Source organism: Oenanthe melanoleuca, chromosome 2 (genome assembly GCF_029582105.1).
Source record: "Oenanthe melanoleuca isolate GR-GAL-2019-014 chromosome 2, OMel1.0, whole genome shotgun sequence".
Lineage (NCBI taxonomy): Eukaryota > Metazoa > Chordata > Aves > Passeriformes > Muscicapidae > Oenanthe > Oenanthe melanoleuca.
This window is the reverse complement of record NC_079335.1, coordinates 76,463,497-76,607,675: the sequence shown is the minus strand read 5'-3', so window position 1 is coordinate 76,607,675 and position 144,179 is coordinate 76,463,497. Positions and strand designations below refer to the sequence as shown.

The 144,179-nt window shown below is 34.6% G+C and overlaps 1 protein-coding gene across 2 annotated transcripts; it reads left to right on the top strand.

Moving 5' to 3' along the window:
- Positions 1 to 24,552: 24,552 nt before the first annotated feature.
- On the top strand, positions 24,553 to 118,773 carry CDH10 (cadherin 10). Of its 2 annotated transcripts, XM_056483887.1 has the most exons (13): positions 24,580 to 24,611; positions 24,989 to 25,033; positions 62,215 to 62,591; positions 86,716 to 87,010; positions 95,595 to 95,714; positions 96,286 to 96,453; positions 100,888 to 101,075; positions 104,351 to 104,604; positions 106,154 to 106,290; positions 108,175 to 108,296; positions 114,539 to 114,647; positions 116,578 to 116,829; positions 117,694 to 118,773. In XM_056483887.1, the coding sequence occupies exons 3-13, from the start codon at positions 62,361 to 62,363 to the stop codon at positions 118,185 to 118,187; spliced, it is 2,370 nt and encodes a 789-aa protein (XP_056339862.1). In that variant the 5' UTR covers positions 24,580 to 24,611; positions 24,989 to 25,033; positions 62,215 to 62,360; the 3' UTR covers positions 118,188 to 118,773. The 2 variants fall into 2 exon arrangements, with proteins under 2 accessions (XP_056339861.1, XP_056339862.1); XM_056483886.1 differs by lacking the exon at positions 24,989 to 25,033 and having other exon boundaries at positions 24,553 to 24,611.
- Positions 118,774 to 144,179: the final 25,406 nt, after the last annotated feature.

Sequence of the window (144,179 nt, the reverse complement as noted above, 5' to 3'; positions counted from 1 at the left end):
CTCATTAACTGAGTCTGTGGATATGTCTTCATAGGTCACAAGAAAATATTTTAGCAGACAACTTCTGCCTTTTCAGCTAGTAGGTTTAAGAGATGTATTTTGTAATACTATAGCAACTTCTCACAATTCAGAAATAACCCACTTTTACATCACACCAAGGCACCATAGCCATAACATGCTTTCAAAGTGCCATGCACCATTTCCAAGAATTGTTTGTGCTCAGTTGTCATATACCTAGGTTATATTTTGAAAGACATACAGAAGCATATATGATAAAATAGGTTATGGGCATATTCTGTTCATTTATGGCATCTTATAAAATAGTTATTGCTTTAGGTTTTTTTAAAATAAATTGTTTGTTTATTTGCTTGTTTTTTAATTTATGATGAAATTATGAAAAGGGAAAGAATTAGACCTAATATTCAATCAAAGTAAAGAAGACCACTGTAAAAACAAACCAAATAGTCTTTGTTTGCTTGAATGAAATAGATTGTCTTTGTTTAGATCTGTAACTTCTATTTTTTTCTAACTTTCTGGTCTGTGCATTTGATCTATTTCTTTCAAAGGTATGATGAATTTATTTTTTTTAATATTTTAAAAAATTACCTAAGTATCTTTGCAGCAAAACTTTTTCATAGTAGCAGGCAAACATTCCTAATTCATTAAGATTCATTAAGAGTTCTAAAATATATTGTCAGTAGAAGCTGTTGAAGTAGAATTTTTAGAAAACATTACTAACTCAGTGGGTTGCTGCCATACTAGGTTTTGTTAAAATATTTCATATTAAGTTAATTACAAAGCACTTGATTATTTAATGCAATTGTGAGCCACCTCCTCCAGAAGAGTTTACAGAGATTCACTCAGTAGTGGTCTCTTGCATTGAGCCATTAGTTAAAGAGCCCGCTGTTTTAAATTTCCTGCTGCCTAACAGTTTTCTCTTTCTCACTTGAAATTAATTTTAAAAATCAACTGAAAAGTTTTTTATTCCCATCCAGGACCTATGAATACAAGGGGAGTAAAAAGTACTTTATAATTTTTTTGTTAAACGATGTGGATGCAACACACTTGTCTTGAAAAGGAAAAACTTTGATGAGTATTTCAGCCAAGGTAGTTTCTAAGCAGAGCTACAAATGGGCCCATAGATAATTTTGGAGAAAAATATTTCGGGTAGGTGCATTGTATATTGGCATTCAACACTGGAGAAATATGAAAAATTCTAAGCAAAACAGGTAGAACTGTGGGAATTGTCTGAACATATATTGCCTGCTACATAGACAGTACAGACATAGACAGTTTCAGAGATTTCATCATGAAAATGCAATTAATTTAGTAAAAAGACCTTGAGATGAGGAAAACACCTGAATTATTTTACCTGGAAAATCGTTGCCATAAAACTAGAAAAAAACAACTGCAGTTTGCGACTTTTTAACTCCAGCTCATGAGGCATGGGGGAAGAAGTCAGACTACTGAGAATAGAACTTCCTGGGCTTTTAAGGAGGAAACACAGCCTGAAACCAAGAGCAGCCTAATCAGGTGGAACAGAAATGGAACAAGAGAGAGTTGAAAGCATCTATGAGGTGAGCCAAGAGGAAGTGTGGGATTTTTTTTTCCAGAACTGTGGAAACTTAGATGTAAGGTAGAAAAAGCATGCAAAAAGATTTTGCTGTTTTCACTGCTTGAGATAAGGAAGGGCTATGATTTAAAAGAAATGGGAAGGGAAAAGCCAGAATAGGAAGGAAATCATGAGCAAATATTGAGAAAGATACAGAGGAAGATAGTATCTTTATGCTGACATCAGAAAAACTAACTTGCCAGTAAAGACATTTAACACCTTTTAGGGAGGATGAGGACTTATAACACTCAGGAAGATAGAAATCAAACTTTGCAATTCTCTAAATGTAAAATGTCACTAGAATATTTAATTATTAGAACCTGACATGCATAAGTTTCCTCAATGTTCAGGTAATTTCCTCTCTTAACTTGTTTGATCCTTTTTCTTTACAACCAGCATTCCATAAGGCAATTGGGCAATGAGATCAATATTGTCAATGTCACTGTGACATTTGATTAAGTAAAGCCTTGCCTGGCTTTTCATGAGGAAATTTGGGATTGTCATTTGCCAGAACTTAATTAACTCCCATTTTTCTAATTTGATTACCTTTGCAACTACAAATTGCATCTTAATTGTAAGCAGTGGTCAGAAGCTAAATACAGCCTTCATAGTCAGAGCCATTGAAATTTGTATAGTTTAGTCCTTGTATTTCCACAATGTTGTTATGGACTAGGTAATTTTTTTCTTTTCCCTTTTACATGCGGAACACATTGTGTGATACAAAAATCTGATTTCTATTAAGGCTTGAAGGCTAAACAGGTTAGATTGTGACACTGCACTTTTAGTCTGTTATGTTTCTGCTATGATTTTGAGAAAATTTGCTTTATTCTAAGGCTTCCTTTCTGTGGCATGATCACAGTTGCCATGTTGTCTTGCCTAGCCACCAGTTACCTTATCTAACCATCTAATCACCTCAAATGTGCCTTTTGGAATTTTAATTTAATTTTTGGTGTGAAGTGTTTATGAGGTGTTGTGGGTTGGTTTGGGTTTTTTAAAAATTTTGTTTGTTTGTTTGTTTGTTTGTTTGAGTTTTTAAAAATTATTTTTCTTTTGTAAATTATAAATAAAATATAAAATATACAATTTCATGATAAAGGGTTTTCTTTTTCCCATGAAGAGAGAAAGATACTGTATTTGGTCTCTGCATAGTTTTTCTGGAAATCAGCACAGTAGCTCTTAGTTTAGAAAGAAATGTTGAAGTGAAACACTCATATGGAAAGATGTGTGTCAGCAGGGAGGTTATGTTTGAGGCCACAGGAATAAATTAATGGGCATTATCCTCAAGCTGCTGGGAAAGTGAAAAGTTGTGCTGGAGTTGAGTCAAAAGTTCATAAGGAATCTCATATACATCTGGACAAGGAAGAATCTAAAGCTGTCTCCTTCAGGGCTGGTAAGCTTTTGAGTTTCTTGAAATGTCAGTGATCTTGAAACCAGTAATGCATTTAGTATTATTTTACTATAATCCATTTTACAGAAAAATAGACTAATTTATGTAGAATCCATCACATATGTTTCCTACAGATGCTTCAGAATGAGATTTGCATCTACAAACAAGAAATTTGGGCTGTTTAGAAACCTCAGTGGTACTTGACATTGTTACCAAACTCTGAGTTTGCCAGATCTCAGAAGTGTGCTGACCACACAGTGATGCAGTTCATATAATACTTTCTGGCCTTGTTAACTGCTCCAAGCAGGTATTTCCAAATTGACTTGTATAACTTGTAAACAAATACATTGACCAGATTTTGTGAGACATCCAGGGGTCTATCAATCCAATTTGTACTTCAACTACCTCGTGCTGTGCAGCACCTCAGGGACAGGGCTTTAAGGGATGAAGAATTCCGAGATGGGTTTGCTCACAAGGCATTGCTGGTCACAGGGCAGGGCTGAGCCCCTCAGCCACAGGGAAAGCCTGGCCAAGGGAGGGCAAAACGCTGCCCAGCAGCCAGGCTCCAGAGGGATGCCTCTTTGGCTCCACGAGACACCCTGATGGGGCAGATGGACCATGCCAGAGGGAATCTGCAGTCCTTGGAGAGCCCATGCTGTGGTAAACTTGTCTTGAAGCAGCAGAGAGCAGCTGTTATGGACTGAGCACAGTGCCCCATTCCCCTGCTCTGCTTGGAATGTGAACTGGTGCATTTGTATTAAACCTGGTTTTTATGACTCGAGGGGGTGCCTAAAGTAATGTAAACCACTCATTCACAACAGAGGGGAAGAGGTAGAGGAGTTACAGATGAAGAAGTGAAAGTAAACCCAGGAAAAAAGAGGGGAATAGGAGTGGGCAAAGGTGATGTGTGAACTTTTGCTTTTATTTCACACTCCTCAAATCTTTTTTATTTGGTAATTATTTATTTTGCTTTTCCCCCTTTTATGGTAATCGGTAAGAGATGTCCCTGTCTTTATCTCAATCCATGAGTCTTTTCATTTTTTTTTTTTCCTGATGTGTTTTGAAGCAGGGGTGGGACTCTGGATGAGTGGGAACCTGGCCATTACTTAAGGTAAAACCATGTTGTCCTTCAAGGTAGGTGTAGATAGCAATTAATTCACCCTTACATTTCCTCTTAAAGCCAAACACTTCCTCACCCCTGCGGCCCTCTGCTGGAATCACTCCAGTGCATTATCTCCCTTGTACAGGGCAGTCCAAATCTGGAAAGTTTCCAGATGTGCTCCTGTAAGTGCCTTTTACTGAACTGGGATATCCATTTCCAGTTAATGCTATAACCCTAAGTTTAAAAGTTAACATCAACATTTATTTGAAAGACCTTTGCACCTGAAAGTCCTCTGTCACAGAAAACAAAGGAAAACAGCATAAAGACACGGAATAAGAAGGTAATAATGAAGGTCACAAGTGACCACTTTAATCAGCTAATATAATAGCATAAGGGAAATTCACTTCTGTCTTTAAGCTTCAATAAAAACTCCTAAAATGCCTTTAGAAAAGGATTCAAAGTAAAAATGAAAATTAAATAGTTGTTACAAATGTCTTTGGCATATTTTACATCGCCAGATTAAACTGACCAACAAAAAACTCCAAAAAAACAAATAAACAGATTAAACAAAAGAACCCCAGCCATTGGATCTTGCCATGCACTAATTCAGCTAAGCAAGATAGACCTCAGGAATTGCTTTTACTTGTTGAGTTTTGTTTTCCTTTTGTAGACAAACTAATCTTAGACCCAAACTGGACAGTTCTCCAATGATTTTAGAGAAAAGAGATTTTTTTTTTTTACTGCTTGTAGTACTTTCCATACTGACATTGAACTAATTTCTCCCTTAGAAATATTTAAACTTTTTATCTTTATTTCTCTCTCTGTCTTCTCCTCCTTGGTTATTTGCAGTATATTTCTGATTTTCAACTTATTGCATCATAATACTGAACAAATGTCACCATGATTTTGTTGCTTACATGTTTTTAATCCAATCCCTTGTCTCAGACACTTAGAAGTATCTGAAATAATTGCATTTTTTTACATACTTTAGTTTAGATTTATTTGAAGCTAGATATACTGAACACTGTAATGCAGTGTTGGGTTGTAATGTAGTTTCGATTAGCTAATAAAATATCCCAGTTTGAATTAGAAACCATATCTTAAAATTATCTTTATTTAACAGTTTGTGATAACTACATTAGGTATTTAATTTTGGAGCTTTGATATTGAAAAAAAAATTACAATATTTCTCCTACTTATTAATGTTCCTTCATCTGCTTTCTAGTAATTACTTTTCTGTTTCAGCAGTTTGCAGCTCTCCAAGGTGTGGGAGACTGAAATGTTAATGGTTATTGACTCAAACAATTGGCCATTTGCAAAAGTAGTGGGTGCTTTGCAGGGGTCAGGTTTGCATCCCCGAGCAAAGGTGAGGAGGAGAGTTTTGGATTTGTGGTGGCAAAACCTCTGATCCACACAAGACAGGGGCTGTGAGCACCCAGTGCTGGAGGATGACCACAACAAGCTGACCTGTGTTTAGATAAACCAGTTGAGCCCTGTGACTTACTGCATCCCTGATAATCTCTGAGTGATGTCTCAAACAAGCTGTTTTCTGGCCAGATAAGGGAAAAGGCCAATAAGAATCAGATCCTGCAGAGATGTGATGGCTTCTATTATGCCAATTCCCTCTGATAAGGCACAATGTGAGAAGCAAGGCAAAATAGTGGTCAAGTCATTAAAAAGGGCCATAAACCATCAAACATGTCCAAAGCACCCTCGGACTCATTTCTGGGGCCGTCTACCAGAGGACTGTGCATGACCCACAGTGTTACACCAGGCAGTGCAAAACTCCCACCCAGGTACCTGGGCATCCCCACCCAAACCTTGACATTTATTAGCCCATTGAACTTTGTGTTTCACGGGCTTCCCCCACACCAGACAGATCATGACTGGGACCATTACTTCAACCAAGGGCAACAAGCAGGTATCATTTTTGGATCAACAGGTGGTTTATTTCCTCTACACTATCTACTTTTATCCTTTTTTTCTCTCTTTCCTTTTCTAATATATTTTCTTTATACTTTTATATTGTTCTATTTCTATTGATAATAAAAAAAAAATGCCTACATACCTCCTTTCCATTGCAACCAAATTGCTCTAAAATAAAAACTAAAATAAAACTGCCAAAAATACTGTCATTTCACTCTAATCCACCCCAAAGGATTACAAGAACATCAGTTACCCCATCTTCAGGGAAGAGTCATAACACAAAGCTGGGGTTTGTTCCTTCTCTCTAGCATTAATCAACTTTTATATTCCTGTGAAGGAGGGAATTTACTTGTTAATAAATTGCTGTGGACATACAGATACATGGCATTGTGCTGAAATGAAAGCCACAGTCTCAAGGTCTGTTTTCTGAACCTTTTATTTGCCTCATCAAAATTGAATCTTCACTAAAATGAATTCCATTATTCCAAGTTATATTTCAATAAAATAGTGCAAAGGATCAAAGGTTCTTGGAGATCTCTGAGTGTTTTCATTTAGCAAAGAGATACAGGGAGGTCTGTCTCAGATCCAGGTATACCATGGGATGCTATTGAGGGTCACTCAGCCTGTGCCTATGCATCACCAAGATTATTGTGCTGTATCGCTATAACACTCAGGACTGTGAATTCTAGAAAAAAATTTATTTTTCTGTTTGAATTTACAATAAACTATATTCATCATTAGAAATATTAATGCCTGATTGAATAGACTTGCTCAATGCAGTACAAGTGGTTAGATAATTTTCTTATTGTGTTCAGAGTATATATCTTCCAAGTATGTATCTTGCAGATTTCATCCAAGGCATATTTATTTTCTCTTCGTGGTCCAAAAAAATTAACTTATCTATTTAATTTCTTTCATGTGTTGTTACCCATTTTGGTAACTCTTCTGATTTTGATTTTTAGTTTCTGGTTAGATATAGTTTGACTTTACCTTTTATATGAAGTAAAGAAACCTTGTCTATGGGACGATTTGCATTTGTACTTGTTGCTTTGGATTTTTTTCCTGAGGTTAGAATGAATCTTAGTTACTGGAGATATTGAGACAAAGATTATGAAAACAAACTCAACAAAATGTTCAAAAATTAATTGGGGCTTTATTTTCAGAAATTCAGGAAAATATAATCAAACAATGTGGAGGAATGGAAAAGTCATATTATTGACCTGGCCTTTGGAGATGACTCTGTACTTTTGCAATAATTTTACTATTACTTTGAACTTGCATTTTCCTTATCAGCTGACTGTGTAAAGTTTATGCAACTCTTTGATAAATTTACGTGTAAGAGGAATATCTTCAATTTCTAATAAATGTGTATGTGTGAGAGAGATTATATTGTTTGGCATATTGCATAGGCATTTCAGCTGATCTGTGAAAATCATTGTTGATATAGAATGTGAAGTATCATTCTTGCAAACTGTTTTTTGGAAAAGAAGAGGCAAACACCAATATAATTACAATGTTTCTTGAAATAACTTCCTCCAAAGTAATATATACAATTTTTATGTAGTGCACTGTATAAAAGTGCACTTATTAAACAGCATTATTTAATGTACCTTCCAAACACACAAGGTAGAAAACAATTACACACTTTTACAACACCTTTCCAAGGTAAGTTAGACAAGTTATTAATTTGTCTCTGTAGCCCCCTAACTTTTGGCAGAGGAAAGTTAATTAATTCCTTTTTTATGATACCTAATACTGAAATTCATTGTAATTTTTGGTTAATGAAGAAGTCAAAAATTTCTAGGAAGAGTAGTTTCACTAAGTGAAGAAAGTCTGTGACCAAAAGATGATGGAATGAAAATTTGTGCTGATTTTGGCTGGTGTAATGAAGGTTGATAATAAAAGGATGTTTTTCTTACTGCTGAGCAGAGCTTACACAGAGCCCAAGGCCTTTACTGCCTTTTGTATGGCCACACTGGAGAGCTCTGGAATATCTCCTGTGAGGGAGGCTCCACAGCCTCTCTGGACAATCTGTTCCATTGCTTTCACATGAGGTTCTTCCTCATGTTCAGGGGAAGCTTCAACAGGACAGAATGAAAAAAACACTTTTTGTCCTAGTGAAAAAGTTACTGTTTCTACAGATGGGGACTTGATGACTTTTGATAAATTATGTCCCACTCAAAACTTTTGCATTTGACTAAGTTAAGACAAGTTTTGCCTGGGGGAGAGGTGAAATATACTTTTTATCTTTTTTTAAAATGTAACCAAGGTTCAAATATCATCTTTCATTACATGGCCATTAGTGCCACTTTAAAATCAACCTGTCTAGGTTGAATGGTAACCTAACACTATGCATTACAAATCCAGGAAGTGGATAGTGACAAGTAACAGCTGGTGGTGCATACCAGTGTCCTAACCTCTTTAGTTTTTATTTAATTATTATATTACTATTATCAATTTAACAAAAATTCAACTTGAAAAGTGGATTGGCATGCTAGCATTATTAGTTTGAAGATGACTCCTGGGCAGCAGAACTTTTTCAGTAGTTACTGAATGGATACCTGATTACTGTCTCCTGCCAATTGTGTTTTGTAAATTTCATTCATTTTTTTCCCCCAGAAAAAATACTGTATTTATTTCTGGAATAAGTTTTTTTGAAATTGTGGAACCAAAATGATAAACAGTATACGTGCCATCTCCCTACTTCATCTCAGTTGTTTTAACAGCATTAAAGCTTTTCATAACTAATGGCTCAATCTGCTAAAGTAGACTGAGATAAATAATCAAAATCTCTTAACTTGTTATTGCTCTGTAAGTAAAGCATCTGGCAAGGGAAAGAATATTGTGCTTTCTCTTTGTCATTAATTCTCTTTGGAAATTAACCTCAGAACTCAAATAAAGTAAGATGTTCATGGGCCAAGAATGATATATTAGTGGGAGAACTTGGTTACAGAGAGCCAATAAACTTCTAGATGTTTCACTGACATAAACAATAGAAATAAGAAAATATATTTATGAGGCTCAAATAAATAAAAATTATTTTTTAAATAGTTCTCTGAGTTACTGGAAGACTTAGGAGGCTAATTTCCAGTGCACTTATTTATTCTTGTTGGCTGACTTTTTAAGCTAAATTGTGCTAAAGATTTAATGTGCACTCACCCTTCATTAGATACCAGAAATTGCTCATTCAGGAGAAATGTTACAAATGTCATATGGCCAAGAAAAATCTTGGTCAGCATATCTCATGACACAATCCCAGGCACACATTGCCACTGTCAGTGGCTGCTGGGTCCCCCACTCTCCCTTTTTTTTTTTTTTTTTTATTTTATGTAATTGAGGCTTATATTTTATCATGGTATAAAATGTTTAGTATCAATCACATTTTTCCTAATCTTTGTATTGCTAACTGCTGTAGGGATTTATTTGTTTATTTTAATCTGACATGGAAATCATCCAGCTTCCTACTCCTCCATCCCAAAATCTGCTGACATTTATAGGAAGGGCTTATTGCATGTGAAGCAGTATTTTTTCTACATGAAATAAAATAGCCTGTATGTGTATGTAGGTCATGTATATACCCATTATACATTATGCATGTATTTTTTTAATATAGCAAGTGTAAAGAGCTCTTACATTATTGTGATTTCTTTTGTGAACCGACAAAATTACATATAGCACAAAATATGATGAGTTCATATGTATCTAAGTGACTCAAAAACTAGAGAAATTCCAGTCAATGTCAAATCACCTCTGAACAGTGCAAGGCAATTGCATGTGTAGCTAGCCATGTTTTCTTTGATTAAAAAGTATAATTTATTTAGAAACCATTTACTGTCTGCTTCCTATTTTACAATTTGACCACCTTGTTATTCACCCACAAGCTTTACTTTAATGAAAAGTATATTTTTTTATTTTTAAAAGCTGTGAGTCTTTGCATCTCAAGATGACACTGCACTTCTATTTGCAGTGTAGTGTGTACTTCAATTCCTTAATACATCCTGGCTAGGTTCAGTTTTCATTCTAGAAATTAGTTATTGCTGCATATATAATCATGCTGAGCCATTTTTTTAATTCCACACCTTTACAGTTCACTGGTAATAGAGAGATAAAAACAAAACTTAATAAGAGTTTAAAAAGTTTAATGATCACCCACATACAATCTCTTCCTTTTCCTCGCTGACAGAAAAAACCCACACTAAGTTACAGTAAAATGTCACAATTATAATAGTTTAACCAAATAATTTTATAAGTTCTCTTGCCATTCAGAAGCTCTCTTGATTTTTATTCACATGCAACTAAAATTAGCAATTCCATGCTGTTGTCCTGAATGGTTTCTTTACTCACACTTCTTATGCTTTGCTCAAGAGAAACTGAATGATTTCTGAAATACTGGTTAAACTAGAATGGCTCTATTTTTAAAAATTCATTATATGACTCACATGAAGGCTTTCCTTAATTTGTTTAAGTTTGATCCTCCCATCTTTTAACAAATACTTCTATTTTAATGTAGTTTCACTCTGTATCCACCTTTTCTATTCTTTTCCACAGGAAAATAAAAATCCAATAGCAATTATGAAGTAGAAAGTGGATGATGGTTCATCAGAAATTAACAAATTCATGGAATAGAGTTGTTCATAGTCAAGGTAACTAGATAATGAAATAGCCTTTCTTAAGGATTAGCTTGAAGCTGGTTTTATGAACCTCTATTCAAAGACAAAGAATGTTAAAGGCTGATTGATAGCTTGAAAATAAAGCTAAATGCAATTTTCAGAGTTTAAAAATAAGATAATTTGAAATTAAATCATGATACATCAAATACTGTTTAAATGCAGTACTATTTAATTTTGCTTTCCATCACAATACGTTCAAGGCTCTTTTCTGAATGCTTCCATTCAAAGGAAAGGGGTTTATTTCTAAAAATATTTTACATTAGTGATGCACAGAAAATGAAACAATGAAGTAAAGCAGATCTTGATATGACTATCCACTTAAGTGTATGTCCACAGGATATATGAACAAAAAGTCAGTGTGTACATGACAGAGATTACTACAAGGCTGAGTCTGTAACAGTTCCTGTCACCTTTCAAGAAAGCACAATGTTCTTGCTTCTCTCTGTTGTTATTTCCTCAGCAACTGAAGGGACATATCTAATTTATATCTTGAAAAAAAAAAAAATCTTTATTCCAAAAACCTGAAATTTCAGCATATGACTGTAATCAGTATGTTGCTTCTGATATTCTGAGTATTTTGATAAGATGAATTTCTCTCTCTTATTTTTGCAACATTTTAAAGTGAGGAAAAAAGATTTTAATCCAAAATGTCTTTGAAATATAGCATGCTTTTATGAAATAACATAATTGTGTCTTTCCTGTATATGCTAAGGCATATTGTGCTCACCAGAAAACCTGACTTTCTGTCAGCTTGATCCAGGAAGATTGTCATTTCGAGAAAAGCAACATGTCTTTAATGAAAACAACAGCTGTCTTTCTTTGATTTTGTTTTTGCCTTTCTGGTGATCCATAGAAGGTTTGTCTAATCCTAACTTTGCAGTGGACTTGACTCTGTAGACTAGAATGTTTTAGGTTATTTTTTTTTCTCTTGTCCAGTATTTTCTACCCAAATATTTCTTGTTGTCAAGAAACATTAACTGCTCCTCTCTGCATCCACTATTTCCATGTCTCTCTGTCTAGCTTCTCACTGTGGAGTAAAAGGATACTCCGGAAACATTCCTGGGTTCTGGGGAAAAATCCTATCCTTTCATGATTCAGTGGGAATGGTGACATTCCAAATTTGTTAAATTTACTTCAAACCTGAGAATTTTTCTTCTGGATCAAAATAAAACAAGTATCCTGAAATATTTTTTAAAAAATACAGTGTGCTTTAATACCCTTTGTAGAATGCATGTAAATAATTATTGTTTATTGCCATTATTGTTGACTTCCAATTGTTTTCTAATTCTTTTCTAATGTTCACTGTATGAACATTATTATGATACTTCTTACAATTCTGGGGAAAGCCAATGAATAAAAATTAAATAAATATAATTATTATTTGGTAGTTCCTACTGAAGTTATTCCATGTTCTTTAGTGCCAACTGGGACATGATTTCCCAATATATATCACTAATATTTTGCGTCTGGTAATAGAATTGTTATTGGTTAAATTGGACTTACACAATTAGGAAAAAACAGAGTATCATATATGTTTCAAGAAAAAATTAGCCAGCATTGGGCAAGTTTCAGCAGGAGAAAAAACAACATTGTCATCTGAGAATTAAATGATTAATTATACAGAAGAAATGCAAGGAAACTGTAAGCTTTGCATGAGCAATTTGCAAATTGAAGGTGAAATGTATTAATTCTGTAATTAATATCTCCATTGTAGTGATGAACACAGATAAGTGATTGGCCAAAATTCACGAAAAGTATTTATGACAGAGATGGAATAGAGGTTATTATCTCTAGAACTTGACACGTGTCGTTACAGTTAGACTAGACAGCCTTCATACTTTATAAGCTATTTTATAATACTTATAGAAGGGATTTTCTTCAGTTATCATCTTCTTCCTAGTACCCATTAATAGTGAGTTATGTTCCATGCATCATTTTACAGCTTTTCAGTTTAGTGTTAAATTTTGCATTTTTTTATTTATTTAAGTTATGTCATTTTTTAAAAAATTCAGGACTGTTCTTGATGAAACCTAGGAGGCTGTCATGGTGCTCTCTCTGAGTGCACAGTGCATTGTCTTTTGTATACAATTCAACTGTCCTGAGACCTAACAGACCAGTTACCTTTTAAAAAAAATTTTATTTACTGTTTTTACTTAAAATCAAAAACTAAACAAGGGCAATATTAAGTGAAAAATGTTAAGCAATGATAGTCTGGTTTTCAGGGTTCTGTTCTTTTGTCTGCATTTCTTATTTACTAATTCTAAAAATGGCATTTATGACAAAATAAATATTAAAAATTATTTACTATTTATTAGGTCTGAAAAAAACCTGTGCTAGTAGTGTCTCATAGGCCTTCATTATACCTTATATCTTCATGTTATACTGCACAGAACCGTGATTTAAAAATGCTAATAGCTGGAACTCTTAAATACTCACTTTTTTTTGGGATCAAAATGTAGCACAATGAATGACCTAACAAGAGAGCACACCAAGGCATCTTGTCTGATGTCTGGTTTGAAGATAATTTGTAAAAGGGTGTTGGCTCATTTGGGTCCTCTTTGACTGAGTTTCTTTTTTTGTTGGTTAGTTTGGTCCAGGTTTTTTTAAATGTTCTTTCCTTTTGTAATGCTATTGTCCTGAGGCTATAATATTATAGTCTTTTAGAAAGTGATATTGGAAATTAATTTTGTGCTGTGTTGTGACATTTTTGAACAAAAAAGAGAAAGTATTAAATGATCGAAAGGTGAATCATTGTTTAGAGGTTTATTTTATTATTATGCTACTATGCTACTAAAGGCCATATTTAGCTAAAATGATGAAGAGTCAGAGTTTGAAGGTAAATTACTTTCCAGTAACTTTTAGGTCACTTCCTGACTCTTGCATAAAAATATCTTGTCACAGAAGAATATTTTTCTAGAATGGTATCCATTTGACTTTATCCAGTATATTCCCTTTATGTATCAGTGTATTTTTCAGAAGATAAGAAACAGTTGGTAATATTATTGTGGTAACAAATATTTATATAAACCTTCAGAACAGTTTTACATTTACATTTGGAGTAATACAAATGTAACAATTTCTAAATTTCAAGAAGTAAAGAAAATCATATCTGTTGCTGTTAAAATATCTAACAAAACACAAAAATAACACTAATTCTTGTTTATGCCAGGAAGTTTGCAATAGTACAGAAAGAAACATAGAGCTATACACAGGAGTAATTACAGTGTCTAGTATGTATTGGTTTAACTGTGTTTTGTCATACTATTTGCAAGAATATTCCCTTGCCTTATTTTGACTAAGCCATGAATACTGACAACAAAGCAACACATTCTGTGTATTAGCTCTCCTTTGATTTTGATTCAATCAAATGTGATTGATTAATTGATTGATTGATGGATTTTAAACTCATCTGACTTCATAGGCAGTTTTCTTTGCTTGTGCTTTCTGTGTTTTTTCAGCCATTTTTATTTTGGCATCAGATGTTATGCTTTCACATAAGCAAATCTCCTTTCCATTTTTGTTCAGGCTGCCAGCAAGGTAGCTACTCTAATGAGTGCTGATGGCAATTTTTATATGTGCATATTTATGGGGTGGGTCCTTATTTGTTGGGCGGTTGTCCAAGCAATAAAGTGATTTTATTTAAACCACTAACTGGACATTAAATGGTGACGACGTCTTATATTAACTACAGACTAAATTTTTGTACAGGGTATGTGCATTGTCATGTCCTTAGTTATGTAAATATTTGCCTATTCTGGAAACATCCATTTCTAAAAGGAGACTTGCCTGTAGCTATCACATGATTTTGAATTGCAATTTAGTATGTTGCTATTTGGCTAAAATTTTCCTTTTGACAATTAACATGCCTCTTTTTCAAAAAGCTTAATGATGATAGCTCTGCACACAATATAAGTGCTGATATTTTTTGAGGAAATGGTAAAGGACAGACTGACTTGAAAATGAGATATTCTTTCAGTGACACTTCAGTAGGATTCAGCACAGAAAGATCAGATCAAGGTTCAAGGAGGAATGACTGTGTCATCCAAACATGGATAGGAACATTTGTTGACTTCAGGTAGCTTGCCCCTGGTGATAGAGTTGAGCACTCTGCACTCTGAAGTCTTTCCTGTCAGGTGAGGACAGGTTTTTTCTGCAGTTCTGAGAGAGTTCTGTGTCTGCAGTGAGTTCTGTGTCTGTTTGGCACCCCACTGAAAATATGAAGAGCAAGAATTCTAATCAAGGGTGCTACTTAAGACCTAAATCCACACAAGTCTTTTAATTGGTATGTATATTTGGAATAGGGAAGCTGATGATTTCATTAAATTTTCCAGGAAAAAAAAAATAAATCTGTAACACGTGAATGCAGAGGTTTAAAAACAAAACAGTTCTGCTTGCAGATATTGATGATGGTTTTGCAAACTACAATGAGTTGTTAGACCTCGTTTTGGTACTCCTTGTATTTTCACTCCTTGTAAATTTTTACTCCTTGTGTTTCTACTCTGCGAATTTTTACTCCCTTCTTAGAGAAAGATACTGCTATTCCTGTAGCAGTCAGGAAAGTTTAAGACATGAAAGTTAGTCATATTACTGGGAGGGGTAGAAAAAAAGAAAAATATGCCATGTGCAATATTATGCAACAGCTACACTGTTTAGGCACAGGTGCAGAGTTTCAGTCAATTATCAACTCTTGCTTTGTTTGTTTCGAAGTGTAATCCTTCTATTTTATGGGAGCCTGGTTTGGGGTTTTTCCACCTTAATTCAATGGAAAGCATACAGATAAGAGATTCAACTCTGTGTTTAGGAGTTTAGGGTAAACTCTGATGTTAAGAAAAGGTGCTAACATTTGTTATTTCAATGTCTTGTTCCTTTGTTACAAGAATAATAAGACTGCCTTCTGCTGCTTGGTACACATCTTTTAACATCCACCTATACAAGTTATAATTTTTTTGTTTTACAATGGCACCTTCATTTTTCCTCACCTTTTGTTTTCCTTTACTTCTAGTCAAAAATATATCAGTAACACCAAAGCTCTCTTCTTACATCTGGATATAAAACTACGTCTTGATCAGTTTATGTACACAAAGTATTTTATATATATATAGAGATAATTTGCTGGTGTTTCATACAATTAAAAAAAGCATGCATGAAACAGCTATAACCAGAATCTGGAAGTATTTGATTTGTATATTTTTAATCTGATTGGTAAAGATCCTAGGTTCCATCTTATCACTTCTGTAGTATTTAAATGTATGTATTTTAAGCACGTGAACTGAAACTGGTTTTCTATCTGAGTTTTGGTACTGAGTCAGAAATTATAGAGAAGTCTCCCTCCACCTATTCTCAAGGGTAGACTGGATTATTGTTTGGACTACCTGGAATAGAAATAAATATTGTCTGAACTATTTGGAAGACACCAGGTTGATATTTAATAGGGGATTTATCATTGCCATTATTTTTGGTAGGATGTGAAACATTCAATGTCACATCATTTTTCTGTTGTTAGACAACTTTCCTCTCTCTATCCAATGAGTTTAACCTTGTCCAATTATAGATAGAAGAGACTGAATATGCTTGCTAATCAAGAATCATAGTCATACAATAGTTTAGGTTGGAAGGGACCTTAAACATCATCTTGTTCCAGCTCCCTGCCATGGGCAGGGACACCTTCCACTAGACCAGGCTGCAAAGAACTCCATCCAGTCTGGAAATGTACACTTCCAGGGATGGATAATACACAGTCTCTCTGGACAGCACGTTCCAATGCATCACCATCCTCACAGTAAGGAATTTTTTCCTAATATCTAATATAAACCTGCCCTCATGCAGTTTGAAGTCATTCCCCCTTGTCCTGTCACTACATGCTCTCATGAATAGTACCTGTAAAAGAACAGATATTTGAATCAATTCTAATAAGAAAACATTAAATATTTTCAACCTTCCCTGTTATAGTTTTCTATTCTCAGTCAGAACAAGAATTCTCATCCAGCCCCTAGTAAAATATCTCCTGAGGAAGTGTTTCAAAGTAAAGATGGAGCACAAGCATGTACCTAATTCCTGTAGGAGTATCTATAGGTGAAAACTTAGAAGGAACAGGAAAGACTGCTAATGGGACTTCTAATTGGAGCTTGACTTTCAGATCACCCAAGATTTGCTAAGATACAATTGGGGTGGGTTTGTTTGTTTGTTTGTTTGTTTGTTTGTTTTGAATGTTTTTTCTTTATCTGACCTGTGCCCCCTGTATGTCATTCTCTTTAGGATAGTTTCTGTGGGAAAAAAACATTTCCCCAGGTATTCTGCTTTCTACATCGGAAGCTTGACATATAACAGGGACAGTATAAGAAATAACTTCCTTTATTTCATTTCTTAATTTCACTGCTAATATACTAGACTGATTTGAAGGCGTACCTCTTGACAAGTAGATGATAGCACAAGACTAGCACTTTTCATAATCTGTTAAAGCTGAGGAGAGTCAAGAGTCATATGAACTGTTCAATGGCTAAGGAGATTAAAATGTCCTTAAGTCTCTGAATTCAAATGAATATATCAACAACATTATACTCATGTTGAAATGTAGAATTTTTTTTGTATGTTTGTCTTTTCTACTGAGTAGAGTTCTGATTTACTGTCTACTTTTATCTATAAATATAATTCCTGGTATTATTTAGCCTGAAAATGTATGCTGAATTTGATTTTGTTCTCTGAGGGAATGTAGTCTCTTTCAATTGTGAGCAATTGATCTAAAGATGGTTAGCAGTTTAGCTGTTCTTAATGTATCACCATCACATTTGCCAAATGCAAAACTGATACATTTAATCTGTGTTCTTCCAGATATGTTATGTTATGCTATCAAGGTAGGAAGGATTCCTTGTGCATTTGTTAATTTATTTGCAATTGCATTTACATGCACATTCTTATTTAAATGCAATGGAATGACGCTAAACCTCCTTATAAACCTGCAGAGACAGATTTATGTGTAACAGCACTGGTATATGATATTAAATCAAAACCATGCATCTAAAGCAAACATGTCAATAGGCCTGAAGTATAAAAAATCTCATTTACTTAGGAATGCAGAGAGATGAATTAATACTAGAAGGGAATCAAAGAACAAGGTTTTGTAATTGTTTGTAACATTTCTGGTGCAGTTATCACTGAATGAAAACTAAGAAATTGAAAACTCAAGGAAAAGAGAGATCTGGCAACCTTCACATAACTATTACTAAAGACATTTTGCAGTGCAGTGGGTTTTTTACACTGAGTAGTATCTTATATCTGCAAATTAACTTTAACAAGGCTTGAACTGTACTAACTAAAAAAACCCCAAACAACTGGCTGACTTGAAAAAGGAAAATCCACAGAGCAATTTTAGTGACATCAAGTAAAATGTCTTTTTTTGTATTTATTTTCATAATATTATACAGACTTTTTTTTTTAATCCAAATCAGAGGATAGCTGTTCTAGCAAAAGACTTCTGCATGCTTGTATTAATAACACATTATTTTAGAAAAGCACTGTCTATTCTAACTGCTAAAGAAATGATTGAAGGCTATTTGAAGACTGCTACCGATAACCCACAAAGATTTGCCCCTCTGGCTGTTATAATTTTTTTCCATAATTAATAAGTAAACCAAAGACAAGTTTTTACACAACAAGATTTTTTGACAACTTTCTCAGTAATTAAATCTTTTCTGTGTGTAGACTTCGGTATGAATTATGCTTCATTTATAAATGGCACATAATTCCATGTTAGTAGATGTTTTCCGAGTAAGTATAAACTTTTTTAGTTTAGTGTACTAAAATTCACTTGTAGCATCAGAACATCTGCACTCTAAGAGGAATAGGAATGCAGATGATTTATAAAAGCAGTTTATAAATTCTTATAAAAAGAGTTTTAGCAGACACCAGGACATGCAGATTCTGAAAAACTGCAATGAATGAAAGACTGGATGCTGGACTGATTCTTTGGAGCCAGCTACTTAACTGCATCTTTCAAAAATTGCAAAAAAAACCCTGTGTTTTGATTAAAATAAAATGCCATAAAGCCAAAGGAGTCAACTTTTTCTCTCTCTCTCTATTTTTTTTTTTTTTTCTTCACATAACAATAGATCAAGGGGGATTTATAACAGAAGTCAGGGCAGTGTAAGACATTGCTGAGATAGCATGGAGAGTTAAAGGAAATGGTGGTATTGTCAGAGCAGCAGCTGGTATGAGCACTACTGGATGGAATGGAGAGGTGACACTGCTTTTAGAAGAGTAATAGGGTGATGTTGTGCTGGATTTCTTTTCTTAATGCATGCACTGTGGAATATTTTGCTCCTCCTTCCTTTTGTTCCTAGTACTACCAGTGTGTTCCTCCACAGTACTTAGACTGTCACCTCTCTCTACTGTTTATTGTTATACTTTTATGGTTTTAAGAGTCCTCTGGAGATTCTCTTGTCCAACCCAGCCCTTCTCACAAAAAGCCATCTAGATCTAGTTGTCCAGGACCATGCCTAGATATTTTTTGAGTCTCCAAGGATGGAGACTCCACAACCATCTGGACAACCTGTGCCACCCCCACAGGATAAAAGTGTTTCCTGATGTTCAGAGTAACCTCTTGCTTCTTGGTTTGTGGCCATTGCCTCTGGTCCTGTCACTGGGCATCTCAGAAAAGAGCCTGGCTCTGTTCTCTTTGCACCCTCCCCTGGGGTGTTTGGGTACACTGATAAGATCTCCCAGAGCCTTCTCTCCTCTGGTGCAAAGAGCTGCAGCTCTCTCTGCCTTTCCTCATATGTGAGATGCTCTTTGCTGGATTCTCTTCAGTGTGCCCATGTCTCTTTTGTACTGGGATGCCTAGAACTGGACAAAGGACACCAGACATGGCCTAGCCAGTGTTGAGCAGGGAGGAAGGATCCCCTCCCTTGACCTGCTGGCAGTATTTTGCTAATGCAGCCATCAACCTGCTTTGCAGAAAGGACACGTTGCTGGCTCATGTTCAGCCTGGAGTCCAGCAGAACCATCAGATCCTTTTCTGCCAAGCTGCTTTCCAGTTGGTCTGTTTCTGGTGCATGGAGTTTTTCCTCCCCAGATGGAGGACTTTGCACTTCACCTTGTTGAACTTCATGAGGTTCATCATTTCTTATTTCCATCATTTCTCCAACCTGTTGAGGTGCCTCTGAAATGGCAGCATGGCCCATCAGCCACTCCTTCCAGTTTGGTGTCAGCAGCAAAGTCTCTGAGGGTACACTCTGCCCTATCACCCTGATAATTAATTACAATGTTCAACAGTATTTTCCCTGATATTCATCCTTGGGATATACTGCTAACACGTGGCCTCCAACAAGACTCCATACCTAAGCACCTTGTACCTTCATGGGCATTTCATGAATAAATAATCAGCATTACAGATGTGCATGTAGTCATTGTAGAAGAAAACAGCTAAGGCTTTAGATTCAAGCTTACAGAACTTCGGGAAATATTAAAATTATTTGCTTATCCTGCAGCTGAGATGTGGTGCATAGCAATCATGATATATTCCTAGATTATTGGCTCAAAGGCACATATTCTTTAAAAAAAATTCTGCTTCATTGTGATTATTCAATGTAGTGTATGATGTTGTTTGGGGCATATTTTTCAAATCCTGCTTTTTTGCATAATTCTTAAGGACTTCTGTAGTTCCTAACATTAATTCTTTACAAACATTAGCTTGTCCTGTTACTAAGTGTCTGACTCGGGGCCATGATATTTAACCTTCTCCGAAAAATAGAATTTAAGACACAGAGAGAGACCATGATCAGAAGTACTGGCTAGCTTAGTGAAAGCACACAGAGAATCAAACTTTGCTTTTACAATTTTTGCTGTTACTTTAGCACATGAAACTGAGTGTTCAGCACTTCTTTATATTAGAATCAGAAACTTGGAAATAATAAGACATAACAGGAAAGCAACCTGTTACTTGTTGAAGTAACATCAAGCACCAAGCAGGTGTAAGAGGCAGAGGATTAGATATGGTGACGTTCAAAGAAGAATGTTTTCATTGTGAAAAATTCTATTTTCCCATCCATTAAGCTCCATTCCCTACAAATTTTCTGGCCAACATAAAAGACAATGTTTTCTACATACCTGTTGCCAGACTGTGACTTACCCATAAACCAGCCCACCTTGTGAATCGAGGAAGGATGCTTTCGGGATTGTGTGAAGGGAGATGGAAATTAATTAGAATATATGTACAATAAATTGATTTTTTTTCATATATATGCACTACAATATTTTAGTTTAGTTTTCCTTATTTCTAACAAACAATTCTGGCCTTTGTTAATTTTGGAGCGCTTGACTTTTATGGTAAAGTTTCTGAGTACATTTTTACAGAGATAAAAAAAATATATCAAATGTGCAATAAAACCATGGAGAACTAGGATCATTAGGTTCCATAGAGGCCATTGCTAAGTTTGGAGTCTTCACAAGCACGACAATGATTCAATATTTCAAGGGTTCATGAGGCTGCTAATGTGCTGTCATGCTCCATGTGGGCCAACAGTGATTGGAGAGAAGGCCAGTAGGCAGGACAGATATTTGCTAGTAACAATGCTTAGGAGAATGGGGTCTAATTCCAGATATTTCTTTCTCATCTTTCTTCTATCTTTTTGTCTTCCTAAAAATGCAACTATTGGCCTATGGGATCTCTGCCAATATGGTAACCAGAAGTGAAAATAAAGGAAAGCATCTCCACTGTAGTGTGGTAATAGATACATAATTTCAGATTATAAAACTGCTTACCTTGAAGGCAGAGATGGCAAAAAGTAAACCCACATTTTCTGGAAAGATTTTTATCTGTCTGTCTTTTCATTTCATGCGCTTTTTCTTTTTTTTCCCCCACCTCAGCTTTCCTTGTTCAGTTTCCATGAATTTATCTCTTTCCCCCTGTTTTGCCACTATTTTTTCTTTCTTGTGTCTTTATCAGATTTATGTTTTTGGTTTTGTTTTTTTTTTCTGTTTGCTGGCCAAGAAGAATGAGACCCCAGCCTACACTCCTGCTTCTACCACCCCTTATTTTCATATTCCTTGGCCTAATCTGTCCCCATTGGTAAGCTGCTGTGACTCAAAGGCCAGCTGTACCCTGTGGAGTTTCACATTCTGCCATCGAAACATGAAGGTTGTTTCATTTCTGTGAGAAATTTGAGCTGTACATTTTTTCCTGATTCTCTGAAATTTCAGTATCATTTTGGCTGAAATGTTTTTAAATTATTTCTGCCCAAGGCAGATCATCAGTGTAGAAAATTTAATCCTAAATAATTTGTTTGGTAAATGCATAAATATTTAAAAATTGACTGTTCTAATGGGAAGTATTAGGCAGTGTTAAAAATAGGTTATGATGCCACCTTATTTTAAAGTTACTGTCATGTGTATGAATAAGTATATGGTTGAATAAATGTTTTTCCTTTAGATGTCCATATGCTATTAGTATTCATAGGCACTGAATTTTAAGCAGCTGACCATACCAACAGAAACCATAGTTTGTGACAAGTATGGCTTTTCTAGAGTTAAACCTTAACTCCCAAAGTCAGTCCAGTTTAAGGATACAAGTGTGACTTGCAGTAACTATGCCTGAATAAATTAATATCTCTCTCGGATGGGATAGATTCACTTCACTGAATAAAACCCTAGAAGAAATGTACCAAAACACTTCTCAGAAAAGGGAGTAAGCACATAGTCAGGGTCTTTGACCTCCTTTTTACTGAATTATTCAATTTATTTTCTTGATTTCAAAACTTGGCGTAGTTCTCTGTGTGTATGTGTGTGTGCATATGTAGAATAGATTTTTGTGCCTATACAGAAATTGTCATTTTTTTACCAACTTCAGGGTTGCAAATGAGAAAAATGTTAAAAAGAGATGATACTTCAACCTTAATATTCAACACTTAATTTTCTGCTCATCATCCAAAAAGCAGTCCAGCTTTAAAAAGCTGGTTTGCATCCATGTATATGAACATATTTGTACCTCCATCATAATTTAATTTACTAGTATTACTAAACTGAAAGTGCAACTTTTATTCTAACATAATCAGCATTCTGCTACGGGGTCAAAGCCTAAATCTAATATATTAGGAGACAGAAGCACAGTTGGTACAGTCCAAAAAAGAAGTTCCATGAACTTTACCTTCAGATCAATATGAGAGGATTTGCCTAAAATAAAAGAATCTTGTGCATCCAGTTTTGCACAACAAATGTGCAAACTTGGAAGACAGCACAGGTGCCTCAATAATATCACCAGTTCCCCACGGATTGCTGGGAGATGTGAACATATCTTCACATAGTGTAGTGTCAAATGGTGGTAGGGACTAGGAAGCTTGAGATAGATCCTCCAGTCTTCTCCTTTCCTGTCAAAGGACTGAGAATGAAAGTCTTTGGAAACCAGGAGCAGGCACATGGCAGTTCTGATTTTTATATTGATGAAAGAATGGGAAAGGGAGAAGGAAAGAATTTTCTTTTTTCCACAGAGATTTTATACATGGCACAGTGTATTTATGAGGCCAAATCCAATGAAAGCCAATGAATTTAATTGCTTTCCTCAAAAGATTAAAAATCTGTCGGGGTAGATGAATTTTTCAAAACAAAATCATTTCATATATGGCAATAAAAAGATATTCCCTCTGCCCCCACCACTTGGCATTTTGATGCTTTACTTGTTTCTATCTCCAGATGATGTCTTCACATGCTAGTATAGCATGCTACTGAAGTGCTGACTTGCTCATCTGCCAAAAGGTTGTGCTTAGGTGATGGGTCATTTCTGTTCCTATGGATGATTACAAATAAGGGGAAGCAACAGCAGGTGGTTACATTAGGAAATGATACTAGTTGTGATAAGGGTCTTGCCTTTTTTTTTTTTTTTATTTTATTTTCTCCTGAAAGCAGCTAAAAACAAGCAGAACAGTCAACACAACAGCAAGCAACATATTTCTCTACTAAATTTCCTAAAATGAAATAGTTTTCATTGTTACTTTCTTCCTCACTCCCAGATACATTTTTCCACTCCTGTTTTAAGAGAATTTGGCTTTCCCTTTTTTTTTGAAGACTTTTTTTTGCAACCAGAGAAAGCCTCTTATGACACTTCTTAAATAGAGCAATACTGACATCCATTGGTTTAATCTTATGTGACTATTTGTTAAATCTCTCCTAACTAATGTACACATAACTCTCTATCACAGTGAAAGGATTGAATTTGATATGATCCAAGGAGGATTGTGCTAAGTCCAATTTGCTGTATTAGAAACATGAAACCAACACAGATTACTCGATGAGAATAAACACACTGCAAAATGGGAAGCCCAAATACAATAACTAAAATAAAACCAGGCATCCCAAGTACCAAGTGGGGAAAATATTAATGGGGAATTAGTAGTGATGCTGATTTTTTTTCAGAACCCCTGGAAATGTGAAAATACCTAATTTTATATGAACCTGTCTTGTTTTGTATTAATCCTAAGGCAAAATAGTGAGGTGTGAGGAAAAATGTTACTAATCTAATAGAAAAAGCAGCTCAATGAAGAAAATAACTCCGTGGTTTTATCAAAGCCCTCAAAGGTGTTCCTTTAACTTGGCAGCATGCTATTTTTTAAAATAGATATATCTTTCATAAACACAGCTGTAAAACCACTGGTGATACAATGAAGCGTTACATTTAATGAAGAAAAACACACCACAAAAAAAGGAGGTGTTTTCAGTATTCATTATTACAAGCTAAGCAGATGAAGCTTAGACTTCAAAACCAGAGAACCATTCTGGCAGCGAAGGGAGGGCGACAGGCTTTCACAAAAAAAAAAAAAAAAAAAAAAAAAAAAAAAAAGCTTTCCGTTTGCTGTACCCTCCCACCGCATTCACTTGCAAATCGCTGTGTGCTCGGGAAGACTGCACTTCCCCGGGCTCCAGCCTTCCCGGGTAAGTGCTGCGGCTCCGGCAGCAGCGGCGCTCCGGCTCCGGCGAGCAGGCAGTGAGAGCAGTGAGTGAGTGTGAGCGCCTGGGCACGCTGCCTGCGAGTGTGTGTGTGTGTGTGTGTGTGTGTGTGTGTGTCTTCGTTTGTGGTGGGTAGCGGTTTCTTTGGCTTTTTTTTTTTTTTTTTTTTTTTTTTGTAAATCAGAAGCCCTGAATGAAAGCCAGCAATCGGAGAGAGAGCTCCCCCTTAGCTTTGGTTCCGGACTGTCCAGAGTTAAGTGATGCTGGGAGAAAAAGCCTGAGTTAGATCCAAGTAGGATCAGTCTTAAGAAATAACAGGGGAAAACTGACCGAAAAAAGGACTCTAATAGCTCGTTTTTCAGTTTGGTTGGGGTGGACGCTACTTCACTTTCTCAGCAGAATAAAAGGTAGGAACCTTTCTTATTTTCTTTTTGTTGATATTATTACAGTTATTGTATTAGAGTACGTTGTTTAATGCAATTCGTATATTTGTTCTACTGTGTACAACTTTTTGCATTTCATAAATATACGTCAGGAGCAATGAGACAAGGGATAGGAAATAACTGCTGTGCATTCTCTCCTCAAAGTAAACCGATATCATCATATGCATTCAGGACTGAAACACAGCTTTTTTTTTTTTTTTCTCCTAATAAGCAGGCTGTCTTTTGAGCAGCATTTTCCATCTATAGCCAGTTCTTGCAAATTCAGTATGGGGGGAACAAGTCTAATTGAATTGAGAGCAGCACAATGTTTCATGTGCTTCATGGTGTGACACTTATGAACATAGCATGAAACATACACATATGTGCCCTCACTTTCTGTATACCTGTGCAAGTCTGCTGCAGCTTTCACTGTTAATCGTTCTGCCCTGCATTGAATTTCAGAGTAATTATCCACACTCACAGAAAATGCTTCTTATGAAGGAAATCCCTGTGGAGAGGGATAGCAAAGTGGATACAAGCAGTATTTCAAATATCTACAGAGCTATATGCACACAGATGGGGGAAGGAATTGCCTGGTTTGACATTTCAGCACAGGAGGAGTGGAGGGAGAAGGGGAAACCAGGGGGTAGAAGAGAGAAGGTGGAGGGAGGAAAAATTCAGTCTGCACCTGTGTGAGCATTTATTGTCACTGCTGCAATAAAATCCATATTTGATGTGGTGTTAAATTAATTCAGCACAATACAAATCTAAATCCTTGCTCCCAACTACTAACTATTGATGGTATTGTCAGCTGCACAAGAAATTTTCAATAGGCTCATATGATACTAGTTGCAGCTGTAAAAATCTAACAGCCCTTCAGCTTAGGAGAATGCATCTACACGTGCAATCAGTGACAAATAGCAACCAGCATTTTAAAATGGACCTATCATCTCTGTTGCTTCCACACAAATGGAGCTGTTGCCTATAATCTTCGTCTTTCATTTCAGTAAAAGCCTCTGTATTATCCCAACAGCACTCCCGTTGCTTTGAAGGTATTTTTTTAATTATACAACTTGTTGTGCATGTATGTTTGGATGTGTATGTGAGTGTGTGAGTATGTGCACAGTGTGAAGAAGCACTCTATAAAAAATAGTGTCTTTTTTCTTTTTTTTTTCTTTTTTCTTTTTATTTTTTCAAAGGTAGTAGGCTGCAAATTTACATGGTGATATTACTGGAGGCGAAAAGCAGAGAGTGGGTGACTGGAACACACTTCTGAATCTCTAAATCCTTTTCACATATGCCATTTACTAGGAATATTACAAGTCTGGTACTAGGATTTATTGAGATTTTTACAGCTACACAAACTTTTATATTAATTGCTTACCTTTTGAATGTTACAGCAGTCTGTGCTATTTTAGAGGTGGAAATGAAAGAAGGAACTTAGGGACCTAAGGAAAGCAAGAAGGAAACAGGTTATCTTCCTCAAGAGTTGAAAACCAGCTATTTAGAGACAATATGGATTTATGTAAAATGAAGAATACTTCTTGGATTATCAACTCAATCTAGTTTGGGCCTGAGGGAGCCTTCTCATATTTTTATATACTTTGTTACATAAAAGTTTGAATGAATAGTTACTCATTTCTATAACAGTTTCTGTTAATTTCAATTTAGATTTATGTCTGTGATTTTTATGTGTGGTGTCAACACAATGTTGCACACTTGAATAGGAACACTGAAATCTCTGAAGAGTCTTGATTATAATGCATATATTTAAGCTGAAAACTGATCCTGATTATTTGATTTTTTTGTTACTATGGGTAGCATTGGAAAATAGGTCTTGTCTACTTGCCTTGCAAACAGTTTGTATTTATAATACATTATAGAGTTTGTGAAAAAGAAAATAGCAAAATACATCTTAAAAGGACTATATGTAGACTCTTATATATTCCTAAATTACCTTTCTGACTTTGCATTAGAATAAGTGAGTATAGATACACTAAAACTTCATACTTGCATGTTCTCAATAGACAAAGGATCTGTGAAGAATGATGAAATACTGAAATGTGCTCACAGTAGACACTGAGGCTACTGTTCTCTTCTGTGCTTAACAGTACTTGGAAAATGCAGAAAAATAATGTTATGTGTGGAGGCAAATAAGCATAGGTTTAATTTAATGTAGAGAGAGATTAATAAAATACACATCTAGACATACAAAGCAGTATACACATTTCAGCTAAGTAATGCAAGTTTTTTTCCTTGTTAAATAATTAAATGTAAAAGTCAGAAAAGGTTAATTTGAAGATAATATCTGCCTCTGATTCTGAGAGAGTAATTTCCTGATCTCAACGTGATTTCCCAAGGAAAGAAATGAATGAAACAGAGCCTGTCTCATCTGGATAATTCTGTGCAAGTGATTTTTTTTTTTTTTAGGTCAGCTAATCATGCTTACAGGCTGGTTGAAAAGGAGTATAATTTTATACCCTATCATACCACTAGGTTGCAGCACTGGTAGGGGGGTCAAAGTGAGATTGAACTACAGTTGAATAGTAGTAGTGGGGTGAATGTGGGGTTATGGTAATATTATTTTTCATTCATTTATTATTATCACCTGAAATAATATTTGTGAACACCAAGGTGTTTTAACTGGACTTCACAATATGTTCTTTATAGATTTGAAAAAACCTGCTCTATGGGTAATTCTTTGACATTATTAGTAATTACATGACTGAGAGAAATAGAAGAAAACCACTGACTATATGGGCAGAATTTAAGGGTGTAAGGAACATTTTGTGAGTGACTTCAGTGAACCACATGAATATTTCTCCTGTATTACCACTGAATTTGCTATGGGCTTTTCCCTATCATACTATTTGATACATCATTTACTGTAAAGGAGGAAAACTGAAATTAGAAAAGTAAAAACCATCTTCTCATGAGCAGTTTAAATGTGCCTGAGTAAAACATTATGAAGGGTGACTTCACTGCATGTAAGGATGCCACACCATAGCACACTTTTATTTGCTCTGATAGTATGTCACTATCAATGTAAGGTCATTGAAACTAAAGGTACAGTTCACTGAAACATTAGGTGATTAAAAAGCACATATGCTGTACATCCTGCACTTTCACACCCACTAATGTGAACACTTGCTTTTTGTGGAAAAAAAGAAATCCTCTACTTCTGGAAAAACTAACTTCTAGAAAAACTTAAAAACAAAAAGAAAGAAAAGAAGCAGCAATGGTATCCTAAGCTCTAAATGTTCTCCATATCTCTCTTTAGGCCAAGAGGAACTCCTATATTAAAAGCTGCTTGTTTTTTGCTCCCTGGATTTACATCTCTTCATCTTTGAATTCTTGGAATGGTGACTTCCCTAATATGCCCATTTTCTTATTTCTGTGGGTTAATGACTCTAAAAGAGAGCAATTAAAAAAAAAATCATCATCTCTGGGAGCTATGAATATTATACTTGCCACTGCACACAGAAATAAACAAAACAACAAAGGAAAAACTTGGTTGAACCTGAACACTTTTTTTCTTTTTCTCTGTTTTCATCTGGTGGGAATCCAGAACACCACTCAACCAAAGGCTATTGAGCTTATATGTTCTCTCTACTGGCCTATCAGTCTATTTTTTAATATATGAGTGATCTGGCAAAAAATTGCCTTATAAGTTGAAGCCTTATGCACATTTCTTTTTACATGCAGTCTTGCTGATTATTAAATGTCAGAGACAATTACCTCAAATGTGTGTGTGTGTTTACAGTAGAAGTAAAACAGGGACAGCCTTTATCTGAAACAGGGATTGCATTCTAGGAAGTGGAATGCTGTAAAGTTTCTTCCTTAATTTAATACAGCCTTTTATTATTTGACTTTTTCTGAAAGCCCCACTTCCGTTTCTTGTCTTTTTTAACTTATGAAATCGATTATGTTTATAGTTGTTTTTAAAAGAATTGTGCCCAGCAGGAGGCATAAAGCTCCAGTAGCATCTCAGAGGTACTTCTTAGCTTGCCACAGGGCATCTGCTCTGGGATATAAACTCAAGTCTGGAAGTGTGTACCATATACCAACAGGTTGCATCAGGGAAATACAAAGATTTAGGAAGTTAATTGGATATAATGAAAAGCAACATTATTCCATCACCTACCACATTACAGATAGGTTTATTGTGTCACCCTATTGCAATGTTTTGCTTTCCAGCATGAAGAACATGACATATCACCACTTGTCCAGACCAGACCATGATCCTAAAGGATGACTGCAATCCTTATGAACTCTGCAATATTATAATATCCAGATTTTTTTGAACATGAAGAATGTATACCAATGTAATTTGCAGCAATATGAGCAAGACTCAAAATGCAGTGTCCTAGAGGACTGTTAATTTTTCTCCCCCAGACTAATATAAAATTAATATATATAACTGAATCTTTCATTGCATGTGTCTAACACCCTTAAGTAGTTCAAATATTTCCATCTGTTTAATATTTGTAAAAATGATCTTACTAATTGTCATACATTTGTCCTAATAGCAAGCATAAATAAAACAGAGACTGGCCTGTGTCTAGGAAACATAGAAGCTTTGCATTCTGACATTAGTTCCTCTAAGTATCACAGCCTTTATCAAGAGAGTTTTGAACATTTCATATTTTACACAAAAGGCAAAATACATGGAATAAATCTATGAGTTTTTAAATAAGAGTGAGAAAAGATTCAAGAACCCAAAGTATGTGTAATTGTTTGGAGTTAATATTGAGAATAGAGGGAAGATAGATAAGCTTATTCTGATTCAAAGAATTCCAAGAAAAATTATCCCATAATGTGTCAGTTCTTTTTCTTTGAAGTAGGGACTTGTCTTTTCCCTGATGTCTTTTCCATGGTGCATGGAATGGGGAACCATAAATGCACCTCCGTTTTATCTCTGTGCCCCCAGAAAAGTAGTTAAAAGTAGACATTTAGATTGGATATTAGGAAGAAATTTGTAGGGTAGTGAGGCAGTGGAAGAAGCTGCCCAGTGAAGCTGTGGATATCCTGTCCACACAAGTGGTGGTGTGGCTGCTCATGGTAGGAGGGGCTTGGAACTGCATGAGGTTGAAGATCTTTCAGGACCCTTCCAACCCCACCCTTCCTATAACTCTATGATAAAATGTCATTGATTCTATACATCATGAACGTCATAGGTAATACATTTACTAAAAGTTTATATGAGCTAATTCCTAAGGTAATGTTGGGTGTGTATTTGCTTGTTTGTTTTTCAAATGTTGAGATGATTCAGAAGATTATCTGGACTTTTAGTTTTTAGAAATAATTGCAAAAAAACCCCAGGAAAAATAGAAAAATAGAAAGAAAAAAACCAACAAACGAATATGTTAACACAAAAAATCCACAAATGTGATCAATTGAAGCAAGCAAATGACAATATTTCAGTTCTTACTTGCTTTCCAACTGTAAGATAAATTTTAATAACAAATTATGCGAATAATCTTTTATAAAAAGTTTGCATGCCATAGATCATATTTTCATTATGAGTACAGATGCCTTCTAATTTTTTTGTTTCTCTCATTTAGTATGGGAGAGGATTTTTACATGTCAATACTGTTGCATGCTATATTATTTTTTCATGCATTATAGTTTTGATTCTGTGGCATAACATATGCAACATTACTAGCCTACTCTCCTGACTTTCTGCTAAAAAAAAAAAAAAAAAACCACCATTAATCAGAATAGTCTTGTATTAAGTGGTAAGTAATAGTGTAGACTTCAATTTATGAATGGGTTAATGGGGTACACCTAATTACTTTGCAGCCAAATCAAAAAATATCCTTGCTTCTAAGATTGCAGAATTATTACATTTCATTATGGGATTAAATATATTTTAAGATCTACTTAAGCATATTACATCCAGGTTCCCTAAATGTACTTCTGCTTCCAAATTCCCATGGCCAAGTTTTAAATAGTATTTCTGTCTTTTAATTCTGTTTCTCTCAGGGATAGTTTCTACAGTCTTTTGGCAGAAATTTCTAGTGTCAGTAAAAGAGTGGGATTTAGAACACTGTTGTGAGAACCATTTTAGGGAAGTGTTTTTTCCCCTCTGTTGGACAAAGGTTATTTTCTCACATTAGCATACTGAGATCTTCTCCTTCCCTTGAGTGAGAGTATGGTGCTCATGGTGAAGATAGTACTGAAGCTGGCATCTTGTTTAAAATGGGTGAACAGAATCCCAGGCATGTTAGGTACATTTGGTTCTCTCCAAGACTTGGGGGCATTTGATTAAGTTTCTGATTAAGAAGTTAAAAGCAATTGTGTTATGTGTTACTGGAACGACTTTCTTTTCTGGTAGTCACAACTGAATGGAATGTGAACAGATAGAGATAAATTGATTTTCCTCTCTAATAGTACTCTCTTATCAAATTGCTTATACTATTACTTCGAATTTCCCTTCCTAAGTGGTTTCAACCCAAATAGTGTCCTGATTCATCTAATTAATTTGAGAAAACCTTTCTTAAGGTGGAAATGTCTTTTTGTTTGTTTGCTTGTTTGTTTATTAGCTTATATTATTTAGAGAGTCTTTAATCATTCTGATCACCAGAATAAACTTATCTCTTCTCTAAAATTTAAGCACGTGTGGAATATTTGTATAGGATAGAAAATTAAGACAAAATAATGTATTTCTTCTTTCTATCCTTGATTGACAAGGCATCTGAAACACTCTGAAACACATTCTATTTGTGAATATATCCCAACCGTGGTTGGTTTTCTCCATTTTTTAATTTGAGGTCAGAATAATGAGAATTAGAAAAGGAAAAATAACTAAGACATAGTGCATTATATTAATAATCCCATTAAAGTTTTGATGAGCATAAGTTTTCTAGACAATTTGAGAATCTATAATGTAACTAAAAAAGGTCACTAGGCTTGAGATATACTGAACTAAAATTTTGTGACAAGGAAGGAGAAACCAATTATTTAAGCTATGAAATCAGAAGGTTTTTGGTTTTGGTTTTGGTTTTTTCTAATACTAGTATAAATGCGTTTCACTGCTTTCAGGGATTTCAATTGCATTTGCTATACTGTGCTTTAGAACAGAAGTTACAAATGAGCTTTAAGTTTTCACTGCTAACAACAACCACTTAGCTGGAGTTAAAAACCAATGGTAAAACTCCAAGTAGCTCAGCCTTCTAAGTCACAGGACCAAACCCCCTATGTTAACAGAGCAGTGAGCTCTTGTTAAATTTCAGGTGATGTACATTGAGGAGAGAAAATACCTGCCATTTCCTTTCCCCATGGCTGCAGCCATCAAAATCCAACCAGTAAGTGGCTGTGCATGTGAGGTTTGAGGCCGCTTTGCCACTTGGACAGGCTGTGAATGTCAGGGCTAATGGAATAAAAGCAGCCTGGGTGGAACAGTCCCACAGCTGCCAGTTAAACGGTTCCAGCTGAATTTCTGGAAAAGCACCCAGGTGGGTTTGCCTTAGAGGTATCCATGACTGTTGGGTCCTTTCAGTGATGTGACTGGCTCCTTGTTAGTCTGGGTATGCTGGTTGGAGTCTGGTGCTACTTCTAGTACATTAAAACCCTTTTCCCAAGAACACCACAAAAAAATTCATGATGCCCTGGCACTAAAAAACTAATTCCTGGACAAGTTTAAAAGCTACTTAGTTATCATTAGAGTAGATTAAAAATGGGCTGTTAGTTATGAGGAAAATAACATGAAAAAAATGTGATGTCATAATGGCGTGATGACAGAAACGAATACTTTAAAGTATTTAATTCTATCTAAGTAAACAAAATTCATCTCAATGATTCTAATGTTTAATCAAGCCCTGACTTCTCAAGCGTAATCCATTAGTGCTTTAAAATATATGAGCTAAAATAAAGTCACGTGCAGAAAAAAAAATTTAAAGGTAGCATAATATGTTTCTCAGAACTTGTGATGAAGATCAGGACAATACGAATATAAATATATTTCTTTTATAATCTTAACATTTTTTTCTTTAAAAGAAAAATCTATAGTGACTTTAAATTTGCCATGGAATTCATAATTTTATTTTCTGAGATGTTGGGTTTCCTTATGGTTGGAGGTTATGAATCTTTTTTAACAGGAGTTTTGCTGGAATTTTAATAGATAAATGTGTTGCATTAAATAATTGCCAGTGAAATGGTTATGGTTTGAATTTTTTTTGTCCTACATAAGACTATGGGATTTGGTTTCAGTTTGGTTTTATGCAGTTAGTCCACTCCAAATTGTTCATGTCATATAGTAATATTCTTCATATGGGATGAGGTATTGCTGTGGTAATAAAAAAGCATTCATTTGACAATATGGTATCCTACAAGCTAGAAACAGAGTTGCTTCACTTTTCACATTATATAACACATAGCTTTTTAAATAGCTCATGCATTTGAAATCAGTTTGGTTTGGTTTGTTTTTTGGTTTTTGGGGTTTTTTTTGTTTGTTTTGTTTTGGTGGTTTGTTTTGCTTTTTAATTGCATTTGAGAGGGAAAATTGAGTGGAGTGAAGGAATAATTCATAATGCATAAGATGTTGCAATTTCACAAATTTTCTTTAGGGGAAGCTCTACATTGTTGATGGCTTTGGAGTTATTTTTTCTTGTGTCCATTAAGTTTTTATTAATATCCTGGATATGTTTTTACTTCCCCATCCTATATAAGAAATATATAGTTCTAAATGTCCACAGCTAGTCCTTTGCAATTTGTAGGAAACTTAAGTTTTTTTGTAACAATTTTTTTCTCCATTAACTCTATGGTAAGTCTCTACATCTCAGTAGTTTGTCAAAGTAAGCAGAATGATATTCATAACTTGCTAACCAAATTGAAAGTCAAATATTGAAAACATTTCTTGTGCAATTCTCTGTAAAGTGTTCCTTTTTTTAGATGGGAACCTTAGGAATGGAGATATTTTAAATCTTTTGGTGCCATCTCGTGGCAAGAGGATAATTATATGAAACAAAGAGGTAGTCTTTTTCAGCACATATTTTCTAAGCTCAGCAAAAATGTACCTTGCTTTGGTGATAGATATATATGTGTGAATTTTAATAGTGACTGTAAAATAAAAAACCAATTCATGCATAGGACAAAACTATCTTTGGTTTTTGGTTTTCTTCCTTTTTAAGAGCCTGTAAGTATCGATTTGAGAAATCTCACAAAAATTGACAGTCATTACCACATAGAAATAGATTTTTAGTCTGCTGCATTAGATCTCTGTAGCATACTTAACTGGTTCAAGGCAATTGTCAATATATTTTTATTGTTGTAGTGCACTACATCTCTGTAGAATACTTTAATACTTAGCTAGCTCAAGGCAATATTCACTTCAGCATCCTATAATGTTTAACAGAAAGCCAGGGTCTGTGATAGCATTCTTGTTTTTCATTTTACATTCTGGTTTTGGCAAGGGAAAATTCATACCAGCCTGCATCCAAAAAACAGAGCAAGAACAGCACAGGAATGTTGTATATTTTCGTGATATTTCATTGGGATTCAGAAAAAATGAGTAGTTTTTGTTCTGTGCTAAATAAATACTAGCTTAATACCTGGGGGTTTTAAAGATAATGCAGGTATCTGCAATCAGTACAGATCACATTCTTGCTCAGTTTCTGAAGGAGTTTTCTATAAAGTAGTCCATATTTGCTTACTTATCTCTAACTTCCAGTCTGATGAAAGTTTCTAGATGCAAATATACTATTCTCTGTAAAGAGCTGGGAAGAGAATCAAGATATCTGTCCTGCTTTTACTCAGGTGGGGGTTCTCATTCTTTCAAAAGTAAGGATGTTTTTCCTAAAAAAAAATAGATAAAATTATAGTCTTTCTCAAATAACATCCAAACATACTGTAGTTATTGAAAATCAATGTCAGATTATTACTTTGTGAGTTGTTATAACATTCTTCCAGCTGAAGGACGAAATGCTATCAATCAAAATTGGTGCAAAATGAGAACACTGTTTTAAGATCTCACCTTTTCTTTTAATGCCAGATGTTTCCATTACTTTCTGTACACGACCAATACTGTGTGTGCTATATGCTTTCTATATTTGTACAGAAAATAAAAAAAATCAGAAGGATAAAAATTCAAGATATATTTTCCTTGCAGCTATATGGTAAATATCAAAATGTTAGTCACTATAATTTGGTTTTTAATAAGCAATCACTAGCTGAGGTACCATTGTGATAAGTTCAGTGTACTATGATAAGTCAGTCAACAGGTAAAGCATTCATTTTCTTTGGTTAGAGATTCTCTGATTAAGATTAGCTAGACATAAATCTCCCTTGCCTATTGGCTAGAATGAAAAGAAGAATCATAACATTAATTTAATAAGATACAGAATTTCAACACTTTTATGCAGATATGTGATGTGATTATTTCCTCCTTATCCCAGTAAAACTCTCTTAATAATTAATTATTGGATACTTCTCTCTCTTTCTATATCTGCCTCCTGTAATAGACTACAAAATTAAAGTCATAAGTGACTTAACAAAACAAAGAGTTGCAATTACTCATTCCAGTGAATTGACAAGATATTAATTCCCTTACAAGAGCAACAAATCTAAATATGTGTCACAGTTTTGATAGAAACACAGACAGAAAAGTGTGAAGCTTAAGGCCTCACAAACTTAATCTAAAAAAGTTTTCTAGAAAGATATTTACCAAAATTAAATCTTCTTAACTTCTTATTCTGAATTAATATCCATTTGTTTATGCATGTCAGCGTAATTTTCTTTCTCTTCCTTTAATACAAACTTGCTACAGAATATTTTGTGGAATGTGAAACAGGAGGGAACTAGAATTCTCTTATATATTTTGGAGGGTTTCTTTCCACTTTTGGTTTAAAGCATTTCTAAAATGCACTTTCTTCTAAAAGCTTCTGCTAAGGCAGGCAGTATGCTTCAGCTGAAGCACATAATGAGATGGGCAAAAAAGCAAGCACGGGTACAGAAAGATGGTGCAGCATGTCATGAGTCACCAAAGATAAAGTCTCTAGTGAGAGGAGATTAAGAAAATTTGCAGACAGTCTTATGTGGATAAGAGGGAAGTAAAATTAGTTTAAGGGATAAAAAGAATATATAGATAGTTAGGAAAATGTATTAGAAAGATGAAATAATTCAATCTATCAATGTCTTCTTTGAAGTTAGGGAGGGAAGAGGAAACATGGTCAATTGAAGTGATTTTTCCTATTTGTGGAGCTTCTGGAGGTGAAAAGTTAATGATTTTGTGATTATCTTCAGAAAAGCCTTCATATATGTATATCTCAATTTCAAATACATTTTTTTTTGAAAATTGCTAGAATCTCCTCATCTCCATTGTAAAATTCCTGGTATTTCCTTTTTTCAAATTGCACCTGTTGAACAGTAGATTTTGCTCTTTCAATACCAGTGTGCATAATTTAGCTAGAATTTTAGGTGGGTAAATACATTATTTATGCTGGAAACTGTTGGATCCTGTATATAAAGGGGAGACTGAAAAGTGTCTGTCGTTGCACTTGTCTAGATGATCAAAAGGAAAAAATGATTTTTAAAACTGTTTCTGGGGTTAGTCTGTCAGATAAGGTTGACTGCTGATCTGTGGAACTTGTGTATTTAGGGTGTTCTACTGACTGTCAAAATTATTTATATCTAGTGTGACGACCACTTAGTCTAAGCAACACATACCTAAGCTGTGGCAGTGAAAGAAAAAAAAAATCATCCTGCTGTACAACTGCAGTAGCAAATAACTGACATGTTTCATGGCCCACAAGCCAACAGAAATTTTAAACAAGACATAAAGGTCACAAAAGTGCAGGTTCCTGTCAATAACATGTGCTGGTCTTACATGCACAAGGTAGCTGTGCCGTCTTTTCAGGCTCCTGAAAACATCTGAATGAGTTCTAGCTATGACTCTGTCCTTCGGAGGTCAGAATTCTTAGGACAAACTGGGAAGGGCTATTAAAATAGAAAATCTGCAAAATTAGAAGTAGTGACACTGACATGTAGTTTTTGGCATTAGGTTAAACGTCCCTTTGCCAAAATAAATTTGGTTGTTTTCTTGTGAAGATAAACAGAGAAAACTAGGTATATACTATCTGCAAATAAAACACTTTTTTCCTTCCCTACCTTTTACAGAGCAGAAATAATTTAAATTGTCTTAGGCATGAATATAGAAATAAGACCAAATTAAAATTACCTCTTACTGGACTGATGTGATGAAATCAACATGCTTCAGAAATAAAAATGTGTTTTCCTGCAGTGGATTTATATCCATCTGCTCTGATGTAAAGCACTAAGACAGACTCGCATGGGGATACCTGTCATTTTTTAGTATTGTTAAGAGAATTCAGGATGAAAAAGGCAAAAGGAATTTCAGTTCCTTAAAAATGGGACAGAAATTTCCAGCCTTAAGAAATTTTAAAACATATTTTTCCCATGATGATTATTATTTAACCATAATTTTTAATAACCTTACAATGTCTTGTGCAGGATAGAAAAATTTTTCAGAGAAAGTAAACCTTTATGTCACAAGAAATGTCTCTCTAATAGCATTAAGTTCTCCTTAGCCAAAGGAAAACAACATCTTTATCTCCAGATATTCCAGAAGTCTTTATGATAGTTTTAGACCAGGCTGCTCTTTTCTAGCTCCTTAGGTGTTTGTGACATCTGATTTATATAGGAAAGGAATGGTGACAATGATTTGCTCTCCTGCTTCTGTTTTGTTAGTCCACATTGCTATCCACAAGGACTGTGGATAGCAGTCCACAGTCTGCCTTGCCACTCATTAAAAAAAAAAAAAAAAAATCATGAAGGAGATTAAATAGGAGTTAATCTGCCTCTTTCTGTGTGTTTTGGCACTTTTCTGAAAGGCATTTTGGTTAACAGCAGCAGTCAGGTGTTCTTGTCAATTAGGCCATGCTTGAAGAACTGGGTGCTTGTTCAGGCAGAAGAATCCTGTGTGAAGAACCAGGAGACTCAGGGCTGGACAGCACTGCAGCAGCTCCTCATTGTCAGTGGATTTCTGACGCCCTCTTCGTAACTACAGGGAAGGAGTTTGCCTCCAGGGAGGACTGAAAGCCATCTCTTACTATGTATTGCAACCCTGGAGTTTGTATGCAGAAAAAACTCAGAAGTTTGAGAGCCAGGTTATGTTGATGAACTCATGTGCTTCTCTACAGGGGAGACCCCACCAGTTCAAAAATTATTTAAGCTTGTGTTTAATTTCCATTGCTGTTGAGAGGATTTGATCTGATATACAAAGTTCAGCACTTTTTTTTTTAAATTTTGTCCAGATATGTATACACACCTGTGTTTTGGGCCACTTCATCCTTAAAGAAAGTTGTGCCTTGTTGTGAGACAAATTTTCTAGCAGAAAATAAGAATAAAATAGCTCTGTATTTCTGAGATTAACTTTTTCTAACTTCCAGTTAACCCTTAACCTTACATATTTGTCTCAGCTACTGCTTAGTAGTTCTATGTTCAGAACTTATAATTTTTCAGACACTTCATTGGTTCTCACCTTAATTTTAATAAAAGGGTAATTTTAATTGCTCACATAATTCTTAGAGTGCAGTGACTTTTTTCATAGCCTTTCAATGATGTCCAATAAGTATTTGTCAGGAAGTTGATTTAATTGATTTAAGGACCACAACGAGCAGCCTGCTTTAGTAATGAAATGGAGAGGACACTTGGAATGATTAAATTTTATAGAGAATTCACATGATCAGAGCTTGTCCTGGAAGAGAAGTGCAAAATGAGAACTTGTGCTGAGCTGAACATTCTTATTGCCTAGGAAGTGCTTAATTGCACTTTTGCTTCAGGGTACATTGAGCAGAAATTTTCACATCCAAAGCAATATACAGAATTATATATTTAATAGAATACTAATAAGTTACCTCACTGAAATACTACAGTGTTATAAGTCAAACACTGCCAAGGATTTTAGAATTATTAAATCTTCCACATAGGACTATCATATAAAATTATTAGGGAAATCAAATTAAAATCCTTTCTAATACACATATTTTACTCCTAGAATTTTAAAGATAGTTGCACTATCCTTTATGTATTTCTATTCATAAAATTTCCAAAATTATAAACAATGTTTTTGTAATGCTACTTTTATTGCAAAGTAGCCCAGCTCTTATTGAGTTCTTGATCACAGGCTCTCTTTCTGTGCTGTGTGGGTACAGGTGTTTCGAAGTTTATGTGTCATGTTCTTTACTTAGGACGTACTTCTTATGTTCATTGCTTCTCACTTCATATTTCCTGTCAATCACAGATGTTTATCTTTCCTCTGCATGATGTAATATAGCAAATGAACAACTGAATACTTTCAAATTCAATTAAGTGCTTTGAAACAATTGATGCTTGGGAACAAATGGTTTACTGTGACAGGCTAAAAGGACTCTGAAGTCCTCTGTGGGAAACTCTATTATGTAGCTAAAAAATAGAACACTTGTTTTTTAGCATCAAAATGTATTAAATAGGGCATACAAAGCTGTTGTAGTGGGCTGCTAAGTAATGCCACCCCTCCTTCAGGTATACCTTTCCTGGGCTGTATCACCAGAATCCACAAAAATTGGTTAAACTTGAACAGAACTCATTGGTGCAGCAATGCCCTGAAACCATGTAAGAGACCATATGGCACAGCAGCCAGGAGAAACATTAAGAAATTGTTCAGACATCAACAATCATGTGATAAGTCCCTTTACATCTATCTGTAAGAAAATACTATCAGTACACATACAGATTATCCTCGGAGACACTGTGATACTTAGCATATGCTGACAAATATATTTTTTCTAATGTTTCTTTAGCCTTCTGCTAGTTTTTAAACATTGATTTTGTGGTGTACTTTGGTGCTTTTAAGAATATTTAATGCTATCAAGGGTGTTCATGACGTACAGCAACGGTTCCTAATTTTCAGTGTATAAAGGCTACTATTTATGAAGATTTAATTAACGATAAAGAGAAGTCAGTTTTTATCACGTATCAGTTATTAGCTACAAAAAGGTATGTGAGGTAATGGGGGTTATTGGGCTGCAACAGTGTTTATGCATATGCACTGACCTCCTATCTATCTATTTGTGCACTGCCTGGTTGTTTGCAAACAGCTTCAGAATTGCTGAAGAGCTTTAGTCTGCTTTTTGTCCATTTAATATATTATAATTAAAGAATAGAGCCACCACCACCCCCAGAATATATCCACTCTGCTTAGTCTGTAGTCCTGTTACCTCCTAGAAATGTGTGTTATGCAGATGCTTGGACAGCCCATGAAGGTTATTTAGTGAAATATAAATTACATAATAATTGCACAACTGATGGGGCTTTTTTTGTTCTGAACTCAAAACAAAATCAACAATCGGTATTTAGCCTGGAGAGAGAGCTCTGCAATTATCATTTTATAGCAAATAAAACTTAAAATCAAGTCTTCTTGATTACTTGGGATTATCAAAAATTACGTAATACAGTTATGAGTGTATAGGTGTTGAAAACAGCATTCTATATCAGCTTCATCTTGGAATGTCCTCCTAATAATTGGGCTGCTTTTCATATAATCTCTGGGACTCTGTAAAAAACACATCCTGATGGGATTTGCTTATCCTTTCCAAAGGCCTTCTATTTCCTTCAGATGCTGTGCCACACTTGTGGAAGCATTGAGAAAAAAAGCGTTCATGGGGGAGAGAAGAACCAGGATGTCTGAGCTGTGTATTGGGAGGTGAAACACATAACCCAGGGTGAATATGATGCACAGTTCTCTGAAGATGTGCAGCTTTACACATTTAGCACTACACAGGAGTGAAAAGCAAAGAAAATCTTTCTGTAGTGTGCTGATGTTGGGTTTCCAGCACTAAGATAGACCTGTGTAAACTGCCAAGTTTAGGTGCTTGGATTTCTGTGTACTTTTGGAAGTCTTTCTGTGGAATTCTTTGTATGGAAATATTGTGGCCTGTTAGAGACTGTCACAAAGATAAGACATTTGTAAAACCAAGACTGACAAATAGTTCACAGAGTTTGGAAATCACTTGTCCTAACCGGGGTTCATCCCTGTCCACCGGCTGTGTATTGTATTTGTACTGTTACATAAAATAACACGGCAATATATAATAAAATAAATCTGGGAACTCTGAAGTCTGATGAAGTAGTTTGCCAATTTAATAAAATGTTGATTTTTTTTTAAGAAGTTTTCTGTAAACAATATTGATTTGTTTTGTCTGCTTCTTTCCACCATGGTCTCTTTGGAAAAGTGACGTTTTATGATTGATGCTAAAGGACATATCACATTAGAACATAGTGTGATTTGAAACAGCAGAAATATCTAATAGAATCAAATGTTATATTGGAGACAGGTCATTCCTAAAAGCAGTACAATTACAATTTTCATAGGATTTTTCCTCTTTCAGACAGCATTACTTCTGCATGCTTAGAGTCATTCCCTCTTTCTTTCCTTGAAGACACAGTGGGCACATAAGCATTAACCATTTTGTGTTCGGGCCCTTGGGCTGTTTCCCATTTCCAGTAAGATTATAAAGTACTTCTGAAAATCCAATAGTCTAAAGGGACAACTGTAAAAAAGCAAACAAAAGGTGAGATACTAGTAAAGAAAATACAAGTCAGCATTTCATTTTTCAAATTATGTTTTATCCCTAAACAGCTGTGAAAGTCAGCCTATAAATATTACCTATTTTACATTGAATCTACATTAATGGAACACTTTATTTTTGATTTCACAAAATAGGGGCACTATGATTAAGATTCGCTCAAAAAACTTGGTTCTTCTTTTTCAGTTATTGTGTGGATGTGAAGCATATCTGAAAGTATATATTATGTAATAGCCCTTTATTACTTTTTTCAGTCTAAATAAAATGAAGTTCAGGGTTAGTCTTCTGGGTATAGCACTTACAAGATTAAGGATGGATAGAGGTGGAAAAGGAAGTTAATCTCCAAGACAGTCTTAAGAGATTAATTGTACTATGTTAATGTGTGCTAGTTCTGTCTGTAGATGTGATTATCATAAAAATTACAAAAAAAAAAAAAAAAAAAAAAAAAAAAAAAAAAAAATATATATATATATATATATATATATATGTATATTTTAACTGGGCTGGGATTTGTGGTCTGTTTTTTTTCTTCTTCTTCTTCTCAGCTACAGATAATTTTAAACATTACTTCCTGCACATTCAGTAGATATGGATAACAGATTAACCCCTGTCCAAGTCTTTCATATTTTTAAGTTGTAAATTGTTCTCCCCCCTCACATGCCTTATTTTCTATAACATAGCAGCACCAATTTGTTCATTTGTCCATGACAGTCATGAGAGTTCCTCTCCTCCACACCCCTTTTAAAATGTGGTATACAAAATTAATTTAATATTTTAGCTGAGCCCTTCCTGTTGTTTGAGTAGAGCAGATATACTTTATTTTTCTTATAGGTAACAATCCTCCTTATATATCAGGTTTTTTTTTAAACCCAAATGATGCCTGCCGTTAAATCATATTCAGTGATCTTTGCCTCACAAGCATTAAGATGGTTGGCATTTAGTAATTTTTCTCTGTCCACCAGGCATGATAATTATTCAATCATAGGAAGAATTAAGAGAGGAACTGGAGTGGAAAATGTATATTTTTAATCAGGGAATGACTAATTATTCTGAAGCTGCTTCAGCCAATTCATGTTCTATACCAGTAGTAAATTCATTAGACCCATGCTTTGAAAACCTGTAAATTGCAGTGAACAGTGTGTGGTCCTTGAGAATGCCTGATTTTCATGCTGAGCTGCTTTTATTTTATCAACATGTGAATGTGCTGCTGCTGGGTTTGCTGGGTTTTGTAAATGTCTTATCACTGAGTCATCCCATAACTTAACAGTTGCCTTGCTTACAGCTGCACACCTTGCCCAGTGTTGTTCCACTCCCTTCAGGGGGAGTTTACATCACTTCTCACCTAGAAATTGTTTATGGATTTCTTCAGTATCTTATGCCTCTTGGTTGTAAAACATATTGTAACACAGATAATGGGATTGCAAAAGGTGACCATTCACATCTAAATTCTTTAATTAATCTTTCCTGTTTAATGCAAGATCATAACATATTGCTGCCAATATAAACAGTATTTATATATATATATTATTATTATTATAGCTGTATTAGCTACCTGTACTACATTTATTTGTAAAAAGAATGCTGCTGTGATAACACACTGCATTCTCCAACTTTGTTCAATTTATGTCTAAGACACCGTTCCTCCACTGAGTATTGAATCAAAATTTTCAATTTTGCTTCTGTTACTAATTCTCTTACAGAATTAATCAATCATAAATATCTCTGACTTTTCTTTTTTGTGCCTTGACTTCGTCTATTTTACCTCCTTCTTTTCCTGTTATTCCTTTATGCTCATATTTGAAAATACAGTGTATTTTATATTTTTGAGGTGTTTGTTTCAACATGTTTTCAATGCAATTACAGTGTCTTAGCCAAAGTCTATTATTTACTACATTTCCTATTCTACTTTTGCACAACAAAATCCTTTGTCCATGCCATATAGTTCTTCCAAAAATTACTCCTCCTTTGGTCTTCTTGTCTTTTCTGCACATAATATTATCATAATCTTCCAGTCCTTTGGGATACTGCACCAGCTCTCTAAGATGCTTATTATATGTGTTTGAACTTTCAAAACAAAAAGTGTTGTGATTTTCTAGATTTTCTCACTGTGCTTTTTGTATTAATGTACAGATGTCAAAGACATGTGATTAGATGCTTAATGCAGTACCTTCTTCACCCTTACTTGCTATCACCTGTTCTTTTTATCCTTCTTGCCTCTTGACTCTTATTTACTCTATCCTATAATATTTTTTCCTATCCATACCTAAGTAATATGTTTGTGTTTGCATACCCATGCTCATCTCTAGAATCCTTTCTATTAAGCTAATACAACATTTTTCCTTCCTTATTCCCCTCCAGGTCCCCTAAGAAAAAAAATCATCTTTATTTAATAACTCAGTGAAAAATTTCCCCTAAGTGAGGAAGGCGAGGAATTCCAGGTGACACAATCAGCCACAGATTTATATCCAGAATATTACTCTATAGAACTGGAGGTTTTTTGAGAAGGCTCTCTATAAGATAATAAATAAAAAAAGTTTGCTAATGAAAAGAGTAAGGTGTTTTTACAGATGTTGATACTGTGGAAAAAGGAAACCTTGCAATGGATGAGCATTTGTAGCAGACCTCAGCGATTTGCATAAATAAAGCGTTAGGATGGAAAATTAAACTGGAAAAGGTTATGGAACAGGATTTGGAAAAGCCCCGAGGCACAGAGACATTGAGGTAGCTGCTGGCCAGCTGCTGAGTAGAAGGGACTCACATGCAGCCCGTGCTGAGGATAGAAATTACAGCAGCAGTGCTGCTGCTGATCTGGTTGCTCTGACCAGGACTCTGGTCTTGCTGACCTCACTGTTGTCAATGGTGTTTGACATCTTACCTCACTTATTGCCAGAAATTTGCAACATTTTCAACAGTGTGAGAGTGACTTTCTATCATACTCAGTGATGGATATTTTTAAAAAAAACTTTCTCTCAAAACTGGTATACTTTTTGTGGGTTTGGTATTTATTTTCTTCACTGTCATAGAGCTGTCTGTCTCAAAGAGTTCCACTGAGTAACGTGAAGGAAGGATTGTAAACTAGGTTTGTTTATAGGCACTGGAAGAAATTACACTTGAGTTCTTCAATCCTCACTCATATAACAGTTATTAGAGATGAGATATCTGTTTCACTCTAAAATAATATTTTAAGGAGAGGAAGAAAATAATTGCTTGACATTTTCACTAAGTTTTGCTTATGTGTATGTATGTGTATATTTCATAATATTGTAGTTCTGTGCTTCTCAACACTGAGGAAAAAAATCCCCATAGTTCCTTTCAAAATCATAGAATGGACTTTAATACTTGTCACATTTTCCTTTGAGTAGCAACAGTGAATATCTTTAGCAAGTACACTTCAGTCACTGAAGTAGCTGGCTTTTGTTGCTAAAACTGAGAACAAATCCTTGACATTCTTGTAGTAACATAAGGATAACACTGTCATTGACATTAGATTCTTATGCTAGTCTGCCTTTCTCAAACAGGTGTTTGGAAGAGTAGTAAAAGAAACACCAGAGATAAAAAAGAAGCTGTGGGAAAAAGAAAGGATAGTTGTCAACATGCCAATGAAAATCCATTTTCAAAATATTGGCTAGAGCAAGTAACTTGAGTGACACTGGATGGAAATTGGAAAAGTGAACACAATGTGTCATAAGAATAAAAACATTCAATGGGATGTATTACCATTTAATTTATGTGACCTTTACAGCCTCCTAAGAATAATTTTTGTTTTCCATTTGAAGCTATTGATCCATTGGATCTTAATAAATTTATTTAGGACCTCTTGTAGCCTTCCCCCTATGTTTGTCTAAAATCCTTACCTTCTTGTAATTGATTTCTTTACTGTAAAGCAAGCCATAAATGAAAATAGGAAATAAAATGTTCAGCACTGCTTCTTCCCGTGCTCACACTAGCATTGGGTCAATGTGTTTTTTTTTGTTGGCAGGTGCAACAAATGATGTTTGTAGCAATATGACAGAGATCCAGTCTGACATAAACCTTTCAGAAGTGGGAAGCTGGATGCCACCCTGTAAAAACTATTAAAGCAGATTGGACAAAATATCTACTAGTTTATCTACTAGTTAAGTCATGGTATGTGTTGATGGAAATGGATTTGCTTCCCCTGGAGTGATTTTGATAACAGATGGTCAACATTTCCTATACTGACAATTCCTAGAATTTTGTTGTGCAGAAAGTATCTGAATATATTGTAGTATGTGTACTCTTGTAGCAGTATCTTTATGGATTTATTTCTGAGCCAGGTTTCAGACATTAGTATTAATAGAAGATGGGAGATTCAGATTTTTCTGATGACTTTGTAACCCAAGAATTGTAAGGAGAGTTTATCACATATAGACATGTCTATCACATTTTGTGATCTTCTATGGCATTTTCCTCCCTGCAAGTGCTTTGAAGAAATCTGCTGATAAAAATGGTTCTTGATATCCAAAAAGAGTAACTTTATTGAAGATAACTTTCTGTGAGTGAAGAAAAAGAAAAAAAATATTTTCTGGCTTAAACCTGGTAGGTAGTAAGCACTACACAGCTGCTCTGTCACTCCCCCGCCTGTGGGATAAGGGTGAGAAAAGGAAGGATAAAAGTGAGAAAACTCATAAACACAGTTTAATAGGGGAAGCAAAAGCTGCTCACACAAGCAAAGCAAATGAAGGCAATTAATTCACCATTTCCCATGGGCAGGCAGGTGTTCATCCATCCCAGGAAAGCAGGGTTCCATCACATGTGGCAGTGGTGATGTGAGAAGACAAACAACATCGCTCTTTATGTCTCCCGCTTCCTTCTTTCCCCCAGATTTATTGGTGAGCATGATGTCACACGACATGGGACATGCCTCTGATTAGTCAGGGTGGCCTGTCCTGGTTGTGTCCCCCTCTCATCTTCCTGTGCAACCCCAGCATCCTCACTGGAGGGGTGGGGTAAGGAACAGAAAATGGCCTGGACACTCTGCAAGTGCTGCTTAGCAATAAGGAAAGCATCCCTGTGGTACCCACACTGTTCCCAACAGAAATCCCAAACACAGCACAACAAAAGATACTGTAAAGAAAATTAATTCCATCATAGACAGTACAATGAGGAAGCAATGACAGTACTATCAGTCCAATGAGGAAATGAATTGAGGGATTACAGTATGTTATGCACCTAGTGGGATCAAATGGTGAGATTTCTTTGCTTTTACCCATAGTTGAATAAAATTTTAAAGTATTTATTATTTTGCAGAAACACTTTGTATCTGTCCAAACTATTATTTCATAGTGCCAAGAAACTATATGTAAAATATCTCAGGTATATGCTGCATATATCTCTATATATTTCAAATATTCAGATTTCAAAGGGTTTGCCTTCAAATACACTGAATTATCAAATTTCAGTTGTCCTAAGAATAGCTTTTTTTCCAGATAGCTTTCTTATCTGGGTGGTATATATATAATTTTCTTTTAATTTATGAGGCTAGAATGGAAGTATATTTAAAATTAAACAGACACTCTGAGAACATTTTTGATTCTAAGAATTGGAATTAGAATTTTATTTTTTTTTTGGCAGTCTTCTTGTTGTTACTCATTTGTGATCTCTACAAGGGAGATTTCACTTGCTGTTCTAGAAATTTGGTAAATTTACAGAAGAATATTCTGTGAAGAAAAATGTGCAGATATTTCCTAGGACAGTGTTACTCATTCAGAAATGATATCAAAATATTACATATAATATAGCAAAAAATAGGAATAAGTCTCTGCAAAAATATTATAGCACTTTTAAATTTCTTTAACTTCAAAGATCATTATATCATTAATCACTTGCAATTCCTTTCAGTTTAAAAAAAGACTGTTGCTAAAAAAACCCTCTGAAATTAAATTATTAGCTGTCCATATTTTAGTGAAACAGTGTCTTGTTCTAAAGAAAAAACCCCTCAAAACCACAAAGCTCAGAGACCAGATGATAATTGACAGGCATAAATTATTCCTATATACTAAATTCCTTGTATTTCTCTTGTACAATTTTTATTCAGTCACATTAAATACAAATAAACAGGATTTTTTTTCACACAGAAAGATATTTTGAAGTCTAATTGACTCCAAATTGCAATTAAACTATAAACATTTGGTTTCCATTTAAAACAGTATTTTATTCATCTTAGATCCAAAATTAAAAAAGAAAGGGAGAGAGATAATTAGAAAATGTTGCAAGTACCGCATGCATGAATTACTTATTTAAAACCACAGAATTCACTATATATCAGGTATATTGCTATAAATAATTGAGTTTTATTGGGATAAATGTAATCCTACAGGAATCTGTTAGGAAAAATTCTGTTTTTCTACCTAACTGTATTTGTGGAAATGTATCATTTTAATTAGGACTGTTTGTTGTTTAACAAAAGAAGTAGTTGGATAAACCTATGAAGGATAAATCCATTTTCTCTTTGACTAGGACAGTTCCTTATTATTGTAATACAGTATTCCTAAACTGTAAGGCCAGCCTCTTGTGAGCTTGCTAGATAAATGTGACAACATATGCACTGTTTGGATTTTTTCTTCTGGATTTTTGTATTTGTTGTGGGTGCAGTTGGAGAATCATTGGAGTAAATATCAAGATTCATTGTCACTTTGGATGTGGTGTGCACAGGCAAAGACTCTGCCTAGCAGAGCCTTCTGCAGGTTTGTATTTTCAGTTTGGACTAAAAAGAGTTGTTAGGCAAAAAATAGTCTTGCTTAATGTTACATGGGACATGCAGGGCTAGTCAATTTTGGTTGAACAGGTAATATTGGTTGCTACTTTATGAATGTCCAGTGGCCATGTAAAAGGAATCTGTAAGTGATAGAAGGGGAAAAAAAAAATGGAAGGAAGGAAAAAAAACACAGAAAAATTAGCAGAGTTGTTTGAAGTGGTCTTATCAGAGAAACAGAAGTGAGTGTCCTTGAAATACAATATTGAAAAGAATGAACAATGAAATAGAAATTAAAAGCAAAACAAAGTCTTCAGTTTTGTTAGTTTTCACTTTAGGTTCCTCTTCAGAATATTTTTTCCATCTTCATATAATATTTCTGCTAATATATACTTTGCTGAATAAGCATCCCTATAGTTGCAAAATTTATACATGCACACATGCTTGCATACACAGAAACAAAACAAATAAGCAACTGTACCCAGAACTGGAAACTTTAAACTTTATTGCTATCCAACCACCTCTCAGATGGCATTGACAATAAAGCCTTTACTGTCTAAAGAACTCCAGTATTGTAATCCCAATTCCAAAGCCATTCATGGAATTATCTTACAGAATTCACACAAAAAATAAACCAGCTAACACTAAAAATCTTATCAAAAAGTCTAATTCTTTCTGTACTCCTCAAACTTTTTTTTAATCTTGATATTCTGTTACTCCTAGTTCCTGATTCTTTTAACAAATAATTGCAGACAATTGTATGACTATTTACTTCATTTTCATGCAGACTTCAGTTTTATACAAAAGCAGAATTTCTCCTTTCTCTTGGCTGAAAAGGATGAAAACTCTCCATTTGATGCTCATTTTAAATAATACACCAGTGGGCACTGTAGGTGCTGTATATTACCTGTCAATTTCCAATTCACTTTACTCCAGTGTTCCAACTTAGAAGACTGATTGGCTAAAAACTGTAATGTTTCAAAAAAGTAACATGTCATGAAAGTTAACCTTATGTCATTTCTCACCTCCAAATCATTGATTTATGAATACCAATTCCAAAACCAACCAACCAAACAAACAAGCAAACAAAAACAACAACAAACCATGCCAAACAAAACACAAAGAAACCCCACCAAATCAAAAATAGTAAAAAGTTACTTTTATTGTTGGTCTGTCATCTGTACTCCTTCAGGCAATCTCTGCATACCACAAGAAAACATCACAGATGAATGCAAAGGTCTGGGTAGTTTCCCAGCCATTGTCCCATTTTCTTCCATTTACAGCTCTTTTAAGAACAAGTTTGTCCAAAATTACATGGGATTATTCCAGGGTTTAAGTCAAATCATCATCTCCATTCATTTTCTGTTATTCTGGAACTTTCCTAGCTCAAACATATATATATATGCACACACACCACTATGGGCTAATCTTTCTTTTTAATTTATATAATGAGTCAGAAGTTTTTGCTTACTGCTTGGTCTTTCTCCTTGCAAAAGTCATTATTTTGGAATTTCTTCACTCCTTATACCATGGATGCTGTTACTTCATTACTTTCTGCAAATCAAGATTTGGGTATAGGAAAGGAGGTGCAGGGTGCTGATTCTCTACAGTCTTTTTTCTTCTTCTTCTTCTTCTTCTTCTTCTTCTTACTCTCTATTTTGTCCTGTTTGTCAGTATGTGCACTGTTAAACTATTGATTCTCCAGACACTGAAACTGTGGAAAAAACTTTCAAGTTGCAATCCTTCAAGCAGAAGTTGCAAATGTCCTCCTGAGTTTGCCTTATTTCCCACATTCTGAAAAAAAGGGCTGCTTATGCTTGCCCACATAACTTCACACAATACTCCATCTGACACATAGGTTTCTTCATTTGTTGCAGCAAAGCAGATATTTTCCCTATGGACTAAGGATATTCTGCTTGTTATTCTGTTTTGCAGTTGCTCATTAGTCCACACTCAATTATGTCAATGTTCTATTACTTGAGTTATGCAGCTATAATAACTTCAGTGTATTTATAGCTCTCCAGAGCATAGCTTTATCCTACAGGTAGGAGCTTACAATTGTTTTCTTGTCTACCACACGTCCTCCTTACTGAGAAGGCAAATGATTTCACTTGACTAATAGTAAATTTATTGCTAGTCATATATTAATGACCTCATCTAGCAGGCTTGGAAAGGGTACACAAGCACAGGATACAGAATAAAAGCCTCTCAGAAGAAGTTAAATGAAAGGCCACTCATTATTATATGCTGGGATTTCAAAAGGTGCAATTTGCCTTCTTGCCTGTCACATACTTTCTCTGCAATCTCAGCTGATCTAGAATAACAGAGTAATATTTTATTGTTGTGTTCTGTAGAGTCAATAAAAAGAGTATATTTCTTTTCTGTATCATAGATGAAGCTGTAATGAATGCCATAAAGATTGCTAGTGTTGCTGTAAATGTAATGATCCGAGATGTTACAGATGAGGTATAACTCTTCTAATAATGTCAAAAGATTTTGCTAGCCTATCTGGATATATGTGGAGAAAAGAAAACCATAATCCAAAATCTTCTTTCAGGTATAGAAAACTTTTATATCTGAAATAGAAAAAGTGCAGTTTATATAGAAGTTGAAGAAATTTTTATTAGATAGCTATCAATTGCATTAATTCTGTAAAGAAAAAATGTATATACATATATATTTGCCACCAGTGAAGTAGACTGATATGAAAAAAGTGTTGTAGGGAATAACAAGAGATATTTCTCTCTCAAGGGAAAGAGAGATATAGTTAGTTTATAACCTGCAGACATACAGAGGTTAAAAGGGAAGGGAGAGAGGATATGATGATGCACAGTAAAAAGATAAACCCATTCAAGTTCATTGTTTTTGTTGCCTGGATGACTTCTGAAGTTCTGTTCTGGGTTTATCTTTGAAAGGTGTTTTGTTGGTTACCCTTGAAAACCAGAAAAGAAAGATCAGAGATGAAATAACTTTTTGAATAAAATGTCTCTAGTGGCAACTGGATGTAGCCCTTACCAATTACCCATGCAAGGTCATTTCCAGTGCAAAGTGATTGCTGATTTCCATTCATGTATTTCTCAGGAAAGCACATAGAAAAGAGTGTGAAATGTGTTACATCATGGGGAGAAAAAAAAAAAACCAAAAAAGTAGAATTCAGTGATTTAGTTCTCCAGAGAAGTGTTCTTGTTGGGAAGAGTTTCTCACTTTATTGAGGTGGGTACTACAAGTGTTTTTCAGCATATTGATTTTTTTCCTGATATAATTTGTGAGTATTTGGTTCATTTTCAGGTAGTGTTCTACATAGATGATACCTGGACAGGAAAACGTGCACATGTCCTTATTTGGCTTTTATCTCAAATTCAGTGGCTATCTTTAGGCTATTCCTGCAAGAGTCCAATATTATTACTGTTTCCTCAGATGCTATGGTCAACATCAAAAAATGACAACATATAAAGACCAGCAAACCAACATATATATCTCTGCACAACCATCAAACATAAAAGATGTATCAAAAGAAGTTGTACAAGGGAAATATGCTCTTAAATGTCAATAGATTTGTCCAGTGAATATTTCTGAAATCCACAGGTTTAAATGACTTTTCCAGCTCAGCTTGGTGGTCCAACAGAATCTATTCCACTGGCCTAACCTCTTGTACCTTGAAGGTTGATTCACAAACAGAGATTGTATAAAGCATAGTAATATACAGATACTGCAGAAGGCATTCAGAACACACTTGATCCAGATGTGGAACCCAAGGGTCAGACTATGCATAATTTAATTTATCTCATCAATGTCTACCTTTCTTTTCTCATACAGCAGTGTTAGTATATGTATAAATTATGTTTTCTGAGCATGAAAAGCACTCTTGAATGCCAGTGTAACTATAGTATAGTTTTGCAGTACACAAAAACATTCTCAAGTGAAAATTTCCTTGCCTCCAAGGTTTCTAATTGACCTATGTCTATCATCAGTTTATCATGCCCATGCCCATATGCTACTTAAGAGGAGATATCCTTTTATAATACCTGTCAAGACACATCCTTTTCATTACTGAGATATGCAAAAAAGGGTAAATTTTATTATATGATTTGCAAGTTTTTACATTTATCCTGCTGTAAAACAAATTTATAAAAATGTTGGATGCATCCTGCTGTGTACTGTTTTAAAGCAAGAACCATTTGGGAAGAAGGAGCTCTCATTACATACCTCATACAACAGATAGTGTCACATTGCATAGGCAACAGCAAATATTAGATTGCCTAAACTGAAAACACTTCATGGTTCTGCAAGGTACAGTAGATTGTCTAATGTAAGGCACAAAAAGCTACAGACTATTATACACTATACATGCATCTGGTATTTTCTTAAGAGATTTCTTGTCATGGTTTGACATTTTTAACAGCTTATGAACAGGCTTATAACAGAAGATCTGTAATTCTGACTCACTGGAAGTGAAGAAATTATGAACATTTCATCCAATGACAGCAAACTAGTATAAGTAATATTAACACTCCTGACAATTTTTTTCCTTAATATCAGGTCATACTGGTCAAACAAACTGCTACCCCATAAGAAACTTCTGCTTTGCTAGATAAACAGAGAGCAATACAAAAAGCCATAACAGAATGCTATGCTAAAATATTTATAAAGTAATTGAGCACAAGGGGAAACTCTAAGAAATATTTATAGGAATAAAAATTCATATGCATTGCAAATGTGCCTTTGTGTCATTCAAGATTTTTTTCTTTCAAATATGAGTTTTATAAAATTTGTCAATAATTTAATGAATTTTGCAATACTTTTATTGAAATGTGAGAAATAAAATCAGATTTTTAAGAAACTTTCTTAAAATTTGAGCCTTCTATTAATTTCAACTGTGATTTTTCGTGAGAAATGGTTGCTTCCATTTTTTCCTGACTGCTAAAAAAGAATGTAATCCTTCTGCTATCATCTAATTAGCAGGAATGTGACTATCCATGCTTCAGGCACAGGCAGTAACACAAGTTTGAGGAGCCACTGTGTAGACATCAATGAACACTTTATTAAATTACACAGTTTTCTAAGCAGGCACAGTCTCTCAATGCCCCAATTCTTCACGCTTTAGTGAACTGCCTCTGCTCTCTGAAGCTGTAAGGTTTCAGCCTGAGCTGAAGATATAAACTCCTGATGAGATTAGAGTGAGTTTTTAGATATTTGGCACGCTTCTGTGCTTATTCTATTTCCCTAATAAGGCTTAGAGTTTGCTGGCAGGTGAAAGCATTGGGTAGCAAAGGCTAGGAGATTTAAAATTCCACCTGCCCTGAAGAAAAAGAATGTCTTTTTCTTAACTGTTCAGCATTATTCATTATAATTCACCCTGCTCAGGCAAACACTTCAGTACAGGGTGAAGGAATAGTCACCAGGTCTAGATATTCAATGATCCCTCAGGTTTCATTCTTGGCAAAATTCGCATGGAATTTTCTGATATTTTATTTCCAGAAAATCCATGGACTATCAAAGATGAAATGTAAGGAATAAGAAAGAAAATAAGGATAGATGTAGGGGTAGGAGTAGGGACAGGTGTAGGGTAGGAGTAAGGGTAGGGATAGAGGGAGAGGGAGGGAGGGACGGAGGGAGAGAGGGAGGGAGGGAGGAAGGAAGGAAGGAAGGAAGGAAGGAAGGAAGGAAGGAAGGAAGGAAGGAAGGAAGGAAGGAAGGAAGGAAGGAAGGAAGGAAGGAAGGAAGGAATAATCAAACACTAAAAAGAAAAAACTGCTGATAATAAATATGAATGGCTATAGGCTAAACACAGAGAGGATAATCATTATGGGATGAATACAACTACAAAATCTTATGGAGGGGATATTCAGAGGACCTTCTCTAAATGAGAAGGAACCATGTGTCTAGGACTGTATCATTTGCTGACTGGCAAGCAAGAGAATTTTAGTTGTTTTCAACCCACAAAAGCAAATTTAAAGCCACTTTTGAGACGAAATCAAGTATATGAAAAAGGATGTGGTTGATCTGGAATGAACAGCCCTTACTCATACAGGAGAATAGGGTCACCAGTGGTAGCAGTGGTCTCTGGTAGCAGTGGCACCAGACATAGATAGATATAAGGAAAAGAAATAATGACATGGAAAAAGAATGGATAGAGTTCAATGGGATGGAGCTTGAAAACATCTTTAGAAATACTCTGGTCATACTAGCCGCAGGCAGCTCATGCCTGAAAGAAGTTTGCTCAGACTGGTCTTCCAATCATTCAGTCATATCTCATTTCAGCTGCCAGCTATCCCTGCAAATATAGAGGAAAATTTTTGTAATGCTTAACCTAAATCACTGTGGTTGTGAAAGAAGTAAATTGCTTAGATCATCTGTGGTGTGCATTGAAAAGAATTTCTTAATTTTACTAAGTGGCTCTAAAAACTACAGCCCTTTTTTCCTCTTGTTTTCTTTCTCTAGACTGGGTAACATCTAGGTATAGATGTTCTTTCCTCAAAAATATTTTTTTTCCTAAATGCTTTGTTGCTACCCTAATGTCTAACTATTTACATGCTATAAATAATTAGATGTGTGCTCAAACTTGAACACTGAATTTATATTGAGTCTGAGTGGAGAGGAAGGAATATTTCATATTTAAGAATAATATTCCTGTCTACATATCTTCTTTCTTTTTTTCTTTTTTTAGACAACTGATAAAAAATCCACTATATTGAGATTGTTCAGAATTATTATATTTCTCCATTATTTTCTCCAGAGCTGTGCCTTGGTAGCTGTTGGGAGAACAGGGTTAAGCAGGGGTGGGGGACGGGGCGGGGGTAGATTGTCTCAGATGACCATGCATCTGGGAATGCCAAGACCTGGAGAATACTGGTGTGCAGCCTACTCCTGTTTGTCCTCTGTCTGTTTTGTCAAGTAGAATTTTTGTGTGGAGATGATGTCAGTGTTTTGAGAGATTTGGAGGCAGTGACAGACATGCTTGAGCTCCCTGCTTTGGGAGAGAGATCAAAGCAAAGATCATAAAAATCACAGAGGAGAGCAGAGCATGGTAGTAAACTACATATACACAGGTCCTTGACAAATGTGTCCACCAGGATGGACTGAGCCTGATGGTGCCTGCATTCCCTCTTGGCTGTCTCTGCCCAGTGTTGCTTCAGGATCTTCTGGTTAGTGAGTAATTAAATAATTTTACTCTTTGCACTTCAGACATGGGCTTGTGGATGTTCTGGCTGCCTGCCTGTGTCAACTCATCCCAGTAGTTTATTGTTATGTTGTGGAACCTGATATGATCTTTCCACTTTTTTGCTACATCCTCCAAATTTCAGCTAGTGTTTTTAGTTTGTTTTTTTTTTTAATGATTTGTTGTTTTTTTTCCTTGAGTTCAGCAGGGAAGGCTGATACTCTCTATAAATTTCATAAAATAACTCCATACTTGCTCATCATGCAGAAAAATATTGGGTAGCAACCCTCTGGAACTTTAACTCATAAATAGGGAAGAGTCATCTAGAAGGGAGAGCAGCGTGCTATGTGTAATGAAATGCTTTGAATACCTCACAGGGTGCAGAAATTATAAATATTCAAATAGATTTTGCATGTTCACGTGTCACCTGCCATTTTATCAGTGCTGCATATATAACTTCTCCCACAGAATTTTAGTGACAGTGGTAAATGTAACTATGTAGAAAACCTCTATAATAGTTTGGTAAGCTCAATGTCTTACTGTAAGAAAAGGTGTATTCAGTGTATGTAGAGAGCTAAGAATTATTGTTAGCTATCCAGGCAATCTAATTAACACACAAAATCCTCATTAATAAAAAGTCAAAATTATTATTCTAGATAATTTACTAATATTGCTTTGGGGACAGATGTAACACTTCAAAGTTCACGCAGCAATAGCCAAACTTTAATGTTCACAGCTTATATTTATATATATATTTAAAAGCATCATGTTTACCTCCAATTGGTTAGTAACCTTTTTGCACTCAGTTCTTTGGTTAGTAGCTTTTTGTGTGCATACATGCTAATGTCTTTCTTCTCTGCAGACATTTACATTTTTTCTTCACGGATTGTCATGGGTACAGGCTTCTTATTTTCACAGGTGTCAGATAGTTTTCTCTGTTGATGGCTGATGCACATGCAGATTCTCACAGGACAGGCTGATCAAGTCAAAGCCAAAGTTCTGGGTCTGTGAAGCTTTCAGGCCTGCTTATAGCAGTTTACAATACCTTTTGCCTTTTCTCTGGTCTTCTGCTCACCTTTTGAATGTCCCACTCTGTCTTAAACCTGAGAGTTTCACTCTTCCATAAGAAGGCATCCAGACATTTTTAGAGGGTAGAGGAATATTCCTCACAGCAGGGGAACTGGAAGGAGTGAGTTTTGATGCCTTTTCCCTCCTCAGTTTAACATCAGCTTGGAATTATATTTTCCATGTTTTGGATTTCCATTTGCTTAGGTACAGTTGTGGATATCCAATTACTAAACTACCAGCAGTGGAATGCAGATCGAATCCTTAACCTTCCACTTTGGATTTAGTTTAGTGCATGTTTACTTGTTGTTGTTTTTTGTTTTTTTTTTCAACAGTTAGGATTTAAAATACATAAATATACTTTAAAATAAGACATAATATATGGTTATATATAATCTCCTGTAGCCCAAAAAATCAACTTCTCTAGCAAAAATTGTAATGTTCAATATTTCCTTTTCCTTTGTTTTCTGTGCTTGTTTTTCACTACCTTTCTCCCCATGAATTGTGAAAAAACCAGAAAACACTCCTTTGAAAGAAGTAGTTTTGATAATTTGGAAATACTATTGGTATTACAAATTATAATAACTAATCCCTGAAATGTTAGTTGTTGGGTTTTTTTAGTTTAGCATTGAACTATGTACATTCAACTCAAATTCCTAAGCAGATTAATGGTTGAAGGACTTCATAAAGAAGACTGAATTGTAAAGTTCAAAGGTATAACTGACTACTTTGCAAATTCCTGTTATAATTTAATAACTTGAAGTGTGGTCACTGTGGTGTACAAGGGTTCTGCTGCAGGCTATGAAATAAGCAGCTTATTGACAATTTACCAATTATCTTCATAGTTCAGAATCAAGCAATTAAATTATGAATTACTTCAGTTGACTTCATTGGGATATAATACATAAAGTAAAGAACATAAATCTATAATACCAGGAATGATGAGATTAGAATCCATTACGAATTGATCATTTGACAGACCTAATTTGTCTGTTTCAGATACTCTTAAAATTATTCTGAAAAATTTATTCTTTTCCCTTAAGGGATATCTTACACCAATAGGTTATATATACAGAGAGAAATATTTGCTGTGTTTTGAATTACAGGCTCTTGTAAAGCTTTCTTTTTAACGTACTTGCTTCATTTGACTATGCTCTAAAGCATTAGAACTTCTGATTTTGATAGAGATGGCAAATAAATTTAAAAAAACTAAACTATTTGAGCGGAAGGATTTTCTGAGGCTCAGTGAAAATACAACTCTTCCTATGCTTAGCTGCCCTGCTACTTCTACTTTTACTAGCTTGCTAAATAGTCCCTATTATTTTCAATCCTAGCCAGAGGTTTGAATTTAATTTCTGTCATCATAAGCCAGGAACCAGAGTTCTAATGAAACAGAGGCACCTTAGCAAGTTGCCTAATTCAAGGAAGAGCCAAAATGGTAGGAATTATGTCTCATGGCTGATGGCCATGGAACCTTGGCCATAGGCTGAAGGCTGTAGGAACCATGATAGAAGGTCTGCAGAAGGTGGTGATAGCTTTATACCAGTGGCTGGACAGGGTCCAGAAATCTGGAGACAGAAAGTAAGAAAAGTTTCTCACTGCACCTGTATATTAGAGTAGCACTCTTGGCATCAACTCTGCACAGCAAGAACAAAATAAGAACAAAATATGCTCTGCATACTTCCAGTGAAATAAAATTTAATTTTTTTCTCCTCATGAGATTCCAACACAGTTTAATCTAATTTTTCAGAAAGCATCATCAGTTCCAAAGATATCTTTCTTTTGTACAAACATAGCAAAAAGGATTGAAAGACAAGATGAGAGCTGTGAATGGCTCCCAGCTGAAAGAGAAATGAAGAAAACATGACTGATATTACATAAATATCTTTCCTTAAACAAGCTTTTTGAAATGTCACACAATTAAAATTCAGTTCAAGTCTGACCAAGGTCAAATACAGAATTCTAAAAAGAAAACTTAAAATTCTTAAATGTCAGCTATCCCAAGTAAATTTTTTGTTGTTCAAATTTGCTCCTCATAAGAGAAATTTACTAAAATTTCTTTGTTCAAAAAAAATTAAACTAACTCAGCCTTTTGATCCGCATTAAACTTTGTATTTTAGATTTGGTTCTGCTGAATTCCAAAAGTAACTATACATGAATGCCGAAACAATGGCAAAAAGAGGACATAATTTAATATAGAAATAACATCTCTGGTGTAAATGTTCTGTCTCCTAAACCAGTAAGTGGTTGGACACATGCATCAGTTAAAGGCATTCGTGGCCCATCTTATGCCATGTTCCTGGTCAATCTTATCTGTTTCAAATAGCATGAAGGTGTTTTAGTATTGGAAGGAGGAGTTGCAAGAATGAGAAGCAGTACATAATATCTTTCAAATTTTGCCAGGAGTTGAAAATCACATGAATACATTTTGAGCAGCATTAAAATATTTTCTTCTAAGTTCTGAGAGATATAGAAGTGATCAAACTGTGGAAAGGATTGCCTAATTGTTTTAAAACTGTTAACTGAAATCTAATGGTCATTTAACATCTTCAGTGATGATTGAGCTGTCTCTTGCATACTATACATTTTTCCAAGAAAACTCATTAAAAAATACTACAAAGCCTAAAACCTATATAAACAAGAGTACAGTTGGCCACAGTAATCCCCTGTTGTAATTTTATTGTAATTTAGAAGGATATTAGACAGAAATACGGACATTACAAAGGAAGATATTTCACAGAAATTGAATATATATGATTAATTTTTAAAACTTTTATTTTTTTCCTTTGTTTCTTTTCTATTGTGACAAAAATTCAAGAAGTGGTCTTCTGGAAGAAGAGGTAGAGAGACATTTGATGAGAAAGACTGGTGAAATAGTTTCATTTAAAACTATATAAAACTATTTTAAACTCTTTAATTATTTTTGAAATAAATATGTGAAGGCAGCAAAGCTATCAAAAGTCTTCTGAGTTTTCAAATCCTCCCCTTAGATAAATTTTTTGCACAAAGTTTGACAGTTTTCCAACTAGTTTCCCAGGGAATTATAAAGAAATGAAAAAACAACCAATCAATCAACAAACAAAACCACCAAAAAAACCCAAACACCAAAAAAGCAAACAGGTAAAAAATATTTCTTCCTCCATTGAATCTTCCAGCACAGAATCCAGATATGCAATCTAATACAGAATTCAGATTTCTGTTTACTTTCTTAGTTATGTATTAAAAGGTTTCCTTCATCTAATTCTCTTCAAACTTTTCCTTTATACAATGCATTTTATTAGCTTGGTCTATTTTTTCTTTTTTGCTAGCTCATTTTTAAAGGTAAATGTTATTGCTTTAGAGTAGATAGCTATCAAACTCATCACATTTGAAGCAGGAAACTGAACTCCAGCAGGAGTCTCAAAGGAGGGAAAAGGCCTTGCTGGTATGTACATCCATTAAGCAGCTGTGCTTGCCAAGTCCACGTACATTAGCTACTTTTGTGAGTTTAACAAATTTCATCCGAGCTTTCATTCTGCTGACCTAATTTAACAAGAAGGAAATTCAATAACAACCCCTAATATTGAAGCATTATTTCCCAAGAGGCATTTAACAACACTTCTACATCAAATAATAATGTGTGGATAATGGAATACATATACTGATGGCAACAAGAAAGTGGAAAAAAGAAACTCTCCCTCCACTTCCCCACACCCACACAAAAAGAAAGAGTGAGAGAAGAAAATTCTACACACCCTTTTCAAAAAAACCCAAGTTTTCCAAATTTTATGGAAACTGAGAGTGAGAATTTCTTATGGTCTTTGAGAAAAAACATTTTTAATTATCTTAGAATAAATCTTAGCCCTCATCTCTCACTCAGTATATCTTTGTCTCAAAAGTACACAAGTATGAGTTGTGATAAATAATTCCCAAGGTGGAGGACCACTTCACCAGTTTGTACATGCTGGTATCATTAATATGTAGCATATTCAGCATGAGTAGCTGATACTAGAACAGATTGTTCTGTGTGTAATCAAAGTTCACAAATTAAGTAAATATCAAACTTTTAGGAGAAACAGAAAAGGGGTAAATGAAACAATACATGATTTGGTGCTTGCTTAGACCAATGGAAATGGGTATCTGTGAGTTACTGAGAACAGAGTTGGGGCCAAAATTCTTAATTTGAGTAGTTGTTTCCCCTCTCTCCCAAATGCTGGGAGAGAGGAGAAAGCATTCTCCTTAGTGAATGTAACTTGAAGACAATAAGTGCAATAAGTGGTTCCTGAAAAAAATTTGTTCAGTTATTAACATGCCTACACACAGACATTTTTAAACTATGTTTTTAAACTATGTCACTGTATTTCATGGTGTGTCCACTTTAAAAATCCTGTAATTTTATTATAAGCTCTTTTAATCAACGCAGGCTTACTGGAAATAGTTTGAGTAACACATACCAAATTGAAGTAACATAATATCAAATTGAAGTACAGGAAGAATTTCTGAAATTTCACATAGCTCTTCCTTGAAAAATAAAAATATTTAAGATTATAGTGAAATATAGTATAAAGTCATTGAAAGAAAAGCACATGTCACTCACCTATTAAAATCAGAAGACAAGAAAAAACAACCCAAGCCTTTTACTACTTGTTTTTTTTGCCACTTGTGGAAGAATATGCAAGGAAATGCAACAACCATCTATGTTTTTTATGGGTATGCTAGGAAAAATAGCAAAACCACCCTGAATAAAAACTACACTTTATTAAGATGACACATCAAAGGTTTTTATAATTTACTAGAGGAAACAATTACCAAATGGTCTCACTAACAAAAACTGCTATTCTTTAAATGCTGATATAGAAGTAAAGTGAAGAGAACTTGATGAAATTTCTCTTGCTGAAATAACATCTCATGCTTCTGTTAGATGAAGGAAGAAATAAAATAAAGGAAAGCAAAGCAAAGCAAAAAGTGGAGACAAAAAAAAGGTGAGCTGGGAGAGGCTTGCCTTCTCCCTGCAATATCATTCCCCACAATAGAATTAAATTCAGTATTTCAGGATACTTGGAAAACAGGCCTTCATATTTTTAAAAATGTTTCCTATGGTTTAAGACTAAGTTCACATCACTCCATATTGCAAGACCAAAGACCATCTCAAGAACTTTTTCTGTTTAAAAGTTTGCTTCTTGTCATGTTGTAGTTCTTCTGATGCATATGATATTCCCTTTTACCATTTAAAATACCTCGGAGAACTGGTGTTTTACCATCTGTAATTTCTAAAACTACTTTGTATTAGAGTTTTGTGTCTCTTGATACCAAGATTAATAAAACACTGGGATTCTTGTAAACGAAATTGGGTGGAAAACATTTGAAGCAAAGGCAGCAGTATTTAATGTGTAAGTTTCAGCAACACTAATCCTACAGTCTAAATAAAGAACACTCTTAGAAATTTCTAAATTTTTTTAATGGCATTCTTACTTTTTTTTGAAGGAAGTATTCTTAGAGCAGCTACCTGATACATTCAGTTTTCTCCCCATATGGATAACCTTTATATTTCTGACCAGGTTTCTTTCTATGTCATTAGGTTTTGTTTATGAAGGTATGGTAGCAGCAGTGTTGGACATTAGGGAGCGAATGCATTTCATTATATTGTCTCTTCTCTGTTTTCTTTCAGGATTTGCTTATTGTATACAGTTCAGAGATGAGCTGCTGGAAACTGCTTGGCTGGATCAGAAACTAGATACATAAAAACAAGCCAAGAAAACCAGAACTTTACGCTCCGCTGCTGTCCGGCTTGAAGAGCATCAGCGGTGGAGAACTATGACAATACAGCAAGTCCTATTACTTCTGCTGCTCTGGATGTGGCTGCCACATCCCTGCCATACAGAAATGCTCTTCAGAAGGACTCCTGATCTCAGACCCAAAAGCTTTGGAGGACGTGCTTTAGGGAATGATGGGAAAGTAATTCACCGCCAGAAGCGAGGCTGGATGTGGAATCAGTTTTTTCTTTTAGAGGAATACACAGGATCTGACTATCAGTATGTGGGCAAGGTAGGTTTCTTATAAGGTTTTCTATATAATTTTCAAGTGCTCTTATCTTTCCACAGAGTCTTACTTTCTATGTTTTATTCTGATGTGTAAAAAGAAGATTTCCAAGAAACAGATGTGCTGTTTCTCCTGCTAAAATCACTAATTTAATGTTGGAGCTACTGAGAAATTCTCAAAGGAAACAAATGAAAATATTTTACACAGATTTATTGTTTCATCACATCATACCTACCAGCAGCCCACTCAATATGTCTTCATTATCAAAGCATAGTAATATATAAATCATTATAAAATATTTTTCTGACTCTGTCTCTGAATATTTCATATTTCATACAAGATATGGCATTCTTTTTCTATGCTCATGTTTGAGGAATTCAACCTATTTTGAAGAAAAAATATTCTTCCTCTTTACCTCTCCCTGAAAAATCAATTAACTGCAGGGAGCAAGATTCATTTTGAATCTGTGTGATAGAAATCACATGGTTAGCAAGTGAACTGCAATTGAAGACAGCAGAATGGTACATGTGACTGTGTAGCTTACTAGAGGTATACATAAACAACACTGGAAGTGCCTTTAAAATTATTTTCTGTTGATGTTTAGATTTTTCCATGGAATTAATTGAAAAATATATAATGTATAATGCCACAATAATATCCAAACAAATACAAGATGTTAATTCAAAATGGTAATTTTCTTGAAAATGAAATTTAGTATCAGCAGGGATGGGTGCAACTTACCACCAATGGTTGGTTCTAAACAAAGAAATTCAATTTCTATAAAGTAGATTTTCAGTATTTACATGGTTTTGAACCTGAAAAATACCACGGTGAAATACTGACTTTTTGAAAATCATGGAATCACAGAAGAAGATTGTAAGGCAAGTTTGGAAACCATCTAGTCCAAACCCCATGCTCAAAGCAGGGTAAGCTTGATCTTCCTCAGAACTATGTTCTGTCAGATTTTAAATAGCTCCAAAGGCAGACTCCACAGTCTCACTGAACAAACTATTCAAGTGTTCAACCACTCACTCAGTAAAATATTTGTTCCTATATTTAAGGGGAATTTTTTGTCTATCACATTGTGCCTATTGTTTCAATCACTGAAGAGAAACTGGGCCTGTCTCCCTCACTTCTTCTCAGCAAGTATTTATAAACATTATTAAGATCTGTACTGGGCCTTCTCTTCTCCAGGCTGTACAGTCTCAGCTCTCTCAGCATCTCCTCATATGAAAAATGCACTAATTCCCTACTCAGCTTTCTGGCTATTTCCTGGACTCCCTCCAGTAGTTCTGTACCTCTCTTCACATGGTGAGCCTGAACCTTGATACAGAAGTACAGAAGTATCTCACTGAGGCAGAGGAGAGAGGAAGGATCATCTCTCTTGATCACCAGGAGATGCTCTTCCAAAGGAGCCCAGGTGCTGATGACCTTTGCTGCAAGGGCACATTTCTGTCTCCTGGTCACCTTGCTGCTCTAAAGGACCCCAAGGTCACTCTGCAGAACTGCTGTCCAGTTGGGCCCCAGCATGTACTGGTGTATAGGAGTATTATATTATAAAACATTTCTTGGAAGAATTAAGGACACTGGAGGATTTGTGAAAGGAAATACATATTAAAACTTATGGAATTTAAACACTAAGTAAAATTTAAGAGTGCAGGCTTAGAAATGAGTAAGCCATTTTTTATTTGTTGCTTTAAGTCTTTAGTATTAGCACTAGCGTTTAAATGATGCAGCCATTTCCAAAGCATTCTGAGAGTCTTGTAAATTGTCCCTGTATTTATTTCCTACAGTTCTCAAGTGTGAAGTCATGACTCCCAAGTGTTCTGAAGCAAGTAGGCCAGTTCCTCATTATGGGTCAGGTTTATAGCTTATGAAAATTGACCTTGCCAACAAAATAAGAAGGGTCACTGTAGCAAAACACTATACTATGGTATTGAAAGTATATTGCTCACAACAGTCTAGGAAATAAATAGCTTTCCAATGCACACAGAATTGCCTGTTATTTAAGAAGCTTCAGAAGCATGATGATTGGTTTTTACCAAATGTATTATTTTTTTAATATTTATGATTTCAAATAATGAAGTGGGAGTGGTGTTAACAATTTTTTGTTAAAAATTTTCTTCCAGTCATAATAAGTGAAGGAAGACTCTTTAGAGAGGAAAGGGTTAACATTTGTAGACCAACTCACCTGTATTAGAAAAAGAGCTGTTGATAAACATTGAACTACCTTGGCTGAGAGAAAATAAGTGTTTGCAAATGTGAAGTGAAGATAAGTGAAGATAAGTAAAGATAAGGAAAATGATGGATTGAAGTACAGCACTGAGAAAAAATTTTATGAGCAGTTAAAATAGCCCTTTTATCTAGTTTTCTCTGCTTAGAATAAAAGAGTTGTTAATTTGAGAAAGCAAACTTAAAATTAAAGAGTATATAAAATTGCCCAGTAGTAATTTCCTGACAAGTTTGGGAAAAGGGTAGAAAACACATGTAAAATTAAGAAGTATCATAGATGCTATTTGTGCAGGGAGAGTTTTACAAAAAGGAAGCTAATGGAAAGAGATATAACTATGTATGGAATAAAAAATTGATTGTTACATTGCTTAATAATTTATTCTGATAGTCCAAAATCTAAAATTATTAGGTAAATAAATAATTACTGATTAAATTTTTTCTGCATAAATTTTATATCTTCTATGTCCTTTCCCTTGTTTTTGCACTTCCCTTTCCAATGGCCATCTCAGTTCTACACTCAGAACATTTCTGGATGTTTCCTTTTACCTGATTTTATCCAGAGACAAAATTTTTTCGATAGGTGGGTGACATAAAATACCACTTTCCTGTTAATTTCTCTTTAATGTGTTTGGAGGTAGTGTTTGGAAATTTTGAGAGATAATACAAGCAGAAGTTAGAACTCAATGATTCATGGACAAGGACTAAGAGAGATTTTTTGTGCAATGCCAGCGGGAGAATCAGCAGAACTTCCAAAGATGATTCACCTGGGTTTATGCTTTAAATATTCTGCTTTCTGATCTAATTTTTCTAGTTTGTTAACCTGCATCTAAACATCTGTCAGAGAAACTTAATAAATGGAAACTTAATAACTGAATATCACAATACTCTTGTAACAAGTGTCTACAATTCACAATACAATTTATGCACTCATTTATTCACTGTTTAGGTCATCTTGAGAATGTTCAACTAAAATAATATGATGGAAATGGGGTTCAATGAATTAATGAGATACATAATCCCATAGCAACTGAAGCATTCCTTCTTTAAGTCAACTCTCTGTGTGAAATGGTGTCAGACTGGTTATGGATAACTGACTGGTTATGGATATTCCCAGGTTTCTTTCGATCAGCTTTTATTATTATCACAAAAAGAGGATATTCATCCTTTCCTTCATGTAATACACAGCATCCTTAGACAGAAATCAAAATTATGCAAGTGATTTTTGTATATTCAGAACCTCAAATAATAATTCCTACTAAACGTTGAAGTAAAAAAGAAGAGTCATGTGACAAACCAAACCTATATATATATATATAATATATATATATATAGTACAGTTTGTCTTTGATGTGCCTCTGCAAAAATATACTAGAAGAAAATCTGCGTAAAATTGGTCATCCCTGTTTCAGCTAAACAATGCAGGAATGTTCTAAAAAAAGTGTAAACCTCATGTCTGAGAACTATTAATATTATGGAAAGTTGATTCATAATTTTTATTAATTTTCTTAGTATACAGTTTCATGGTCCACTTATTATTTATCAAATAAAGTGCTGAAATTATAAGATATTATATAATTTCAAACCTGTTCTGAAAAACTTCAATTTACTTAGAGTATATCCAGAAAAAAAAAATCTTTTAAATCTAAACTTTATTTTCTAGTAGTCGTCACCTAAAGGAAGCACTACTTTGTCCCAACATCTTAGTACAGTCATTCAAAAATAAATTTACAAATAAAATCTTTATTCACGTTAAAGTTCAGCTCCCCTCTTACTGTCTCAACAGATCCTGTCAATTGTTTAATTTCGCAGGTATTTTCCCAACTTAGTTTTCTGAGATATATATTGACTTTTTCTAGCAATTTTCATTAGAGTAGTTTTGTTGCATAAAAGATCAACTGGCACAAATATTTCAGCACTTTGACAGACTGAAGTTCTTAGTAACACTGCAGTGCTTTTTAGTATCTCAAGGGATAATTCAACATATATTTGCACATAAATGTATATAACATTTGTGTGTGTCACATTACCCGTTACCAGAAAGAATTATCCTGGCAGTATTCACTATCACATGCTTGTGAGTGCAGTCCTTATCTTTGATGGTGTCAAGAGCAGAACATGCAAAACTCACTTAGTTCCTTTCACTTTGAGAGTCCCAAAACAGACATGATTCTGAGGAAAATACTAAGCAATCTGTGTGTGCATGACAGATTTTCAAGAACAGCAGTTACAGTTTTAGTCTATTGACACTGTGGATGATGTACCACTAACAGTCATTAAGATGTAAGGCAGTGAAGCCTCAGATGTTGCTTGTATTTTTCTTTCTGATGGAGCAACTACCAAAAGCACTGGTTTTGGAGAGGGTAGTACAAAATATCATGTTTTGATTTCAAAGGACTCATCATCAGGTGTGACACATACAATAAAAGCTCCCAATGAAGTGATGCTATTGTAGTGGTAAGGTGAAGACTTACCAACTCCTTTAAAAAATCTCTGCATTTGGTTTTCTGAAGAGGGTTTCTACCATAGTTTTTTTTTCTTTTGTAAAGACCTTTGCTGCTCTGAGAGACTAAAGAGTAGGGTTTTGAATTGCAATTGCTAATGTGCAGGCTTAATATTTGATGTGAAGATTTGACTGAGAGATATAAAATGTCTTTCAGGTGATGGTAATCAGCTATGTGGCACTGAAGTTCTGTAGAGGTTGAATTTTCAGCTAGAGCAGATTCTCGTGACAGAGATCAATAAAAAAGAATGGGAAGGGATGGAAGATATTCTGCAAACTGAATAAATGAATAGTGATCTGTCAAGGTGAAAGAGGGCAGCTAGTACTTTAACAGTGTGAGGTGTTTTTGGTGTAACTCTGCTGGAAGCAAACCCCAAGTTATTCACAGGTGTGTATCTTCAAAAACCTTATCTTATTGAAAATACTGCACTGTGGTGGAATTGACATTTGAGACACAACAGCATTTAGAAATTTATTTCCTTCTCAGCAAGACTTAACACAGACTGAGAAGAGAGTTATTTAAGGCAGCAGTTCATTTCAAGCATATGAAAGATTGCTTTTGGGGGTACATATGTGGCCTCCTAGACATTTAAGAACAGGTTAACAGTGTCAGAATAAAATATTGTTTTCCCATAATTTCAGAGACATCAAAAGCTTCCTATAGGTTTGTCCTGGAGGCTGATTGATTTTCAGTGAGTGCTGAGAAAGATTCATTCTCAGTCTATTGGGACTCAGCTTAGTAGAAGTTTATGACTATAACTGCTTAGATTCATCACTTACTCTAAATTGTTAAGTGTGCAGAGGGTTGATTTTCTGTTGACAAAAGGATTATTTCTTTGGAAACCTCAGTGCATGCTGGAGGCTCTGATTTCTTGCTTCAGGAAACAGCAGCAGAAGGTACTAGGGGCAAAGTGCTAACCAGGCTGAACAGTAAGGTTTTATTCTCATAAATAATGAATTGTTTGTTAGCTACAGTTCTGGATGTACCCCTACAAGACACTGAGTTTTGCTGGATGACACAGAATGGAATTGACAGCTGTTGAAGAATGCAAAGGCTTTGTAGTGTCCACAAGTCTTTTAGTGATGACCAAAAGGGCCATAGTTGTATGTCTGGATTTGAAGCCAGAGATATTTGTTTAAAGACTGTGGTTTCACAGCCCTGGACAGATGTCTGTGTGTGTAAGTTTCTTTAAAGTGTTGTCTGCTTAGAAGGAAAGAGAGGTTAAGTCACTTGAGTAGGGCATACTGAGGGCATACTTAACCCAACTGCTTAAGGGGTTGATTCGCAGTGCCCAACTTCTCTGATAATATTTTTGCTCAAATGTGCCCCACACTTTAATGTAATGACCTAAGTGAACACTCCAGTTGCCTCTTAAGACTGGTAAAATTTTGAAAACCATGAGGAAGCACAGAGCATTACAACAAAACTAGTGTTTCACAGTGAAATAGTACTGGAATGGATTTCTGCATTTTACTCTTGGTTTCATGTGTGCAGACCAAATCCAACAGGGCTGAAGGTGGATGTTCCAAAGCAATTTTGTCCTTTTGGGGGTGTCAGTATTTGTTCTCTCAATAAGAAATGCTGGATGTGTTGAATGACTCTCTGCATCAAATTTGTCCTTAAAGAGCTAACAGCCAGTTACACTTGGAGTGTGCTTTTTCTCTAAAATGGTAAAGTCAATAGGCACAGCTAACATTGCAAGAGCTGTGTTTCATGATGTTTCATAAAACCTGTGTGGGGCAGAGGTATTGGAGGGGAGCATGGATGGAAGGAAGGAAGGAAGGAAGGAAGGAAGGAAGGAAGGAAGGAAGGAAGGAAGGAAGGAAGGAAGGAAGGAAGGAAGGAAGGAAGGAAATCAAAACTAGAATGAAAAGGACTAAAAAGCTGAAACAATAGGCTTACTAACACTGGTGTAGTTTAATCTCAATTACAGCAGAGAAGGTTTGATTTGACAAAACTGAAAGGCAGCTATATTTTTATATATATGTCCTATATTTTTATGCTGTATATATTTTATACTGTTTATATTTTTATACTGTATGACTAGGACACAAGGGAAAGACTTCAGAGCATGCCAATGCTAGTCTGGGTATTAACAGAGAAAAAAGTTTCTGGCTAACAGTGTTAATCTAGTTTTAATCAAATGGAAATATCTTCTTTATCAACTGGCATCATGAGAAGAGGGAAGTTCTGGTAGTTTATGCTGTAGCTGCATCAAATCTTCATAGGCAATGAAGTTTGTGCCAGTTTCAGGCTCACATCACATATCCATATACAGGTAATTGCCAGAGGACCTTGTGTCACACTTGTGGTAAATGATTCATTGGTAAATAAAGTGAACCATGATCTCAAGATGTAAATCATGCTCTGAGATTCCAAGGCTCCTGTTATGATCCAGTTATTGAGATACCTCTAGTCCAACTAAGGTGCAAAGAGACCATGTGCCTAAGTCAACAGTGTGGATCTCATTTAACAATATGATGCAAGGTAGAAGGATGCAACTAAATAGAAGAAGGAAGGGAAGAGTGGGAGTGAGAGAGAGAGAGAGATAAATCAAGAAGAAGATAGTCACTACCCATGGATCCAGTGGCATCCTCTTGGTCCTTCTTCCCCCATGGCTTCTTGGTGATGGGGTCCCAAGGTTGTTAAATACTTTTCAATATCTCTACATGTTAGCAAACAAATGAATTAATGCTCATTGTCAACACAGTTCTCTTTTTCTATTGCTTAAATGATTCCGTTGCTTCTAATGATAATTAGTCCTCATGCTGAGTCTTTCCTATATTTTGAGTCAATGAGTTTTTTGAGTTGGTGGGTCATGATCTCCCCCTGCTAGAATTACCTTTTACCTAATCAGAACTGATTCAGTGCAGTTGCTGCTATGACTTTCCTTGTAATCCATAAATTCTCTATTCTTTGTGTCCAATATCAATGATGTGTTCTCTTTCAGTTTAACTTCCCCCTGCATCTGGAAAATAGTATGACCTTTATCTTATCCCAAGTTCCTGATGTGAAAACCTTTATTACAATCCAAGTTCTGAGCATCCATGAAAGGATGTTTGGGTGGGCCTAGGTGTACATTGGTGGCTGCAGATACCATCTGTCCCATAACTTGGGGTGGTCTTTCTTTGACCAGTGATATGTGTACAAGCAGTTGCTTCCTTACAATAGTTTGCCATAGGGAGAATTTTTACTTAGATGCATTAACCAGGATGAGTGAACCAGATCTCTGCAAGGTCAGATCTCTGGTTTTGGAGTTCATGCCTTCCTGTTTCTCCATTCTGTGCTTGTCTCATGGCAAAGTCCTTCTGTGGCCTGAACGGTGTTCAAGACAGGAGACTGTGCTCTTTAACTCCTTGCAATTCCAAAGGAGAAGAAAAGCAAAATATATAGAAAAGGAACAGTAAGACACTAAATGGCTTAGTCAGACATATCTATAGCTCAGATAGACACACGTAAATATGCCTATATACAATAGCACTAGGTTAAGCATAGTAGAGGACTTTTTTCACTTTCATGGATAGTTTCAGGCATACTTTGCACAATTTTAAAGATCATGATAACTGAAGGAGTCACAGTCAAAGAAGTGGGATATCATCTCTAAAAATATATTTGATCATCTTACAAGCAAATACTAATTATATAATCTGTTCTTGTGTCTCCTTGACCTCTATAGGACCATGACTTTCAAGCTGAACACTTTTAATGGTCTTTAATTGGAATCTGCAATAGATCTTAGCAAAAATGAGTTGGTTTAAATTTTCCCCCTCCTAAGGAAAGCAAACTAAAACTGAATGTAGGAGGTGCAAAGCAGAGGAAGATACTAATGGAAATTTTAGGTTCTGCTAAAGAAAGTTATGAGCCAATTGAAAATAAATGCACTTAATCGTTCTTCCTGAACAAAATGACTCTTTGCAGGCATTTTAAAGCTTTCTGTTTCAGGCACAATTTTTGCATACTAAGCTGGTATGTTGAACTTTTGAGGTAAAGCATTAAAAAGTATTTCTTATTTGCTGTCATACGTCAGGGGCAGCGTTTTGCCCTCCCTAGCCCAGGCTTTCCCCGGGGCTGAGGGGCTCAGCCCTGCCCTGCGCTGGGGCCGCTGCAGCCGCTGGCACCGCCCGGGGCCGAGCCGGGCAGAGCCGGTACTGAGCCGGTACCGACCCGGTACCGACCCGGTACCGACCCAGTACAGCCCCGGTACTGCCCTGGTACTGACCCGGTACCGACCCGGTACCGACCCAGTACAGCCCCGGTACTGCCCCGGTACCGACCCGGTACTGCCCGGTACTGCCTGGTACTGACCCGGTACCGACCCGGTATTGCCCCGCACCGACCCGGTACTGACCCGGTACTGACCCGGTACCGACATGGTACTGACCCAGTACAGCCCCGGTACTGCCCCGGTACCGACCCGGTACTGCCCCGGTACTGACCCGGCACTGACCCGGTACAGCCCCGGTACTGCCCCGGTACTGACCCGGTACCGACCCGGTACTGACCCGGTACCGACCCGGTACTGACTCGGTACTGACCCAGTACTGACCTGGTACTGACCTGGTTCTGACCCAGTACTGCCCCGGTACTGACCCGGTACCAACCCGGTACTGCCCCGGTACTGACCCGGCACTGACCCGGTACTGACCCGGTACTGACCCAGTACAGCCCCGGTACTGCCCCGGTACCGACCCGGTACTGACTCGGTACTGACTCGGTACTGACCTGGTACTGACCTGGTTCTGACCCAGTACTGACCCGGTACTGACCCGATACTGACCCGGTACTACCCTGGAACTGCCCCGGTACTGACTGGGTACAGCCCTGGCCACTCCACACAGGGAACACTCGGCAGAGCCCCCAGTGCTGCCACTACTCAAGCACCTGCTCTATATATGATAACATGCTTAGCTCACATATGTTAAAACACCTTTTTTATTATTTCTTTGTGCATGTCTCTATAGTTCTCTGTGTTGTAGAATTACATGCTATATTCAAACTTAATCTGCTATGAGTACTTCATAAATAACACTTTCAAAACAGTGTGGGGGTTTCACTTCATGTGTTTCCAATTCCATCTAATTGCTTTCAAGTGCTTTAGCCTTATGCAAATACTTTGCCAGTCTACTCATAAACTGATGCAAATATGAGTAGGGAAAAGTAGGTGAATATTGTTTCCTCCTCTTCTGCCAAGTAAATGGAAGCACATGTCTAATGGTATTGAGAATTGGCTTTGAGGTAGCATGGTAAATACAAAACACTGGGAATGTATGAATCATAGAACCACAGAATCTCCTGAGCTGGAAAGGACCTAAAAGGATTGAGTTCAGCTCCTGGCCCTGCACAGAACAACCCCAAGAATCACACCATATCCCTGAGAGCACTGTCCAATGCTTCTTGAATTCCGGAAGACTAGCTTTACCTAAATAATTTAATGAAAACTATCTATTGTTTTGGGGCAAGTGTGAATAATATTATTTGACTTCTCCATTTTTCTTTTGCACATACTTGAGTCAAAGCCATTTATCAATTTGATGAGCAGTGGTAAATGAGACTGAGGGGTTCAATACGGTTCTGCTAGTCACAGACGTATGTTTCCTGCCACTGCTTTTCTCAGTATCTGAGAAAACTATTTTTAAATGGTAGATGTTTTTTCCTAGTAATGCCAGTAGCAGTAGTCTGCCATTTTGAAAACAATTTCTAAAATAAATAATTCTCTTCTGTGTAAGCACGAAATGAAATAACATCTATCAGTTGTCAAGAATATTTAGAAGGAAGATAGTCTAAAATACTGGGCATACTTCCAGCAGGTGTAAAATCACCAATAGGATATATTTGCTGCCTTTATGAAGAACAGCTATAGCTCTCTTGGGTAGTTTTCATTTACAGTTTGTATCTGATTATGCATTGTACTTAAAACAACATCATGCTTCAAAATAGTGTGAGAAACTGGGAAATAATTTAATCTGAGCTCTCCAGTTCCTTTTAGTTCAATTTATCTTCTGCTTTAAAATTCTATCTGCTTGCCACAAAAAGATAGTCCAAAAGGGAAGGAACTGATAAAACTGAAATGATTTATATTCAAAGCCACAACTCAAGAAAAGTAGAATCTGCTTCATTCATTCACTCAAGGAATTAAAAAACATAATATAAAAGAGAGCTTTATAAATGTTTGACCTATACGTAATTTGAAATTATAAATGTGTGAATAGCCAATAGTTGCAGAAGTAATTCAAAGGCTGGTTCTCCTTGGGGGCTTTTTTTTCTTCCCTTCTCTTGATTTTTTTTTTTTTTTATTAAATCAGATGCAGATGACCTTTTACATATCCTGTACACACAGATAGCAAGGAATATCTGGGAGTAATACTGTGGAAAAATTGGTGACTTGCAACAAAATGCCCATGAGGAAAAGAGTTCTAAGAAGTCAAAAGTTGATTAAAATGCCTTCCTGCTGAAAGGTTTCCCTTATATTTATGAGTGTTTTTGTCTTTGAAGATAATTAAAAATAAACTGAAGCAAAAAGACTGGTAATGGTAAGTTCTTCCAAAGTCTCTAATACCTTTTGTTTTGAGGCAGTATCTGAAGTCCCTGAAGACAGAGTACAATTTGCTTCCAGGAGTAAACAAACATCATTGTCCAACTCATCAGTGTTACTTTCTCAAACAATTATTTCCGATTCCTGAGTTTTTTCAATAGCGATTAACTTCAAAGCATTCAAGGGCCACTGAAGGAAAAAAATTATCCTTTAATTTTATAATATGTTGGTCTGCAGCAATTTTAAATATATAACCCTAGATGAGTTCCTAATCTCTTCAAACCTGAGAACAGAAGCTGTCATGATTTTGTTTCAAAGACTGAATTCATAGACCATTCAAATGCTCAAAAGGTGGGTACAAAGGTACCTTACACACCTGAACACACTTCAGAGCTTAGAAAATTAATAGTGAATAGTTAGGAGGCTTGGTGTACTAAAAAGGCATGCATAAACAAATTTATGCAAAGAGCTAGATAGAAAATATGTATTGAACAAAGAAAGATCATGTTATGGGATATTCACAGTATCACAGTTTTTAAAATTAAGAAATTGCAAAGAATCCTGTGTGCACTGTAGACTCAGGTGACTGGGCATGCAAAATCTGAAAAAAGATTCATCTAACAACTGAAGAGAACCTAGGTGCTCAACAGCAATTCTGATCATCTCTTCTGTTCCCCTTATTAAGGTTGTAGAAAAGCCTTTCTTCTTTATCTTGACTGTGCCTCCCTTCTGTTTCCTAGATCTGTGGTCTGGAGTTCAGTTATGCTATCTGGATTTAGCATTATTGTCTTACACACAATGCAGACCTATACCAAATAAGCTCTTCTGGTAACATTTTTATTCAAGCAATAGTGTAGATGCTCTTCCTGCCTCTGAAATTGTATTCCTTCAATCATGCCTTTCCTTTCAACTTGCCTAAGCATTGTCTCTCAGAGCATTTGGGAGGGAAAGACATAAGCAAATTAACTTACTCTTGGTGTAAAGTTAGGGGTAATCATGCTGTCCTTCACTGCCAGTGTTTTGGTGATCTGAGATTTTTTTTAGGTTCTGGTTGGGACTTTTTTGTTGTTGAGAATGTTTGTCCTTTCTTAATAATTCTCAAGCAAATGACATTTATTAACACAACAGAAACAGAGGTTGGATATGAGCATTTGGAATACTTCTGGATGAAACTGGTGGCAAAAAGAAACACAAAGACAAACAAACAAGAAACTCACAAAAAAACGCCTATTTTGTAGAAAACTTTGGAAGATGCATGGTACATTAGAGATGATCATATGGGAGATTTTGTCTCTTCCACACTCAAGAACAGCTGAGAAAAGACACAACTACTCATTCCAACCATTTGGTTTAGAAACTGGTTTAAGTTATAAAAGTGCTTTTCATGGTTTTATTCCTAAGATGTTTTAATAGTTTTCTTAGTAATTATATGTAATTTAGAAGTACATATGTTACAATATATAGACATTAACAGAATAAATAGAATAAGTAGTAATACAGATTTCTTCTTTCTATATTAAGAACTCTATCTTCTAATGACAGAGTTTGCATATCCATTTTGATATATGACATTTGCTGTGAAGTATGAATAAATTCAGATTTCTGAGTCTCCATGCTGATGATTGTAAATTCCATTATAAATGGAATCTTTAGGAATTAGAAATATTTAATAAATATCATATTGGAGTGAATATAATAATTAACAACTATTACTACCTAGGCAATCTTGGATAGAAATTGTCTATTTTAGTACTTTATTATTAAAATTACAGTGATATTTTAAGTTTTGGCAGTGAGAAGATTGATTAATGCAACTCTGTGAGAGGTGAAGTAAATGGGGAGAGAAAAAGAGAGTTCTGTTTTTTTTTATTTTGTTTTAAATCTATTTTGAGAAAGGAAACAAGAAAGACAGAGTAAGGCAGTATTACAAGCCATGTTACTAAAATTTAAGAAATGTTTTAATGAAGTGAAATTACTTGTAAAAAGTGAAATTAATGTGACAAGTAGAATATATGAGCTTCAGAAGAGGCTACTTGGGTAGAGCTATACAGCAAATAAATATAACTATGAGAAGACAGGAAAAAAGCATAACTTTTGCTAGAAAATATAATTTTTAAAAATTTAAATCTTTTACAGAACACTCCTCTCCTCTTGTACTTTTAAAATGTAATTGTCCCTTGTAAGAAGTACTGTGCAGAAATGCAGCCACATGTTTATATATTCTTACTACTGAAGATGCCATAGAGGACTTAGAAATACCTCTAGCAGTCAGCAGAATTCCTTAGATCATTCAAAAAGGATAATGAGACTGCTTTATAAATAATACATTTGGAATACAAGGAAACTTTCTTAATTATCTATTTAGTTAGGTCAGGTTATGTGACAGACCATTCTCTATGTGTCAGGAGTAGCATATTGTCTACTAAAAGCCAAGTAAAATAAATGGAATAGCTAGAGGACTGCTGAATGGCTGTGACACTGGAAAGAGCTGCACAGGATTAATCAAGGCTTATAGTTTAAGAATAATGGAAGAGATTTCACTAATACTGATGTATTTCCTAGGAAAGGATAATGACATGCTATAGAAAACAAAGTCCTTAAGGGAATAAGGAATACTACTTCAAGTGCCATGTAAGAGTCTGTGTATCACAAAAAAGAATTAGGAAGTTTCCTAGGGATAGTTTAGAATTTTAATATTGAAAGAAGAAAGTAAGAGCAAATAATACACAAGTCAAGAGCTAAACCTTCATGGAAATGAAGAAATTCTGGGGGAGAAAAAATGTGAAGGATTTATTTTGTTCTATAGACAAAACATAAAACCCCACACATAGAAAATGAAACACCAGCAGCATAACTAATATAGTATTCCTTATTGGTAATTAGGAAAAGGGAGATTAAGTAAAGGGTGTTTTTGATATTTTATAAATGTCAGCAAATATCACAGAAGCTTTATGGAAATACTGGCTAGACCTATCAGCTGTTTACCAGAGTTCATATAAATTAGAAATAATTTTTCATCAGTGTGTTCAGTCCACAGAACACATTTTTTGAAACCAATTAACATTGCAAGGGAGAATAATTACTATGGAATACAGTTCTTAATTTGCATCACTCAAGATCAGGATGGGCATTTTTGTCCTCAGTAAAAGTATTTGAGGAATAGAGTTCACTGGGGCTAATGATGCTCTCTTTTTGTATTCACCATAACATGAAATTCTCTGTATGATTTGTGCCAAAATTTACATCCAAATCTTGGTTATTTTGGTATTTTGTACAGTGATAGTGGAATAAAATATGCTGCTTTGGTAGGAAAATTTTAAATTGCAATTATAGCTATGTATACAGTATTAATAGAAACATAATTAAATTCAATTAAATTTCATTATGTGATTGTAATTCCCTATGTAATTGAGGTGCCCTCAAGGTGTCTACAAGGCACTATAGTGGATAAATCCCCAAACTAACTTCAAGAACTTAGTATGTTGGGATTCCACTCTTAAATGCCTGTATAGTAAAGCATGAGGTGTGGATAATAAACACAATGAGTTAAAGACCTGCATACAGCTGCAGTACTCTGATTTTGTTGAGATTATGGATATTTGGTGAAATGACTTCCTTAACTGAAGTGCTTCAGTGGAGGGATACAGACTCTTTAGAAAGGATGGGAAGACAGAGAGAGAGAGTTGCCCTTTATGTGAGTGAGCAGCTAGAGTACATGGAGCTCTGCTTGGGGATGGGAGAGGAGCCAATGGATTAGGATTAAAGGGAAGACAGGCAAAGGTGACACTATAATGGGTGCTTGCCATAGGCCATTTGACCAAGAACAAGTGGATGGGGCTCTCTAGAAACAGATAGAAGTGGCCTCACATTCACAGCAGGCCAAGAGAGAGGAGATCCTTCCTCTCTGCTCAGCACTGGCAAATCCATGCCTGGACTGCCGTGTCCAGTTCTAGGCATCCCAGCACAAGAGATGGACACACTGCAGAGGGTACAGCAAAGAATGATCAAGGCACTGGAGCATCTCACATATGAGGAAAGGCAGAGAGAGCTGCAGCTCTTTGCACCAGAGGAGAGAAGGCTCTGGGAGATCTTATCAGTGTACCCAAACACCCCAGGGGAGGGTGCAAAGAGAACAGAGACAGGCTCTTTTCTGAGATGCCCAGTGACAGGACCAGAGGCAATGGGCACAAACCAAAAAGCAAGAGATTCCTCTGAACATCAGGAAACACTTTTGTCCTGTGAGGTTGACAGCACTGGCACAATCAGTCTGCAATGTAATTTTATGTAATGATTTAAAATACAACTTTTTTTAGTTAGTGGTATATAGACAGGATTTTTCTTGAGAATAGTATTACCTAGAATAACAAATTTATAATTTACTAAAAGAAGAGACAAACTTGATGGAAAAATTAAAATATCAGTTGCATTTAAGAGTTTATACATATTCCACCTCTCTTCTATCACTGAACCTCATTTAATGTTTTACCTACCTGTTTAGGATTATAAGATATCTCTCCTGTATATAGTGTCCCACTGACTTCACTATGGTATAAATGAGGTCAGGATTGATACAGGACATCTTTATCCCTCATCATTTTAGTTGCTATGATTATAGTATCAACTCAGATTCATCAGAAGTCTCCTGAAACATATGAGAAAAAAATAGTCAGCTCTCTCTTTCCTTCTCTTCCCTTCCCTTGGATTGAATTTAACAATAATGCTCTATTATCCTGGATATCACTGTTTTGAAGATTATTAAAATGGTTTTTATTCCTTAATTCTGATACACAACCTCCACTTAAGTTGCCATTTTCCACTTCATGGATTGACAGACATTGCCATTCATTGTGATAAATAAAGAGTATACATCAGGAGAAAATATACATATTGCAAAGGTAGAAAACCTTCAAAGCTCTTACCAATTGACATGTTACAATGATTTCAGAAGGAAACAAAGACAGTCTTGTGCAACATGTTTTTAAATGGTCTCCAGCAGTAGGCAAAATAAACCAGGTGTCAATATTTTAAATGTATTCTGCTTTTGTTCTAAAAAATTCAGTGCTTTATATATAATGCAAATTGTACATTAGAATATATAAAAGCTGTTTGAATGGTTATTTTGTTAATAACGAGGCTACTTTAGGAAAACATATATGAGCATATATATAATAAAATAATTATTGTTTACACAAAATACCCCAAACTTACAATTAGTTCAAACAACCACTTTTTTGTGATTAATGCAGAGAGCATAGGAATAAGTGGTGACTTTTCCTTAAAAAAACCCTCAAACTAAACAGGCAAACCCTTAAAGTTTTCAAATGCATTAAGCTATTGTGAATTCAGTAAAAATCATATTTACCTTCCTAGGCTGTTCCTTGGTGGAATAGGGAGATTGTTCTGGGAATACTTAATCCTTTATACAATATTTAGTACAAATTTTTATTTTAGCCAAAAAACATCCAAAAAACATCCAAAAAACATAGCACATAAAAACCATGAATATTAAAAAGCCTCCAACCAAGTCTGAGGGAAATCTTATCAGATACATTTTCATTCTGAGACCACAGGATAGTGTACAGAGACTACTCACAGAAGCAGGAATGTAGGCTTGTGCCATATTTATTTCAGTAGGAGGAGAGCCAAACAATGTTTCTTTGTTCAGTCCATCGTTTTAATGAATGGGGACCTGAACAACTGCCATGGGTCAGGACTTCTTTTTCTCTTTAACACAAGAATTCCCTTTTGCTTACTCATACCCAGACATGCATTGGAGGTGCCAGGAAGTAGGGGCACTTCAGATCTTCTGGCACTTCTCTGTTTTCAGTCTTTACTTGATGTACAGATTGTATTTATTTCATGAAAATTGGAAGACAATATGCATATTGGCTTATGCAAGAACTTTTTGGTGTATGAAATTCAATTAGTCTCTGATCTTAGCTCAATGCTTCTGTGTCTTCTGGACCGGAAGCTACAACAATCTAATGAAGCTGAAACTTTCTTGTTCTCACTCTCTGAACATCAGCTAAAGACCTTGGCTTGAGGAAGGAGATTGGGTATTGGCACATTGACTTAGTGCATCTATGAAAGACCTTTTGCTGCTGCTCATATGATGTGTCTTAAGAAAATCCTGCCTTTTCACCTGAAATCCTAGACTTTTTTGTCAGTGACAAGACCATTTACCTTCTCTGGACTGTGATTCTTCCCTTTAGAATAATCCACAATAAGAGGAAAAATATACAAATATAGTGATGAAATAATATATTTGTTGTAAGGTTAGTTTCTGGAAATTGAGAATCTTCAAGATTATATCAGTAGTGAAAATTGTAGGGAGCTGTGAAAATTATAATTCTGTTTATGTGATAGATATTATTTCACTCAGGGATGTGGAAAGAAATGCTAAAAAAGTATATTGATTTTAATTTATCTCTTCCCATTTTAAAGCATTGGTAAGAACAAACAAAAATTTTTAACATCAAGGAACTACTGTGATCTTTATCAATAAAAATGGTGGCAAATATTTGTATCTTTCCTTTCGATAATGAATCAAGTTAAGCAAATATAGTCTGAAACCAGTCTGTACTGCAGACTGGAATGTTTCATCTCCTTTTCTTGCAAATGAATTTTAGAGTACTCCTCATCTTACATTACCTGTCATGCTTCCACTTTAGTTTGCTCATCCCTTATCTTTCCCAGCCTCACAAAGCATTATTTTTGAAATCTGTCTTTTTTCCTTTCTGCCCATCTCCTGTTAAATAATACACAATAGCACAGTCCTAGCAAACTGACAATATGACTGAGTGAGAAAATTTAATGTGTGACATGTCTGAATAAAACTTAGTGCAATTACAGAGTCACTGAAAGGAGTTGCTTAAAGTGTTACTTTCTGGATAAAATTAAATAAGTGAACCTCTTTAGTGAGTAAAATGTGGCTCAAAGCCATGACTGTTAAACCTGTCAACTGTGAAAATACCACAAAGGATATGAACTGGTCTGAAAATCTTTGACAGTAAGTGCAGCTAATGTTAAACAATTGCATCATTTAATAGTTCACTTCATGATGCTTAAAATAAATATCTCCATTGTGGGAATTCTATATCAATTATTTTTTTCTGACTTCATGTGAAATCTGCCCACCACTGTGATTGTGTTTAGAGACACAATCAGTATTATACAGCTAATTATCCAGTCAAGTTTCTAATACTAAATGTGCACTAGAACACTGAATGAAATGGCAAATGTTTCTATGGTGTGTTTTGGCTCCACACTGCTTATATAATTACTTAGAAAAAAGCTAATAGGTTATTATTAGCCCTGAAATCCATCCTCAGAATTTGGAGATACTCAAGAATTATTTGTATAAAATCTAAAAAATGGAGTAATTCAAGAGTGTACTGAGGTCTCATTGTTACTATGATTCTAGGATTAAATTGATACATTGACACATTGCCGAATAAAGTAGAAAAAAAATGCTGCATTATACAATTAAAAATGACTACGATAATGTAAGAGACTAAGAGTCCATTTAGTAAGTTAATATCGAAATAGTCTGTCATTTTGCAAAGACTGCAAAAACTTTAAATTGTTTTGGAAAGTGTCCTATACATTATAGCATATTAAATTAAGATTAAAAATAATTTGAACTCTCTTAAAGCCTACAGTAAATTTTCTAATTAGAAGGAAGCTTCTTCATACAGTCATATCTGGTGTCTAGCTATTTGAATACCAATCACTGAAAAATCATAGAGGGACTTCTGAATCTGAAATTCAAATAGATGTAAGTGTGACAAATCTTCTGGCATTGTCATAAATCATTTTGAATTCCAGAAGCAGCTTGTATGATAAAATAGATCTTACTAGCCCAACCTTCTTTCTGTTTTTCATATAAGTGTCTTGTCACTTTTTGGTGAAAATAGGATTAACACTTTGTATGCTATTAGAAAAAAAATTCCACCTTTATACTCATTTTGGGAGGTTTCAGAATTGAGTAGATTTCATGGGGGGAGGTGCAGAGAAATATCAGAATCCTGAGTGGACAAGTTTGATTTGAAACATTGGATGTTCCTTAATGCGGCTTTTCTGTGTTGTAATTTTTGAAGCAGAATTATCATGTTGTTCAATTAAAGTTTCTGAAAGTATTTTTACAAAGATCTTTTACAGATCTAAAAAGTTATTGAGCTGAATTTGATTAAGGTATCTTTTCATAAACTCATTTTATTTATGGTTGCATTTACCCTGAAGAAGGATGTAATATGTTAACTAACTCTGGGATTTTTCACACAACTGAAGAAAAAGTAAATCTGTCTCTTAAAAGCTGTTTTTGTCTCTGTCTTGGATTGGTAATTCAGTTTCATTTTTAAGTATTCACATACGACTCCATTTTGTGACCATCTGTAAATATTATCTTCTGCTTAACAAGGCCTTACTTTTTTATTTGAATATTTTTAATATTTATATATTTAAATCCTTCTGGATTAAAAAACCAATTTAGATAGAACATATAAAAAAAATTTCTTTCATGGTAATGGTAATTACTGTGTGATGAAACAGGGCTATATAAAATAATACCAACTGACATTCTGATTTCCTATAAAGTGAGAAAAAATATGCATAAAATACGTATACCAGCACAGCTGAAAAGAGAAGTATTTCTGTGGAAGAGCAGCAAGAAATTCACTGAAACGGGAGTTTGCAAAATATCCATGACAGATATGAAAACAAAACCACATCTTCACAGCTGATCATTTTGTGCAATGAAATTGCTAAATGAAACAGATGTGTTTCCATTTCTCAGCTTGGCTGACATGAACCACAGATGCCCATTAGCTAAAATAACTATAGGAAACACTTTTTACTAAAAGTAGCAGAGAAATATTTCGCAGCATATTTTTTTAGTACTTGAGTAAAATGAAAACATCTCTGCAGCACTGATTGACAAACTGCTCATGCATTGCAGAGTTGGGTAATGATTTACCATAGAGGGCTGTGAAGCACCTTGGAGCCTTTAGTCACCTTGATTCCTCTAGTAACGCCTGGATTGAATAGAGCTAAAAAAACAAAATGAGGTGTCACTGTCTGAGGGTCTCTTGTGCCCAAGACCACTCAGATGGACATAGGATGGTGGTTCAAGGCTCAGGGTATTCTTGAAGCTGCCGAAGAAAGGCTGCAGGAGACAATCGTCCGGTCTCAAGGTCTGTTTTTTATTTCTTATCGATAAGTGTTCACGCTCGCGAGCAGCAGTCTGATCAGCACCGCATCCAGGACGAAAGTCTGCCCACGAAAGGCAGGACTTATCTTTTATACTCTAAACTACGTATTCTATGTTTACACTATCTTTCCAATACTACAATACCTTATTACTATGTCTAGTTTTGTCCCCAACCAATCTGTGATTCCCAGCATCCCTCACCAACATGAAGAACAAGAAGAAGAAGAAGAAGAAAGAAGACACCACACCCCAAATTCTCCATCTTGGCCTCGTGGCTGCTAATATAAACAATCCTAAAAGCTACCTTTTCTACATGCTAACTATCTAATTCACACTCTAGATTCACTTAACGGTTGCATTTCTTCTCTGAGAGAAGGCAGATGTTCCCATGGTGCAGGACCCAGCTCTCTGACCCCCCTGGCTCTATTTGGGGGTCTTTCAGGGGTCTGACAGGGGGGTCCTCTCACCAACAGAGGGTTCAGAGGGACTCCTTGGACCCCCACATGAGGTTAATTCACTTTAGTGTTTATATATACACTACACATTTTCACCCCTTGAATTATGTCTAGAAGACTTGCTCATTTTTTCTATAGTTGTGTGTTTCTTGATAACCCAAAAAGAACTGAAAATTTATTCTGAATGTGAGGGTTTTCTACAATAACTCTGGACTCCTGTGCATGTACTTATTATTTAAATTGGATTACCAAACCAAAAGCATTATTAACATTTTTTAAGAGAACATAGTGTTATAGCTTAAAGTGTTCTTCTAACTATGTAAGTTGGTATTCCTTTTAAACATGTTGCTGTGAAGTGCAGCTCTCAGCTCCCTAGAATCTTTATGCGGATGTCTCAAAGTCTTATATTAATCTCCCTTTCCAGACTTTTGGCTAATATATGTGTGGGTAAAAACAAAAAAAAATCCCCAAACCACACAACAAAAAAAAACCCACACAAGTAGAAAGTTTGAACTTGGCAGAGATAATAGGTTAATTATTTTATGGGCATGAAAACCATTTTCAAATCACTTTACTAAGATTTACACATACAGGAGAGGCAATGGAAAATCATCAACAATAATAGTACCTTACATATCAGACAAATAACTGTGTTAAAAGATCTTTACATGCTAAATTTGATCTAAATATAGTTGTTCATATTTTTTAGTGCAGGGATTTTCTTAGTTTTCTGATTTAGTTCTCTTCAATACACTGTTCAGGCTTCTAGTGCCAGGCAATATTTTTAGGCACCAGAATATGATTATTTGGATTGCTAAATTATTTTACAAGTTCCTGGCATGGCTCTGCTAAATATCACCCTCCAAAAACAATTTCCATGCATCATTTGTATGTTAAATTTGGCCAGACACCCTTTCTGGGAACTGTTTGCATGGAGCTATGCTGTTCTGGAGATAATGTATTAGAATGGATTTTGCCAGGCTGCTTACTGGTTTCTGAATCAGAGAACAGGCACTGCAGCACCAATACACTATTGTCAACTTTTGCAAGGAGTAATGATACCAGAGCTGGCTATGGAAAGCATCTGGGAAATGTGCAATGTACCGATTTTAAGATCCCTCTCAAACAGGACCTTATTTTAATATTTCTGTCACAGGTCTGAGGAAGAGCAGCCTCTTATCATGCTCTTCATCATTCTGCTGTGAAAATATTTCATAGAGTGGTCATGGACCAGCAGTGAGTTCAGAGGACCAAAATGTTTTTGAAGGGAAATTATATTCCAGGAAGATATGGAGAAGGAAACACTCAAGAACTACTGACACTAAATGACATTTTAAAGTGGGGCACAGCTGGGAAGATACTGTCGAGTCCCTTAAAAAGAAGGGTGAAAGGGTTAATTGGAGGTGTGAAAGGTCACAATTTTTGTGGGCCATCAAGGGAGGAGCATGAGGGATTGAACTTCATTTTAAAAATTCATTCTTCAAAAGAGGTGTGAAAATGGCTTGAAACCCTAAGTTTGAAGTCATTAGAAGAAACAGAAGGAAAAGAAAGAAAAATATTTATTTGCAAAGGATTTTTCTTAACATCTAGCTTCCTACTCTTTCTTTTTGGTGGAGTCTCCTATTTTTTTAATTTATTGTAGAATGAAAAGAAACAGCAAGAAAATACTCACTTTGTAAACATACATGTGTGTAGTGTAAACAAAGTTTAATAGGTTTAAAAACTTCTATGTAGAAAATCAAAGTTCAGAATACGATAGCATTCAAATTTCTACCATGAAAGCTTTGATCCAAGATGCCTGGTGAGTTCTCTCTGTTACACTTATATAAACTCTGTGGGAAATATTCAGTGCTTGAAAATTTTTCACATTATAGAAGTTTATTGTTTGACTTTGGGTTGTCCCTCCAGTCACTCTGTCACTCTGTATGTTTTGTTTCAGCACAAAAGACAAGGAAAGACACATTCAAAACCATAATAATTTATTATTTTTACTTCTAATACTTAAAACAGATGGTATGGAAGATAATATGAGGACATCATAATTGAAAAAGAAATGTTTTCATGGCTGCATAGCAAGAGGGATATTTGTACTATGCTACATGTATGGCATTTTTCATGAACTGAAATGTAAGCTTAAATTAACAATATCTCTTCATGTGACTGAATATAATCTTACTGCAGATTCAATCAGTTCTGTTATTACATGTACAGATAATGATTTTTCGAAAGAAAAATTGTATTAGTTCTTAAAATTGAATATTTTGATATTTCTTGGGTGTGGTTTAAAAAAATATATTTGCACTTCATTTTTTTAATAAGAGCTACTTTATTTTGTCCTTCTGCTGAACTCAAAAGTAAGTTTACAAAAAAGAATATATTTAATGATGAAAATAAATCAGAGTGCCAGATTCTTTCAGTTGATTATGAAATCAATGAGATTGGAAGGACCTTTCTGACAAGGTGTTGAGAGAAATTATGCTAAATGTATCCAAAGGATCAAATGAGCCATCATCCATGCTACTGTATTGAAGAATAAAACATAATTGAATAATTTTTCATATAAAGGCAATCAGGACTGCAAGTAATACATGTGAAGTTAAGCTTTATACAACTTAAATAATGGGTGTGAAATCAATACTGAATGCTTAATAAGCTGGGCTGTTTTTCCTTTAGTCTATTTACATTAGCTGATGGAGTGCAAGTGATAATGACTTAAAATGAAATGTTCCCCAATTTTGGAGAAATATAAACGATATTAAATGAAATTTTGAAAATATATATTATTTCATTAAACCAGTGGTTCTATTTTCTTTAATTGTCTTGTATTTAGCCATGTTCTTTATCTGCTTAGTGAATTTACAACTAGCACAGCAGCTGTGAATTTTTAATAGGATCTCTTCAAGGAAAGAAAAGGTCAGTATTAACATAAAAATCTTCTTTAAGAATGTGGTGCAGAGGTTTCTTAGCAGAGAACAGGTGTTGCTGCAAAAGCAAAATCTTCCAGAAACAGTCAAGTTGAAAGATTCCTGGAGCTAAGTTCGGAAACTGGCTGTCACTCAGTGGTGAATAAAAATTGTTTCCTTAATGGTGTCAACCACATTTGTTGCATACAGAATAATGTAAAATATAATAATGATATTTAAAAACAAACCTCCATTCTTTTCATTATTTCTAAACAAAATACTGTCTTTTTCCATTTCAGCTTCATTCTGACCAGGATAAGGGAGATGGCTCCCTCAAATACATTTTGTCAGGAGATGGGGCCGGTACTCTTTTTATAATTGATGAGAAAACAGGAGATATTCATGCAACTCGGAGAATTGACAGGGAAGAGAAAGCCTTTTACACCCTGCGTGCCCAAGCTATCAACAGAAGAACTCTGAGACCAGTGGAACCTGAATCTGAGTTTGTCATCAAGATCCATGACATCAATGACAATGAACCAACATTTCCAGAAGAAATTTACACTGCTAGTGTTCCTGAAATGTCAGTAGTAGGTGAGTTCTCTATACAGAGGCACAAATGCCTTTTCTTCATTACTTGACAAATTATTTCCCCATCTTCTCAAATGTCAGTCATATCCAGAATTCTACCTGATGAGTTAAGTATTTTTCATTTTGACATGTTTGTTCAAATATTGCAATGGCATTCAGAACCAGACTTTTATGATCTGACATCTATTTCTACTTAGAATACCTAAATTATTGGCTTTGCAGTTCTTAGGAATATAAATATTTTAGATAGTAGGTAATAGTGAATCATCCTCCTCCGTAGGAACTGTGAGAATAAGATGACTAAATCAGCTTGTTGAATGCTCCATTTTTCTTTTCTTTCATTTTCATTGGAAGTTCCTAGTGTTGATAAGCACTGAATCGAGAGCTATCTCCATTCTCTTTGTGGGTGAGGACAATTATATATTGACTCATGTATTGTTGATGCACTGTCTGAAGGTAGACACCCTCTTTATTTTCTTCTCTTTCACTTTTTTACTATATAGACAAATCCTTAACTCTGTCCATGAATGACACCTTCATGAATATTAAACAGCTGTTTGAGTTAATATTTCTTCTTTTTGCAATGTATTTTCAGTTCCTATGTTAACTACAAAGTTGTGGCCTGGATCATGCCAGCTGGTGAATATTATAAACAATAACATTTTGGACTATGAGCTGTTATTGATATTAGTGCATACACTTCATTAGGAATAATTTTGTAAAATTTAAGAATATATTTAGTTTCTTTTAAAAAAATAATAATTTTTTTATGTATAACTGTAATATTAAATTCTAAAAATTCAGGAAACAAACAATAAATTCAATATAATTTTTAGCTGTTATTACCATTTTAATCACTTCTACTGCCTGAATAGGTCAAATAGGTGTTTTAGATGACTAAATTAGGCTGTTCAGATGATAAGTTTTTAAAATGTTTTGTATATACAGGTATTGATGATTTACTACTTACATTCTTGAGCCTTGGAAAATGCTAAAAGAGAGAAAAAAAATACATAATTATTGAAAGAGAATGGCCTCAGCAAATCTGTGCAGCAATATATGGAAGCATAATCGCAATAGTTTTTTATTCTTAAGATTTCAATCTGCTTTCAGTTTGTGATTGAAAGAGTTTTTAAAACTTCAGCACTGAGCAAGTGTTCTTTTATTATAAAGGAAAAAAATTGAAAAGAAAGATAAAGAAATCTGACAGGTGATTGTGTACTGTACTGAAATCTCATCAAATCAAAATATTTTTAAAGTAGTCTTTTTTCTGACATCATACAATTCAAGCATTTTTAGTACAACAACTTACATGAGAAATTTATGAAAAAAAGATCAATTATATTGTTTATTATGCATATTTTTATGGGGAATGTTTCACTTCTCTATTCAAAGGAAAATAGGAAGAAATATCTACATTTCCCTTTTTTCTCTCTCTTGATTATTTTTCTTTTTTTTAGTTACAGTATTGTGAGCAGCCCATTACTTGCCCAATATTGCTGGCTATGGGCAATGAAATTGTCAGACTTGGTGTAAGGAATGCAGATAGAAATTACAGTCTTGGATGTAATTGCACTGTTCCATTGAATGTCCCTGGTAGTACTCATTTCCATGAGAATGCAGAAACAATTAATCTTTCTAAAAATGTCTGCAAAAATTAAGAGGAGTTTATGACATAAATATTTTCTCAGTGAGAGGTACCAGGAAAAGAAATTACAAAGCTAAATTGCTATGGCCCTTAGCTGAGTAGAGATGAGTTATATGGTTCTATAAAAAGTATTATACTATCAGGACTGTAATATCTCCATTATCTAATCCAGCACAGTCAACATTGTATGGCCCTATGCTATGTATTGGGAGTCTGAGAAAGAGAGAGATTGCTGGAACCATGCCTTTCCTGGATCTGACCTGCCAGTCAGACAGAACACCATGCAAGGATTCCCTATCCTCACTCTGTTCCACTTCTCTGAATGCAGTGACTTCAGGGACAGGAGACAATGGTGACAAGTTCCTGCCCAGTCCTGCAGGTGCATCTGTTCCAGGACTACCTCACTGTCTCAGGTGTCCTTGCAGAACAGGCAGGGGAGGTGCTGATCTCCCCTCTGCTGATTTGCAATAGGACACAGGAAAATAGAATTATACTGTGTCAAGGGAAGCTCAGATGAGACATTAGGAAAAGGTTCTTCATGGAGAGATTGGTCAGCCACTGGAACAGGCTCCCCAAGAAAGTGTCAGTGTCCTGAATGCTTCTCTTAGTCATATGGTTTAGTTTTAGATAGTCCTGTGACAAGTAGGAAGATGGACTTGATGATCCTTATAGGTCTTTTCCAATCCAGTATATTATATGATTCTATGAGAGAATTATCCACTAAAAATGCATCAATATTTTTATAGAATCCCTTGCACTCCTGCTACTATTGGTATATTCAAGTTTGATAGTTTACTGTCAATCAGGTGTGAAGGCTGGAGCACTAGACACACACATAAACATACCCAAGAAGTGTTTTTTTAACATTTCAGTTCATTCAAACCAGCTACATAGAGAAAGATCATTTTATATATAAGTAGGTTTGGTGAGTGGCAATAGTAAAATGGGGTGAAAAGCAAAATCAAAGACATGCCACTTTCACTAAAACAGGTGAAAGAGGACATGGTCCAGAGAGATGGTAGCAGAGATCAGATATGATGCCTCTTAGGAGGACTCAACACTGGAACAATTCTCTTTGTTCATGGTTTCCAATTGCTGTGGAGGTTGTCATCATCTTTTATACGTATTTTCACCGCACAAGTGATTTTTATAGATATGTAATAAATGTTTGTTCTTTTTTTTTTTTTTCTTTGTTACGCTTAAAATCCAAATCAGTCTTTAATATGACTACTAACTTACAACTTGTATGTATGCCTTGTATTTATGTTATGCTGTGACTGCATTCACAAAACCTTGGCAATCACCTGGTGACTGCATTCTCTGTCCTGGTACTGAATATCAATATTTCAAATGGGCTTAAATCTTATCTCTACTTTAAGAAATGCCAAAAACCCCAAAAAGTCATCTATTCTGCAGTTTTGTCTCTGTGTTGTCTATTTCTACACATCTGTACTGCAGATACAATGGTGAGGTGTTCGTATCGACCTTGTATGCACTTATCTAAACACCAGAAAGAAGAAAAACATGGTATAACATAATACAAAGGAAAGAATGAAATGCTCATGTACCACAAAACTTGAAATGATTGAAATCTGTGTATCCTTGAAGTACAGTATTTGCTACATCCTGAAGATCCCTGTGCTAGAAGGAGCAATAACGTGATCAGGAAGTCAGAAAAACACTATTTAGTCTTTATCTACTCTATATGCTTCCATCCATAAGGGACCAAACCATGATGTACCCATACACCAACCTCTTTCAGACCCCAAATAGCTTGATTTTTTCCTCCAGCTGTGGTACTAACCAGATGGACACCTGAGAATATGGCTATTTCTGTTATCAAATAGAGTCTCTTGACAAAGGCCCATAAATTCTTTGTTGTCTTGCTCTTCTTTCTTCTGTTGCTCATTAAACATAGAAAAGACAGACACAAATGGGCCAACTTCAGGATCTTGCAGCTGCGTCGATATCCTAGAAGACAACTTATTCTCCTGAAGACTTTGTACTGATTACTAGATACTTAATCTTCTTTTACTTGTTCCTTTCCTCACTTTCAGAGTTTATGACCCAGAATATTCTTATAGTTTTGCTGACAGTCTTCTGCTCTGTCTATCATATTTTTTACCTACCTCTTTCTGCTCATTTGGAGATTTCTTTTCAGAACTGCAGAAAGCCTATTTTCCTCTAGATGGATTTTTCTGTGGATTTTGCCTATTAGTGTATTTTAGAAAGTTTTCAGAACTTTCTATTTAGACATCTTTTTATATATTTCTATACCTTCACAGCCCATATATTCTTTAATCATTCCTTATCGTTATTGCATCTTGTGACTTTTTTGCTTCTAAATTAGGATTGTCAATATATGCTTCAGAAGATGTAATCTCCTTCTGGGTTTACATGTGATGTACAGGGTGCCCTGTTGGCCTGTCATATCTACCTCTTATTATATGTTTTTCTTTCTCTTTAGAGAGCAGTTAGAGCTGCTTAACTTTCTATCTTGGCTTCCTACATACTCTCTCATTAATGTTGTTCACCAATTCCCAATGCTTGGTCATCTCTGCCATGGAATTCATCTTTTAACACTTCCTTCTGGTTTCCTACTAAGAAAGATATTTTAAAATCTTTTTTTTTCATACAAAGTTCTCTCAACAAACCTTTTTGCATCTTCTGACTTAGAACATTTCAGGACCGAAATTAAGATTTTTTGGATTTCTTTTATAAAGTTTGATTTTGCTCCACACACAAATCCTGCCATAAGGAGATGGAACAAAAAAAAAAAAAAAAAAGCCTCCAAAAACAAAGCAAAAACCCCCCATGATAAAAAATTATTTTTCATTAAAAAGAACATCTTAAAAGAATTGAAATTATCCACTCCCATGCTTGTTTGCAACTTACTGTTTTCTAAATTATAGGATTACCATGTAATCAAAGATCTTTCTGACTTTGAGTTCTCTGAGCATGCAGTTTAGTTCTTTTCTGTATTCTGCAGCTTGAAATAGATTATTTCAGAGGGAAATATTATTTGTCATTATTTCTGGGGAAAATAGATGTCATTATTTCCTGTCTTTTCCACTAGAAAGAGCAGAAAATTTCTATTAATTTGGCTTGTTATTTGTATGGATAATTTTCGTGTGGAGGGTATTTGCTCTTGTTAAATATCACATAACTCAGCTGGGAGTAAAGAAAACAAAAACTAAGTTTAGAATCCAGCTCTACACTGGATATTTTGTGGATTCCATTTCCTAGATAATTATTTCCAGTGATTTTTATCTAATATGTATGCATCATAAACGAATTGTGAGGTCAAAGTCATTAATGCTTGCACTGTGTTGAAGATGTTTGCAGAAAACATCAGCAAGGGTCAAATGTATTAATTACTGGTATAATCCTAGACCCTAGGGAGAGTCAAGCACTGTAATTAAAGTTATGTTAAAATATGCCTTCTGAGAACTACAATAATCTGACAAAGGACTGTCTCTGGACCAGGTTTACCACTGTTGAATTCTAGTTCATGGTATTGTAAAATAGGCAATTATTCAAGCAGAAAATAACATAATTCACTGGTGTGTTATTAATAACATAGATGGTGCCATATTCCTAGATTCATAGAATGATTTGAGTTGGAAGAAACCTTAAAGATCTTCTAGTTTCAACCCCCCTGCCATGGCAGGGATGCCACCCCCTGATCACATTGCTCAGAACCCCATCCAACCAGACCTTGAGCACTGCCAAGGATGGGACATCCACAGATTCTCTGGGAAACCTGGCCCAGTGCCTCACCACCCACACAGTAAAGAATTTCTTCTTCATATCTGATCTAAACCTGGTCCTTTCCAGTTTGAAGCTGTTCCCCCTTGTCCTATCACTACATACCCTTATAAAATATCCATCTCCATCTCTCCAGTATGTTATCACTGTCTGCTTTATGCACTCTTACAGAGTTCAGATTAGGCTTTAAATTCTGAAGGTCAAAGACCAACTTCATCAGAAGCAACTTGCGGCTATGTAAAAGACAGAGAAGATTTCTGGCCCATGTTTCAAACCAGAACAAACAATACATTTGCTTTATTGAGCATCAGTGGCTGAGGGAAAGCAAAACTAGCTGGTGTAACAAATACACTGATAGCACTACTCCTGTTCACTTCTGGACTTCTGTCAGGTTTTAACAGGAATTGCTGATACCTCTATGGAGACCTAGAGATCTCTCTTCCTCTCATAGCAAGGGCTGAGGTCAAAGGGGAGTTCTGCTTCCTGAAAGGCACTTGGAAGTGTAGTAGAGCCCTTGCACTTCTCCTGCCAGGTACCTGATCCATAAAAGACAAAGAACTGAGGTAACATTAAAAAGTAAAGTTCATCCTTACAGTATTTGGGCTGTGGAGTGTACATTGTCCTGATCATAACCCACCAATTGCACTGGGTGACAGTGATGAAATTAAGGACACAAGTATCTTTCCACTGATTTTAAAGGGAAGAGGTGCAAATCTACAGTTTGCAGAAGTTTCTGATGGTCATTTTTGAGATTGTGTATATGCAGCCATGTCATCCAGCTGCAGAGAAGCACAAATAATATAATTTGCTCTGTTTCATGTGCATGTGCACTGAAATAGTATTAATTACTATATATTCATTATGACACTCAAAGTAGACATCAGTAACTGTTGGACACAGTAATACAGTATTACATTTAGAAATTTAATTGTTATAATATATTTTAAAGTTATTAAACATGTTCTTCAGTTTCCTTCCAAATTGTTCTTCAAAGTTGATTCTCCATATATTTTTAAACTAAAATGAAATAAAAGTTTCATACAATTGACCTATTAATAGATATATCTAATTTCACAAATGAAGGAAATGTGCAAACTAGAAAAAAAGAAATTATTAAGTTACATGTAATAGAGACAAAGTAATTACTTTCATGGATTTGCAATGTAGAAGTTTCTGATTAATACATCATGTTTTTGCAAAAGATGTCTTGATTATGACTGTTCTCTCTTTTGAAAATGAAATGGAGGAATTGTAAACATTACTTCTACAATTCCATGTTGGTCAGTGGCTTGTGGTATTTTTGCCTTTTTTTTACCTTGCAGCATTTCAATTACTTAACATGATTTGTCTTATCCTTCCTTTACCCACCTCCTCTTCAAGAGAGGGTGTTCTTTAGGAACAAGTATACATTCTAGCACTGCAGTTTCTCCATAGTAGGATGGTCCAAAAGTGCATTTCAGAATCATGACAACACCCTTCAGAATTTAAATATATTAAACAGAAAGGCCTATTCACCTTTTAATAGAATAGTTATATAGACTTATATCTACACATAGAGATCAGTGTGGCTGAAGACATGAGACATTTGGGAATCATAGAGAGACAAAGCCATTAGAACATCCCCTAACATCCCCACATTCTTATTTCTTAAAAAAAGTTCAGATTTTTTCAGATTCAGCCATATTCTAGCTATCTTTAATACAAGAGAAAGTTATTTTTTCCTAATTTCTGTGTACTTGTGTAGCAATTTTTATGTTTTAAAATTTTATTTTGTGTTTGGGTCTTTTCTATGTTAAATTCATGATTCACTCCATTTTAATATGGAATAATATAACCAGCAATATGTCCATTTTGCCTTCTTTATGAGATGCCAGTACTTTTAGGGACTTACTGAAAGAAGTATTTCTATTCTCTAGTAGTTGAAAACTGAACTTTCTGAGAGCTCATCTCTGTTTCAACAGTTAGGCACATGCTCATTCCCTTGATATTGGTGCTATGATTAAACAATTTACTTGTAAACAGGAGATTTTTCATCATTTCATGAAATCCCAAATAAATGAAGAAGTAGCATTTTCTTTTACTTTTTCTTGTATAATTTTAGAATAAAAATGTAATGTAGACAGATGATGTAGGGAGTAAATAGTTGTGCCAAGGATCTTGGATTTACAGGTGGGTTTTTTTCAGATTTAGCAGCATTTGGTGGGGAAAAGAATTTTGAAAGAATTGGGATAAAAAGAGAAACAAGCTTTAAAGTCTTCTGATCCTCAGATTAACCCATGGCTAGCCAGTTACATGCATATGATGATTGTTTTTTGGGTTTTTTTTTTAATTCTTTCCTATATACTTAAAGCAGTATCTGTGCCTTATGGATGCACAGTTGGGAGGTCTTGTTCATACTTTATTTCTGTGATGGAATAGTTGAACAGGATGGACAAAATATTTTGATTGAGGAAAAACTGTCAGTGGTAATGGCAAACATATTTTAAAGGACTGGCATATTCTACTAAAATTTAGATAAGGTCTTTAAAGTTAGGAAATTTTCTGTAATCAAAATAATCAGCAGATTTCAAAGTTCATGTGACAATGCATCTTCTGTTAGTAACTATTTTTAGTAACACTTAGAAAGCAGAGAGAACTGATGATTTGTTTTTCACAAGTTCCAATGACCTGTTTAACAATCTTTTTCTGTCATGTTCTTTCATGTGTAGTTTCATATCATCCTAATATCATTGAACAAAAAAAAAAGAAAATGAAAACAACCCCAAAAAACCAAAACCAAAAAGCAACAACAACAAACCCACAAAACACCCCAAACCCATCCTAGCCAATGGAAAGCAGGTATTTACTGTAATAAAAACAAATATCTTCTGCAAAGAGGATGTGAATACATGAAATCTTTGAAGCTAGGCAAGGATAAGAATTCATCTCAGACATAGCTATTGTTTAAATTTTCTAATTAAATCTTAATCACACTTGTGGGATTAAGGAAGTTTATTTTAAGTTTATGTAAAGGAAGAATGTGCCTAATGTTGACTATAAGATCACAAATACATTTGGAAAATCCAATCACTATTAGCTGAAATTTTCTTTGGTGTCTATTGGAATGGAAATTGATTCTCTGAGACCTCCACATGATGTCATGTGCAACTAAGTTGGCTTTGAATGTTTCAGGTACTTCTGTGGTCCAAGTTACAGCTACTGATGCTGATGACCCTTCATATGGAAACAGTGCCAGAATAATTTACAGCATACTTCAAGGGCAGCCATATTTCTCTGTGGAACCAGAAACAGGTCATGAAAATTTTCATCATTTTCATTTATCATAAACTTTAAACTTTATGTTTCATTTAAAAGACCTTAGATTACCTAAAACATTTAATTTAAAATTAGCTGAAATGAAAGAGCATTGCTTTTTTTTTCTTATGACTTGTAACTTTTATAATACATGTAAAAGCTCAAGACATCTGTAATTATGAAGTATAAGTAATTTTACAATGGTACTGTGTATATTATAGGTTGATTTAAATAACAACATTTTTGAAAAAGGAAAGAATAAAGGTTTCTTTCTTGGAAAATATTCTTTTTCAATAAAAGATGTTGTTTCTCCTAAACTTTGTGCATAAATATCTTGAATCATTTCTAGCATGAAACTGGAAAGGTATCTGTGGTGTAAAACAAGACATAGCCTAAAGACTGCTGTAGGACTACAATAAAACTTATGGACAGAAATTTGTACTTTGAAATATTAAATTAATATTTAAGAGATTTATTTCAAGACTAATTAAAAAAAAAAAAAAAAAAAAGATGCAGCAACAACAAATACATCATTAGCGATTTTATTTTCCAATTTTTTTTCTTTTAGGCATCATCAGGACTGCATTGCCGAACATGAACAGAGAAAACAGGGAGCAATACCAAGTAGTTATCCAGGCAAAGGACATGGGAGGCCAGATGGGTGGATTATCAGGGACCACCACCGTGAACATCACTTTGACTGATGTCAATGACAACCCGCCTCGCTTCCCCCAGAGTAAGCTGCATTTAATAGTTGGCTTGTGCTGTAAGAGTTAAGCAATCACCATCTGGTTTAATTTAGAGTAAATCTAGATTATATGGCACACAAAAACAAAAGGCTTATGTGCTGATTATTATTATTAAAGCACTATATTAAATGTTACAGCATTTTTGTTTTGTTAGAAAACAGTTACATGATCAAATAGAACTGCAGTAAACCCAGAATTCCTCACAATATGGGGAGCAATAGTAGGTGGACTCATAAGAGCATTAGAGCAATGTTTTTGCTTTCCTTACCTATTGCTTAAATCCTACATTCTCTCCCACTGGAGAATAAAACATGTTGTAATTCTAGATATGCAGAAACATTTGAATTGAAGTATCTGCTTAAATATTTTATCATCAAGAATGTGAAAAAGAAATTACTCAAAGAGAATCAGACAGATTTGTACTTTTTCAGCTATAGAGCTACAAAACAACATAGAAAATTTCCCAAATTAAAGTAAATTATATTTAACATTTTTAAGGCTTTTTACAGCTTCAGTGAAGGTTTTTATAATGCTTTTTACCTTTTGATAATAGAGCTGGCAAGACTTTGTTTCCTCTAACCAAAATGTAAAAATGTTCTTGGTCTCTATCTCATATGGAATTATTAAACTATGCAACATAGAACTTCTAACAGTTAAGCATTTTATATGCATTTGAAGCCTTTTGCATAAGTCGAAGTTGCAATATTTGCAGGATGATTTAGATTTACTTAATACATAAAGGATTTAGGGTATCCTCACCACACATTTTATGCACTTTATAATTCTACTCAATCCAGTAGTTACTGATACACTCTTCTTGATCAAAATAACAGAATGAGCTTCAAATTATGGTCTTTATGGCACAACTGGAGTACATAATTATGTGCAATTTAAAATTGCAGTTAATATATATGTGTTTAGCTCAGATATGTATCAGCATGTCATTTCATATACACACCTGAAATAAAAAAGTCATGCACCATTGAGTAAGTAGAATTTGTGAATTTTCAAATGTTGTTGATTTTTATATCTGCTTTCTCTCTGCCAATTTCATTATTAGATATAAATGCATGTTTCATTGGAGATGAAAATAAAACATCTATAAAGATGACACATTTTACTAGATATATAAAAGTAAAAATAGCTATTGACTTTAAAAAAATATATATTTAATCTCAAAATGGAAATATACATTATAATGATTCATTATTTTAACTGAGTTCAATGAGACTTCTGGAATTGAAACTGATTAAGTTAAATTATTCTTATTCTATTCCATTAATAAAAACCCCATATGTATTAGGTTAATGAAACAATAATATCCATATCAGATTTATAAATTACCAGACTAAGTATTAGAATACGCATTATGCTTCCATAGGACTCAGCATATTACAGCTATAAGTTTCAATAAAATGTTTAATATCAGCTTAAATGTCTCCCACAAGAAACTCATATTAAAACTGTGGAAAATTTGACATAATGTATTGTATCATACTTTCTAAAAAAAAATATATATAGAAGAACCCCTAATACCTCTGTTGTTTACAGTATGAAGCAAGGATTTTTCAGAATATTTTTCTATTTATAAAAATATACTAAAACCCACATGGATAACAGTGGTGATGAGATTGAAAACTTTTTCAAGGTGCTACAGAAAGGTCCTCAAAAACTTCAGACATTGGATCTCTGTTTCAACTGTAATATTTCTGAGTGTTTTCAGAAGTAAGGAGATAGAGTTGATCAGTAATAAACAGAAAATGCAGTTTATGGACTTAGAAGCTTGAGTCTGAATTAAACTCAGTGCACCTGAATTATGGCAGCCCATGTCTCCTGTGAGACTATAGCCTGTTCTACTTTATAATATTCACCTTTATATAATATACCTATTAAAGAGTGAATGGGAAGAAGGGTAAATGGAAAAATAAGATTGGCTTTTCTTTCTTTATGACTGACTAAAGTATTTGCAATCCCAAGTGTGTAGACTTTAATCCTTGAGCTGATTTCTGTTCTCCTTAGTATATGGAAAAGTATTCCTTTCCTTGATCCTCCCATTTCTTTTCCTGACAGTCAAATGAAAGGACATCATTCACTGGAGTAAATGCAAAGAGTAAACTACTTTCCTTGAGAGGAGTGAAATAAGATTGACAGCAGAATTTTGCAAGGATGATTCTACTTTGGTGTACCTTGTGTTCTGACACAGTGTCTAAAGCTTCACTGCATCTCATACTTAGTCAATGCACAAAATGTCTTCAGTGACAAAAATAATAAAATGAAGTGTCTCATACTATGGTGGAGATTTCTAGAAATTGATAGGTTGGACTAAAAATTATCTTTTAGATGATAAGTTTCTGGTTATTTTCCCTCTCTGTTTTCACTACCTTATTAGCAATTAATGATATGAGCTCTTACCACTTTGTAGACTAAATTAATGACTTTGGCATTGCACTGGGAGTCAAAGTAGTGTCCAAAAGGCATAGCTTAGGGATGTTGTTTTAAGAACTGTGGAAAAAAATGTGAGGAGTAGCTGATACCTCATAAAAATAATTATAACATATAAATATTAATTTGGTATTGAAAAAAAAACAGTCTTTCATCATAGTCTCTTTTAGTACTATTTAAGTACTAAACTGGGGAAATATTTCTTTTGCTTTTTTTAACCATTTGATGATTACAGAGAGATTCTCTACTAGTGAAGCAAACAGATTTAGATATTACAGGAAGGTAATGAAAATGTTAGAGAAAATGCAGGATAAAGTACTGAATTGAACATCAAAATGTGACTGAGCAAAAATAAACACATAAATAGAATGTGGGGTGTACATGGCCATAAAGAATTCATTCTGCTTCTATATGTCAGTTTCATATTAAAACATGCTTAAGTAAAATTATGTGAAGAAATTACAGTATTTCAATATTTTTCATCCAACATTTAATTACAAACTAAATGTGAATGCATTTTTTTTTTAATTTTTGGGGTTTTTTTAGGTTTGTCAAATGGGAACATATTAATGAAAAAGAACGGAAAAAAATAACTCTGTAGAGCAGAAAAAAATCTCAAATGACCCAATAAATAATAGGGGTTTATTTTTGTAGTGAGTGTCACTCTGTAGCTGGCTTGTAATACACCAATAATCCTCAAATGACTCATACTTTCCCAAGGTATGATAAAATCAGGTTGCCAGTGGACTTCTCCCCATGATTCTTCTTGATTGCACAAAACTAATACTCCCTTAATGGACTTTTCTGTGTTACCTTTTTGTGGCAATATATGTATGTGCTGTTTTTTGTGTATTCTGTTCAACTTCTTACTGTTGTGGTTGCTACCTTTTACCATTTCCACTTTTGTGTTATTTCAAGCATACTTCTAACTCCTTTAACTCAGGTAGTTTCTAAGTAGAACAAAAAAAAAATCTCGGAAAACTTAACTAATACCATAGAAGAAAATGCTTTCCAAGAGAAATTTGATGAATTCACTTTCATCTTTGGAATGACAACTGTAGGTACATTAATTTTAAAATATATTTTTCTGAGAATTCTTCATAGTGCATTATGTCCCCCACATGTTTTTCTAGCATATGTTCCAACAGATGGGATCAAATATCTCAATCCTTATTTACAGTTTTCACACTATTACTAGGACATAGAAGGCTAAAATATATGGTAAGATACTTATCTCAATTTACTGCAGCATGTCTAAATGATGACAGTTTTATTTCTATGTATTTTATCAGTTGTATGACGCTACCATAAACGGATATAAATAAGAAAAACAGCACAAACCAAGAATTGCAATATTCATAAACCTATTTAAGTATGACTTAATGGCTTTAACAAGTGTAGGCACAATTTATGCTTGTAGATTTTTAAAACATCTCCCCCTGCATTAATGTGCTATTCAAATTTATTTAATATGATATCTTAGTATCTAATTTTGAAAGCTGTTGCATAGAATTGACCAGCAATATCAAGGAATTCTATTCTTGCTATTGATTGCATGATGAAATGCATGTAAAATATATCCCAAAGATTGCCCTTAGATATTAAGTGGTAAAAAAAGGAGAGTGAAACCTGGCAAGAACACAAAGCAGTTTTTCTAGATGATATTTCAGGAATGAAAGGAAAATGAGGACAAGAAAATTACAAAGAAAAGAAAAGCAAGAAGAGTACAAATATAGTTGATTCTTCTCTGAGATAGAATAAAGGTTTTTCTCAATCCTACTTTTTTATGAATGTTTTTTCCTATAATTTTGTTTTCAGTCTTCTGTATAAACCTTTCCTCTGGACAGTTCTCTTCTTCAAGTTCTCTAGAATAAAAAAATACAAAAAATTATGTTATCACCTATTGTGCCACATAGTGTTACTTCATGCTCATGTTCCAGCTCGTGGGGGTCCTGAATGGCTCTTTTTCTCTTTGACAGGTACCATCCATCTCCGCATTCCTGAGTCCTCCCCCGTTGGGACAGCCATTGGCAGCGTGAAAGCCACGGATGCGGACACTGGGAAGAATGCAGAAGTAGAGTACAGAATTATAGATGGCGATGGGACCGATATGTTTGATATTGTGACACAGAAGGACACACAGGAAGGCATCATCACTGTGCGGAAGGTGTCTATTAGCAGCATTCACTAAATGACCTTGATGTCAATGTCACAAATGTTCATTGCTTATGTCATGTGACAGCACTTGCTAACTGCTTAACATTTGCAAGCACCCCCTATTAGTGACTGGAAAAGTACAATTTCCTTTTAAGAAGAACCAGAAATAAAATATTTGAAATATAAAGTTTAAAGCCTTGTCACCAGTAAAGTATGAAAAAGTGGACTAACCCAATGTGCTAGCACTAATTATCTTTGTGATTTCAAATGCAGATTTCTTAGGTATTTCTGTGACCTGTTTTCTTCAGCAAGTAATCAGCAGCTCACATTTTCCTTCTCTTTGAAAATCTCATCTGCCTGGGTGAGATGAGATCTGTATGCCAGAACACAGACATGAGTTTCAAGTTATATGGTTTTGTTCCTGTTTCCAGTGTATGAGAGGGCTGCCACACTGATACCTAGGGAGGCTACCTGGGACAAAGGCTAGACAATGTTAAAGGAATAAAGTAGATACTTATTCAAATACCTTAAATTACCTAATTATTAAAAGGCCTTCAAAGAGCATTCAAGACACCTTGGGCAGTACGAGAGCCTGGCTGTGGACCCAAGATGGACGACAGGTCACATGTTTTCACACTTTCATAATTTTTGACTCATTTACATATTGAGGTTAATTTTCCACTTACAGCTTCAGGTTATGAAGTCCCATCCTCCCAGACTGCTCTTCTCAATTCGCTGTTTTTACACTTTTTGGGCTGAAACTGCAATGGTGTCCTTGGTTCTCGGGCTGAAAAAGGATTGTTTTGTCCTAAACTGTGAAGAGAACTTGCTAACATTTTATATGAAGTTTAGAGTCACATGCCAATGCAGTACAGAATCTGAAAAATATAACAGCTAAAACTTAAGGCATCAACATGAGCACTGTGTGTGTAATGAAGGTGATGCTGTTCCAGAGCGAGCTTTAGTTCTGCCCTCTGTCTTGCATTGTCAGAGCAATTTTCAGATGTTTGTCTTCTAAGACCTCACAAGTAGAAATGCCACTCTCTTACTCTTCAAAAATTTCCTTTAAGGAAGTACTTTGGTCCTTGTCTTTGGGATTTTGAGATTAACTCCAAAGAGTTCAGGCAGCATTTTAAAGATAAAGCACTGTTAATATTAGCTTTCCAAGCAAATGTCCTTAAGCATAGAATCATGGAATAAACAGTGTTATAAAATATACCTCCACATCTCTTGATAATGGCAACCAAGAAGTTCTGATAAGAGTGTTCCTTTTTCATTTCTATATTTTATTGTGTTCATAGTCAGAGTAGTTGTTTACCTGGGGAAAAAAAAAAACAAACCCAAAGTTTGAGGTCTTATATTTTTCCTGTTCCTAGTTTGTGAAGGCTTCTCTTGAGATGCTCTTTTCTTGCTTGCTTCAGATTTTCACAAAGATATTAAATCAATAGTGTCTTGGAAAAAAGTCTAGAAGCTGAATCAAGCACAAGAAATTTCCTTAATTATAAAACAGCAGTTCCAAAAATGTCAATAAATACTAATGAACAAGATCTTCTGATTTTGTCATTAACAGTCTGACAGAATTTGCATTTTTCAGGATGCTTTCACAGTCATGAATAAATAGTTTATTCAATACCACAGACAACAGCACTAACAAGCAAGGAAGGAGATGAGAATGCTCACTTCATTGATTCATTAAAATAGTCTCTCTTTTTAGTATTATTTATCCACTTTGATTGTAATTTTTGTTTTCAGTGGTGAATAACTACAAATAGCTTGTGTTCCTTTACAAAGTTATTAAGTCTGAGATGATTATGTGCTGTAAAAGAACTTTTTCTATACAAATTTTTCTATAAAAATTCTCACAGACAAAATAATTGATTTTCCACAATTTCATATATTTGGCCAAATTTTTTTGCATTGTGGTTGATGTGCTGGAATGTCTCTATAATCCACAGGTTTCATAACCATGCTTTGCAGTGTAGCTGAACAAGATGTCCAAATTGGATGTGAATGCTGTAGAAGCCAGTTTACATATTAATGGTCCACATTCTGCCAGATTAAGCCAATGAGAATAACTCAGGACTAGCATGTCTACCTTGCTTTTAGGATTGAAGCCAGCATTCCCTAACAGCTGAATGATACACTTTACAGACACAGCAATAGCCTCAGATCTAGGTTAAATACTTGATTTTCTCAATTGTATTCAGAGATATTCTTCCATCTGCTCTCACTACTTTTTCAAAACAAGTCTGGGGCAGTGGAGAAACTCATTCTTTCACTGGATTGCATCTTTCTGCTTTTGAATAGTGTATTTAAATATCTAACCTGTCACTTTGGCATCTTTAGTGAAAGTTAATTAGTATTTAAAAGCAGCTAGGTAGAAAAAAATAAGTCATCAACTGCCCATTTTGATTAATGAAAACCACCATTTCTATATCTCTGTGAGAATCTGTGAGAATTAATAAAGTCTTCTTTGTGCCAGAAAGGTAGATTTTCAGCTTTCTCATTTCCTTAGAATCATTAATTAGCTAACACTTTTCATCTACGACAGCTAGAAAAATTTGAAGGAATAGAATTCTTTTCTATCCAAAATTATTTCTAATTATAACCGTGAACTGTTCCTCCTTCATTTTAAAAAAGGAACTGCTGACAAAAATGTCAAATTTATTAAAAAAAAAAAAAAAAAAACCCTTCTGATGTTGGATTCATTAAATTAAATGAAAAGGAACAAGATTAAATTCAACTGTTTCTCTAGATATAGAGAGCTTTGACACACATACCTTCCTCACAAGACACCTAAAACATTTCTGATATTTAAGGCCTTGGCAATAAGAATACTTTGGTCGTTTTGGTTATCCAGGAGTTTACAGAATTTCCTTTGGAATATTAGAGTTGAATAACTTGTTCTGGAATGTTTCTATTTCCAGCCAGTAACTTAAGCATTTGAAATGATTATATGACTGTTTCAAATCCATATTCTTGTGAAACAGCTGCAAAATTCCCTGAATAATTGGTTAATTTGCACTGGAAATATTTTTGTCATTCATGCTGAGATAATTTAGCTAATATTTAGGAAAAGATACTTCTTATAAAAACAATGGTAATTTCTTATGAGACAAAGTGACTTCTATGGTGGGGAAAGTATTAGTTGTGTTGGTCTTTCACAAATGCAGGGCAGGATCTGATAAGGCTGGAGCCCTCTTCAGTTCTCATTATGTACATAGGTAAACATCTGTCAATATGTAAATCTAATTTAATAAAATTTATCACAATTTTTGTTTTTAGCCACTGGACTATGAGACAAGACGACTTTATACTTTGAAAGTAGAAGCTGAAAATACCCATGTGGATCCCCGTTTCTACTACCTTGGGCCTTTCAAAGACACAATAATTGTGAAAATCTCTGTAGAAGATGTAGATGAACCTCCTGTTTTCAGCAGGTCTTCCTATCTTTTTGAGGTGCATGAAGATATTGAGTTGGGGACAATAATAGGAACAGTAATGGCACGGGATCCCGATTCTGCCTCAAGTCCAATAAGGTAGTACTTCATTATTTGCTAAAGAAATTAAGATAAATAGTAATAGAACATTATTTTCACGTAGAGATTTTTTCTATTATTTATTGGTGTTCCAGAGACCGAATTGAGAAGGGTGCTATCTGTAAATCCACAAATATGTCAGGCAACAGCAATTTACTCGCACACAAGAGACACAAAATATTTTCCAGTGCCTCAATTCATAGAAAACTTGATTTGAAGTAGGCCCATCAGGATTGCTTCTTGCTTCATACAGTGAAAAGCTTTTAGAGTGCTGATGAAACAAGTTCTAGTCTTCAATAAAACTAACATCATGCATGAAATAAAATAAAATGCTTATAATATAGGCTAAGCAGTCTTACATATAATTTCTCTAGAAAATAGTAGGTCTTTGTTTTATTCTAGTTAAGAAATTAAAAAAACCGTTATTAGAGTTAGCTAGTTAAGAGTTATTAGTGTAGTAGTAAAATAAATAATAAATTTGAGTCTTTATTGCACTATCAGAAGTTTTCATTAGGTGTTCTAATTTCCTTTTTCTTTTGTTGTTTTTATATTAATTTTGCTGTTGACTTGCTTGTTGGGTTTTATTTGTTTGTGATTCATATTTACTGCAACTGTGTGTGGTGGAGTGAGCAAACAAAAGTCACCAAATCTGTATAGATACTACTTTCATATAACAGAATTATTTTATTTGGCTCAATTTAGTTAAGTACTGTAAGTGAAACCAGATGCACTTTCTGAACAGTTTAGATCACTCATAAATTTTCGTAGAAACATAAACATTTGTTTCTATTGTACTATACAAGTGTACTATATAACTTTTTAAAATATTTGGCCCAGTTCTGACACATATTCTGATAATTGTTCGGTATTTGGCAAAATCCTACACTCAATTCCACATCAAAAGTTCAATTCTAATTTGAAGGAAATGTTAAATATTAAAAAAACAAATAAAGACGAAAGTGAAATTTTCTGATACTAGTTTGACACCACTATGCCATGTTGGTGAACAGAAGTATAGCAGTGACAGAAATACAGAAGGTCCTTTAACATCCATGTAAGAAGTGAAAGTTCTACACATGGACTTATTTTTATACAGGTGTTTTTTTATCTAGATCTCTAGTGAGTTAATACATCCTAAATAGTAGTAAGCTGAGCTTATAGCAATACTTTTGAACAGCTTGTAAATTAGCTGTCAGTCTCAGTCTGAAGAAACATAATGTCAAAGAGCATTTTCCTTTCATTATTAAATAAATTTTTAATTTATTAATTATTGACTTAATATATTGAAATTCAAATTTTTCTAAAATAATTCTTCTATATTCTTGTAATAGTTCCAATTATCAAATATTACACTATGGTATCACATTTTTAAATTTTAAATTTTAATTCCTTATTCTATGGAGCTTACCTTCAGAATTTTCAGAAGCATTTATGGAAACTAAATATATGTATTTTCAAAACTAACCTTTGTATTGTAGAACATAAAAAATATTTTTTCTTTGATTTTCTATTATTTTGATGAAACTTTTAATTTCATTGCTATATTTAGGTTTTCCCTGGATCGTCACACTGACCTTGACAGGATATTTAACATTCATTCTGGAAATGGGTCCATCTATACCTCTAAACCACTCGACCGTGAGATATCCCAGTGGCACAATCTCAGTGTTATCGCAGCTGAGATTAGTAAGCTCATTTGGTTTTTCTTTTTCCTTTCAGTTTTCCTTAGCCTGTCAAGTTACAGCTGCAACTTTGTGATGAAAACACCCCTTCTTTATTTGCTCCCTGCCCCTTTCTACTAGATGTTCTGGAAAAGTCAGTGGTGGGGTAGCTAACAGCATGTCTCCTCATTGCTCTTTTCCTCACATACATCCATCATTGTCCAAGTTACTTCTGAAAAATTAGCCAATTAAATTTTAAGACAGAAGTAATTAATTTTATTCCTTTTCTTGGATGATAGTTACATGCTTTTGCTGCTAAAATAGCTGAGTTTAGCATAATAATCTATGTTTCTCTCTCTATTATTTTCTTTGTTTCCTAAGAAATACTTTCATTTTTTCTTCCTATAGTATCTACACTTATAGCTCTTAGAATCAATATATCTTAAAAATTCCATTCAGCTTGATCCCAAGCTGTAGCATTTTTTGGACTATTTAAAATATCTCTCTCTGTAGATATTTTCATGTTAAAAGTACAAAGAGAAGTACAGATATCCTCATAAACCTACTACATTATTAAGAATAGCTTTAATCAATGGACAGAAAATTTCCAAAGGGACAAAAGTCTCCTCTCTGAAATCAGCAACTAAGAATCACTCCCTCTCAAAGTCACTGCAGAGGACTAAATGGAGCATTGTGTCCTGACAAACATTATGTGTTAAAAAAAAAACAACAAAAAACAAAACAAAACAAAACAAAACAAAACAAAAAACTAAAATCCTGTAGTTTTTTTTCAAAACCTTTTTTTTTCTTGTGATGCTTTGTCCTGAGCTTGCAACCAGAGTACTGTCCAATGTTGTACAAATTATTTTCCGACTTATATAATGATGAAACCTGGAAATTTAAGCAATTCAGGATGTACAAGAAGATCCATACCATGCTCCTTAGCAAAGGTGTTACTAATAACAAGCCAATGTAATTCCAGCTGCTCCTAAATATCTTTTGTTTTATTTGAAGCAGAAGAAAAGGAGACAAAATCAGTAATTTGGAACAATCTGTTACTGTTGTTACTTATCCAATTCCATTAATGTTGAAAAATCACATAGTGCTTAGCTACCATGCAGCAGAATTCCTAGAAGCAGTTGCACTTTTTCACACCCAGGCATTACTTAAAATTTTTGGTATGGCATCAAGATCAGCAAGTGAGAACAGGGACACTTGTATTCTGGAATTAACCCATGCTAACAAAAGAGAACTCTAAATAATAGTAGGATCTTGGCATTTGGCAAGGGGGAGATTATTACTGTTTCTGAACCTAAGGCCTGAAAATCTACATTCAATTTATAAAGGCAATTGAAACATAAAAAAATCTTATTGTAACAAATCATTTACCAAATTTCAGAAGGGTACTCTCGTTTGCTTTGTGGCAATTTCTTCGAGGGGCAAGAGAGGAAAGTCACACTTGAAAATTTTTCAAAATACGTATGCATGTCATACATATGCCAAAACCAACAGAATGCACAAAGTCAATGATGTATTTTCTCTGTAAAACTAACAAGATCACAAAGAATTTTAAAATTAAAGATCAAGCCCTTACAAAACCTTGAGCTCACCAAGTGATCAAATTTGTTATTGAAGTAGTGGGCATAGATTTCATACATATTATTTGAATATATTATTAATATTTTCAGTCCCTTGTCTTAATGAAAAACTTAACTGCTCACAAGATCCCAATTTTTTCTTTTTTTACTCTACACAAATAACTTCCTTATTTTTTCCTCGAAGGTCTCATTCTGACTTGTTACTGGTTTGTAAATATTGATCATCTTGCATGTGTATTGCTCATGAAATTTGGAAGAAAAGAGAAAACTCTTAATAAGAAAATAATCTCATGTTTCTCTTCTGCTGTCAGGCAACCCCAAAGATACTACTCGTGTTCCTGTCTATGTAAGAATTTTGGATGTTAATGACAATGCCCCACAGTTTGCTGTATTCTACGACACTTTTGTCTGTGAAAATGCAAGAGCTGGACAGGTATGCCTTTGAGAAACACTTCCCACTATCCAATTTTGCTACAGCACTCAATTGTAGATCATTCTTGGCTATTGCTTAAGAAAAATCGTATCAAAACTGGCTTTTGAAATGTTAAAAATGGAAGCAAAGAAGCTCTGCAACTGAAGCTCAGATTGAAATCTCAGTATGTTGCAAGTGCATCAGTGTTTCAATCACTTTTCCTTATTTAACATTATACTGCTGTTAAATCCTGACGAGATATGTCCATGACATGGTCACACTTCACTTTGCCCTAAATTTCACAAAGTAGATCACTATATGAACTCAAAAGTTTGATCCATATTTTCAATAATTCTCCAATAGCAAAATTCAGATATATTTCAATCCATGATGACAGTGATTACAACAAAAAAAGTTACACTTTTTTTTTTAAATTGATGGATTTATCTTTCATTATCACACCAAAAATTTCTGAAAAGAAAACATACATTTTTCACATGGTAACACAATATTTTCTTTGCTTCCTTGTTGCTACACGTGTACTTCAATTTAAGTGAAATGACTGTACTGCTTAATACCTAATTCCCAATGGGCAATTGCTTATTAGAATTCTTTAAAAACATGTTTTCCTATTACATGTCCCAGAGCATAATCAGCCAATAATAAAACCTTTAAAATGGTAGCAGTAGGACCTCAGTGAAACCCTTTCATTTTGTTTGAATAGAATGTGGTGGAAGTGCCAGCTTGTCTTAACTGTTGGTGTCTCACATGTATAGCATTCAGGTTGTATTGAAAATTTCACATTCATGTTGCCATTCTTCCTACCTAAGTGACATCAGTTTGAACTTAGAACAAAGAATTTGAGGCTCAAATTTATAATTCATGAAATATCTAAAGGTACTGAGCGAGTGCATTTGTCTGCTGTGACAGTCACAAGAGAATTCAAGCTGTTAGATAAAGAGAAATCAATGGCTAAAAATGTAGAATTTTGGACAGTTGAAGTGTCTTCTATAAATGCTAAAATAATATTTTAATCATTTCCAATATGACATATGGATTAAGAACTGTAAAAGAAGAACGTTAAATTTTCCTCTTCCAGTTTCACAAAAAAACCACCGTGTTAAAAAAAAAAGGCATGAACCCACAAATTTTACTCATCTGAGGTTTCAGAATTTTTTCTGTGAAGGTTAATAGTTCTAGAGCATACAGGAAATGTTAATAAAACAGTTAAATTTCCATGTAAATGTATTTTAAGGAACAGTTTTTTCTGCACAATCTAAACTATTGAAGTCAGTATAATTTAAAAGTAAATATAAAAGTTATTTCTACACTGCATTGTTTTATTGCTTACAATCAGAATAAGCTGTCAGTTAAAAAGCTGAATAAAATAGCACTAATCACTTATAACAAATGATTGTGTAAATAAGTTTACACATCCACAGATGCTTCTTTAAATTGTTGTGGAGCTCAATAGAGTCTTTATCTGAAAAAAACCTGCCAAAGTTATTGAGAGGGCCATAAATATAAATATTTTTTAAGAAATCTGATTTGCAAATGATTTCTTAAAGAAAACAATTCGCAGGAAGGGAATAAATATAATGCAGGATAACATGAATAATCTATTTGAATGTAATTATATTCTTCTTGTTTACTGGCAGCTCATAAATAAGACTTTTTATTTTTCGAATTCAATCTGTCCTGAGAGAATCTAATCAATCTAAAAACATGGTTCTCTGATTGATTCCTCCCACATTTCTGCTATTTTTCTTCCCTTTCAGGTTTTCATAATTACATTTGATCCATGAAATTTATATCTTCTATTAGGTCACTGAAACTAATGACGCTTCATCAGTCACAGACTCTGTGTTGTTCATTTCAGTATTTCCCATCTACTAAAGACAGATATTGTAACGAATATTATACTTTTCCATTTACTTACTTTGCACAGAAGACTATATTTTATATGTATATAGAGACACACACATATTATATGTGATACCTAGGGAGGTGCACATAAATCCATGTATACAAACATACACATAGATGCAAATATATAGCAAGAGAGAAATGTGACTTTTGTAGTCGGAATGACTCAAAGGGCCTGATTGTTTTCCTGCTTGCTGATTACTGCTGATGCCAGATCATACCATGAACTTACAAACGATGAAAATATCCTGTCTCAAAAAGCTCAAGCTATACACAAGCAGCACCTCTGGCAAAATGCTATTTTGGTGGTTACTGTTCTTTCGACCCCCCCTAAAATGAGGGCAGTCTTGGTGCAATGGCATAAAGAGGACACAGGCATTCATGTGACCTACACAAGGCTGACTCAATAGGAGTTCAGGAAAATAAAGCAGCAAAATGCTCAGACTGCTGCAGCCCTGCAACCAAAGGAGTTCAGCTGTCCTCTGCCCCCAGGTGAGAAGAGCCAGGAGCTGGGCATCTGGACAGATGGAATCCCACTGGTTTTGTCAGCTCCCAGCTGTCACATGTCTGGCAGCTCAGCTGCCAGCCTCTAAAGATCCTCTAATGTAAAAGAGAAGAATCACTTCAGAAAGCAGAAGTCACTCCTGCTTTAGAGAGCTCTTGCATGGAAGCCGGTATAACTTATCTATGTATTCATTTTCCCTATAGTAGATGTCAGGAGGGAGGCCCTCCTCTATTTGTAAATGATCTGCCAAAAGAAAAGAAGGCAGGAGTTGACCTTGGTCAGCAGCCAGGTGCCCACCCAGCCACTTCCTCCCCGCTCAACTGTATAGGTGGAGGAAAGATGGAAAAGAAAATGGCTTGAGACAAACATAAACTTACAAATTACTATCATTGGTAAAACTAACTCAGTTTGGGGAAAATTAATTTATTATTCTGTCCATGAAACACGGAGTAGGATCGTGAGAAACAAAGAGAGAAGCACTAAAACAACTTCCCTTAAAACCTCCCTTCTTCCCAGGTTCACCTTCACCCCTCCACTACTGACTTTCTTTTCTTGGACACCCCTTTCTCCTCACATTTTCCCTGCCGCAGGATGAGCATTCCCCATGGGCTGCATTCCTTCAAGATAAATCTGCTGCAGTATGGGATCGCCTTCAGGACCGCAGTGCAGCCGTGTCCCAGGGGTGTCTCGGTGTCTCAGCCCATCCCTGCCGGGTCTCTCCTGCCCCGTCCCTGCTCCCGCTGTCCCCTCGGGCTCGCTGCGCTGTTTCTCGCTCGGTTCCCTGGCTCAGCCCTGGCTGCCGGGCAGGTTTTGCCCTCCCTTGCCCCGGTACTGCCCCGGTACCGACCCGGTACCGACCCGGTACAGCCCCGGCTCCAGCATTGAGACATCCCCGCCTGACTCAAGTACACCGCGATGTTTAAATGGCATGCTATTGTCTCGCTGTTACTAGCCTTCATTTTACCAAATCCATGCATGCCCACTCCCTTTTCACATGGCCAGATGTTATGCAAATAGGTCTAGCTCATAACGGATTCTCTTTCAAAGATGTTTTAAAATATGAATGATGGAGTCTATTTTCCTTTTTCTGATAACTTAATTCAGTATAGATTATATAAGCACACCAGGTTTCTTGAACCAATTCTTTTTGTGCTGCTTCTCATGTTATCAGTTCATTTGACCCATATAACAATCCTTATCAGGGATGCTTTTCTCACCATAATCTTGCTTAAACATGGCTTTTGGGATCTTCATATTTCCAGAGATTTCCTTGTTCTATTCACCAAGTGTCTTTCTAAAAAAGATAAAATTCATATCTACTGAAAAACTAAAATCCTTGAAGTTATTTCTAGATTTCAATTTTCCCTTCTTATTTTCAGATATTTCCATAAAAATTTATTAAATCCTTAAATCCTGAACTGTTATTTTATCTTTGTTTTTTTGCATCTCTATTATTTCTTTTGACAAATGACAATTTGTGATCAACTTACTTAAAATTTTCTTCTTTCTTTCCCAGTTCACCTGATTCATTCTTGCTTTAGTTTCTTCACTATGCAGCCATAGATATTGTATCTTTCAGTGGTTTTACAAGTATCAGAATTTTTTCTTTGCCTTACCTTTTTCAAAAACTCTCAAACGCTTACTTTTTTTCTCTTGGGCAAGAAAAAGGTTTTGAACCGCAAACTGATGTAGGGTTTCTAAAGAGTTCTGCTTTCTTTTTTCTTAATAGCACTATTTTCTTTCTTTGTCCTAAATTTAAAAGCAAATGTATAGTATATTTTAGAAGAAAACATCTACCTAAACTGTTGATAATACTGATGCTTTCAGAGATCCTACTAATCAGAAAGCTGAGTTTTGTTGGAATAAGCAGACGATACAGCGGACTTGTTTCCATTGGTTTATCAGTTTTTTAGTGGCTGATGACCCTCATGACTGCTACTGGGCCCTTAATTTCCTGTTATCATACAGAGTAACATCCTTGTCTTCCCTGCAGTAACTGTTTTGTGGCATTTCTAGAAAGAAGCAACTTAGAGTGTTATAGCCCTATTTACAAGGTAATTAGGGTTTCCCATGGCTGGCAGGTGTAAAAGAAAAAAACTCTTTAAAACCACATGTAAAACAACATTTATCATGTTAAAATAGTAATCAATATTATCAGGAAACAGTTTTCAAACTGCAATACAATGCTTTCAGTTCTACATGTGCTTCTTAAACTATGAGTATGAACACTCAGCAAATCAGTTGATTTTTATCAGCCTAACACCTACAACTGACCATATTCACAGTTTCTAGTTGTGAAGTGAAATAAACTAGGTGGTTTTTTTACATCATTTTGTAAATATCTATGAAAATTCATATGCTAATTGCTCACTAATAATTAAATAATTAAAATAAATAATTAAAATATTTATTCTTCAAAAACAATATTCTAGACTTGTGTTATCAGTTCTATTAATTTAGAAAGTTATTGGAGGATTATATAAGAAAACAAATTTAGGAAAAGAGAAAACTTTTGAAAAAGCAAGGAAGCTGCTATATTAAAAGAAATCACATCCTTGCCTCATCAAGAAATATACTGCTATTTTCTGGATGGACAAGAGAGAAGTTGAAAGTTAGTTATGTATTTTTAAAGGCAAACAGGAGTGCATTGCAGTTGTTGACGTTGAAGATGATCAGACCTGACAAAAGCTGTGATACGAAGAGAAATGGCTGTTTTTAGAAGAACTGGAAGAGGAAAAACAAACAGGGTTTAACAAGTGCATCACATGGAAGGAATAGTGTTAAAAATTAGGTGTAATTCCATGGTTGAAAGAGCAGTGCAATTTAAAATGATGGATAAGAAATGAAGACTAAAAATGATCTATGGACTAAAGATTAATCTATATTTGGAAGTTAAACTTAAGAAGATAACTGAACCTTCAAGCATGCTTGCACAAAAGCCCAGACTTAAATCCAGTTCATATGCCATGGTATAAAACAAGCCCTAGTTGTAAATTAGGCAATAAAGTAAAAAATAAAAGTCAAAAAACTAATTTTGCTTGGGAAACAATATTTTGCCACTCTTACGTATAGAATACTTTTAGTGAGAAAGCCACATATTCACTTACCTGACAGGTAAATACGTGCTGATAAAGGACTTGCCATTACTTTCCCCAAAATACTCAATTTTTTTTTTGTAGGCATTGCAGGAAGCTCTGGGTCTGATTATGGAACTGACCTGGATGCAGATTGCTCTGAGAATTATGATAGCAGATTCTCATCCCACTCTTAAGTTGTTCATCTCTAGGGTGTGCTACAATGTTTTACAAGAGATGAAATATGTATAAAAACTGGCATTTTTCATCTCAGGAATCATGTTGATGTGTTCTGCTATACTAATAAATAGAAAAATCATATTTAAGAAAATAGGCTCTACTTTGAAACATTAACTTCCCTTTTAAAAATATCTGTTTGATAAAATGCCATTTTTATAATGAAAATAGAAAATTTCATGTGAATTACTATCTTAAATGATGACCAAAGATGAAGTTTAAAAACTACCTGCAATAGCTAAAACTATTTTTGGCAAGTTTCGTCCACTATGTAGCTACAAAAATACAGGTGCACGTGTACTACCACATGAAAAATACAGATGTTCTTGTTCAAAGAAACTTATGCCAGACACTTGTTGAACACATGTTTAGGTTTTAGATTTTACAGAATAAATATTAATATGTGTGAATGCTAAGTTATTCTAATGCTTCTCATCTTCTTTGATCAGACAGCTCTATCAAAAACCTAGGTGTATTTGGGTTTTTTGTTGTTGTTTGTTTGCTTGCTTTTTTTCCTGCAGCTTATTCAAACCATAAGTGCAGTAGACAAAGATGACCCTCTTGGTGGACAAAAATTTTTCTTCAGCTTAGCTGCCGTTAACCCTAACTTCACTGTTCAGGATAACGAAGGTAAAATTCATGCCTGTTCAAAGGAAGGAGTTTTATCTTTTTTGTCTGGCTACATCCCTGAAATATATTTGCTTTTGATGCCTATCAATACCTAGAGAAGCTGTGAAGGTTGCTACTATCAAGAACACTTTACCTGACTGAGGTTTAGTACTTCTACATTTTTATCTGTGTAAGTGAGGCAAAAATGTGATTAAAAAAAAAATTAGAAAGAAAATCAGAAAAGTGTTAGCTTGGGGTAAGAGACAGATGAAACACTTGACTGCAAAAGAAAAAAAAGCTTCCAGAAATGCCTTCAGCTGACAAGTTAAGATTTTACACTTTAGCTTTTTATTATACAGTTCTGAGTACCCTGGCCTTCTGTTTTGCTTCTTTCTGACCATTAATGAAAATAATGGTTCTGAGAGCCACTTTGGTTTTTCTTTTGATCCTTTCTCAATCTGTCTTTATCAGAGAAAATTTTCAGAAGCTTCTCTTGCAGAAGTGAGACTATGAATTTTGGCCTTCATTATTAGTATGACTAATTGAAAGGACTCTAGATTACAGAAGAAATAAATGAGAGGGGACATGGTATCAGCCTTCAAATGTGTCAAAGGCATAAAAGCAATGGGAATAATCCTCTGTTCCTGGTGAATATTTCAGGATATAATAGACTACAAACAACAGCAGAAAAAAAATTTCTAACGTTAGGGAAAGTGAAGTAATTAAATCAAATTGTTTGGGTACTTTATCAAATGCCTTTGCAGAAGACGTATTTAAAGATCCATATGACATGTAATTTTTGATGTTGAGTGAAAGCAAATAGTGCAAAAATACACAAAACCAGGGGAGGGAAGCAATTTCCCAAAACTGCCGATTTCCCAAATTGCAATTACCAAACCAAAGTGTTTAACATCTTGAAGTCTATGAAAAAAATTAAGTTAAACAAAGCTTATATCTTGGTGACTAGGTCCTGAGTACAGAGAGGTATAGATCTTGATATTTCCTGTCTGTAATTATTTTCTTTCTTTTTGCACATGGCTTATTTTAGTTGTGCCTGAAGTTGGCTGTGAGGACAGTTACCACATAGCTCAAGCAATCTACAAATATGATGAAAATTAATTTTTCCATTTAGTGCACACTAAACCTGTATTTTCTCTCTTTTGGACTAAAAAGTTATCAACTCTGGTGTTGGCTGCCACTCTAGTCTTGTGGCTATAACAGTAGAATAAATAGTCTCTCCGTGTTACTCATTCCTTCTCTTCCTTCCCTTCCCTCTGGCCACTCAGTGGAAAGCTTTTGGTGCTGTCATATCCTTCACACAACTAAGATTTTTCTGCTAGAGGTACAGTTTAGTAAGTTCAGGTCTCAGAAATGTGCAGGAATACCTACCATCTTTCACATTTCCTGAATTCCTAAGACAATTTCTATCCAAAGAAAAGCCCTACTTCATGTGCTAAGGTACATAATTCATTGTTCAACAGTGTGTTGAAAGTGGTTTGGTGTAGCAAATCCCTGAGTTGACAGCATTCTGGTGGGTGTTGTCACAGATGAACCATAGAGAGAATCTTCCAGAAGGGAGTACTTGTTGAACTGCACAAAGGGGAAGGTTATTTTTCCTCAGTTTGTCTCTGCGTTTCAGGGTTTCAGCCCTGAACTGTAACTGTGTCACACACTGCATGCATTAATCTATAAAACATTTTAAGCTTTGAGAAATCCTCTTTTCAAATCACACGCAAAAGTGGTGCAGAGGCTCAGAGAAGCAGGCCAGATGTACCTAAAAACTTATAAATAGCTTTCTGATCAAATGGGAGTGTTGTTAGAAAAACACAGAGATATCACTGTGATAACAGGAACTATTTTTAAGTCGTATGAAATACGATGATTTGCATCTGCTATAAGTGATATCACTTCAGTTCAGGTAGCCTACAACAGTGTCTTTTGATCGATCTAGATAACACTGCCAGGATTTTGACGAGAAGGAATGGCTTTAGTCGGCATGAAATAAGCACGTACCTTCTCCCAGTGGTGATATCGGACAACGACTACCCGATCCAGAGCAGCACGGGCACGCTGACCATCCGGGTGTGTGCCTGTGACAGCCGGGGGAACATGCAGTCCTGCAGCGCCGAGGCCCTGCTCCTCCCTGCCGGCCTCAGCACCGGGGCGCTGGTGGCCATCCTCCTCTGCATCGTCATCCTGCTGGGTAAGAAGGGAAACGCTCCTTCCCCTACCCTGGAACAAATATTTAAGGCCTGACTCGTTTCACAAAATTGTGCAGGTTGATAGAACTAATGATCCTGGATTTTGCAGGAAGAATATAATGCAGCTTAAAGTAAAAAGGAAAAAACAAAGACAAACCCTCGTTATTTGCTAATTTAACACTGTAAATAAGAATTCAAGTCCCCAACTGTTAAAACTATCACTGCGCAACCAGGAGCTCATTTATGTTCTTTCACTAAGTTGTCCAAAAAAATGAAAGTTCAGAGAGGATGAATAGTATAATCAAAAATTTCTTTCATGTCTTTAATTTTAAACTGTTTTAGAGGAAAAGTCTCTTTTTCATTTAAATGACAACTAAAAATCAATATGCAGTATATATTTCACATATAACAGTAAGCAGCAATTTTACTACATCAAAGCCCTGTCTATCCAGTGGTTTCAGTGCTGTAATAAAAAAAAAAAAAGGAATATTTTGAAAAACCTCCATTTTGTGGTGTTCAGAATAACACTTAATGACCTATAATTCAACTCAAACCCACTTTTTAACAATATCCTTTGAGCTTGGAAAAGGAAAAATATCTTCAGAATAGACCTGGGTATTTTTAACTCATTACAGCTGCAGAAGGAGCATGCAGACAAGCTTATGGTCCTGTAAAGCAGAGCACACAAATAGGTTTTTGATACGGACTTTATTTTGCTACCATTATACAGATAGAGGTGTTTATTCAGTTATCAAAAAAAATGAGTTGGTGAAATGTAGCTGAAATGTAGTTCTTGTACCTGGTTGATTTGCTGCTAGGAAATTGTTAAATAGAGCTCTTTACCATTCTTTGTCTCCCTCTTTAAGTTATAGTGGTGCTATTTGCTGCTCTGAAGAGGCAACGAAAGAAGGAGCCTTTGATCCTCTCTAAGGAGGACATCAGAGACAACATTGTGAGTTACAATGACGAAGGCGGTGGAGAGGAGGACACCCAAGCCTTTGATATCGGCACGCTGAGGAATCCCGCCGCTATCGAAGACAAGAAGCTTCGGCGAGACATTATCCCCGAAACGTTGTTTGTGCCACGGAGGACTCCTTCGGCGCCAGACAACACGGATGTCCGAGATTTCATTAACCAAAGGCTAAAAGAGCATGACACTGATCCCTCCGCGCCGCCGTACGACTCGCTCGCGACCTACGCCTACGAAGGAAACGATTCCATAGCTGAATCCTTGAGCTCCTTGGAGTCAGGTACTACCGAAGGAGACCAAAACTATGATTACCTCCGGGAGTGGGGGCCTCGGTTTAATAAGCTAGCTGAGATGTACGGTGGAGGAGAAAGTGACAAAGACACTTCTTAACCTACAGTAGGCTACTTTTTTCTTTTCCTTTGAGCGGAAGTAATTTTACAGACACCTTCTGCACTCAACAGTATTTAACATTCAGGAAAATTTTCCTGCCACACTCAGCACAATGGTTTCCTTTTAAATTTTGTTTTAAATTTGTCCATTAATGTCATTCATTCTTTCTAGTAGGATGCCACTTGGAATATATACAACATTTTATTTAATCAACTTCCAAGAGCCAAAGCTATGGAAATTCAGTGTTGTACATTTTAGTAAGTAAAATTAAAAATATCTCACCTTCAGAAATTTGGACAGGGTGATAATCCCTTAAGCAACCTCATGTACAAGCCGCTTCTGTTAGGTACATGTCCTATTCCTGCAAGTGCAGCTTTTCAGATGGCAAAGAAGAAAAAAATCCAATATGTCCTGTTCTGTACATTAAAATAAAATAAAATGTACACGTGGTGTTAATAAGTGTAATATGCAGCTGGTTTAAAAAAAAAAAAGTTTGTGCAACTTCATTTCATCAAATTCTATCTGCCAATGTTTTATATTTATATTTTTGTATTTATTTTTAAAAAATAAACCAGTTTTTACAACTATGTTAATGCTTGCCTGCCTGTTCTGGCCATGAGTTTCAAGCTTGAAGAGAACATGGAATTTCTCCAGTGACATCACAACCACCTACTAGTACTTCTGTGCTGAAGTATTCTCCATACGTACAACACAGTCTGAAGTGCTTGTGTTCACTGAGACAGGAACAAGTTATACACTTACTTGCTCAAAATTTCTACTTTCTACAGCTCACTGTTTAACAGATTTTTTTTTGTTTTATTTCTTAACTAAATTAATCGTATTCTAGTCTAGAAAGATGAATCACTATCTTGTGTCAACTCGAACAGCCTTATTCTAAAAACATGTTGGCACGATTTATGTATCCAAACACGAGTTTTGAAACAATAGTTTCAAAACCTCAGTTTATTTGTTCTATAGTTCTCCATTTTGAATCCTACTTACACCAGAAGTGATCTCTAAATGCAACAGATAAAGTGAAAAAAGATGCTCAATCATTTTTAAGCTCTATTTTTCCAAAGACAAATCATTTGCTGACAAACACTACATGTTGTTTTTCAACCACCTTTAAAGCTGTCAGTCTGAAGACTGAGAAAGTGTCACAAAAACTAGCATCCCCTCCCCTCAATTTACTGAGTTTTCTCAAGTCTAGTAAAAAAGAAGCCTGAGCAACTAGCCAACTGTAACCAAAAATATCCTTTAGCTATCACAAAACTAAGTAGGTATCCAAAAACATTTTGAAATGTCTCTTCCTTTAATCTTTAGGTTACACAACTTTTGTACTAGAAAAGCACTGCAATTTTGAAATGCTGCTGAGATTAAATAATTTCAGAGATAGAGAAGTATGTTACAAGGTCTGTATTAGCTGCTGTGGGAGAAACACACCCAAAGGGTTAGTCCTCCTCTCTTTCTCTTAGCTAATTATTGGCATAAACCCAAGAGATATTGGAAATATATTAGTCGTTTGAAAAGTGGAATACTGCATTGTCTTTTAGTTGTACATTTCTTCTCCTTAATGGGCTGATAAAACCCAGTGAAGCTGAAAGCTGAACACTCTACCATTAAGCAATCTATTTTGGTGCAATGGAGACCAAATTTTTATTCACTTGATATCAAGTTAAATTATTTGATCTACTAAGAAACTGTGAATATTATGGGTTTTTCTTCATTTTAATCAATAATACTTTTATTAAATAAGGACTTTTTAATATATTCCTTAATATAATTTGAATCTGAGAATATGAAGAAATGTCTTACATAATCAGCATTACAAAGCTTTTTAAAAGTCTTACAGGTGATGTAGTAGATCTTCTTTATAATCACCTAGTGAACAGGATATAATATTTTTCTTCCAAGTCCCCATTTATCCTTCAACAGTATGCAATAAGAAGAAACAAACTAATAATATCCATCCATTAAATACATAAATAGGCAAAAGACGCTCTTCCAAAACTAATTTGTCTACAACAACACTGAGATCAGTGACACCAGTATTTAACTGAATCTGTACTAAGCCAGAAGATAAAATAGGCTGAAAACATCCAGGGTTTTACCTCTTTTCTTTAAAAAAAAAAAAAAAAACTAAAAAAAATTAAAAAATTGGTTAAACAGGTCCAGCTAACACTGTCACATATAACTCAGTAAAAATTTCTGGTTTGTTTCTAGAAGGAAAAAACCAAATACATCTCCCTCACTATTGATCTATATCAGCAAACATCAAATAAGACTATGATTTTGATTTGCATCACAATACTAATTTCCAAGCAATAACTATAAAGAAATACTTTTCTATCACTGTGTTCAAGGGAGTTATTTTACAATTGTTCAGCAAAATCTGAATGTGATGTTTAAAATTTAATCCTTTATGTGTTATTAAATAAAATATTAGTATACATTGTTAAAGTATATAACTATATATAAACATATTACTAACATTATTATCTAAAGAGTATAAATGAGTTTTTTTTATTTGTTGCCATATCTTTGGACACTTATTTTTTAGTACATTTTAGGAAATTTTAGGAATCAAGGGCACTATTACAATGTCTTCCTGCAGTCTTAAAATAGTGAGGAATTGGAAAGTGAAAGTCCTAGATAACTCACAGTGGGAAAAAGTGTAAAACAGGATACTTGCTTCTCAAATACTACCTCCTAAGCTTAGCCACATGAAATTAGATAAAATTAACAAAACATACCAACATGTAGAAAACAAAATCATGGTATTTTTTAGTCTGAATGAATTTTCTGTTTGTTCTTAAGAAAGAAATGCCACAAGACCAGAGAAACAAAGAAAATACATTAATATTGCCTTTCTGTTGGAACTTGCAAGTTATTTACAAGACATCTTATGAATGTTTAAAAAGTCAGAAGCATATTGCAGCCACTGGACATGCAGTAGACAGTGATTTCTTATAGTCTGTTGCAAAAGAATATATTTAGAGGGATTTTATGGAGGCAGATGTGCACGAGATCTTATGTTAGTGACAACAGTGTAAAGAGTAATATTTCATAGGGCCTTCAGGAAAGTGGTTGATAGGAGGAAAAGTCTAAGGAGAGTAAAAAATACAACAGAGAACAAAACAACCACTTAAACAACAAAATCCTCATGCTGCAAATGATCAGGTCAATATACACCAGCTTTCATCTCTGTGTATGCAGAAGTTTTTCACTCATTCACACTTACAACATATCATATTTGCATCATTTCTCTTTCAATCATATGTAATACTATTCCCAGGCCAAACTATTTATCAATTGCATTACTGTCTGTCAAGAGATTACCCTTCATTCCTCTCACTCATTGTCCAGTGTGACTGTTGCTTTTGAATCATATGTTCCTAAGACTTCTTAAATTCTTCCTCTGCTACCTCTCACTCAAACTTAGAAGAAAGAGGACCAAGTTTTCTACATTATTTCCCTTCAAGCCTCTTATTATAATTTGCTCCTAATGAGTTAACTACATAAACACTTGTCAATGGCTTCAGAGCTACTGTTTATGCTAATCACAGAATATTCCCAGTTGGAAGGGACCCACAAGAATCATCATGAGTGGCAGAGAAAATTGAATGCAGTCATTTCTCCTGGTTGCTTCAGACTGGTTTGCCCTTATTCTGTCAAAATTAAAATTTTTGAGCGGCCCTCTAAATGTATCCGATATTGACTATAAAGCAAATACTCCCTTTTGTCCCATGACTAACTACACAAATGAAAAGAAAAAAAAAAACCAAAACTACGTACCTTTCAGAAAGCTAGTTAGTAACGCATGTCTTTTGTAAGAATATAAAGAGCTGAGGTTTCCTTACATTTTGTCAAATAAGTTGAATTAGAGACCGGACAATAAAAGTTACCAAAATGCTTCAAACACCGTGTTATCATTATCAGGCTCACTTGAACGGCACAGAAATCACTCAGCTGTAATCTGTTCATGGCAAGATGCACAAAGAGATGTTCAAGCTAAAACAATTTCACTTATTCGTAACAGCATTATCTATTATGTTCAAAGCCATCCTATAAATAGTAAACCTAAGGAGTTCATTGGAAATATAGGGAGACATGTGAATACAACTTCTGTTTTTTCAACTAAATATTCTGGGCTTCTCTATTGCCTCTCCAGTTTTTCAGAGGCTTATTTAAACTCTCTTCTAATATGGTTAAGCTGGATGAAAAGTCACTTTCTACATGACAGGAGACAGAACTAATAACGTGGGAATTCACAAATACAATAAGCCAGAGAGAATTTTCAAAATTATTTTGTTTTCTTTTCTTTACAACTATTTTTGTTTCTATTTTAAAAGAATATAGTCAACCCTGAAATTAAAATAACAGTTTTTAAACCAATATTTTTCTCCTGAATATCAGCTTCTCTTGGGTTTTTCCCCTCCCCAAAAATAATCAAAACAAGCATTTAATTTTTGAAAAAAATTCATTTTCTTGAAATTCATGCAAACCAGAGTCAACAAGGAAAAAATAAAAATATATTTGAAAATAAATATGAAATATTCCTTTATTTTTTACTAAAACCAAGAAATCATATAAATTGACCTTATATTTGGCAAAATAATTTTGTATGTTTCCATAAATGTTTGCAAAATGGTATTCTGTTTATTGATTAAGTTTTGGAAGGTAAACATTTTATAAATATTTTTGCACCCATGCCTACGTACTATGTATGGAAACTACTAGCAAGACTTTTTGAGGGAAGCAGAACAAATGCTGATTTATTATATTCACTGAAAGGTCAGAGGAAAGTCGGCAGCTGAATCTAGAAAGTATCCTCTGTGTTCCAAACAGGTATCAAGGTTTGCATCTTTTCAGTCACAGAAAGTACAGCAAATACAAGATTTGCAAGTCCCAACACTGTTGAAAAACTTTAATTTACAGAGGAACTTTAGTGTGTTTAACATAGGTGCATAAGAAATATCTCCATCCTATTGCATGTTGCAATTGTGTATTTCATCCTACTAATTTCAGAATTATAAAAAAATTACAGGATCAATGAACTTTCTGAATTTTGACTGGTTTCTGGATAGTGTGGCAACCTGCTTGTTCACGAGGACAGAAATTAGGATTTGGCCACCCACAGTAATTTCATTTGCATGCTGTGAATCAAGGCAGTCACACTTCTTACATATAGAGGAGGGAACTTCAGATTTCATAGTCTGCTTAGATTTCCAACAGGTACTTGACAAAGTCTATCATCAACACTCCTAAAGAAATTAAGCTAGAAAAACTTCCCCTTAACAAAATACAGAAAAATCAATTAAAGAGAATATTCAATAATCCTAATAGAAGAGGGACAAAAGTGAAATTCTTCCAGATCTGATCTTTTGATCTGGCAAAGGAATTGAATAATGGGTATGAGAGCTTATTTGAGATTGTTACTAAGACCAGTAAATAAAAAGGCCATTCAAAAGAATGTGAACTGATGAAGTGGTACAACATGATTATTCACAAATGAGATCTTGTAGTTATAACAGCTAATTGTGGGAAAGCTCAATATTAAGTAAATAAAGGAAATAATATATTAAAAATTATTAGGAAAAAAAGAAAAAAATGTTATGTTACTGACTGTCCTTGTACTGAAGGTTTTCTTTATAAAGAAGAACAAGGCAGGCTGGGATTTTCCAGCTGATAGGAGATAGATGTCTATGAAAACATGAATTATATGCAGGATCTAATATTCACTGTTTTTCAATAATAGAATAAGGAATCTTCCAATAAAAAAAATATCAGGTTCAAAAAGAAAAATAGGTTATTTTTCAGATACAAAGCACCACTTAATACGGTGGAGTTCCTTGATGCAAGATTTTGTAGATGCCAATTGCTTAAATGGATTGCCTAATTGTTGAAGGAAATGTTTCAAAAGCCCTTCCATATAAGTAATAATCAATCAAGAAGCCACACAATTTTACATTGTCTGTGAAGAAACTTCTATGTGTATTTATGACTACATCCTTACTTTATGCTTTCATTCTTCCTAGCTACCCACAGCTGGCCACCATCAAAGACAGGCTTTGATTATCTACACATTTGGATTTCTGTTACAATGATGAATATATTCACATTTTTATGACCTTCCCTCTGCCCCCAGAAACAAATCCCACCATATAATTCTCAATGCAAATGGATCAAAAATCCTTGATATTCTTTTAATATATCTCTAAATGCTGCTAAATTGCCAGAAATTATTTTAATGGTATTCAGAAGAGAAGTAAACCAGGAAAATGTTAGATGGTTTTGACAGAAAAGCTCTATTTTACTTTTACTCAGCTAAACTCACCTTCTCTTCTCTAAAGTTGCACTTTAATATGAGTAGGGTCAAAATATATATTTATTAGACAAAAATTTAGTGGGTAATTTTCTAAGACATGACTGGCACACAGCTAGCAAATACTAGGTTTAATGAGATTATATATAAATTACAATTTAAAGTATTTCCCTCTACATGAAAGTCCATTAGACATAGTTAAGGATATTTTTTATTTTAGCTGCCATAAGTATCATTTAATTTAGTAATGAAAGTCAGTAAAACTTGTTCATATATCAGAGGCTGCTGAAAATTATTACTGGAAGGAAACTGTTGCCCAATTTCTTTCTTTCTCCAAATTATTAATGTTTGAGAAGTAGTTTTGTTTACTACTCTTTATGCTACATTCAAAGCAAAACATAACCCAAAGAAAATTCTGTTTCTAACATCAATATCCCACATATATACATATACAAATATGCATGCATATTCTAGATAAACATATCACAATATAGGTAAATGTGTACACAATATTGATGTATGAAAAGTGAAACAAACATATTTCATTCCTATTAATAAGACACAATTTTGGAAATGTCACAGTAACCTTTCTGGATGACACTCCCAGCAGAGAAACTTTAGAAAACTGCTATGAACAATTATACCAAAGATATACAAACCTTCTTGCATCACAAACTCAAAACAGTGACCTGAGCAGCCTTGGTACAAATGAGGCTGGAAGACAGAAAAAAGAAAATCATGAAGGCTGTCTTCTGACTTTTAATTATATGATCTGAAAAACAGTTCTTTTAAAAAAGTGCTCCTTTGTAGCTAAGGGCTCAGTCTGGCCTTCTTCTGTACTAGTGCTTCAAAGAGAGAGAGAGAGAAATCTTCTTATTGCAAATTTCCATATACTCCAAGTATTATGGTAACTCTTGTGCTCCCCTATTTTAGTTTTTCTTGCTCTGTTTTCCTCAGTTCCACACTGGGTAGGCTTGTTATGGGAATAGTTAGAGGCTACTGTATAATGACAATTTTCTGTAGAAAGTTGCCTCATTTCATGCAGAGATTGTCATTTGTAGTAAAAATATTCCAACAAAATGCCACTTCCCAAGGAAGCAGTTTTCTATTTCTACTTCTGCTGGAGAGTCTTAAAATAAAATAAATATTGGGAACTATAACCTATATAGTTTTGAATTTCTGAGCTCCAAGCTTGTGGCAAAACCACCAGCCTTTCAAACCAAGAATTCACAGCTACATATCTCAGCTAGAAGGTATTTTCTTACTTTAGTAGTTATTCCTCAGGTCTTAATTGTAAAAAACATATAAATAAACCTTTTAGACCATGAGGATTTTTATTGCTCAATTAAATGTCAAGCACTGGTCTATAGTGGCAAGCACAACAGGAGTGCCAGAAAAAACAAAACAAAGCAAAGCAAAGCAAAACAAAAAACCAAAAGCAACAAAAACTTTATAGCCCCTTCAAGGAGAATAAAGCAAATTAAGTATTTGGTTACCCATTGGACAGAGTCAAAAGACACTTATGAAGTGCAGGCCAGCTTTCCTTCAGCAGAGAAAAATACTGAAAAAAACACCACATGATTAAAACACCTAAAACACACACATAAAATAAATAAGCACAGCCTCAATATCAGCATTTTCTGAGTTGCCTTTAGAACCTTAATTTTGTTAACTAATATTGATCTGAGTATTATTACCATTAGTATATAATAAAGTTAATTAGATTTTTCCTTACAAATTCAGTTATACCTGTATTGTAATGTGTAAGAAAACATTTAATACATAAAATTTGAAAAAAATTACTGGCCTAAGATTCTCTTATAGTTTTAGCTTATTTAAAACGTATGAAAAACTTGTTTTTTTATCGTTTACCATAAATAAGGGCATGCCAGATTATTGTTTCCTGAAAAAATAAAATTTTCTGTTAATATTAATAGTAGTAAAACTTCAGTGTTGTTATCTGTCGTACAGGAAAATTGAAAAAAATATGCCAAACTTTCAACTATAAAAAATTGGAAAGAAAAGGTTTTGTTATCAGAGACATAAAAGCAAATTCTATTACCCTAAAATTCCAGTTCATAAGGTAAAAACATTATTGAATAATAAATTATAAATGTTCTTGGAAGTAGATTTAGAAATTTTTCAGTATTTATTAATTTCTGGTAACACATTAAGAAATCCTCAAATTAGAATATGACTTATTGCTGTCATTTTAATCACAGGCAGGTTCTAACTAATAACATAGACCTTACCCCTGCTCTCAAGAACTGTCAGAATGAAAGCAAATATCTAATCTGAAATTACTCTCATAGAGTATTCTAGTCTTGTACATTTGGTTCAGTACACATTTTTGTCAATGTAAAGCATGCTTGCAAACTGAAACTGGTTTTTGACTAATACACTGAGTAAACAGTCCTGGGAACCTGCTTTTTCTATCTTTGTAGTTCCAGAGCTACAAAGCTGCCTGGTTAGAACAGAAGGATGTTTTTTCTTTCAGCATCAAGTGCATCATGTTACAAACCACACAAAGAATGACTTAACACTGCTAAAATGAATGTCAGTAAGCTTCATTGAAGGTGTCTAAAACCAGAATTGAAAGTATGAAGACCTGTAAGAAAAACCTGTAAGAGGAAATCTTTCTCAAAGTTTCTATGTAAGGAAGAACAAATCAATCCACAGAGCTTACAAGAATCTGCACAGTTGAGATTCAGCTTTGTAGGTATTTGTCAGGTCTGGCAATTTCAATGAAAACAAAATATTTCTGTGACTACATCCCTTAATTTAATTAATGTAAGTAAAAGCAATAGTAATCAACATTCATATGCACAGATAAAATCTCTTTAAGCCCACTGAAAATAACTACTCCTGGCCACTGTCAGCTATTTATATATACCTAAGCCATTTAATGCACAAACAATTATCTTACATAACATATTAAAGGAAAAACATTTTATGTTTAAAAGTAAAATGTCAGGAGAGGGGAGCAGTCTAGTTTTTGTCTAGTATCCAAATACTGTGAAATGTATTAACAGCAATTCATGCTACCATTGGAAGTTGAATATTAATTAATTTTTATTTATAAAGTAGTGGAAGCTGAATTATGTTTTGGGTATTTTTTTTTTATTTTGCAGTGTTATTATAGGAAAAAGTATTAAAATAATGTAGCAATAAAATATTGTTGTATTGCTTGAAAAAATGGCCAATGTTTTCCTCTATTATTAATTCATCTTTACGTCTTCCATTAGCTATGCCTCAAACAGGTTCAGTTCAGTTCAGATAAGCACAGCTTAACTGAATATTTTTAGGCCCTTGTTCTTCTTGGCACCTTGATATTCCTCTGCTGATATTAAAGAAAGTAGAACCCTAAAGTCATAAGACAACTTTAATGTAATTTCAGCAGCATCCAATTTGAGTTACTCAGGACCATTTACTTTATGACCTGTGAGTGTTTCATCTCTTTCATAACTGTAGTAGTGTTTGTCATGCACAATCAAGGAAGCAGAACTTGCAAAGATAAAAACATATGAATAAATAAAACCTTCTATTAAAATAAATTTGTTTTGAGAAACCAGTATGTACAAGGTAAAATCAGCTTGTTTATTCATTCTGAAAGTCTACCTTTCCCTCATTAGTCCTTCAGTGCAGAAGAACAGTCACGGAGTTTTAAAAATAAAAACAATGGGCTATGGATTTTTTATCTCTCTTCTTCATTAGAGAGGGGCACAAACTAAGCTGTGTATGGAGCATGAGGGGGATTACATTTCAAAAGAAGCTGTAGAAGATCCTATACTAGATTTGATGCTATATCCTGGTGCAGTTCTGGAGAGAAACATCATTCATTTATTTTAAAGGCATCAGTTCTAGATGGATAAGGAGCAAAACAAGACTAGGGAAAAGACAATTTCAAGTCCAAAGTCTGTGACCCTTCCCTGATTCATAAAACCAACTTGAAGCAATATAAAGATATTTTTTTTAATTACTTTCAAAAAATTAGGACCTAAAATTATATCTCTGCCTGGCATTACTACGACTGAAGATCACCCATATCTTTTCCTGTTATTGCTGTATTTCAGAGAACAATTTAACAATTCCATTGTTAAAATTTCATAATTACTTTGAGAATCATATATGTTAATAGCAGAGCACAGCTATTACTTGATTCTGATATATTTGATTACAGGTTCTCCTTAACCAGAAGACTTATGAAGAATGACAAGAATTATATAAATCTGGTCCATTTTTTGTTCTTTGCTGGTGCTCCTCCTGAAATGTATGCATTTCAAAAATATCACCTAAGCCATTCAGGAGGGATTCAAGATACAGCTGTCTAAAACACATTCTGTACGACCAAATATTTCTGACTTTCAGTGAGAAGCTCTATATTTCTAATGTCTCTGCAAGATATCATCTGTTTTCTTGATGATATGCAAATATCAGCACATTTCAGTTATATCATCTTGAGTATACTTAAATAGAAAGCCAAATATTCAGCAAGCAACAATGATATTTTTACAGCATGAAAAAAAGCTACTTAAAATTAGGTCTTGTGATATTGCCAAGAGCTTGTATAAAACTGAACTCCTGGCTTCCATGTTAAATGCATATTGTGTTTTAGGAAGACATGTTTTAAAAGTGTACAAGAATATAAGAAATTATTTTACACTAGTGTTAGTATATTTCATAACATTTTCACCATAAAGTTATATCATCCCTCTCTGATAAGAGAGCTCTGATTATGTCTCTCTATTGAAACATATCTGACACAGTTCAGCACATCATTAGAAGTATCAATTTCACAAAGATAGAATAGCTCAAGAAACATGTCATGTAGATTTCTGACTACACAGAACATACATATTATTATCTCACTAAGATATATATATAGGAAATGGCTCACAAACTACAAATTAGAGCATTTTAAATCTCTTCTGTAGAGGAACTCATTTTAAAAATACAAAATTAACCAAAATTAACCATTATTTGAATTAATGACAATTAATCCTCATGCCCAAGTGAACAACTTCCCATATATAATATTTTAATTCAACACTTTCATGTGAGAAAAAAGTGAGTTACATTGAGAATTAAAATATGTTTATGTTAGCATATTCAAAACTGTTATTGCATGTTTTATTAATTTAGTGAGGTTTTGCTTTAGGATAACGCATTAGTACACGGTGAAACATTTCTAGTCCTTTTCAGTATAACACATGTGCCAACTGAAAAGAAGTAAAATCACAACCAAATCTGATGCTCTATATTTGGAAATAAAAAGCTTTTTTTTTTTTTAATGGGCTTCAAATCCTCCTATTTTGATTTATGTGTCTTTCATCTGCCTCCCCCATTTCCCCCCCCTTCAAACATTATCTTTTTTCAACTGGACTGATGCTTCAAGCAGAGGCATATTATGCAAAAATGCTGCCAAACTGCTTTCACCATAATGTTTTTGACTCAATCACATAATGATGGCATTAACTGACTCTGCATGAAAGATTATATTGCCATAATAATTGTTGTTTCAACTCTATTATTTCAAGACTTTTATATAAAATATACTCAAGACTAGGTGTCTTGTGGTAATGTTATCAATGCAAAATATAAAACCCTAGGAAGAATTAGAAAAAGGACCAAATCCAGGTGTTCATTTAGTGGTTTTACATAATAAAGAAATATATGTTAGAATGCTATTAATTTGGTTTTTTTTGTTTTGTTTTTGTTGTTCATATTACATAATACTACCTTCATAGAAAATAAATCTCACGTCTCAGACCCATATTACAACTTTGAGTGACATTCTATTAGGAACCTCTCAATATATTTTATATAAATTGTAAATATGGCAAAAAAAAATGTGGCTCTCTAGCATCTCTTCTGGGTTGAAGTCTCAGAACAGCTTCAGCTCCTTTTCAGCCAGCCACTTTATCCTGCTCAAGACTTGGCTGCTCATTCTTGGTCAGCCAAATCCAATGACTGATGCCAGAGGCTATGACTATTCATTCTTTTCATGGCAAACCTTTGGGAATGTTCACTTAATGTGTAAAGGATATGTACTGTTTTTTTAAACAACAAAGTATGAAGATGCAATGGTGTTCAAAGCTTTTCTGAAGTCTTATCCCTTTCTCATTAAATGTGAGGCATTCTTTACTATGGCACTTGCAGTACTAAAGGTGGGATATATTATTTCTCTAAGGAAGCTACATCAGCTGATCAGGCCGTAGAACACATTTTTCAGGCTGAGAAAAAAATATAATTTTGTATAGCATGTCATCTTTTCTAAAATGCTTTCTAAAACACGGCAATAAAACACCTGATTTAGACAGCACAGCTTCTGCCTTCATAACTTTTGCAGCAGTGAAATTGATCTCATTTGCTTCCATGGAAATTTTGATGGAAAGAAAAGACATTTCAATTAATTTCTTTGTTTTTTTAATAGAAAATAATTAAATTTGGCATACTTTTTTCAGATAAGCATTAAGTGGGGTTTTTTGTTTTTTTTTTTGTTTTTTTTTTCTTTTTAAATATTCTTTGTTGGCAAAATTCAGTGTAGGGGGGAAATAGCCAGCAATTTTCTTTGAAAAACACCGATTGTTATTTCATTTAACCCTTCTGAAAAAGTGTTTCACACCTTGTTTCTGCAGATGTTATACCTTCTGAACTGCTCCTTACTTTCATGCTAATTAGTTATTTCACACGTTTTTCACAGGTCTTTATTGCCAGGGACTGTGAGAGGGTTTGCACTGTCAAAACCTGAATTCTGACTCTCTGAACCACCCACTGCTGTGCATGCTGTCATGCAGGGCTTGGCTGTCTGTGTGCTGTTTTTTTTTTCTCCAGGTAATTTCGGAGATTTTGGTCAAGAATTGGACAGTTGCGATCAAGTGCATGTGGAATCTACTAACATACAATGCTACCATAGAGGAAAATATAAAATGCTGATACAAAATGTTTCCTTCAAACTTATTTTTGCCAGAATTGTATTACCTATTTAAGGCTAGAAGTAATGAAAAACTGCCATATGGTGATGGTATTCCCGTCAGACATAGCAAGGTTCATACACCACTTCATGCATGCATTTTGCATAGATTGAAAAAGAAACTTGCAACTCTCTGAAGTATCTCTTCAGCAATTAGAAGAATTGTCTTAGCTCATTTTCAGCTGACAACATCTTACTCAAGTGTCCTAGAGACAATCCCAACATTCCCTATGAATTTTCTTAGCTTATTATACACGGCTTCTGTCAACTTTATCATCTTTCATGTTTACCCTTGGAAAGTATCTATCCTCTTGATGAGAGGCATACAAGAAGTATCCTCAAAATTGTCCAAATGCTGACTTAACACCCTTAAAACTGAAATAAAGCATTAATAGATGCTTTAAACTTGGAAATAATGTGTCAATCCAAAGCCTTGTGGATGATGGCCATTATTACCTTGACTACTGGGACTACCTAAAATTTTATTGGCTACTTTTCCACTTTCTCTTTATATATTTGTATATATGCATACGTGCATATACATATGTACATATATATATATAAATTATTTTTGCACTAGACAACAATTGCATCAGGCAGCTGTACATGATGGGTGATAAACACATTTTTTTTGGTACATTCTTTGTTGTACCTCTTTGACAAATGAATAACTTGCCCGGAAGGGTCCTTAAGGTGGTGAATTAAAGCATACAGCTTCAGCTGCCACAATCAGAGTATTCTCTTAAACATTTTGCCACAGCTTTTATTTAAACAAAACTTTTACCCAAGTTTACTTATGATCTGGAACCCTGTGAGCATATTCTTGTTTGGATTTTAGACAAGGCAAGTTCTACTCTTTCTCCTCACTACTGTCTACTCCCTTAACATGTCTGCTTTTAGTCTCACTCTGGATAAGATGGCCAGACATAAATGGAGATCAGAACTCTGAAAAACAATGGAAATTAGTTTCAGTTTTTTGGTTGTTGTTTTTTATTTTTTTTTTTAGTTTTGGTTTGTTGGCTTTTTTTTTAAACACAGAACTCATATTTTGAAGTATATTATGATTTAATTTCATTGCACAGATGGAAGAGAAAAATGCTTTTTTTGTGTGTTAAATGAGTCCTAATGAGTTTGTGAAGATATTAACCTTTCAGGAGAATGACAGTGATGATGAACATAAGGAAAGATGTCAATATAAATATTACATTGTGTTACCCAGATAGGCAAGGTACTGAATTGTTTGGTGTGTGGTTTTCTTCTGTCTGATGAAATCAAAGATGTATTTATGAGAGCCTTTTAAAGTCTAAGGTAGAAAAAACAAGAAATCTGAACCACACCACAAATGTTTATTTATGCAAGACTATTGAAATCATTGCCTAACAAACAGGGCAATGGATCATGGCTAAAAAATACATGTCCATTTAGTAGTTTCCTGACACCAAAAAGAGAGGTTTTATTCTTCTCTTGTGCATTTCCTGAAATTCTGCAGCATTCTGACACCTCCTACATGCCAGCTCTGACACTTAAACCTAACAGTTGAGGAATGGAACAAACAGAGAGTAAATTAATCACAGAAGCCCTACAGAACTTTTTTTTTTCCCTATTTGGATCAGAAAAAAATCATAGGTTCAATAGAAGAATTGGAAAGGTAGCAAGCAGAAACAAATGTACTTTGCTTTTGTCGGAAGGCAACTTTAATGGCCACAAGCTTGTATCTGAGAATGGTTATGCGAAGATTAAGATGAACTCAGGACCTGATCTGGTAGCTCACACAAGATGCAATGAAATGCAAAAATACCCAGTTAAAGTTTGAGATATGTGTAATAGAATGAGACTTATTTGGAGGAGAAGCTGGCTTTTCAAGAAGAATCTCAAAATGAGTCTTGAACTTGATATATGTTTTTGAGAATTTAATTTTTCGCTCTAAGTGTAGATAAAGCAAAACTTGGCAGAAATATTTTAGCATGAAGAAACTAGGTGAATTGAAATTACAACAGAAAAGGTGGTAGACAGGATTAGGATGCTCTTACTTAGACCAAGGCCCATCAGAAGAATTAAGATAAATTTTTGGGTGGTTACTATGTCTGCATCAACCATTAGAACACAAGTAACCCATTGTGTGTCAGGGACAACTCTTGTTTTGCTATGTAGAAAAGTAGCACATGTTAGCTATTTGGATGAAATTTATTTTAAGCATTGCCTAATGAACACCTATATTCTATTTTTAAACTCTGTTTTTATATGTCTGCATTCACAATATTTCGGACTTGGATGTTTGAATGTACAAGATGTACAAGAGGGGTTCAAATACTCTGCTGTATATAACATTTATGCTTTTTGTGTTGATGGCACAATTCCTTTAGAGGCTACTATTTCTGGTCTAATGCACTTTCTTTTCCACTCCACTGACTGCAGGTCTTTGCTAAACTATACCACTCCTTCCTAAGCTGTGTAGATCCAAGAATAGCAATGAGATTATTATATGGAAAGAACCTTCAGTTTTTCACTTAAATCCAGTAGTTTAAAATTAGAAGCATCTAAATATTTTCTTGAAACATTAATCTGAATAGGAACAGTAAATGTAATTTGAACAGTCTAAAGAGTTTTGATTTTTCATGTTTTTGATACACATTATTTGAATAAGAAGGAATTTCAATTTCTCTATTAAATCTATGTAATTTTTAAAAGATTTTGAATCTTTAGTTTCCAATCTTTACTTGCTTGAACCTAAGAGTGCCAGAGTATAGAATAGTTTTTATCAGGCTGTTATTTGAAATGATATCTGAGGATGTGATTTTTGCTTACCCGTAAATTATCTCATACCAGGATTAATTCTGTTAAAGCTATTAAAAATAAAATAAAAAAAAAAAAAAAAAAAAAAAAAAAAAAAAAAAAAAAAAAAGCCATATAAACCTGTTGCAAGGGAAATCCGATTCTTGTTTCTTTGAGTTTTTTCTACTTTTTCCATTCTTGTGAGCTAGGTCCTGAATTTTCTTCTTCACCAAGATTTTTCTATCGCTGTACAAAGCAATTTCTAGAACTACAAGACTGAAGATTTCTCTTGACTTATAATTTCCTGCAATAAGTACACATTATTCTGACCAACAAACAAATAAATAAGAGAAAGAGGGTTGTGGAACAAAGTAAGGTGTAAGTACTTGTCATTTGATTTTCAAGTCCCATTTAAAGGAAAAAGAATGATAAAATCAGACTCCAGATTAATCCATATTCAGTTTCTCAATGTTACTGAGAATTGAAAAATATAGCAAATTTATTAAGTTGTATGTCTATGAACAAATACATTTAGAAATAACAAATTGTACTAGAAAAACAGAATAAATACACAACGTTCACAAGAGGTTAGAACACTGTTCTATTCCATGAAGATCACATCACATCAAATAATATTTTGTCAGGCTCCAAACAGAATAATATTGATCTAGAATTTATATGAACAAGGACATAAGTTTTCTTCTGGACAAAATCTGGGAAATACCACATACTTGCATTTTTTTATTATTAATAAAAATTAAATGGACCAAACAGTCAAACAAGCCAAATATCGAAACACCACTAAAATTTGAGTTTTCATGTGTATTATATCAAGCTAGGCTTTTAATTTTAATACACTGTAGTTAAGGCATGGTTTTCATGTACTTTGATCCATTCAGCATATAGGGAGGAAGAGACTGTAAAAATAAAATGCATTAAAATACTAAATGGATTATCCAGGTAGTGAAAACATTTTGTTGTCAACCTTACTGAGTAAATATAACCCCTCTCACATGACTGTTCTTCACAAAAAGACATCAAGTGGGAAAATGAAAAGAAACTTTTATTTATAGGAACTGCTTGATGATCAATGAAAGGAAGAAAGAAAGAAAGAAAGAAAGAAAAGAAAAGAAAAGAAAAGAAAAGAAAAGAAAAGAAAAGAAAAGAAAAGAAAAGAAAAGAAAAGAAAAGAAAAGAAAAGAAAAGAAAAGAAAAGAAGAAAAGAAAAGAAAAGAAAAGAAAGAAAAGAAAAGAAAAGAAGAAAAGAAAAGAAAAGAAAAGAAAAGAAAAGAAAAGAAAAGAAAAGAAAAGAAAAGAAAAGAAAAGAAAAGAAAAGAAAAGAAAAGAAAAGAAAAGAAAAGAAAAGAAAAGAAAAGAAAAGAAAAGAAAAGCCCCTAGCTTTTCATTTATGACATAGGGTAGAAATATGAAGGTTCCTGCTCAAATGAGAGTACTCCATGTTTTTCCACCCTTCCAGAGATGTTTACTTTAAAGTCATATTTTTTCCTCTCTTTCTGCCTCCATTCTACACTACCTGCACCAGTGAGAAGGAGCAAGCTCACAGAATTGATTAGTCTGCCACACATTCATGGGGTTCCTCCAGGTGACATTACACACACTGTAGGAATACAGATATCTTAAGGCAGTTCTGCACCAGTTCTGTCACAATAAGATAAATGTAACAATATTGCCCCTAGGGCTTGTACGTATTTCATGGTACCTGAATGATTAATATCAGTTGATTAGCTAGCACAAAGCATTCTAAGTAAAATGTGAGAGAAAAAGTAGGCTAAGCTTGTACCTTACTTAGGATCATCTCAGCATCTCTTTAAAATTAGATTCATTTATTATCTTCAAAGGTAGTTTCTGCAACGATCCATTCATAGAATCTCCACTATCCCTTGTCTGACAAAAATATATTTCACACAGTTTGCCAGCGTCAGTATTAGTATATATGAGTGGGAAGATTACAGTTTCCTTAGTATTATTACAAAGATTTGTATTTTAGATTAAAAATCAAATATTCACTGACTTAATCTCCCCAGTACTGTCAGGTAGTTCTCAATTACCTGTAAGCACTTTTTAATACATCTTTATGTTCTGTCAACCTGTAGAAGTAAAAAATGTGAAGTCAGGACAAAATATTACTTCTTTTTCCTCTGAGTGGGATATACCTTTCCACTTATCATCTCTTCAGTGCATGTTGAAAAAATTTACATCAAGGAAATTATTTGAGTTGACAGTCCATGTACAAAACTGCCTGTACAGAAGGTGTTGGATGTGTAACAGCTACTAAAGTTATGCTAATTCCATGACAACTGAACAGGTGCCAGAGGTTTCTTAGCAGCCATCTTCTAGGGGAAGGTTGTCCATGGCCAAAGCTGATGCTTCAGGAATGTTACCTGTTACCTTGGCTTCTGGATAAGCATCACTGGACAGCTATCCAAACTGGCAAAATATGACACTTTATCCATAAAAATTGCTGCTAGTCAACAAAATTTGGCTAGTTAGAGTGCTTCTCTCTGCTGGATATTTTCAGCTTCCCTAGCTTGGAGAAAAGGAGGCTGAAATCTGGCATCAACGCTCTCTACAGTTTTCTGAGGAGAGGAAGTGGAGAAGAAGGAAGGCTCTTAGCTCTTCTCCCTGATCCAGTGTTAGGATGTGCAGGGGACATTTAGACTGCATATTAGAAATAATTTCTTTACCATGAGAGTGGTCAAACACTTAAACACTTTCTAGAGATGTGGTTGAAATACCAAGCCTATCAATGTTTAAGAAGCGTGTGGACACTGCCCTCAATAACATGCTATAGCTTATGGTGAGCCTTGAAGTGGTCAGGCAGTTTTACTAGATGATTATTGTAGGTTACTTCCAATTGGAATAATCTATTCTAATCCAGTATTCCGGTTTTCACATTCCGTATTTCCTTTCATGCTTCTTTTTATTTTTAAAATCTAGAAAGAATTTAAAAATAGGTTTTTATGCTCTATGAAGTCAGGATATTACCAGTTCCTTCATGTCTATGAAATATTTTTGGGTGGATAACTGGATATCCAGTTAGGGGAATCACCTTCCTCAAAGGGTAGAGGGACATGTTGCTAGTGAGGGCACTCGACCGACTGCCCTGAGTCACGCTGGGTGCACTGGAGCACACTTGGCATCTTACAGATGGGTGAGGGGCCTATGGAACAACAGGGAAATACTGGTGAAATACCTCAAAGGAATTAAGGTGCACTCCTCTAAGAAGGTGACAGCTGAAGTGCCTCCAGAGTTACACATGCAGCATGGTCAGCAAACAGGAATTGGAAACCACCGTGCTGCTAAAAAGCTACGACCTGGTTAACATAATTGAAATAATACCATAGTTACCATAATTGAAACTTGATAATATGAATACAAAGATGAGAGTCTGGCTATCAATGGCTACAGGCTGCTCAGAAGAGACAGGAGAGAAAGGAAAGGTGGAGGGTTGTCTTCTACATCAAGAAATGAATAGAAATACAAAAAGCTGTCTCTGAAGAACAGCCTTAGCAGGTTAAAAGATTATGAGGAAGAACTAGAGGCTGAGGCAAGAAAGGGAGCACTGTTGTTTGCGTCTTCTAAAGTCTACCTGGTCAAAAATAGCCTATCAATAAGGCCTTCTTGCTCCAGCTGTAGGAGGCATCACATTCACAGCCTCTTGTCCTGGTAAGGGACTTCAAACATCCTGACATCTGCTGGGAAAATAGCACAAAAAGCTGTAGGTAATCCAAGCGATTCCTGAACTGAATTGAAGAGAACATCTTAAGCCAGGGAGTAGACAACCCTCCAAGAGTGGATGCAATACTGGACCTCATGGTCACCAATGCAAGTGACTTGATCAATGACATCAAGATTTGATGGAGCTTGGGCTGCACTGATCATGCACTGGTGGAGTTCACAGACGGTAAAGTCAGGACTCTGAATTTTAGGAAAGCAAACTTCCAGCTGTTCAAAGAGTTAGTCAATGGTACTCCCAGGGAAACTGCCCTGAGAGACTGGGGAGAAGGACAGGAGATGGCAGATATTTAAGGACCCATTCCACAGTGTGCAAGAGCTCTTGATGCCCAGGTGAAAGAAATCAGGAAAGTAAGGCAAGACACTGTCATGGCTGAGTAAAGCCAGGAAATCCAAGGCACAACTAGAGCTCAGGAAAGGACACTAACAACAACAACAACAACAACAACAACAACAACAATAATAGTAATAATAGCAATAATAATAGTAATAATGACAACTACAACAACAACAACAACAATAATAATAATAACAATAATAACAATAATAACAATAATAATAATAATAATAATAATAATAATAATAATAATAATAATAATAATAAATAGTAGTGGATTGTGTAGGTATGTCAGCCAGAGAATGAATGTTCATCTTTGATGAACAAGGAGAAGGCTGAGGTACTCAACAACATTTTTGCCTCATTCTTCATTGGCAACCTCTCTTCCCAGGCCAGTTGAGTGGATGGACCTCAAGGCAGGGACTGGAGATGCAAAGGCATTTAAAAGATATATAGATGTGACACTCAGGGACATGGTTTAGTGTTGGACGTGTCAGTGCTGGCTTAACTGTTGAACATGATGATCTTAAAGATCTTTTCCAACCTAAAGAAATTTATTAATCCAGGAAATTTTCTCACTGATGAAGAAATTCCGATGTGAAGTACATGTACCTAAATACAGAATGGATCTTTATATGTGGAGCTTTTAAATTTTGTTGGCTAGTTGGAATTCTTTCAAACTGTTCTTCATTTTACATAAAAATATATGGGCTGTATTTATGGACCAAAATTTTATTTCTATTTTTACATTGTAGTAATTATACTGTATTTATATAATATATATATTATATGTATGCAAGGACTTGATGCTAGGACTATATATATCAATGGCATCTTTTGGCACTTTTCTTAATATTAAAATATTTTAATCATTATGGAGATATTAATTATATATCTATAATAGAAATAATAGTTCTAATGGTTATCACAATATTAATACATGTGTACAACATTTGTGTAATGGTTATTGCGTTTAAAAAAGATATGTAGAAGATGTTTAAATGAGGAAAAGTAGTATGAACTTTTCTGACAACAAAATAGCCTGTTACAATGAACACTATATAGCACAGATGTTAGTGATTATGTGTAATAAAGGAAAGCCATACAGCATCTGTATAGTTGTTGAATATTTGTACTACAAATTTTTATTAATTTTTAAATAATTTCATTCATTCATGTTTTATTCATAATAATAAGAAAATAACTTAACATTTTCTCTAGTGTCAAATACAGTTCTAACTTCTTCTCTATGAAAAAGTGGTATGATGGAATATGCCTTTAATTACCAAAAAAAAAAAGGTAAAAAACACAGACTTTAAATAATAATAATAATAATAATAATAATAATAATAATAATAATAATAATAATAATAGAAACAAAACAAGAAAGAAAGTAGGCTTTTAAAAGGAAGACTCATGTTTTGTCTCCAAGACTCATGGAGAGCAATGAATTAGAAGAATATAAGGGCAACAAAATTGCAATTGCACAAAATCTTGTTATAAAGTGTGAGCAATCCAAAAATAAAATGTTGAGAAACATTTCACATTTATATAAAGCCTATTAGTTTACTAAAGATTAGAGGTATTTTGATTCCAGATTTCTGAAAACTAAGCCAATCTCTTGCAATATTTCTTTGTAAAAAATGGTAATACAATGTCATATAGTGCAGGAGTCTTCCTGACAACCTTATCCTTCCTGAAGGGATGTGTAGGAACCCATTTCCTGCACCTCTAGAGGCAAAATGGGTGATTGAATAATGACTACATAATTACAAGGCTTGTTGTTAAACAGATTTCCACATCACACATCCTACATGTGTTTCTTTTTATAAATGTGGGAACAGAGGGATTTCCCCAAGAATAGCACACGTCCTTCACTTAGTCTGGCCAAAACACTTACTTGATCTCTATTCAGGGGATAAACTACTAAAAACTATCCTCCAAAAGAACTCTTTTCTCCAGTAATTGTTTCCCAAACCAGGTTGTTGATGGAAGTACATTTATTTCCATTACACACATTCAACAAATATTCTACAATGCCATACTGAAATGAAATGACTTGAAAATCAAAACACAATCACCAGATTAAGAATAAAATATTCAGTACATCCTGAAGTATGTTATGAGTATACCTTCTTCAACAACATACATAGAATTGTTTGGCTTCACCATAATTATGATCAAAGTCGATTATAACTAATGAAAGTACAATCAGTCTAAGCATCTTACTGATTTTAAAAAAATTATTTCCCTTTATAACCATCTATACAGTATTTTACTTCACTCTGCAATAACCTGTAAGTATGCAGAAATAATTAAAAAATATATATAACATATGAAATATTATACAAAATAATACACAAAACTCAGACTACAGAAATATTGAAATTCTGTGAGAAGTTTTTCTGACACTCAAAGAAGACCAGTGAGATGTTTCTTGCATGTTCCCCATCCATTCTCCTCTGCCTTCCCACTCCAGGAACGGAGTTGACAACTGGAGGGTCTAAAATGAGAAAATTAGACATTGAGGTAGGAACCATTTCCTGGAAACAGCAATGAGAGAAGATAAAAAACAGTAACAGCAACAGTATTAATAACAGCAGGTATAAGAGCAAGAAACTACATAGAAAAACCATGACAAAATACTGACTGTCTCTTCCCTACCACACTCTGCTTTCTCCCACCTGGAGTGAGTCCCTTACTCCTGCCCCTTGCATCTCATCCCATGAGATGGCATAAATAATGTTTGGGTCTGACCATGCCTCCTTCCTGGCTACTGAAAACATTGACACTGTTCTGGCTGAAACTAGGACAGTACTGCACTTCATTTAATATTGCATTACTTTTGATACGACTCTTTTTCTTCATGAGATTTATGAAAGTTATGATGCAGCTTTATAGACTGATAGATAATTGACTAGATATGATGACACTAGTAATGTTTTCAGTCTTTTTTAATTTTCTACTTATTGAAATCCCGGGTAATTTATTTTCTCATCCCATTTATATTACAAACAGCATTTCAAGTTTATATCTTCTTTCTTATGCTGTTAAGTCCTTACACTGGCAATGTGAGCACTACTTAATTATTTATTATAGAAATTAAAAATAAATGATCAGGAAGAAAACATAGGGAAGATTACTGTTAAGTAGAGCTGTAGGTAGTATAATGTACAACCATGTCTCCTGGGAATATTTCACCAGTTAAAGAATCCTAATTACTAAACAAGACAGTTGCAGAATGAACATAAAAGCACAACATGGTTCATCTGACAGCAACCAGCCTTTTTAATTTTCTCATGACAATGGCTGAAAGGAAGAAGAATTCTATCTATAATCTCTCAGTTAAAAAAAAAAAAAATGCTACATTTCAAAGGCTGTGTTGGTTAGTAATTACTGACCATTAGTTCCTTTACATCTTGTATGGGCTATTAGAAGAATAAAGATCATAACATGAGTAATCACTGCTGAAAATCATGGTTGGATGCCCAGGGTCATAAAATGGTTCTCATGAAATGGGAGGTACCTGTCTTATTAAATCTTTCTTGTAACTGACTTCACTTTTCAGACCAGCTCCAGTACATTTTTTTCCTAACAATAAAGAAGCTGATGCAGGGCATACGAAATAATTAAACTTAATTTCCTAGAGATGGCAAAATTACTCATAGTTCTCTTCTTCATTTCTGCAGGGATCTTGTGCCTCCCATTCTATTTTCTTTATTTCTTCCAAAACCTCTTCCACACATTTCTATCAAAGTATCCACATTTTCTTTTCTGATCAACAGACATGAAGTAAAAGGCCAGGCATTGTTCTGGAGGTCACAGAAGCTGTCTCCTTTTTTGTCTTCTAATTTTCTAACTTATATGAAGTTAATTCTATGACTTTTGCATCTTTGAGAAATTTGGTTCTAAGTGTTCATAGGTTCAAAACTATAATGGGAAGTGACAGGTAGAAGGATGACACTGATCTCTTAATTCTTATTGCTTTAGAAAGTCATAAAAAAATTCTCGTAACAGCGGTCTCCCACCAAAAGTGAATTTGAAACCATTCTAAACAGAACTTAGAACAAATATTATAAGTTTAATTACCTCTAAGTTTTGAATATCTATTTTCTGGATTCCAGTTGCTCTGCTTATCTTTCAGAGAATATTTCACAAAGAACCATTCTTCTAATTTATTTAATTTAAATAAAAATAAATGCTTTCCTAAGTAAAATATAAAAAAAAAGACCCAAGAAGTTATCTCTGTTGACCTTGTGGCTTGTTTGGTGGGAGGGTTCACTTAATTTGAATTACACATGATGACAGGAATTTCCTTCCCCATCAAGAGGGTAACAAGAAATATCACAAGTTTCTAGAGAACTTTGGCATTGTTAATCATAATTCAGTATATCAAGCAGTAAGACTTGCAGAACAAAACCAGTCCATGGATTTCCATCCATTTTGATATTTACACCTGTTTCTTACCTTCAGTGTTATTCCTGAAAAAATTAAGTTTAATTGAGACAAGATCTGCATGAAATTAGTTCCACTGTACATTTCCCACTGGAAACAGTTGTGACAATATGACTGTAACTCATTTGGAGCATCCTTTTTATCAAACTATTCAGAGGAAAACATATAAAAAACCCCATACCAAATTGAAGTAGGAAGTATTCATTTTCCAGCACCTACAAAATGTGGAAATAGGCTTATGCCTCTAAAAGTAGTACTTTTTTTTCCCCCATTTATATAGCCAAAGGAGGAAAATAAGTAACTTTTGTGAATCTTATTAGTGTCATCCACACTGATCTATAGCCTCAATTTTGTGTTTCCTAACTAACCCTACATCATTTATGTCCTACATTGGGCTAAAAATATTACTGTCCCCCCAAAATTCTTCTAAATATTTTAGAAAGAGAACAAGTGATGGAAATCTTACTGCTCACACTGTTACGACAGATGTCTGGCTACTTGTAATGATTTCCAAAATCCTTTCATTTCCTTCACAGGGACAATAAAACAAACAGAAATAACGACTTTGGCATTCATCTTTAGGAAAAAATACATTACTGAAATTAAAAACAGTGTTGCTGAAAAGATACTTATATAAATTGTTTCAAGTAATGAGCACCATTACAGCAAAGAATTTAATGTCACAGCAGAAATATGAAGTAATCTGAATGTAATGGACCTGGTCTAAACTAGAAAACAAATTCAAACCTATCATATTCAAATCCAGGCATAAATGCTTTGCAGAGTAAGAAGCACTCTGGGTTCAAATTTAGCTGCAAGACCAATTCCTTAAATACTAAATGGTATTATAGTAAGAATATTTTAAAAGGTAAAGGGCTATGGAGAAAAAAGTAAGCAAAATGAATTACATACCGAAATCAAGTCTGGAATATACTCTAAAGCTTTAGTGTAGATCAGTTGTGAAATATAAATTTAAATTTTTATTTAAATTAATTAAATTAAAATTTAAATTTAAATTTTATTTCATCCATCTTCCATAGATACACATTGTTTCTTTTTGTTTTTTTTCCTTTGCAGCATAGTTTTATTTTGCTATATCATACACAGAATTGAATAATTAAAGGCATTCACAGATTATAGCAAGAACTATAAAAGGATGGGGCAAAAGAAAAAAGACTTTTAAAAAAAAGCAATGATTCTTACTCCTACAAAGATCCTTGACAGTGGCTATATTGAAGGAATGAATCATGAACTAACATTTGTATCCTAAAAGAACATGAAATTAACACTTGAGATTAAAAAATTGCCCTGACTTCTATATGGATGCTATATAAAATAATTTTAAAAGAAGATGTTAGGAATGTAGCAAAAAAA

What these genes read in the sequence shown, in the direction of transcription:
- CDH10 (XM_056483886.1), top strand. Translation starts at nt 62,361, where the DNA reads ATGACAATACAGCAAGTCCTATTACTTCTGCTGCTCTGGATGTGGCTG. An exon ending in AAAATGCAAGAGCTGGACAG is followed by an intron (nt 108,297 to 114,538) that starts GTATGCCTTTGA and finishes TTTTTCCTGCAG; the next exon opens with CTTATTCAAACCATAAGTGC. An exon ending in CACTGTTCAGGATAACGAAG is followed by an intron (nt 114,648 to 116,577) that starts GTAAAATTCATG and finishes TGATCGATCTAG; the next exon opens with ATAACACTGCCAGGATTTTG.